Source organism: Peromyscus californicus, unplaced genomic scaffold (genome assembly GCF_007827085.1).
Source record: "Peromyscus californicus insignis strain IS unplaced genomic scaffold, ASM782708v3 Scaffold_9__1_contigs__length_137607984, whole genome shotgun sequence".
Classification (NCBI taxonomy): domain Eukaryota; kingdom Metazoa; phylum Chordata; class Mammalia; order Rodentia; family Cricetidae; genus Peromyscus; species Peromyscus californicus.
The window spans coordinates 81,580,677-81,724,167 of NW_026294617.1; the positions used below are offsets into that span (position 1 = coordinate 81,580,677).

At 48.4% G+C, this 143,491-nt stretch overlaps 1 protein-coding gene, 2 long non-coding RNA genes and 1 other non-coding gene across 13 annotated transcripts; 2 read left to right on the forward strand and 2 right to left on the reverse strand.

Annotated features, from left to right (window-relative positions):
• Positions 1-11,461: 11,461 nt before the first annotated feature.
• On the reverse strand, positions 11,462-28,930 carry LOC128106406 (uncharacterized). The gene is made up of 2 exons (XR_008216697.1): positions 14,275-28,930; positions 11,462-13,299 (listed from the first exon to the last, which is right to left on the reverse strand). It is a non-coding gene; the product is annotated as an uncharacterized LOC128106406 (long non-coding RNA).
• Positions 28,931-30,165: 1,235 nt separating this feature from the next.
• Positions 30,166-89,990, forward strand: Syt6 (synaptotagmin 6). 10 transcript variants are annotated; one of them, XR_008216694.1, is made up of 9 exons: positions 30,166-30,459; positions 31,087-31,173; positions 40,994-41,342; positions 42,909-43,467; positions 75,058-75,178; positions 80,591-80,762; positions 81,840-81,990; positions 85,650-85,717; positions 87,279-89,990. XR_008216694.1 is itself a non-coding variant. In XM_052731898.1 (8 exons), the coding sequence occupies exons 1-8, from the start codon at positions 30,297-30,299 to the stop codon at positions 87,348-87,350; spliced, it is 1,674 nt and encodes a 557-aa protein (XP_052587858.1). In that variant the 5' UTR covers positions 30,166-30,296; the 3' UTR covers positions 87,351-89,990. The 10 variants fall into 10 exon arrangements, 7 of the variants coding, with proteins under 7 accessions (XP_052587858.1, XP_052587860.1, XP_052587861.1 ...); XR_008216695.1 differs by having other exon boundaries at positions 81,840-81,969; XR_008216696.1 differs by lacking the exon at positions 31,087-31,173.
• A 15,299-nt stretch (positions 89,991-105,289) lies between these two features.
• Positions 105,290-115,956, reverse strand: LOC128106431 (uncharacterized). The gene is made up of 5 exons (XR_008216705.1): positions 112,937-115,956; positions 112,448-112,706; positions 109,230-111,462; positions 108,001-108,199; positions 105,290-106,143 (listed from the first exon to the last, which is right to left on the reverse strand). It is a non-coding gene; the product is annotated as an uncharacterized LOC128106431 (long non-coding RNA).
• LOC128106827 (small nucleolar RNA U13) lies at positions 112,609-112,712 on the forward strand. Its single transcript, XR_008216872.1, has one exon. It is a non-coding gene; the product is annotated as a small nucleolar RNA U13 (small nucleolar RNA).
• Positions 115,957-143,491: the final 27,535 nt, after the last annotated feature.

A 143,491-nucleotide genomic window follows, 5' to 3' on the forward strand; every position in this document is an offset into this window, starting at 1 on the left:
AGCCTGTTCCCCAGGGCATGGGCCCCAAGTCAAGCCAAGCAGACTCTCCTTGGACTTGGAATCTGAAGTTCAGTGACATGGATAGAAGGCATGCAGGGGAGCCTGCTTCCTTCCACCTTGTCTAAGCTCCATCTGGAGGCATAGACTCTGGGTCTGCTTCCGACAGCTGCCCATTTGCCCAGTCTGGCCCTTGACCTCAGCTTGTTTGCCGAGGTCTGATCAGCTTGACACCCAGGACTCCAGCACATTTTCAACCTTTCTGGTCTGTACAGCCACCCACAGGGAGCAACCGTTCTGTAGTAAGCCACCCGCCCACCTGTTCATGCTCACGACTTCCTGCATCCTGCTTCCCAGGCACTTGCCATCTTTTTCTCTGCAACGTGTTTGCTGCATGTTCTCTGAGTTTGGAGATACCATCCACGGGCTGGGGAACTACAAAAAAAAAGGGGGGGGAGTGGTTGGGGCTTCTCTTAACCGTCTTATGTATTCAAATAAAATATGGGCCTTTCTGAAGCCATCCATTTATTCTTGCATCTCTCCGGCACCCAGCTTTCCAGGAGGCTAAGGGAGCGTCCATTAGTTCCCTTCGTATTTCTAGCACTCGCTCTCTGCCAGGTGCTGCTGGTGCTAGGGTACCAGATGAGGAAAACCAACTCTGCCCTCTGGATGTTTAGGAACTCTGAACTCTAGTAGAGCACTCCTTGAACTTAGCGCCTCTCCAAACCACCCAGGGATCTTGGTAAAATTCAGAGTTTGACTATGTCGATGGGGCTAGTGCCTAAACTCTACATTTCTAAAAAAGAATTGCATGGCTCTACAGAGTTAGTTCTCAAATTGAATCGGGCCCTCTGATCATGCTTTTTAAAATCCCAAAAGTTGGCCTTCCAGACGCCTCAGTGGGTAAAGGCGCTTGCCACCAAGCCAGGGATCTGATTCTATTCCCAGGACCCACATAGTGGAAGGAGAAAAGTGACTATCACAAGCTGTTCTTTGGCCTCCACACATGTGCTATGGAATGTGTAGCCCCCCATAAACAAATAAGTGTGGAGTATGCAGCCCCCATAAATAAATAAGTGTGGAGTGTGCAGCCCCATAAATAAATAAGTGTAATAAAATATACATTTCAAAAGTTTTAAAGTAAATAAAACCTCCATGCCAAGGTCATGATGAAATCAGAATCTCTCCTTCAGGGACCTTGGCATCTGTAACTTGTATCTATTAAGGATTCTAGTGTGAGGCCAGGATTAAGCATTGCTGATCTGCCAAAATAAGTTATGCCTGCTTTCTAGGGACGAAGTAACAAATTATCACTTAGTTACTAAAACACCTTAGATTTATTCTGTTAAAGTTCCGGGGGTCAGAAGTTCAAAGCCGCCTCCCTAATTCAATTTCACTAGCATCAAGGTGTGAGCAGGGCAGCAGCTTCTGTTCTTTTTCTGCTTCTCTGGCCTCGCTGGTTATTGATTCCCGGGCCTCCATCCACCCTGATGGAGTCTTTCTCGCTCTGCATCCCTGGAACGGTCCTGTCTTTCTTTCTGATTTGCCAGGGTTCTGGCAATCACAACTCACTCTCTCAGATAATCCCGGATAATCTTTCCAACTGAAGATCAGCTGATGGGCAATCGTGTCCAGCCTTTGCAGGCATTCCAGGATTAGACCTGGAAGGGTTTGGGGCAGGGTCATCATTTTGGCTTCTACGTAGACACTGAATCAGGCCAAGTAGTTAATTTGGTTCTGCCTTGCTGGAGAACTGCCCAGGTGAGGTGCTTAGGAATTCTAGGATAACCAAGGCTACAGAGTGAGACACTGTCAAAATAACAAAAGCAAAACCAAAAAAGACTTGCCTTTGAAAAGATAAGGGGAGCATCAGAAGGAAAGGTGTCCTGAGTACCAGGCACTGTGCTGGAAGGGACTCTTCATTGACTCTGGTACATTTTCTGGCAAATTCCCAGGAATGCTCCCCAGGACAGCATTGGTGAATTTAAATCAGCCACTGGAGGAATGTGTGTGTGTGTGTGTGTGTGTGTGTGTGTGTGTGTGTGTGTGTGTGTGTAACATATTATGTATATATAATGCATAATTGGAAAATGTGCTAAATCAGCTTGGTGGATTTTGCTGCTTTGCTTTTAGCTTTTTCAGAGAGTCAAAGTTATCCACTTCCCAGCACACCACTGCCAAGATGCCCCTGGAGCTGAGTCTTGAAGACGCAGGTACCAGTGAGGTGGTGCATTCACCTCTGAAGGCTCTCTGTTCTCAATGTAAGCTCCCTCTGGGCAAGTCTGGAATTCCAATGCCTGGAGAGCAGGCTTCTCAAATACTCCTGTTCACATAGTGTGGTAGTTTGAATGTAATTAGCCCCTATAATCTCATAGGGAGTAGCACTTTTAGGAGGTGTGGCTTATTGGAGTGGGTATGGCCTTGTTGGAGGAAGTGTGTCACTATGGGGGCAGGTTTTGAGGTTTCCTATGCTCAGGATACTGCCTAGTGTGACAGTCGACTTCCTGTTGCCTGTAAGATGTAGGACTCCGAACTCCAGCACCACATCTGCCTGCTTGCTGCCATGCTTCCCACTGTGATGATAATGGAGTGCCGTGTCTCTTCACAGCAATAGAAACTGAGTAAGACACATAGCTTCTGGTTTCCAGGTGGGGAGCTGGGGGTGGGTTTCCAATTAAAACACCGAGTTGATCAGGGGATAGGGACTGAGAGTATGCTCAGAAACTCCCTTGGTGCTCTTCCAAAACTGCACTCTGAGAGGCAAGACTCGAGAGCACCGGTGTCTAAAAGTGACCATGAAATAACACACTGTGGTCAACACAGGAAGCAATTAGTTAGGGTCTATGTTTACCAAATCTTATTTAACCAAAGATTCCATTGATTGCTACCATTTTGTATACATTGGGAAAGATTTTTCTTCAAAGTAACTAGGTGAGATGCATCTTAATTTCAGAGCTATTAGACTATGAAAATGCAATTTTTTATGAAAATGCAGTAAAGTATAGAATTTTCATTTTGTAATTAAAAATTACAGAAAGTTACATTTACCAACATTTATGAAATGGACTGACAAGAGCCATTCAGAACCCTTACTTGGTATGGTGATTTGAAAGAAAATGTCCCCCAAAGGGAGTGGCACTATTAGGAGGTGTGGCCTTGTTGGAGTAGGTGTGGCCGTGTTAGAGAAAGTGTATTGTTGGGGGGGCAGGCTTTGAGGTCTCATATATGCTCAAGCCATGCCCAGTGAGAGAGACCACTTCCTGCTCTCAGCATATCAAGATGTAGGACTCTCAGCTCCAGCACCATGTCTGCCCGCACGCCACCATGTTGCACCAAGATGATACTGGACTAAATCTCTGAAAATGTAAGTCACCCCAGTTATGTGTTTCTCCTTTAGAAGAGTTGCCATGGTCATGGTGTCTCTTCACAGCAACGGAAACCCTAACTAAGACACTTGGTCACTTATTGGCTGGTTCTGAGGCCTGCATGACCCAGAGAGAAGCAACAGGAAGAGGCCACACATACAAGGGTTGGTTTGCTAACCTTTCTTATCAGTGGACTATTTTTTATAGTCCTATAATTTTTACATTTTATTGCTAGAGATTAGGTAATCTAGCTCTAAATCAATGTACTCCTCATAAAATAGAGAAATGGCTTAAAGGGACCGTTGTCATTTGAAGTTAATGCCAGTACTCACAAGCCCAAATGAGCAGTCATAGAGAAAGGGAACTGATATTCCTACTTCTACTATAAGTACCGCATCTGCCGGGCTAGGCAGCAGCACACTGGCGTTCTAATCAGAGCTGACAAGACACTCTGGCAAAAAGGAAAAAAAAAATGATCAGAAACACATCTTGAAATGCGAGTTTATATTTATTTTTATTAGGAATAAATGTTCCCTTAAAGACCTTGTGGTATACGAGTTAAGTATGTAGTACATATTTGCAATAAATACATGTCCATACCCTAGGGGAAGTAGGTCCGCCCATCACAGTCACCCAGGAGTCCATGCTGGTAGAACTACAACTGCAATGATAAGGACCAGAGTTTGGATCTCAGCACCCACGTAATAAATGGGTGTCCAGCACAAATCTGTAACCCCAGCTTCAAGGGGTGGGGGAGTCTTGGAGACAAGAGAATCAGTGGGTCTTGCTGATGCCCAAGCTAGCCAAGAGAACTGCAAATATCCCCAGGTTTAGGGGGACTCTGTCTCAAAGAAACAGGTGGAGAATAGTAGAGGAGGGGATACCCAGGGCTTTCTTTTGACTTCCAAGAACAGCTGCGGGTGCATGCTCCCCCACTCCAACACACACACACACACACACACACACACACACACACACACACACACACACACACACACGAGCACACACACAACCACACACATAAATCAATCAATCTTGAAAAAAAATTTCCAGAGATCATCATCAGCCTGAAGAGAATCCAGAGCTACAGAGAATATTTTCCATTTAAGTTTTTTTTTAAAAAAGATTCATTTTATTTTTAATTATGTGTGTATGTGTGGGTATGTACACATGAGTACAGGTGCCCACAGTGGCCAGAATGGTAGCTACAGGCAGCTGGAACTGAACTCTGGTCCTCAGGAAGAGCAACAAGTGCTCTTAACTGCTGAGCCATCTCTCTAGGCCTAGGTAGTCTCGGTTTTTAAAAAGAACGTCAGTGCTATAATAAGCACTGCGGGAGAAATGCCTTCCTGGTGACTCCATAGGAATGTGTCTGAGCTGAGTCTTGCAAGAAGCCAACTTCCTTCACATTTAATAGTGAATACGTAAGTGCAAAACAAAAGGCGGTGTTTCATTAGGATGTAATTATTCACCCATGGTGGGCTCCCAGCACCGTGTCCTGTTTTCATTAGAGGAACATCATCTCATTAGCGACCCAAGCAGTGTCCCAATTTTGCCTGCCTGGGGGCTGGTGATTTTTGTAAGGAGCAGCAGCTGCAAGAAACCACTGCCATGTGCCCAGGGAAGAGAGGCTGGTGGGTGAAGAGAAGAGGGTTCTGGAGTGTTTGCTGGGAGGTTATGGGGTGGTAGCCCAGAGCACAGAAAACGAGGGATCTGAAGTATTACATTGCACTGGGAATGTGGCCAGTTTGCCTATTAAATTAGTGTCAAAGCTGGGATTAAAAAACAACTTTTTTCTTTTTCTAATCTAATATAAAACTTTCCCACTACTCAGCAGCTTCCTCTGAAGAGTCTTGTCAGTAGCCTCAAGGCTGAGTGAGTTCCTTGGCCCTGTGCATATGGGGTCCTCATTCCTGCTCTCGTGCTGTTATACGACAGCGTAATTGTGTGAGTGTAATTGCTGACCTGCTCTCTTCCCACTCAACCATGACGTCCCTGAGAATGAGACGGGGCTTGTTCAGAGTGGTGACCCTGGCCAGTGAGACGCACGGCACATGCGCAACTTGATTAAAAGGACAGACGGAAGGGCTGACTTGCTTCACGTCTTCTACTGAAAACTCGGTGACACGTCCAGGTGGCTCAGTGCCGGGCAGAGTTGGTTTTTGTTTGTTTGTTTGAGACAGGGTTTCTCTGTGTAGTTTTGGTGTCTGTCTTGGATCTCGTCCTGTAGACCAGGCTGGCCTTGAACTCACAGAGATCCACCTGGCTCTACCTCCCGAGTGCTGGGATTAAAGGCGTGCGCCACCACCGCCTGGTTGGGCAGAGTTTTTTAAATGAAGCTGGCTCACCCTTGTTGGGGGGGGGGTGCAGGCTTAATGTAGGATTCTTAATTAAACACATAAATCTGATGAAATCCATAACTTTGGTCACCTTTATAGACCGACTCACAGGGCTGGCAAAATGGCTCACTGGGTTAAAGGTTCTTGCTGCCATGCCTGATGAACTGAACTTGATCCCTAGGACATGGTGGTGGAAAGAGAAAACCAACTCTCTCAGGTTGTCCTCTGACACATGCGTGCACAAACACACAAATAAATAAACAAGTAAATGTAATTGAAATGTATATATTTTAAATGATTCACAAAAGAAAACACACGCACACACACACACACAAATCTGCGTTTGTGCGATGTCCGGCTTTGGTTCTTGAGGAGAAGAAGCGATGGGAGCTTCTGCGGGGTATCAACAGTGTCTACCAGAGCTGCGTGGTAGACGGAGAGCCGCTTTCCACGCCTCAGCCTCTGCTGTGCCCACCTGGCTCAGTTTCTCAAGGACGATGTGATGAAAAGTGTATCTGAATGTGAGTCCCAATGTGGAAGCCTAACTAACCATTTTGGATTTGGAAGGAAGTGGTCTGCAAAAGAGAGCCCCTTGGGCGGCAATCCCATCGGAAAGCAATTTGAGACATTGAACCCAAGGCAGAAGACAGGAATCTGGCTTTGTGGTGCCGAAGGAATTGTTTTGAGTGGGAGGCTGTAGCGGGGTGACCCAGGATCAATAGGTGAACATTACCAGGAGTCAGTCTCTGCTCTTGCCAAGGGAGAACCTTTTCCATTGTGCCACAGAAGACGAACGATTTCCCTGGGGCCGAGTTCCCTGTCACAGACAGATCTAGTGAAGGCTGAATGAGCAAACTCCGGGAAGCAGCCAGGGTGATGATTCCAAGAACCCGAGTTTTCTTTTCAGCATCTGATTCTCAAGTAGTCGGGTTCATTTTGAATGGCATTTCATTTCCCTTGATTTGGCTCCTGCAAGGCCTGGCTTTCACCAGCCTCACCCATACTTGCTGAGCTTCTGCCCTCAAGTTGAAGTCAAGAGCTTGTGCAAGCGAGCTCTAAACAAAATGATGAGATTCTGAGCAAAATCTCCCTGGATAATGCAGCGGAATATATTCTTCTAAAATATGAAACAGATAAGCAAAATAGCTTTTATTCCCTTTCTTGAACATCCCAGAAGCACCACTCTTGAAGATTGAGCTGTCAGAGTCAAAGGCTCCGAAATTAATGCAGCGCAATTTTCTGCCATTTGTGATAGATTTCTGGCCTTTTTATGCATGTGAACATCTCAGGCACGCGCAGAGGCGAAACTCAAGGGGGAGGGAGGTTATTTCCACAGACTTCCTCCAGCCATTCCCCACTGTCCCCATCTGATCGCAGCTCTTTGTTTTGCACCGAATAACAATAAAATAAAAAAAATGAGGACAAGTGGGAAAGAAAAGCAATGATGCGATTTTAATGTCCCGCCAACAACGCAGACAGAATTAAAATGTTCTTCGATTTTAGACAAAGGAAGAGGGATTTGGTTAAGGGCAAAAGAAAAAAGATGTATCTTTTTTTTATAGGAAGCACGTGTTAAAGAGTGCTGCAACTTTTCTGGCCACACAAAAAGATCCACTAGAACATTCTTCCCAGTGCCGATCTCTCCTTCGGAGCGACGCACATTATGGTTCAGATTCTTATTTCTTGGAGGTTGACACAGTTTGTCTTTCTGACTTGGATACGAGTCCAGTCAGTCTTTCTTGATACTGTTTTGTTTTAACTGTATTTCCTTCCTTCCTTCCTTCCTTCCTTCCTCCCTCCCTCCCTCCCTCCTTCCCTCCCTCCCTCCCTTCTTTTCTTTCTTTGGGTGTGTGTGTGTGTGTGTGTGTGTGTGTGTGTGTGTGTGTGTGTGTGTGTGTGTTCAAGCATGTAAACACATGCTATGGCATGCAGCATGTGTCAGAGGACAACTTGCATGAGTCAGTTCTCTCCTTCCACAGTGTGGGGCCCGGGGATTGAACTTGGGTTGTTGGGTTTAGCAGCAAGCCCCTTTGCTTGCTGCTGAGTCATTTCACCAGCCCTGACCCCTGGTTTTGAACTTGCTGTTGTGATTCCTTTCCCCTCTGCCTGACACCAGGGCCATCTGACCCAGACTGCCTGACCTAGAACAGCCCCATGGCCAGACACCGAGGATGACTTTCATTTTGTGTTCTTCCTTAAAGAGTCTCATTGTCCAACAGTGTCTTGTCATTCTGTTGCTTCCTCAGTTGGAATAACATCCATAAAATCAGATCCTAGTCTGCCTGATTCCTAGATCATTCCCAGCACCAGGAATCACAACTCACACACTTGTCCAGTTGGTGCCTTTGTTGCCCTTGGTCACTTCCGGTTTCCTCCCACTCTGCTGTAATTCCTGGACTCCTTTGAGGCACAGGGATCAAATTATACTAACTGGTTCTTTTACTTGGTGACATTACCTCCTGTCCTCCTTAACGTCCACCCCCATTCACGTTACCCCATCACCTACTTGTTATGACACTTAATGATTTTTGTTGTCATAGAAACACTGTGCCCTTTCAGCTTGTTGACCTCACTGCTCCAGTCTCCTGTTCTGCCTCTTCCTCCTCCTTCTCCTTTGCCTTTTCCTCTTCCTCTAACCCCACCCCTCATTACCTGTGATGTCATTGAATACTTAATCAGGACTGCCACATTATCCAGCTGCCACCCCTGCGCCCTCCATACTCTGCCCTCCTTCCCTCCACACCGGTTTAGACTCCCACATCCATCCCTATAATCGTTCTTTGCGTCATTATAATCGACTACCTTGCCCCTGCCTCTTTCTTAATGTTTACCTGGCAAAATTCTAGTCCTGATTAAATCCAACTCACTGGCTGCTCCTCACCTGCAGTCACGACTGGGAAAAATACACACCCATATTGATTTGTTTCATTTAAATTCATGGTCATGAGCCTCAGGGGAGCCCTCCATGCTGTGGGAAGTGCGCCTTTGCTCGCCTAGTTAATTGGCTCTTCCTCTCCAGAACTGTTACAGACCTTTTCCTCTCTCCTCAGCCTCCTCTTCTGTCATCCTCTCCCCACTCCCAGCTGAGGACCTTGTGTATTATTTCACTGAGTCAAGGGAACTTTCCACCATGTCCGTCAATCAGACAGCACACCGAGTCGGCACAGTGCGCTGCCCTCCTATTACAGGAAGAGAGGAGTCCCCGCCTCCAGCAAAGGCCAAACTTCCAGCTTGAAGTACACCTCTCCTCCCTACTCAAAGTCCTTGCTCCTGCACCGACTCCTCTTTCTTCTGCTTTGTCCCTTTCTGCTCTTTACTGGCTCATGCTTATCAGCATGGAAAACATGCTAGAATCTCTCCCATCTTAAAATAAGGTCATCCCTTGACCCCCACAATCCACTCCATCAACTGATTTCTCTGGGCCTCGACAACAAAGCTCCTTGGAAAGTGTAATTACAGTTGCTATCTCTGCAGCCTCACCTACTACTCTTGCATACTGTCTAGTCATGTGCTCCGTCCTCCATGGGTGGAACCATTTCCAAGGTCCCCTCTGCCACATCCAGTGCCCAGGTCTTTCATCTCCCTTTGGAGTGGCTCATCCTTCTTTAAGGATTGTTCCACTCTGCTTCTAACACGTTTCTCTCTTCTATTCTTCCATTCATGGGCTGCTACTTTCCAATCCTTGTGGCTCCTCCTCTCCAGTGTAACTGCAGACCCAGGTCTCAGTCTTGGACCATCTCTCCATGCTCCCTCACTCTTTTCCTGTGAAAAACACCATTAACAGGTAGCCTATAAACAACGGACCTCCCACCTCATGGTTCCAAACCATGGGAAGTCCAAGATGGTGGCACCACAGGCTTAGTTTCTGGCAAGAACCAGGTTCTCATAGGATGTGCTTCCCAGCTGGATTATCATGTGGTAAAGGGACTGGCTACTCTCTGGGGCCTCTTTAACAAAAACTTTGATTTCATTTTCAAGAGTGCAATCATCATGAATTCATCATTCTCCCCAAATCCCACCCCCTCAAGCCATCACCCTGGAGTTTAAGATTCCAGGATATAAATTTTGGAAGAACTATATAGACTATGATACCTTGGATGGACTTATTTAGTCTCACAGCTTTAAAGATCATTTCCCAGGTCAGATGTGGTGGCAAATACCTGTGTTCCCAACACTCAGGAATTGGAGGCAGGAAGATGATGAGTTCAAGTCCAGCCTGGGCTACAAAGCAAGACCCCATCTCATAAAATAAAAACAAAACAACCTTTGCCCTGAACAGATGACCTCTCAGATTGTTGTCACCAGCCTTGACCTCTGTCCTGTCCTCCAAATGTAAATACCCAACCCCTTCCTGATATCTCTGCACTGTAATAGGAATTACGTAATAGGAATCAAACATCACAGATGCAAACTGAGCACATGGATTCCACACCACCCTCACCTCCACCAAAACCACTCTCTCGCAGGAAGTCCTGGCTCTGTCATGGTGTTACTGCCTCCTTTTCTCAGATCAAAAAGCTGTGAGTCATTATTGACCTCTCACATCTACATCCCATACTCAATCCATCGGCTGCCTTTCCAATTCCACCTTTAAAATACCGACAATCCTTGTTCAGCCCATGTTTAAGTCGTCATGTTGGTGAGACTTTATTGGTTAGAGGTGCCAAGTAAATGGGCCAAAGGCCACAAGGCCTCAGCCCTACAAAAATAACTACAGACAACCAAGGAATGGTGAGAACAGGAGAAATGGTCTTCCCCAGGGAGGGAGCATATCAACTGGTTATTCAATGCCAAATAGTCATCCTTGAAAACATACATATAAGTAACATTCTACACATTGAGTGGGTTATGTTTAGGAATATATGTATATATACATATACATATGGGTATGTGTATTGTGAGGTGTTCACATGAATCTGTTTAAGGGGGTACCAATGATTTATTAAAGTAATAAAGGGAAAGATACACTCTCGGACACAGAACCAGGTGAATAGCTGCTGTCTGATCCACCTGGGAGTGAATGGATCAGTCATCTGAATCCACCCCAAGAAGAAGAAGAGGAGGAGGAGGAGGAGGAGGAGAAAGAGGAGGAGAAAAGGCTGAGACCCCCCCCCTTCTCCTTTTAAGCAATCACGTAATCGGATCAGAAATCATGCCCTAAGACTTATACCTCAAAGCTAAGTGGTGGAACGAATTCCCACAACACATGTGTCCACTTAATGAAAAAGAGGCTATGAGTTTGAAAGAAAGCAAGGAGGGATGTAGGGAAAGCTTTGGAGGGAGGAAAGGAAAGGGGGAAATGGTGTAATTATATTAGAGTCTCAAAACTGAAAGAAGCAATAAAAAATTACAGACAGTCATGACTTAAGGTGGCTTCACTGATGATTCATTCCTCAGTGGTGCAAAAGCAATACAAATCTTTAGTAAAAACTGTCCTTCAACTTGTGAATTTTGATCGATTCTCAGAAAACAATACTGACCGCAGCACCAAGGCTCATCTCTCAGTTAACCAGGACATCATGTTGGGGGAGCTGTCCATGTTCTATTGCACGCAGTGTCGCTCAGCTCTGTGGGGTTGATTAAGTGTATTCAAATTATTTTGAAGCTTGGAGGTGGTAGTGCATGCCTTTAATCCCAGCACTCAGCAGGCAGATCTCTGTGAGTTCGAGGCCAGCCTGGTCTACAGAGTGAGATCCAGGACAGCCAGGGCTACACAACACAGTGAAACCCTGTCTCACAAAAACAAAAACAAACCCAAAATTGTTTTGAACTCATATTTTCAATTTATTATGATTTTTTAGATTACAGCCACATCGCAAAGTCATTCCTAGAGTATGTTCTATTTTGTTGCTGCTATGACAAAATTCCTGAGAAAACTTAGAGGAGTGTTGTGTTTTGACTCATGGTTTAGGAGAGTTAGTTCCATGCTCAGCTGACTCCATTGGCTTCTCTTATAGCCAGAGCCCCTGTGGCTGTCATCACAGAGGCCAATGAGTCTTTGTAGAATTAACTCCTTAAGTTGTGCTTTTTCCAGAAGGCTGGTGCCCCGAGAAGCATTAAGACCTTAGTAAACAGCCGTCCCTCTCATCTCCAGCCAGGATTATTTATAGAGAGAGAAGGCTTTGGAGATAAAGGCGGTCTGTCATTTCAGGGCTCCCCTTTGAGCCTCTGCCTAGGAGGCTGGCCACAGCTCTGAGATTTGAGATGTCTATGCTTCTCTTGTTATCCTCCTTTGCACTCTGGCCTCATTCTGCGGGTGTTTGGGCTCAGACACTTCTCGAAATGCTCCACCTGTTTAGTTTCGGCTGGTATCGACCTTGCACTCCTTCAGGGCATCCTAGGGAGTGGGATTAACTCAGAAACAAAACATTGATAGTATGTAAGTAATAAGCTAGAGATAATATGTACACACAAATTCCCTTTTACAATGTGGAGTACAAATGTGTCTTTATAATTGTCTTAGTTACTTTTATGTTGCTGTGATAAAACACCTTGACCAAAGAAACTTCTAGAAGAAAGAGTTTAGTGGGGGCTTACAGTTTCAGATGGTCCATAACCATCATGGCAGGAAGCATGGCAGTAGGCAAGCAGGCAGCCATGGCACTGGATCAGTAGCTGAGAGATGACATCTTGATCCACAAGCATGAGGCAGAGAGGATGGGAATGGCATGGGATTTTGAAATCTCAAAGCCCATCCCCAAGTGACACACTTCCTCCAACAAGTGTCCAAACATATGAGCCTATGGGGGGCCATTCTCATCGAACTACTACGATAATACAGAGTACAAAATTGCTCCTCTTTGTCTCACCTGTCCCCTGTTTCCCGCACTCCAGTAGTGACTCTTATCCATTACATCTGCAGTTTATGAAAGACATGCTCACTGACGTTTATGACCAGTGTGGAACTCTCCAGCACAAAGTTGTACATATCAGAGTACTCCACATGCCACAAAAAGCAGTTTTGACTTGGTGTGAAATTATTTAAGAAACTATTTAAGAAACGTGTGTGCCAGAAACAAAAGTAAGAGCCAAGGTTAGAAGACACTCACTGCATCAGGTAGCCTCAGATAAAATCATTTCTCTATAACCCCTCAGCCTTGGTTACTTTTGAAATGGTTGGAATAAATCGACTCCATTTTTTTGCTATTGGCTTTGAGACACGGTCTCCTTAGGAAGCCCAGGCTGGCCTTGAACTTCTAACCTCCCTGCTTCAGCCCTGCAAATAGCCAGCATGACTTTGTGTTGATTCTGACCTCGTTGTTTGAAGCATTAGTCTTGTATCCATGCGTTGAATTTTGGAATTTTAATAACCTTTATTCAGCATACACAGACCATCTTTAAGTTGCCGCCTTCTCAAGCCTTGAATGATTTGCTCAGATGTTTTCCAACATGCTTAAGCCCACTGGGCTTGTCCACATCTTTCCTTTCCCATTTTGGAAAATTATAGTCATTTTATCTAAGGAGAAAATTTTATTTAGCGATATAAAATCCTTCCTTTTCTGTTCCGTTTTCCTTACCCAAAACTGCATCCTCAGACTAGTCTTCTCTGCATACCTCTTCCTTCTCGCTTGCTGTTTCCTCTGTGCTGTACTTCTTCCCTAATATCGAAAGAGAAACAGAAGAAACAAATTCGCCTGCTTTTATTAAATGAGAATTGAGGGCGGGCGGTGGTGGCGCACGCCTTTAATCCCAGCACTCGGGAGGCAGAGGCAGGTGGATCTCTGTGAGTTCGAGGCCAGCCTGGTCTACAGAGTGAGTTCCAGGACAGGCACCAAAGCTACGCAGAGAATCACTGTCTCGAAAAACCAAAAACAAACAAAAAAAGAGAATTGAGTCCAAATTACAATTTTGAGATAGTATATCAAATTAACATAATCTGTTCACACATCATTAAACCATGCTTTTCTTGTTTGTTGTAAACCCTAGGCAGACTTTACTTGAAATTTTTTAGACTCTTTCACACTTTCTTTACACAAAAGTCTAAGTGAAAGAATATTATATTCCAGGGAGAGCTGGCCAAGACGGCAGACTGGACAGAAAGCTACCCTGTGTCAGAAAACAGGCCAAACAGAGAGAAAACACACAGAAAATCTTCCTATATTAACTCTGTAATTACCGTTTGGGACACAAAAGACATTTGCAGCCAGGCGGTGGTGGCGCACGCCTTTAATCCCAGCACTCGGGAGGCAGAGCCAGGCGGATCTCTGTGAGTTCGAGGCCAGTCTGGACTACCAAGTGAGTTCCAGGAAAGGCACAAAGCTACACAGAGAAACCCTGTCTCGAAAAACCAAAAAAAAAAAAAAAAAGACATTTGCTCCCCTGATGACTTGGGGATATACAAACAGCTGCTTTTTAAAAATAGAGGTATGAGCTAGTCAGATCAATTTATCAGAACATGCCCCAAGAGGCTGTTTCTGGCACTAAGGCTGTGTCAGCCATTCTAAAAGTCAGAGCCCCGAAACAAGCCGGACAACAGAACAGAGTGGAACAGAACGGAACACGTGCCCACACGGCCCATAACCTGGGAATGAAAACAGTACAGAATACACTTTGAAATCAAAGACCAAACCAACTTTAACCCAGGCACTGAACCAGAAAGCTCCACGATTCCCTTTGTGAAGTGAAAGCAACATAGTCTATGTGCCAGGGTCCCGGGAACCAGGAAGCTCCCCAGTGGAGCCACTTAAGAGTGTTCCAGCCCGGAACTCTGGCTTCCCAAGTCCAGGCATCGATGGTGATGCCTCATTGACTCGGGGACTTTTTGGGTGGTCTTGAAGCCGTCCTTGTGGAGCTGCCAGAGTTTACCAGACCTTGTGCTGTCTGTGACCAGATTAGCCAGTGAGCAGTGCCGAGGACTGAGTCTCTAAGCGCACTTTACTCAGCAAGCTGGGCACCTAAGGCGGCGGGTTAATGTCTTAAACATGCCGCCTACATCTCAGCTGCAGCCGGCAGCTTATTTGAAAGTGCGGGGTGGGGATCAGAAGAAGCTGATCCTTGCGGAGCTCAGTTTTGCTCTTCCGTCACGTTTCTGCAGCTTGTGATGCCAGTGCGTTTCTTGTTATCCTTGCCTTCTGCCTCATCTTGTGGATGTCTGGGCTCAGGTACTTCTTCTAACACCGGATCGTGGCTGACAGTGTTCACCTTGTATTCCTCCAGGGGCAACTTGTTTGGCTGGCTGGTGGTGAGAGGGTTAAATCTGAACAACAGTTAGCGTGTAGGTGCTACAGTTGTAACAAGATGCAGGTGCACATCCCTTTATACCAAACGGAGTAGGTGTATTGTTGTAATGCAGAATATAAAAGAATATAAAAGCCATCTTTTCTGTCCCATACCAGTAAGGCAGAACATGTTGGCATCAGAAGTTTGTTGTAGAGGAGAGTATTGACATCATGGCAGACAGGAGGGAGAGAGGGAGGGAGGAAGAGAGTGAGAGTGAGAGACTGCTCTGTAACAAGATATACCCCCCAAAGACATGGTCCCTAGTGACCTACTTCCTCAGACACCACCTCCAAAAGTTTCTGTTGCTTTCTAATAATGCCATGAAATTATGAGTTCATCAGTAGATTAATCCACTGACTAGTGGGGTAAAGGTTTTAACCCATGAGCACAGCCATTTGTATAAATAGAATTCAACTCCAAGCTACCACCTCTACCATCCTCATCCAGGTTCAGACACCACCACCTGTCTCTCTGGCATTATAATATTCTTCTCAGTGACGTCCCTACTGCCACCCTTGTCCTGTACTGTATGCGCCACACAAGCAGAAGGACACTTTGGGATGGGACCGAGACGAGACAGGGTGGCACAGAGCTGAGGTTGGGCTGAATTTACTATGCAGCTGCGATTGGCCTTGAACTCCTGACCTTTTCAACTCTGCTTTTCAAGGGCTGGGTTTGAAGACTTCTACCACCTAATTGAAAATGTGAAACAGCTCATGAGCATTCTTGTCCAAATCCAGATCCTTCCGTCACTCAGCATACATCCCGCGTTCTCACTGAGGTCTGCGAAGCGCCGTGTGGGCTCTGTCCGCTAGAGCGTTCTCAGCGATGGAAGCATCGCCCTCTTTGCTGGCCACTGTGGCACCACAGGCAGCTGTTAACACTTCTGAGCAGCCTACAGCAACTGAGAAGCTGATTTTGAATTAAAGGAGATTTTTACATTTACTTATTGTGTGTGTGAACACACGCACAAGCCTCGGTACATGAAGGCCAGAGGAGGACTTGCAGGAGTGAGTTCTCTCTCTCCTCCCACCGCCTAGGTGCTGGGGGTTAAACTCGGGTCCCTGCGTTCCCCGGAGTCACCTTTACCCACTGAGTCATTCCCCACATCTTTTTTTTAAGGACTTTTAAATTTTATGTGTGTATTTGTGCTTGACTTATATGTATGTTCACCACGTATGTTCAGGCACCCAAGGAGACCAACGAGGGTATCACATCTCCTGGAACCGGAGTTACAGGCGCGTGTAAGCCAAACAATATGAATGGTGAGACTTGAACCCAGGTCCTCTGCAAGAACAGCAAGTGCTCTTAACTATTGATCTCCAGCCTCCTGATTTAAAAAAAAATGTTAAATTTCATTCCATTCTAACTAACTTAAATTTAAATAGCAGCATGTGTTTACTTATATTGGACAGTCCAGCCTTCCTCCCGGACTTGGCCTCCTACTCATTCATTCACACACTTTTCTGGAATAGATGCTGAGTATACACCCTTCCACTTGACAAATACTCCATATGAGATGTAGTCCCATTCCTTCCAATTCATTCATTCATTCATTCATTCATTCATTTTGTGCGTGTGTAAGAGCAGGTGTACCACAAAGGCACATACATGGAGGTCAGAGGACAACTTTTGGGAGTTGGTCCTCTCCTTCCAATATGTGGGCTCCAAGGATCTAACTCAGGTCTTCAGGCTTGGCAGCAAGTGCCCTCAGCCACTGAGCCAGCTTCCTGGCCTCATTTTTCTCTTTCATTTTGCTCCAGGCACACTGACTTTCCTGATGCTCCTTGAACATTTAAGCACATCGTGCCCATTGTACTTGTTTTTCTCGATGTCTGGAGTTCCTTGTCCTGGTTATCAAATGTCTCACCCCCTCATTTTGTTCTGGTCAAATGCCATCTCTTCATAAATGTTTCCTGAACAATCTACCCACAAAGGCATCACCTGTGGCTCTCCACCTCAGCCTAATTTTTCATCCTGACATTTGTGAGTGCCTGACACGGGCTCATCCTCCCTCTCCTCTATTAGCTTATAAGCCTCTGAGGGATGGGAGTCTGGGTCTGTTCGCTACAGTACATCCTATGCTCAGATGTGGATTCAGTCAGCAGCTGAATGTGTTCATTAGAGAAACAGGCCTTGGCCGAGAGTAAGCACCTAAGTGGCGTTGTATTGAAAAGAGGCGGACAGCTATCAGAAGTTCCCAAGCATTGAGTTGATAGTGATGTTGGGGACGTCTGTGATATGAAGGAACCTACACAACAGCCTAAGGACCAGTGGCAGGTGTTTGAGCAGGCTGTGGGTGACAGGGTCAGGGTGTGAGTGTGGTCTACAGAGGTCAACACGGAGAGCAGGAAGTGAAGGAGGAGAAGACTTCCAGAGAACAGCCCATGTAGGGAATGATTTGGCTGAGAAGACTTGGGCACAGTGCCCAGGTCAGGGCCTGGAGGGAGGACGTGGAGACCACAGGCAGACAGGAAGCATCCTCTCCCATCAGACGTAAGGTCTCCTGAAGCTGAACCACAGCTGCTCACCACAGACCATCTGGCCTAAGACAAACTTCTCAGGATGCCTCCCTCTTCTGGTAAGAGCTGGCCTGTTGACAGTGATGCTCTAACTGTGTGCTGTTTGCCTAATGTTTCTTTCTCTTGTCCACATCCGCTCTGCGCCCTGCCTCAATTAATTAAATTCTTTTGTGATGAGGAGCAAGGAGTCCCTTTGGGCTTCAGATCTAAGCTGTGTTCTCCTTTCCAGCTTCACCTGTGAGAAAGGAGATATTTGATCTCTCTTTGGTCTCTGTGTCTGTTTCTGCCTTAGAATCTGGAGATGGGACTCTCTTGGGGACCTTGACACCTGTAGCACCTGTGGTTCAAAATGCCACTCTTTAAAGAAAGAGTGGCCTCTCTGTGTGTCTCTGTGTCTGTCTCTGTGTCTCTGTCTGTCTGTCTGTCTGTCTGTCTGTCTGTCTCTCTCTCTCTCTCTCTCTCTCTCTCTCTCTCTCTCTCTCTCTCTCTCTCTGTGTGATTTGTGCAAGTGCCCATGGGTATGCTTGTAGAGGCCAGAACAAGACATTCCACGTCATCTTCTGTTATGCTTTACTTTATTATTTTTAGACAAGGCCTCTCAGTGAATGAGAAACTCACCATTTTAGTCTGGCTGGGTAATGAACTCTAGGTCTCCACCTGGCTCCAATCCCCTCCCTCACCCCTACCCAATGCTGGGGTTATGGGCACGCAGCCATGACTGGCTTCTTATGTGGGTGCTATGAATTTGAACTCAGGTCCTTATGCTTGCAGATAACCACTGTTACTCATGAAGCCATTTCCCCAACCTCAAAATGCCGCTGTTTCTAAAGCCTTCCCTGGCTCCCAGAGACTGGAGCTCCCTCTCCAGCCTACTATTCTTTCTTTCCTTTTTTTTTTTTTTTAAAGATTTATTTATTTATTATGTACACAGAAGAGGGCACCAGATCTCATTATAGATGGTTGTGAGCCACCATGGGGTTGCTGGGAATTGCACTCAGGACCTCTGGAAGAGCAGTCGGTGCTCTTAACCCCTGAGCCATCGCTCCAGCCCGCCTACTATTCTTTGTGCACGCTTGACAACAGGGTCAAGACACCAGGCTGTCACCGTATTGGACAGCAAGTTCCTTTAGCTTCCAGACTCTTCCTTATCTGTCCCCTCAACTTTCAGCTCAGAATAAGGGCCCAAGAAGCCCATGAGTGGAACAGCTGGCTACGCCTGGGGAGACAGGGTAACATGTACACTTGGGCAGAGTCCTAAGTCAAGTTTCGTAACGATCATAAGAGACAGAGCCTGAAGGCTGCTTAGTCTTCATGTCCTCCTCTTTACCTCTCCACTAATGAGTTGACTGGCCACACTCAGCTGTCTAGGTGGTTCTACTGGGGACCATCAGCTTTGGATGAAGAAATTCAGGCACTACTACTTAAAACCCATGTACTGGAATGGAGATGAATGCTCAGTGGGTAAAAACACTTGTTCTGAAAGTATGAGGGTCAGAGTTCAAATCCTCAGTACCCATGTAAATAGCTGAGCATGGCCATGGATGTCTGTTACCCCAGCATTGTAGGGCAGAGACAGGCGGGTTCTCGGGAGCTTGCTGGCTAGCCAACCTAGCCAAAATAGCCTAACCATTTCAGTGAGAGACCCCTCTGTCAAGACAATAGGGCAGAAAATGAGAGAGAAAGACTAATGTCCCACTCTGGCCTTCATATGCACATGTGTGGGCATGTGTACCCACATACACACATGCATACATCTCACACACACACACACACACACACACACACACACACACACACACACACACACACACCATGTATTTTGGGTCAAAATATGCCAAATATTGTAAGACATTGTAGACAACTGAATAACAATTACATATTGTATATAAGAGAATTATTTTGTTAGGTTTTTTTGGGGGTGATGGTTGCACATATATGCAAAGTCATATATATACACATATATGTATATATTAGAAGTGTATGCAGATGAATTGACAGGTATGCTAATATAATGTCTGAAATTTACCTTAAGGCTTTTGAAAATAACCAGATGAGATATGAAATGAACAAGGTTAGAATATCAATATATTTTGAAGGCAGGTGATAGGTATGTGGGATTTCATTTTATTATTCTTTCCTTTTATTTTTGTACGTCTGAAAACATTTATCAAGCAAAACTCAGCCACTTGTTCTCTCCCCTCATGAAGCTGAGAGGGTCACCCTCCGTCCAGTGCCCTGTGCTCTCTCTATGTACCAGCGCAGTAAGAACCCACAGATCTATTAGTGAGACAGCTTCATTAGGAACCCTCAGATTCCACCTTAAAAAATGAGCTGATGTCAGTAAGCTTAAAAAGACGATGCTGTGAAAGGTCAAAAGGATTAGGAGAACCGAGAGGGGGTCTGCCCCTAGACTAGGGCGTGACCTTCATCACAGTGAGAGAATTTCCCGGCCACAGAAATAGCCACGTGAACCACGGTAGATAAAAGCAGGAGCTTGGGGCTCTGGGTTTTGCTGGCTGTGAGCAGAATTTGCTCCCCTCCAGGGCTTCACACCAGAGCCCAGGCCACACAGCAGTGGGAGTAATTAAGCCAGGAAAGGTCATCGATCCATAATTCATGTCTAAAGGGCTCAATTTAATCATCAGCCGCCTCTCCACTTCCTTACCGGTGCCCACCTCAGTGGAGAAGGAAAAGGGCCACCTGAAGGCTGTATCCTCCCCTTAGAGCAGATAAGGGCAGTTTCGGCTGTCAGTCTTTGCTATTCAAAGGTGGGTAAGGTGTTCCCCCTTCTAGAGGACTTTATCAAGGTCACGCTCTTGAATTTGAGGTCATTCAATAGACCATAATCAAATCCAAGTGATAATCACATTGCTGCCGTTTATTGAGCACTTAATATATGTTAGACCCTCTCCAGGAATTATTCCAATTCAGGAAAGTGGTCATATAATCTTCATTTTACTGTTCAGGAAATGGAGGTTCAGATGGGCTATAGACACTGAATAAATCAGACACGATTTAGATCTGTCTCTGACCAGCTCCAAGGCCCACGCACATAACCTCTCCGTGTTTTGCCAACTAGAATTGTCTTGGACTTAATAAGAGAGCCACCCAGTGCCAAGTGAGGTCCTTGTGGTCTTCTTTTAAGTTGTTATTGGAGAAGTCAGAGTGGCTTGCTCAACTCTTCTGAAAACGGGCAGAAGCTGGAAGGAAGTGAGGACTTCTGCCTTGCCTGGAGCCCTCTGCTGTCACCCATGTTGGGCCCTCACAGCACAGCATCACACCAGCAGCCCTGTAAGCCGTTCTGAACCTTCACAGGTGTTGGTGGCAATTGTTTCCTGGGACCTGACTTGCTTTGTGCTGGCCCAACTCTACCTGTTCCTCGTGTCTGGGTCCTGCCTTTGGTCTCCAGGAGCCTTTAACATTTGGCTTCCTTGTACAGCACAAGCCACCACTTGGGTGTTGCTGGAGAGCTTGTGGCAAACTCTAGGGACCCTCTTCCGGTTGTTCAGTTGGTACTTTGAGGACTCAGCCTACTGGCTCATCCTCACAGGGGCCTGGGCCCAGGAAAGGTCTGTGGGCATGGAACCTGGTCTCTCTGGTCAGAAACAGATCCAGAAATGATGGCTATGGTAGTGCTTTCCTTAGAGTTCTGGAAATTTTTTTTTTCAAATGCCAACTTGCTGTGGCATGCTGAGAAAAATCAAGGAAGAGGATTCTGGTCTTCACTTGGGTAGGGGAACTAAGAGATGGAGCAGATGCCCTGAGAAGGACATGGAGGTGGCAGCAGGACCCTAAAGTGACTCAGGTGGAAGCAACTGAGGCCATTAGTTCAGGGAAGATGCTTTGCAGGCATGGAGCCCACTGGGTAGTAACAGCCCAGAAGATTTCTGGAGGCCCGTAGTGCCAATGTCAGGGAGCCAAAGAAAGGAGATAGAGATGGGGTGTGTCTGCCAATCTAGGTAGCCGAGGTCTGTAGGAAGAGCTCCAAGATGTGCCTAGGGTCTTCAAAGCAGCTGTTCTTAACATATGGCCAGCTTTAGAAAGCCAGCTAGAGGATGGCGACAGCCCCTCCCCCACAGCAGCTCAGCTTGAGATCCTTGGTGGCCTTCACTTCCCTTCCTGGCAAGGAGGAATTAATTAGACACCGTCACCACCTCACAAACTTTGAAACTCCCATCTTGGCTGAGCTACCCAGATGGAACTGCTTGAGTACCTACCTACTAGGCAACGGACACTGTTTACCCAGTCACTTTTTGGGGTCCTTGTCCAGGACAGTTACACCAATAGAAATAGCATCCTCTAGGGGAGGCTAACTCAAATAGATGTCAAAGAAGGAAGGTTCCATGCACTGCCTCTGGGTCTGGCCCTGTGGGAAGAAGAGGGAGTACTGGAATGGAGGGTCTTGTAGAAATGTTTTCTTGGCTAAGGAACTGTCCTAACAAAGTTTGAGGAAACCCAAGAAAAGCATTGCCCAAGCACCATTCCCAACCCAGAAGCTGGATGCTAGTGTTCAGTAGCCCAGAGGCTCCCAGGATAACCTTTCCCTCCCCAACTCACTCACAACTAGAATAGCTTCTGGGGAAAACAGACACTTTTCTTTGTGGTGCTGTTTGGCTCTAGCGTTTCAGTGGGATGAATAATGAAAGTCCCCTGCCATTCTGGCTCCCCACCCCAGGTGAGCACAGCTGTGAGGAAAACAGTTGGTTTGGGGCAATTTTCATGCACAAGAATGATAAAGAATTGGATAGAGGCAAACAGGCCATCCAATCCACCTCCTGCTGGGGTGGCAGGCTCCCAGACTCTGCGGTCTCCCGTGGTCTCCCTGGGCTCTGGAGCTGTGGCTTGCAGCCACCTCCATGCCTGCTGCTCTCGCTGCTGCAAGAGTTCTTGGAATCCTGGCCCTGGTTCCCAACCTTCTCCCCTGAGCTTGCCTCACGGAGCCATTTCCTCTTTTCTTCTCCTCCTCCTGAAGTCTTCATCTGCCCTGTCCCTAGGGGCTAAGGTGAGCGCCAACCCACCAACTGGCTTCCTGCTTGCCCAAGCAGCCCACTCTGAGGAAGCACCCTTAGGGACAGAGGTCTCTGTGATTATCTCGGAGTTTGTAACCGTGCCCTGTTCCACTCTCCTGGGGAATGCTAAAGTTTCCCAAAAGCTGGATAGCCACCGCTAAAGGAGAACTTCAGAGTATCTGTCAGATAGATACATTCAGGAGTGTGACCGAAAATTCTTGTGTGTGTGTGTGTGTGTGTGTGTGTGTGTGTGTGTGTGTGTGTGTGTGTGTTAGGGGAAATAATTACTCAGAAAGAAACAAAGTCTATCCCATCAAGCTTAGCTGTTGTTCTTAGAAACAAACACAGCATCACCCTCCCACAGCATAGCTACCCAGCCTTGACTCTGGCTGCCTCCTCCATGCTGAGACAGAACTCCTGTTGCCCAGACACTAGACAGGATCTCCCGGGCAATGGATCATGCCTCCGTTCTCTACCACTCTCTCAGCCCCATGGGTGCTTTGTTAATTTGGGGGGGGACAGAGAGTCAAAATGTAGTTGACGATAGCTCCCTCCTACATCTGTCCCTCCCCATGCTTTCTCTACCACCTCACCCCCAGGTCGGGGAAGGAAGAGGTTGAGAAGAATAGATGTGGAGAGAGGGAAAAGCTCAGAGAGGTAGAAATGGGGGGTGGGGTGGGAAGGCAATTTTGCATTCCTCATTAGCAGCACTAATTGCACAGTAATGACTTTGTGTTATTATCAGAAATTTATCCTGGCAAACAGTCAGCTCCCCAGCAGACACACACTTGCCTCACAGCGACAGCTTGACACTCAAGAGAATGAGCAATTTCGTCTCTAAAAGAAACTTCTTGAGCCCCGAATTCTGCTGTATGTGCTGAGAGGTTCTGAGCCTGTGCCTCCAGCCTCCTATGGGGACGTTACTCTGAGGCAGAAGGCCAGGTTGAGATCTCCCCCACAGCTGAGGGAGCCTGAGCACAAATATCTGAGGGCCTGGGGTCCCCTCTCTCACTTGGTTCTGGAAAGGAAGTCTGCTGCCTTCTCTTTTCCAGAAAGTATTTGTTTTGGCTTGAAATATTTAATCCTGGAATGTTCCCAGTTCCTTCTAACTCAAGTCACCTGGCAAAACAAGAAAGATAAAACAACTCAGAGTGCTCAAAACAGTTCCCTTCCAAGAAGCCTGCCTGATTTGCCCTGGGAAACCACTTTGGAGTCACACACACACACACACACACACACACACACACACACACACACTCATATCCTCACCCTACACAAGATGTGGACCTGATGTGAGCCACTAAGCGTTTGCAGACTGTGAGACAGGTGAATAGGGGTTGGGGATTTAGCTCAGTGGTAGAGTGCTTGCCTGAAGCGCAATGCCCTGGGTTCGGTCCTCAGCTCTGGGGTGGGGTGGAGGGTGGGAAAGGACAGGTAAATCTTGGTTTAAGAAGTATACAGGCTAGGAAGTGTCTTGTTAAATGCCATGCCAAAGGAGAACACCTCGTGCAGTGGGATGACGAAAAAAGTGGACACCCGAGTCAGCTCCAGAAGTCCGCTGCCTGTATACCAACTCATGGCAACCTCTCAGTACCAAAAAAAGGGGAGCAGCTTCCAGCATCTCCACTCCATTAATAAGAAAACAATGGCACAGAGAGACTTAGCAACTGGCCCATGGTTGCACCAATATTATATCATTCATTGGTCACAAAGTTCCAGAGCTTAGAGCAGCCGAAGGAGCATAGAATCATGCAAAGTGGGGTGGCAGGCAGGGAGGGGGAGATGCAGGGATTGTTCCTTTGAGACCACAGCTCAGGGAGCCTATGGAGGACACCAGCGTATAGAGAAGCAGCTAGACAGAGGGACAGGGGGAAAAAAGGCCAGGTCTAGAGGGGCTTTGTCTGCCCTACTAGAGAGAGCCAAAGTTAACATGAAGGGCCAAGACAATCTGGGGAATTTTGAGAATGAGGGTGGCATAATCATGTGATGTCTTGCAGCATCCATGATCCGGAGGAAGCATGCTGAATGTCTAGACTAGGGTAGTGAGGATGCTTCGGAGAATCAGAACAGGACAGGGCTTCAAAACACTTAGTGATTAAGGAGGCCCAGTGACTGACTGTGTGGACACAGACGAGGGAGAAGGAGACGTCAGGAGGGTGCTCAGTTAAGACTCCAGTTCAGTTATTGTCTTTCTTTAAGGAGGAAGATCTGGTACACAAAATAAAATATAACTACCAGCTTGGATGTATTGGATGGGAGAGACCTAGGATCGAGTTGTTTAGAACTGGGAGTTAAAAACGCACATGCGGAAGCAAGAAGAGAGAGTCAGGGACCCAGAATGAGAGGTCCTTGGGATGTGGGCTCTGGAGTGAGGTGGCCTGAGTTCCAGCCTGGTCACTTGGCCCCTGGAAGCTTTGGCTAATAGGGCCGTTGTGAGGATTAAGGAAACAACCTAGAGCCCAGACTGTCTTAAGGGCTCAGGGAATGTTTGATGTGTGTGTGTGTGTGTGTGTGTGTGTGTGTGTGTGTGTGTGTGTGTGTGTGTGTGTGTGTGTTGCATTTTATTTACTTCATGTGCACATGCATGTGTATGTGTATGTCACAAAAGTGTGCCACAGTGGTCACCTAGAGGTCAGAGGACAATGTGCAGGACTTGCAGGAGTCAATTCACTCTTTCCACCACACAGGTTCTGGGGATCCAACCCAGGTTGCTAGGCTTCTCAATAAGTCTTTACCTGCAGGGCCATCTCACCAGCCCATAGTGCTACTATTGATAATAGTATTGTTGCTGGGCATCATGCATGCCTGTAAGTTCAGTCCTTGGGAAGTGGAGGCAGGAAAATCAGGAGATCAAGACCACCCTAGGCTACATATCCAGTTGAAGGCTAGCCTAGGCTAAACAAACAAAAACAGTATTGTTTAACATTTGAAGTTCAAGAGGAGAATGGGCCACTTGGAGAAAATGTACAGGGACACAGGAGGAGAGCTGAACCCCGGAATAAATGGAAAGATTGAGAGCGGAGAACTTAGAAGGATGGAAATTTAGAGAGGATTGAGCCACAGAAGTTTCCTGGTCAATGCAAACATGGGCATTTGTACAGCATAGAGGTCAGAGAACTCATTTTAAATCAATTTCACTTGCGGCCTCTCTCCACTGCAATCCAGTGCTCTCCCTCAGGATAGCAGCCTGCAGCAGAGCTCCGGGAACTGCATATAGTGTGGTGTATTTGAAGGTTGCCATGTACAGGAAACAGGACTGTGTCTCAGTTTCTGCAGACTGGGTCTCAGTGAAGACCTTAGTGAGTGCTGAGAGAGGGCACACAATGAATGAAGACACAGGCTCAATTCTGGTTCTGCCAGGACTTTGGCTGAGAATCCAAGGCCTGTTATTTTACTCTCTCTCTCTCTCTCTCTCTCTCTCTCTCTCTCTCTCTCTCTCTCTCCCTCTCTCCTCTCTAAGGTATGGGGGGCTCACCAGTGAGGTGAGATTAACTAATACACCTTACTCTTAGGGCATCTCCCTCACAGAAGTTAACACCCGAGACTGCCTTGTCAAACGCCTCTCCCTTTACAAATGAAGCTTTAGTAAAGGAAAGAGGTGATGCCTCAGCCAGTTATTATACTCCAGCAAACAGCAGGAACATAGATGCTACCTGGGGTCTTGGATAGGAAAAGAATTTGATCCCACAGTGTAGAGGGAAACTATAATTTGGCAAAACAGCTTTGTTCTTTCCAGGGGCTCTGGCCCCTTCATTCCGTGGGAGATTTCAAGCCCTTGATTTGCTGTCTGAATTCTATCAAAATCCAGGATTAAGACATCTTTTGGCAGGCCTTTTCTAACATGTCACTTTAATTACTTTGGACATTTTATTTGGTTTTCTTTCATTAGTAGAACAGCCAGAGTCTTGAGATTGCAAACTCTGGGCAGGCTCCTGGGGAGAATTCCAACACTGAGGCTGTGCTCTAGATCCTTTCCTGGAAGCTGAGCCCTGAGCACCGTACACATCCCAGGTGTAGCCGAGACTCTCCAGGCAGCTCCTGGAGAGTCCCAGCTCTGCTCAAAGTCAAGCAGTCAAGCATGTTTGGAGGAGGAGGAGTTGATCAGCCCAGGTTCCAACTCTGGGCTTTATCAATGACATTGACTTCCCTCCAAGCCAGCACCTAGGTCCCAGAGATCTTTGCAAAGACACACAGAACTGAATCTTCCATTCCTCTATAATTAATTTATGAATACCCTTTACATATAAGAAAGTCTATTGGAAAATATCATAACCTTTTAAAGGAAAATATAAAAATTTCACAACCCTACCAACCTTCTTTCAATATGAAGAAGGAAGAGGCATTGCCTGTGGTCAGAGGGTCTGGGAACCACCTTCCTCATAACAGTTGAGGACTGAATGAGATAATTTCCTTCTTGGCTGTTTTCAGGGACTAGCTTAGCCAATGAGTACAAGTTAGCCTCTGAACACTACGCTTCCTGGGTGACCCTCTCTGATCTCGGAAAATACCTCAGAAACCATGGGGAAAGGGAGGTAGAGAGAAGAGCGTGGGCCCTCAAAGCTGGGGTCTCTGTGGCTCTGACTTACTTGACAAAGCAGTGAGCTTCCTTGTGTCTAGTTGCCTGTTATCTCTCTCTGCACGTCAGACTATCCACCTTTACATCTCTGCCGGGGACTGGAGAGGCTGGGGGCGGGGCTGGGGAGAGGGCTCCCTATTTAGAAACGGCACTGAGATGGAAAGATGATATGACACATCAGTTCATGTCAAAGGAGCTCACTCTTCCCGCCTACAGCATTAGCAATTTCTTACCAAGGTTCAAATTTAAAAAAAAAAATTATATGGACCTCATTTATTTTATTTGTAGCATAATTCAACAAGACACCACTGCTCTGAGTAGGGTGGGTGCCTGCCCCAAGGGCAGAGAATGGGGGTGGGGGTGGGGAATGTGCACTTTGGCTATCTAGGGAGAGGATGACAAAGGCCTGGGAGTGGGAGACCTCTGGTTTCTGCTTCAGATCTCTCATTCTGCCTCAGGCCCCTTGTCTAGACCCATTCTGTACTTCTGAGCAGCCTGGTCCAGGGACCCCAGATTCAGACAGTTCTGGCCAAAGCTAGAAGATAGCTGGGGGAGGGGAGGGGAGCTGGGCACGTGGAAAATCATCCTCTGCTTCTAGCCTTGAAGGGCCCCTGCTTCACAAGGACACTGAAGTCTTGACGGTGGCTGGGACTGCCCTAGGCCTCCTACTACCCTGTCTGATGTCCCTGTTTGGCATTTGGCCATATTTCCCATGCTCCCCCCCCCCCCTTCCCCATGTGTAAGCCCACACTCAGCATAGTCTTTCTCTGCAGGGTTGAGTGGTCTACAATTCCATTTCTTTCAACCTTTTTCCCTCTGGCATTTGGGTGACGCCCTGGGAGTCTGAATCTGGTTTCTTCATATGAGAAGACTTTTAGATGTGTTTGGGAATTGGGGCCTGGGGAAGGGTTTGAGAGATCCAGGAGAAGGTTTTCTTCTGTTTTGATACTGACTAGTCACCACAGTGGCATCAGCAGCTGATGGTGAGGCAGGAAGAGACCAGCTAAGGTGAAGCATGTCATAGTGTACGAAGAAGTATTTTTAGTGTTGCTTTCTGAATGTGTGCCATTGTAGGTGTCTGACTAGGTTTCTCTGTATCTCCTACCCCCAGTCTCTGTGCCTGTCTCCTCTATCTCAGTGTCTCTGTCTCTTTCCTGCAGTTACTCTGGCACCAGAAGCCTGGAGCTCCGGCCTCTTCCTGCAGCCCTGTCAGGGCAGAGCCTCTTTCGCTCTGTTAGGTTGAGAAATGCCAGAGATGCAGAGCTGCCTGCGGAGTGTGGAGGCTGGATCCGGGAACAATGAGAAATTATCTGTTAATTCTCAGCTCCTGCCACCTGCTCTGCTCCAAACAGGCTCCTTTGCCTTTAGTTTAGAGGCAAATTCCCCCACTCAGTGTAAGCAAAATATTGATTTCACTGCATCACAGACCTGGGCCCTTGGAAAGTTGGTCCTGTGTTTTTTCATTCTCTGCAAAGACAAAACAAGGCGCTTTGTTCTGCGAAACGTCCCCAGGAACTCGAGAGGGGGAGGGAGAAATCGCCGCTGAGTGAGAGTTGCCGTAAACACTGGCAGAGAGCAGCTTTCCATTTGTGTTTTACATAAACACAAAACCCCCGCTTGGGAAGCTGCTAATGAGCATGTAGCCTGGAGCCTCGGAACTCCGATCTCTCCTGGGGGCTGGGGTTTGCTCTGGCCGTGGAGGGGAGGATGACGGGGAGTCTTGGGTTCCTCAGGTGAGTTGAAGGCAAGTGGAGAGGCAGAAGCTTACCTGTTGTTGAGACAGCAACCCAGCACCACCGGCTGAAGGTGGTCCAGACTGCACAGGGTCTATGGATCAAGCCTCCTCAGTCCCTCCCGCCCGAAATTCTACATCTCTCAAAGGCAGATTCCAGGGACCCGGGTGGAAGCTGAGAACTGGCTATCGCCCCCCCCCCCAACCCCCCCACTATTCCCTAACACGGTGCGCACAGGCTGGTTGTTCTAACCGAGCCTTCAGCACCACGGACAGGGCCTCAGTCTTTCCCTTGCTCTATCCCGCCCTCGCTGTCTGGGGTTTGCAACTGTAGGGGCCAGCTGATGAGGCTGGGGCAGATGGTGCACCATGGGGATCGCCTGGAGCTGGCGCTCCGAATCTCCTCCCTCCGAACCTGAGTCACAGCCCAAGCCACTTCCAATTAGCTTGCTAATTCGGAGGAAAGACCCTCCTCCCCGACCACTCTCCCTTGCACACACCAGCCCTGTAGTTGGCAAGCGCAGGGGGCTCCGGCTAAAGTTTCTCTCCCAGATCCCACCTTAGGAAGGCGACACACTGATGATAGGTGAGGGCAGGAATCTACCGTGATAGGACATTACAGGGCTCTGTCCGCTGGCAGTTAGCAATGGCTGCTAGATTTCCAGGGCTGAGTGAAGCATCCCAGCCATCCTGTTTCAGAGTTTATTTCCTATTTAGTTTTCGGTCTTTCTGGCTCTTGTTATATAAGCTTCATAGAAAAATTTATTATTTCTGGTGGGTTTGGTCTGATGCGTGAAGGTGGGTCTGGTGGGAACCGAACCCCTTCCTGAAATGCTCCCCATTCCTATTCGCCAGAAACTTTCTCCTCCCGTTGCCATGGAGAGAGACGGCCGCTGCCTCCGTCGCCATAGCAACGTGCGGGTGCCTTGGACCACAAGCTTGCGGGGCTCTGAAAGTCTTCTTTACAGTTCCCCTCACTCCGCAGTCTTGGGGTCTTCTATCTCCGAAGCTGAGACCCGGCAAGTCTGGCTAACTTCTCCTGTCAACAACCATGGCAGGGTCCTCCCGCCGTACAGTCAGGCCATCCCTTTTTATGTTGTGTTATTGCGATGCCCACTTGTGTAGCATTGTGGCAGTTTCCCCAACGTTTTCACAAGTACTACCTATATTCTCAGGGAGCTCACGAAGCACCAGTAATCATTACACCTCTTTTACAAGAAGGAAAAACTGAGTCCCACCGCAGTGGTCACATCCGCAGTGGCCTTGAATCCTGAATGATGCGGGACCACGGGGTTGGAACCTTCCCGGACTCAGGCAGGTCCCTGCGTGTGGAGGGGGCGGCCGAGAGGCGCCAGACTTGCCAGCTGCCGCGGGATGCCACGTGAGGGGCGGGGACCCTGCGGGGAAGTGATTAAAAGCACAGTCGAGCCGCAGGGGGCCGCTGCGGGGAGGGTCTTCTTGGGGCCGCCTTGCCCCGCCCCAGTCCGGTCGTGGCTGGGGTTCGAGCCACTGCTCCGCAGGCCTGAGTGTACGGGGCATGAGCGGGGTTTGGGGGGCCGGAGGGCCTCGGTGCCAGGCGGCGCTCGCGGTCCTGGCCTCTCTGTGCCGGGCCCGGCCGCCCCCTCTCGGGCTGGACGTGGAGACTTGTCGGAGCTTCGAGCTGCAGCCCCCGGAGCAGAGTCCGAGCGCGGCCGACTCAGGTACCGGGAGACCCAGAGCCCCCTCCATTCCTGGATTTTCACCCCGGTGGCCTCCCTTCCCCCAAGGCACCGGTCCAAGAGCCCCAGAAACCTCAAAAGTCTAGCTTAGGGTCCCAGCCTGGGCCAGTCCCCTGGCTCACCGCCTGCAGGAAGAAATTCGAAGGGGATCCGGGAGGAGAACCCCTTCTCCCCTCGGGTCACTAATGGGAGAGCTCCGAGATGCGGCACTCCTGGGACCTCAGTTTCCCTGGTGTCTCTAGGCTCACCCCAGGGGCGATCGGCCGGGGCCGTGGAGTGGGAGACATCCTGGCTGCTGAGGAAAGACTGAGTTCCCTGGGGATTCCAGGGTCCAGGGCCCCTCAGTGACTGGGTGAAGGCGGGTCGAGCCCCTGGGCTTGGGAAAAACTTGCGTCTGCAGCTGGCACGCGGTCTTTGTGTCCAGGTCTCTCAGCAGCCAGTGGCTGTCTGCGTCTCGCCGGGGGTGGGGTGGGGTGGGGGCGGGGAGGGTGTCGTGGCGTACCCCCCCCCCCCGGCACCCCTATAACTCGCTCCCTCGGTCTCTCTCTGACTCACTCGGACTCCGGGCGGGTGCGCAACTGAGCCGGTGCCTCTCGCCGACTTTGCCAGGCGGGAACCTCCTGCCCGGGCGGTGCGGACCCTGCGCCGGACGTAGCCCCGGCGGCCGCCCGAGCCAAGTCGAGCTTACCGGAGCCGGTGAGTCCAGAGCCCGAGCCCGAGCCCCGCGGGGAGGGTCCCGCGTGCAGCCGCGACGTCTCGCGGGAGTCGCGACAACAGGGGTGGCGTGTCGCGCCCTGGCGGCGGGAGCCGCGCGAGTGTCCGCGGCGTGGCAGCCGACCGGCCCGGGTATGTACCTGCTGCACCGGTCTTTGCCGCCAAGCTCGCCCGCTGCAGCGGGATCCTTTGTCCCACAATTAGGAGGGTCCAGGACAGAGCGAGTATGGGTCGTGTCCCCTCGGATGGAAGGGCCCGGGGCAGCGCGAGGCCCGGAGTGAATGCGGCGTGGGGGTGGGGAGATCCTGCAGAGACCGAGGCGCTGGAGTTCCTCGGGGCTCCGCAGACTCACTGAACCTTGTCCCCAACCGAGACCCGGACTCGGACCCTAGTGGCTCTGGGCCTAGGCTTAAGTGAGAGTCGCTCCATGGTTCCATATGGCTGGCGCGGGAAAGAGAGGGAGGGGAATGCTAGAGGCAAGAACACGGTCCCCACTGGTCTCCCCAGGGACAAGTGGCCAGGGACCAGAGGATAGGTTCTGGGAGCAGGTGCAGGTCGGGTAAGCTCCCCAGTGACCTCAGACTCCAGAACCCTGTTTCCATTTGAGGTTAAAGGTCAAAGATAGAGGTAGATTCTGGGTTAGGAATTGAGTCTTTGAGGGAGGGAATAGAGAGGCCGGGGAAGGCTGTGTGTATCCTCCAGGAGGCTGTATCCAGCCTTGTGTGAGTGGAGCCCACCTCACATCTGGATGAGTCATTAGGAACGCTGCTCTCTCTCTCTCTCTCTCTCTCTCTCTCTCTCTCTCTCTCTCTCTCTCTCTCTCTCTCTCTCTCTCTCTCCTTCTCTGGCACTATTTTATCAATGAATTGATGACCACGGCAGAAGAGACCAAGACTAGACTTAAGAACTTTGGCGAGTAGAACAGTGATTTAAGTTGCTCCTCCTCTTCGGTATTCTCAGGACAGATTAGTCATTAGAGACCGTTTCTCTGGTGTCATCTCCTTCTGCACACCCCCAACTCCATATACTCCCAAGACAGAAATTTTCTCAAGTCAGTCACTTCCTACCTCCCCCCTTTCCATTAGCTGCCTCCCATCTTTCCCTCAGATGCTCCATCTGCAGTGGGGTCTTCCCTCTGGGTTTGATACCTCAGAGTATGGAGGGACAGAACACATCCACAGAGTTCTGCGTTTCTACCTGTCCACCGCAAAAATGCTGGGGGCAGGGTAGCCTGTTGTGTGGACGTGTTGAGGGAGACACTGGTATCCCGACTCCCGAAAGATTCCTTTAATCTCAATGGCCAAGCTGAGGTGAGTGAAGCCTGGGCGAGAGGCAGGGTACCAGCTCAATCAGTACCCTGCCCTAAGGTGAATTTGAGTTGTGCAAACTGCCCTGGCCCTGGGGAGCCTTAACTTGGTTACTGTGTCTGTCACAAGCCCCCAAATCCTGGGGCCAAGATAGGACAAGAGATGCAGGTAGTCAGGGGGCTGGATCACATCACTAGCTCTGCTGGCTCCTGGACCTTGGGGATTTAGGTGAGCACTGGGTTGGTGGAGATGTGGTATTCAGGCCAGGGTGCAGACCTTCCACCTCCCAGCCTGCTCCTTGCACCCCAGAGACTCCATCTAGGATCCGATCCTCCAACCAAAGCAACGCTGGATCTTTTCATCTGCAGTTTTATGGGAAAAAAAAAGTGCAAGTGAGCAGAGTATGCTCGGCTCCCTTTTCCATCCTATCTTTTTTTTCTTGCCTTCTGCCAACTCCAAAGTCTCTAGCTCCCAGGATTCCCAGTAATACCCTGAGCTTCAACAGTTGAGACTCAGAGTCCACTACCATTTGCACAGACCTTCCTATAGGCCAGGGTCTGGGTAAGGAATTGCATCAGAAATCTCCATGAGTTAGACCCTGACTTGGAAAGATCTATACTGAAACTTTTCGCTTTCCCACTTTCTCTAAAAACCCTGAGAATAAAAGGTCTGCTTTCTTTCTTAATTTACTCCTTATATGCCCCATGCACTCAAATAGTCACCAACAGGCTTTCCTTCAGTCATTTTACCTGTTGAGGTGAATGAACTTTATATATCGTCCAAGTTGCAGAGGGCAAAGTGTGCAACAGAAATCTGACTGTTCTGGAATATTCAGGAACCTGAAATCTGACCCAAGCTGCCTGGTGCTGCAGGCTGGCAGCCAGGAGCGGTTGTTCCCAGCCTACCTATGGCCCTAGATGGATGTAATGTTTGTTAGCTTTACTAATGACTCTAGAGATGTTCTGTGATCCAACCACCTGGTTTTGAAGTTGGCTTTTGCAGCCTAGAGAATGTTTTTTCCCCCTGTGTGTGCTGGCAAATGAAATGCAATGCACATTTCTCTAAAACAGAGTCTCATTTCTTCATCTGAAGAATCAGACACTCCCTGGCTCCTTCTAGACGAAAGGAAGGAATATATTTTACATTTGTGGAAGCCACGCACCACCCTAAACAACTGGCGGGGTGGTTTTCCAATACTAGTATATTTCATTCCTTAACTTATTTTTCCTCTCTTGATGTTTTGAGACAGGATCCAGCTATGTAGCCCAGGTTGGCCTGGAACTTGTGACAATAATCCTGTGTCAGTCTCCTGATACAGCACCACCACACCTAGAATGCACTCTGAGTGTCTTAAAGTCTAACATCTAACAGTTGTGGCGCCCTTGCATTCTAGATGTCTCTGGGAGTTCTGTTCTCCCTCTGGCTGTGGCGGGGCCAAGTGGAGTTGGTTGTTCTAGCCTGCTTCATTCCTTCAAGCTCTGTGCAGAAGCTAGCTGTGTTTTCTCTTCTTACTGCACAAACATTTCTTTGTCTTCTTGGCCCACTGAGCTGGGGGGCGGGGCTGTAAATGATGAGGACTGACTTCGGGCCTGGGGGTTGGGCCATGCTTCTTTAGGGTTGTCTTGAGTTGGGTTGAACATGGTAAGATGACCGGATTGAGCTCACCCTCACCCCCACAGCTTGGACTTAGGAGGAGGAACCTCTAATACTGAGCCTCTTAGGAAGTCTGGTCAGAGCTGCGGCAGCTGGGCAGCCAGTCCAGACACTGCAGGTTTAAATGACACCTTATCCCTCAACTCTTTCTCTCTCTGGGGCACGGAACTCCTTCCCCACGACATCCCACGCAGCTCTTGCCTCTCACTAGTGCAGCTATAAACTGGGGCAGAGAAAAGAAGGGAGAGAATGGCTGACTGTTCCTCCCCTCCACCACACCAACTTTTAATTCCCCATTCAGGGGTACCATGGGTAGAAAGGTACAGTGACCATCTGCAATAATAAAGTAATAATAATAATAATAATAATAATAATAATAATAATAAGCCGAATTAGTACCGAAGATTTTTCACCATTAACGTTCTACATTAGTCTCCAATTTGTCTCTGAATCCTCAAACGATGGTGGAAGCAGGCGCCCAGTCATAAAGCTTGGTGCGGCCATAATTAGCCCGGCATTGTCTCTCCTCATCACAGTTTTTTCAGGAGCATTAATTCCTTCTCTGTTTGGACTCTGCTAATTATCCCCATCGGTGGCTTGCCCGGCTCTCTAAAGAAGAAAAGGAAGCAATGGCCCTCTGCTCCCCCTCCCCCTGACTCTGAATTTAATTACACCCACTTCTCCTAATAAATTTACAAGCCACAGCAGGGCTTATTATTAATGGACCGTGTCTGTTAGCCTCAGTAAGGACCAGCTACTGTTTTCTCAATACACACACACACACACACACACACACACACACACACACACACACACCACAGCACACACACAGCACTCACCACATACACACACCACACACACACAGAGCACACACACACACACACACACACACACACACACACACACACACACACACAGACACTCATGGGTATTCCTCAGGGATATCACTGGATGGGGCTTTTCAGAAGCCACTAGCTATTTGGTAGTTCATGGGTAACTTGAGGACATGCACTTCTCAGAGAAGAAGGAAAATCAGAGTGGAGGCTAGTTCCAACCCAAGACTGCAGGTATCTGTCCAGGTTTAAAAGATCAGGCCAAAGAGGAGAGAACACTCTCACCTTCTCCAGATTCCAGGTAAGAGATGCTTCCCTGACTTTGCTGTGCAGCTTTGAGTCTGCAGTGCTAACGCCCCCCCTCCAGTCTCCAGAGATGCCTGGTTCAAGAGCCGGGACCCGGGTGTCCGAAAGCCCTGCATTCAAATCCCTGCTCTTCTGCCCCACACACTGCATCCCTTGAGCCAGTGACTTGGTTATCATCTCTATACTTGGTTTATCTGTGAGAAGTGAATATGAATTCTTCAGGAGGCTGTAAAGATTAAATGAGATGATATGAAAGGCACAATGCTTGCTGCATAGAAATGAACAGCAAATACGATCATTAATATTAATATGAATGGTTCTGCCTGGAGTCTCTTCCCTCCCTGGACTAAATGCTGTTCCTTCCATGTTATTGGACCTCTGTATCTCTTCTTCTCTGAGCTGTGGTTTACCTGTGATCTCCACAAAGATGTGAAGAAAAGCACAGCTGGGCATCTGTATTTCTGAGGGGCCAGCAACAACTCCAGGCCCTGGGCCAGGCTTCTCTGGTACTGGAGTGAGCTGGGAACCTGTCCTTTCTTTGCTATTTCTCTCTCCAGTTTGTCTTTTCAACTACAATCTGTTAGCAAGAATGCCCGTGATGGTTACAAAATGGATTTCCCTGACATGGGAACACATTAGAAAAAATGGCAACAATAGCAAGCAATAAGAGCTGCTGATGAATCCTAACACTATGGATGGAGGGAAGAGGAGGGGGCACCTGGTCCGTCTTTAGAGAATGAAGTGTCACAGGGAAGACAAGCAGGCCCTGGGATGCTAATGAATAACTTAGCATCCCTGGATGAGGAATGAGGCCATGAGCCATCATCCTACCAGATAACCAGAGTGTCTCACTTAGGGTGACCAAGCAGGCCCTACCCTAGTGACCTTCAAGGGGATCTTAATTTCCCAGGAGGGAAGAGGGAACTGAGGCCACTTTGCCCTCTGACCTAGGGTCTCTGTTCTCTGCTCTAGAGGCCTAGCTGTACATAGCAAACAATTATACTTAACCAAAAAAGAAAACCAAGTCTTGGGGAATAATAGCAGCTTGTGTTTGGGGAACACTCTCTTCATACTAGGGCTGTGCTTATTTGATTTTCATAATGATCCAGTGAGGTAGGAAGAACCATTAGAAAGCCACGTGGATGACATGCACTTTTCAGTCATCTACACTGGTTGCCCCCCCCCCCCCGCCCCCCACCTCCCAAGGTACCTGCCACATTTCTGTGTACCTTGTGAAGTCCAGGTCCCCAGTTAGGATTAAAGCCACATGCCTTTGTTCCAGACAATGTCCTTGGGATTATGTCTCCAAAGCACAAATAGATCTACCCATCTTTTTCTCTCCCAGAGGTGGCTAGATGGTCTGAAAGCAGGTGCCATAGCTTGGATTGGTAGCGTCTACCCAAAGGCCCATGTGCAGCAAGCTTGTTTCCCGAAGTCGGCCTGTTGGGAGGGGTGGAACCTTCCAGCAATGAGGCCTACTGTTGTAGCAGACCCCCAGTCCCTTCGCCCTTCTCTTCCTCTCTCTTGCTTCTTGGTCTTGGTGGAAGAGGTTTTGTTTCACCACACCTGTCCACTATGATGGGCCACCGTGGGCCAAACAATGGGACTGACAGATCATAGACTACAGCCTCCAGAACGGTGAGCCAAAACGAACCTTTGCTCTTCAGAAGTTGTTATCTCAGGCATTTGTTAGAATGACAGAGAGCTGACTCACACACTGGGGATGAAGGTTGGCTGAGTTCAAGACCACCCAAGTTATTTTAAGTCCTCTACAATTACCACCTCCTCTTGTCTTCTTCTTCCTCCTCCTCCTCCTCCTCCTCCTCCTCCTCCTCCTCCTCCTCTTCTTCTTCTTCTTCTCTCTCTCTCTCTCTCTCTCTCTCTCTCTCGTCAGATTTTTTCCTTTGGGCTGCTAGTTCACAAATAACAACACAGAGACATTATTAATTATGAAAGTTTAGCCTTAGCTCAAGCTTGTTTTTAACTAGCTCTCACAACTTAAATCAACCCATTTCTATTAATCTACGTTCTGTCACGTACCACTCATCCTATTTCCTCTGTGTCTCCTCGAGTCTCTCTCATGGGGCTAGACTCTTCCTCCTATTTCCTTTCCCTGCCAGGAAATCCAGCCTGTACCTCCTGCCTAGCTATTGGCCATTCAGCTTTTTATTACCCCAATCGTAGCAGTGATTTTTTGTTTGTTTGTGTTTTTGTTTTTTTAAGACAGGGTTTCCCTGTGTAGTTCTGGCTGTTCTAGAACTCACTCTGCAGGCCAGGCTGGCCTCGAACTCACAGAGATCCGCCTGGCTCTGCCTCCCGAGTGCTGGGATTAAAGGCGTGCGCCACCACCGCCCGGCCTGCTCTTGCTTTCTTACTCACCACCTTATGCCTCCCGTATGGATGAACTCTTTCAGTGTCCAGAGCCTAGTTCTCCTGGCATTGTCTGCCTGTGAGATGTCAATGCCCAGGCTCTTCTAGTCCTGGGAGAAGATTCTCCAGGCATGGGGTGGCCCTCCTGTTCTTTCATAACCAGTTTTGAGTGCTAGGGACTGATTCCCAATCATCCGTACCCTCTGTCTTCTCTAAGCATGGAGCCAAGGGAGCAGCAGCTGGAGGTCACATGGAGAAGCAACTGCAATAGCAACTACACAAAGCAAGGAGGGGGAAGAATCCCCTGGTCCCTCCCCCACCTTCTTTCATTTATGAATTCAGGTTTTTTTGTTTTTTTTTTTGTAAAGCTGAACATTTAAATGCACTCTGTGCTCTCTGGATTCCCCCCTCACCTCCTCCCTTCTCATTAAAATTCTAATTATTACCAGAGCAAGTAAAATGTATGATCAAAGGAAAGCACGGCCCTAGAAATACCTTTTGTTTTCAAGTGGCTCACTGCAGAAAATGGGCCCAGAATAACTGTAACAAAGAGTGCACATGGGAAGGGTCCAGAGATGTCCAGACACTTACAATAAGGATATACATATCTACAGTAGCTTTCCAGATGCACCCAGAAGGGTAAGGGCTTGGAAAGACAGCCTCCAAGCTATTTAGATCATAAACGTACAACAGGAAAAAATCTGAGTAAGTGCTTCCAACATATGTGTATCTGTCTCCAAGTTATATACATACTCTACCAAAGTACTATTGCTGAGCCCTGTGGACAAGGCTGGAGACTAGACCCACCTCACTGACTGTGTGACCTGGGCAATCTGTTAATTCTCTGGATGTTACTGGATGCAAAGGGAGATCAATAATTTCACCTATTTTCATTAGAGAGGACCACATGATTGGATATATAAAAACCATTTTAATATTGGACATAATGATATTGAATAAATTGACTAAATTCAATAATAAAATACTTATTACTATCAACCCATATATGACTTTTTGACTACTTATATGACATAATAAATATTACAATATCTTGGAAATTTTCTCTCTTGGGATACATGCATGCCTCATTGGAGACCTGGTAGCCTCTAGAGCAATAGTTCTCAACCTTCCTAATGCCATGACCCTTTAATACAGTTCCTCACATTGTGGTGACCCCCAATCATACAATTATTTTTATTGCTACTTCATAACTGCAATTTTGCTACTGCTATGAATCGTAGTGTAAATATCTGTGTTTTCTGATAGTCTTAGGCGACCCTGAGAAAGGGTCATTTGACCCTAAAGGGGTCATGATTCACTGGTTGAGAACTGCTGTTCTAGAGGACAGGCTAGTGCTAGTTCCTAGCCAGAGAAGGGCTCTGGAGTCCCTGTGCTGGGCTGAGTGGGGCAGAGGTGGTGGGGAGAGCCTTGCAGACAATCTTCTCTTCACCTCTTTTCATGGAGGCACCTGGCTGCTGGGGCAGGGACTAGACAGGGAGCTGGAAGGCAGTTGGCTCCTCGAGAGCATGGCTAAAGTTCTTACTTCCTCAGGATGTAGGGTAGCTTTCTTTTAGGACTGGATACAGTAAAAGTACCTGGAGGGACCTAGGCATTTTGCCAAGCCTAGCTCAGAATCTGGCAATCTGGCATAGCTAAACTTAAATAGGAAAGACTTGTAACTCATTCATGTATGCCTGCTCATAAGCTGGTTCATGAATGAAAACACACTATACCTGGAACCAGTAGGAGTCTAGAGTTTAATCTGGGACAAACATATCATAGAAATGGAAAGAATAGGATAGTGGACACTGGGCCTGGCCCAAGTTCTATGTCTGACTAACCTGTGGCCTCTTGTAAGCCACTCCTCTGGGCCACTGCTGCCATCTTTAAATAGACAGCCTCGCCTTGGTACTTGTTGACTAATTGTGCACGGTAAGATTAGTAAGGAGTTTGCAGCCGGTCCAGAGGCTCCAACCTCCAGGTCTGCAGGGACCAGTCAAGTGAAAGACAGCAGAGGGTTGAGCTGATGGGACTCATCCGTGTAGAGGAAGTCACCAATCTGCCATGGCCAGTTAGCAAGTCATTGGCCATCTTCCAGAAAAATGTCAAACATCTGGGGTAGTGACAGTTATGGAATTTCATAGCTTCTCACACAATATTAGCCAAACCAAACTCCTAGACTGGCTCATCCACAAGTGATCATGTGACAGCCCTGCCAGGCATACCTCTGGCTCAGAGCCTTCTGACTTCTGCCTTGGGCCCAAAGATTCATCTTCACATCTAGGGAGAGGAAATGGGGTAGGAGCCTGCATACCAACTCTGCACATGAGGAGGCATTCTTTACAGCTGTCTTGAGATGATGGGCACCCCTGGGTCTGGACAGGAGCAGGTTAAGGCTTTCAGTGCCTGCTTCCAACCCAGCCACACGGATCACAAATACTCGGTTTACAATAAAACTTACAAAGAACCACAGAATGGAAGAAGACAGTGACAGGAGTCATTTATATTTTGTAATTAGCTTTGACCTATATAGACCCTAGTAATCAGGTTCCAACTTACTACAAGTACCTGGTTAGCCTACAACAGGAAGAAAACTCTAGGGAAACAGAGGCTAACACACCTGCTCTTAGGGAAATGGGACTGGACTCCTCTCCCTGAGAGAGAGCTGGGTGTTTATTGAATTCCTGCTTTGTTTCCGGATCAAACAAGACTAGAACCTGGACAAAGAAGGGAGCGTGAGTAAGCCAACATCTGCCCCTACCTCACAGACTGTGTGTGGGCTGTGTGCAAAAATCACCATAGGGGGCTGGAGAGAAAGTCCGATGAAAGATGACTTGCATAACAAGGGCAAGGCTCTGGGTTTCATCCCCAGGACCCAAATAAAAAGAGTAGAAAAGAAAAACAAGACACTTAGAAGTCTGGCCACAGTAACTGCTGTAATAGAAATTCAAACAGCGTACAAATATGAACGCTTCAGGAATTTGCACATTTGCTTAGATTCCCATTTAAATCACTGTCCCCTCCCTGGGCACAAGCCAGGAGCAGTAGGGCACGCAGCCAGTGCTCCCCAAGCTGGTAAAAGGTGGGGGCAGGGCGATGCTGAAGCAGTCAGACTCTGGTGAACACCAGACTGCAGATAGTTGACGAACGGGCCATCAGTGGTCAACCCCAAACCAACTCCTCTTCCCGTGACTTGGCAGCTTGGCTCATGACCATTCTTCTCTCTTCTTCCGTCTTTGTCCCTTCTGTGTGCGCCTTCTTCCAACGCCTCACCTGCTTATCCCCACCTCTGTCTGTCTCTGTCCTTCCCTGCCTGCCTCACGCCGAGGGCAGGCACCTCTGTCAGCCTCCTCGCCGTGGTAGTTATTGTGTGTGGCGTGGCCCTGGTGGCAGTTTTTCTCTTTCTCTTTTGGAAGCTGTGCTGGATGCCCAGGAGGAGCAAGGAGGCTTCCAGCCCCTCTTCTGCTAACCCTGCTTCAGAGACTCTCCCAAGTCCCAGCTCCAGACGCAACATGGCGGATAAGCTGAAGGACCCCAGTGCTCTGGGCTTCCTGGAGGCGGCTGTGAAGATCAGCCACACTTCCCCAGATATCCCAGCCGAGGTGCAGATGTCAGTCAAAGAGCACATCATGCGTCACACGAGGCTGCAGCGACAGACCACAGAACCAGCATCATCCACCAGGTGAAGGGTGCACCTCTCCCCTTCTAACCCCCACATGCCCATGCTTTCTGATAGAGTGCATCAGAGAGATTCCAGCCTCCGAGAACCAGGGTCCAAAAGTAATAGCATGTGTCTTTGGAGGACCAGATCAGATGGTGTGATCCACGGTGGCAATCAAGAGGGGAGGTGGCGTCAGGATAGGTGTGACGGAAGGGGAACCTTCATGGTGAGATGCTGTGCATGTGGTAAGCACATGGCTGCGAATGTGAGAACACAGAAGACCAGACTAGAAGCTAGGGTGAGAGTTTTGAGGCAAGGAAAAACTTCAGACAGGGGGAAGAGTCCATGCAAAGGCCCAGAGACATAAAAGTTCATGGTGCATTAAGGGTTAGGTCAATGAAGCCTCGCAGCTACAGTCTATCATATGTTGGAGGTAAAGCAAGAGAGTCCAGGCTTTTTAAGACCCAGGATTTCTTTAAAACCCGTTTGAGTTCCCCACATGGCAGCAGTTGCATAACCTGGCACCATCTAGTTCAAAAGCCTACCAGCAACAAACCTGAGGGCTGCCCGCTTACTCTAACTAACTCCAGAAACACCTCTAAAAAAAGATGTGCATAGGCGCTGTGTTTACTCAAAATCTGAGAATCTTGTAAATTCCTGGATCTCTGCAATGTTCCTCCAGGCTCAGAGACACCAATCTAAGGGAAAGAGATACGGTCTTCAGAAGACAGGCATGAAGATGCAGTCTGCCATACGGCCTTGGGCATAGAGCTCATTTTAAGCCTCACTTTTCGAAACTGTAAACTAGGGTAAATGACTCTGCTAAGGTTGTTGTGAGGAACCAATGAAAGAATCTATGTGATATCGCTGAGAGCTAACCCATGTTGCTAATCACACATTTGGCCCCCTTCCAAGCACTTTGTATGCATCTATTTTTACCCTCACACAATTCTATGCAGTTGTTACTTTTATTATCTTTATTTTTATAGTGCAGAGAATTTACTAACCTGTCTAAAGTAGCAGGACCCAAATTAACCTATGTGGCCTAACTCTAAAGCCTGTTCCTTTAACTACTTGACTGTCTGCTGGATGCTAATTTCTAATAAGTAATCATGATGGTGGCAGCAGTGGTGATGGTGGTGGTGATGATGATGGTGGTGATGATGATGATAATGATGAAGATGTAGGCAGTAGGAAGGATAGTCCTCCTCTTACAGAGGTTCATGCTCTGATGGAGAAAATAGTCATGCCTACCAGGAAAGAAACCTAGAAAGCAGATGTCAGAAGAGCAAGAACAATGATTAAAACAATGGCTAACATTTATTGAGCTTGCTGTACAGTGGGCACCATTCCAACTACTTTACATATATTAAGACACACGATGCTTCCAACCACTCAGTGCGCAAAGTGTATGAATAGGAAAAGTGGGGTCAATGAGAGGGAAGGAAGGGGGCCCCACCAGGGGGAGGATGAGGCACCAGGGGTGGGTCTGTCTTTATCCCACTCCTCCCCAAGCCCTGACACACATTTGTGTGTGTGTGTGTGGTGTGGTGTGTGTGTGTGTGTGTGCCTCCTGTCCTCTACCAGACACACGTCCTTCAAGCGTCACCTGCCACGGCAGATGCACGTCTCCAGTGTAGACTACGGTAACGAGCTCCCGCCAGCGGCCGAGCAGCCCACCAGCATTGGCCGCATCAAGCCTGAGCTCTACAAGCAGAAGTCAGTGGATGGGGATGATGCCAAGTCTGAGGCCGCCAAGAGCTGTGGGAAGATCAACTTCAGCCTCCGCTATGACTACGAGAGCGAGACCCTGATTGTGCGCATCCTGAAGGCCTTTGACCTCCCGGCCAAGGACTTTTGTGGAAGCTCTGACCCTTACGTCAAGATCTACCTCCTGCCCGACCGCAAGTGCAAGATGCAGACCCGGGTGCACCGCAAGACCCTGAACCCCACCTTTGACGAGAACTTCCACTTCCCCGTGCCCTATGAGGGCCTGGCTGACCGCAAGCTGCATCTCAGTGTCTTTGACTTTGACCGCTTCTCCCGCCATGACATGATCGGGGAGGTCATCCTGGACAATCTCTTTGAGGCCTCTGACCTGTCCCGGGAGACCTCCATTTGGAAGGACATCCAGTACGCCACGAGTGTGAGTACAGCCCTGTTCCCTTGGCTGCCTTGCAGTGGCAGTTCTGAGTTGGGTGGGAGACATGTCCCCAGATCTCTGTCCCGCTAAAGAGACATAGGAAACGATGGGGACTTCCTAGTGGCCCAGCTCATTCTGGGGAAGCCCTTGAACTCTGCCTAGATGGGGTAAGGAAGGAAGAGAATTTGTGTCTTTTGATTTTGGTTGTGTGGTGTGGGTGTTTCCCCCCATTTGCTAAGCCTTAAGTCTGTTATCTATAAAATCATGTTATGCAGTCTTTTAGATTGAAGGTAAGTCCATACTGAACTAGTCAGTAGGGTCTAGTAATTATTGATTTGTTTTAGAAGTTTGGAATCAGTGATCAAACCAGGCTGTGCCAATCAGTATGAACCAGGTCATGCATGCTGAAGTAACAAACAATCCTGGGCTTAAGACAACTCAATTTTATTTCTTATTTGTGTTATATGTGCTTCACAGCTTGCCTGTGGGTTCTACTGGGCCTTGTCACCAAGGGAGCCAAGTCAACAGAGCCCTATGTCAATATATGCTCCCACGGTTAGACATCAGGATGAAGAGGCTATGGCAAAGCGGGCAGTATGCCTTAATGCTTCCAGGCAAAAGTGACATGCATCACTTCCACTCATGTTTCATTAGCCAAAGCAAGACATGTAGCGATTCTCAATGTCAAGGAGGCAAGGGCAAAGCAACCCTACTTTGTCAAGAAGGAAGGCTGCCGCTGCTTAGGAACAGCACATAGCACAGTCCCTCATCTTAGGCACGGTCCTCTCGCTAGTCTGGGAAATGCAGGAAGCTAGCCTAAGACAATGGCTGAGTTCACACACAAGGCCTGACTCCTGGCCTGTCCACAATCACCTGAAAGTGGCCAGGGAAGGTTTCAAAGAGTCAAGGTTTAATTTCATTCATTCATTCATTCATTCATTCATTCATTCATTCATTTTTAGATTCAGAAATCCAATTGTAAATCTAATTGTGTATAAGCATGTGTCTGTTTGAAGGAAGGTTTGTGCATGTTCAGGCAATGCCTACAGAGCCTTGAAGAGGGGCATCAGATCCCATGGAGCTGGAGTTAAAAGTAGTTGTGAGCTGCCCAGTGTGGGTGCTAGGAACCAGTCTCAGGTCCTCCGCAAGAGCAGTGCACACTCAACCACTGAGCTACTGCCCCCTCAAGCTGGGTTTTTCAGAGAAGTGGAGGATGCGCTCGGTACTGGACCTAGTGAGACCTACCCAAAGCCTCTGTTAACACTGACAGCATGAGATGATGGCGTTGTTTAAGGCATCCTGCAGATGGAGCTAGGCTGTACCCCTCTGCACCCAGCTGTGTGGATGAAAGTCGGCAGAGGCATTTAGCCAAACTCTAATTGACTTTAGTGTAAGCTGCTGAAGTGTCTCCCTGGATGTTTCTTGAATTGTACCTTAGCAGAGGTGACTATATATACATACACACACACACACACACACACACACATACATATATACATACATACACAAAAATACACACACACACATACACACACACACACACACACACACACACACACACACGCACACACAAACCCTACCTTTGAACAGTCCATATTTAACATCATTATGTGGAATCTGGCGTGAGCAGGCAGCTTGGCTAGCAGACAAACTGTGTCTGGGGTGGGGGACAGCAAAACAGCAGCAGCACCCTGAGGGGGCCCAGGAGCTCTGCAGCAGAAATCACTCTGAAGTTTACATCTGGTGCATCTCTTCCCTGTGTTCTCCTACAGCAGGGCTTCATTATGGTGGCTACAGCGGCTCAATTCTCACAGTGAGGCTGTGGCCCAGGGAGGGGAGCGCTGCTGGGCAGGGGCTCTGGTCCACTCTGTCTCCCTAGGAGCCTCCTCTGTCCCTGAACAGAGTTCAACCTTCCTGTCTTGGATGAAGAGCCAGCCTTGTCATGGAACAGGCTGTCTATGTGCAAGCACATCCCTCACCTGTATGTAACTTTCCACTTCCTGGAATGTAGCTGTCCCCACCCTGGTCCCATTGCCACCTCCCCTGCTCGGGTTCAGAAGAAGGCAGGTCCTCCCTAGTCAGTGTGAGTAGAGGCTTCCTCCGTCTCCTTATCCTAAGAGGACTCTGAGGGGCCCGGCTGGGGTAAAAGGTAACCTTTGTGACTCACGGGAACTTCAAATCTAACCAAAGAGACAGGTGGTTTATACTCAGCAGCTGCAGGCCAGACAATACTGTTTCCTGATCACAATCTCCAAAGCCATGGGAGAGAAAGACCGTGGGGAAGATCTCCAAATGAGAGGGCTTGAACCCGATGGGGAAGGATGGACACAAATAACCCACCAGGCCCCAAACAGTGGGGTATTCTAGATGAGGAGTAGAGGGAGGCCAGCCCAGGCATTTCCAGGTCTGCAGAGCTGGGTACCAGACCTGGACTTGCCTGCAGTCTCTCTGAGCTGGGCTCCCTCTTCAGGTGAGGAACATGGGGACCCTGCAAGCCCAACGCCTCACCAGTTAGCATGGGCCTGGAGAACTGGCTCAAACCGCACAGACAAGAACTCGAGGAAGGGGAGGAGGGCTTCCACAGACAGGCTGGTGGTTCTTACCTCTGTCGTGATGTTGGCTGTGAAATTTAATTATTTGGGGACCAGGGAGACCCAAGTCACAGTCACAGGGAATGACCGAGCACTCAGAGTGTATGAAATCCAGTAGCCCGCGCAGGGGTGGTGGTGGGGAGAGGCAGATGAATGCAGCCAACAGCCAGGTCTCGTTTCCTCCCTGTGCTTGATTTGGTCCTCAGAGCTGAGCTTGGAATGACAGTTTTCCTGCTCCAGCCCAGTTGGTCCCTCAATACGCCCGACAGTCCCGCCTGGGTTTGCAGGGCTCTGTCTTACTTTTGTGATAAAATACTGACCGAAAGCACCTTGGGAGAGAGGGGTTTATTTCAGCGTACAGCTTACAGTCCATGGTCAAGGGAAGCCAAGGCAGGAACCTGGAGACAGGAACTGAAGCAGAGGCCATGGAGGAGTGCTGTTTCCTGGCTTGCTTTTCATGGTTTGTTCAGTTTGTACAACCCTGGGCCACTTGCCCAGTGGTGGTACCACCCACAGTGGGCTGGACCCTTCCGCCTCCACCAGTAGTCAAGAAAATGCCCCACAGATACACCTACAGGCCAGTCCGGTGGAGACACTTCCTTAATTGAGGTTTCCTCTTCCAGCATTTAGTTTGTGTCAGGTTGACAAGAGCTAACCCTCACAGACTGGTACATAGATCTGTCGTCCACCTCTCTGCCAGACCAGTCCACCTTCCAACACCTCCATGTGATCTTCTGGTGCCATAGCAGCTGCCCCTCCCATGTATTTCTGTGTCCCCAGGGTACATCTCCTATCGTATTCTGTGTTGGAAAGTCTCCCAATGGAGGATTCAGGAACAGCTGTGTCTACAGTTGACTTTCTACTGGTGTTGAACTGGGTTAACCTGGGAAGGTTTCCTAGAGAACTTCCAGTCATCTTTTTGCAGTAGGCACAACCAAACTTGGGAAGGGATGTTCTGTGTGCTCACTCAGAGTTCAAGGACACAGCTTGTTCTGGTGAGGGGAAGAGACTAACTAGCCAGACAGTCTAGACTGGAACAGAAAGCCAGTGACTCACAGCTTGAGTGGGAAGAGAGGTATCATGAGTGGAGGATTAGAAGGATGCTCTGTGACCATGCTCTGGCATGGATGCTATCCCAGCCGATCCTCAAGCTCATCGGGAATCACATTCAGCCCTAGCAGGTGGAACCAGGCTAGTCCACTGGCCCAGTGCTCAAGTTGGTTTGAAGTAGCAAAGCCTATTGAGTGTCTACAGAGCTTGAGGCTAGTGAGAGGGAGGTTAACATCTGGATAGTCTAGCTATGTTGATTGCAAACTCAAGTCCCAGGGGACCCTGGCCTCTAGCTGTACACAGCACTGGCCTGTGGGAGGGTGAGAAGCAGGCAGACGGGATATTCTGGGGCAGTTGGAGCCCTCAAGTCTTCCAGTGATTTCCAAGCTTAGCCTTGGGAAAGAAAGCAAGTGTGTTCATGACATCCGTTCCAGCCAGGGACACTGCTGCAGCCCTCACTCCTATCGACACAAGAAAGCCCCTGCCAGTCTCCCAGGCGATCTTAGGGGCTTGCCTCTGTCTCTCCAACCAGAGGTCCCATTGACTAAACTCATTCAACTCTTCCCCCATCCCTCTCCTAGCCGTCTCATTATTTCTATATAAAGCTGTGGATTTATCATTGTAATAGAGTCACTGTCACTGGGTTTGCTAGCATCTCTGTAGTCTCATAGTTATTGTTACAGTGGCCTCAGAGCCCAGTGCATGCCACTGTCTCTGTCAGTCACTGTCCCTGCTGTAACTGGAGCCATAAATATGTTGCGTTTGGTGGTGCCGACTGACTCGGACATCTCCCTGCTTTCCTGGGTCTCTACCAGATGTGTGTGTGTGTGTGTATGTGTGTGTGTGTGTGTGTGTGTGTGTGTGTGAGAGAGAGAGAGAGAGAGAGAGAGAGAGAGAGAGAGAGAGAGAGAGAGAGAGAGAGAGAGAATGTGTGTGTTTGGATTGTTTGGGGGGCTGATGTGTTTGGATTGTTTGGGGGGCTGATGATAATTCCGGGGAGCCTGCACTCGGTGTGTGGGGTGAAAAGGATGCCTTCGGCAGTGGAAGAGCCTCCAGCACAGTAAGGACTGGGGCCGTGCAGAAGAGCTTCCTCCCTCCTGGTGCCAGACAAACTTGTGCTCCGTTCTATCTAGCTTCTGCACTTACATGCTCTGAGCCCTTGAGCATATCTAGACCGTGACTCAGTTTCACCATCAACAGACTGGGGGCAATTTGTCTTTTCTGTTCTGTAATGGTAGTGTAATTCCTGAGCTACCTAGGGCAGCACTGGCCTAGAGCTAACTGCTTTCATGGAAATAGAGCTGTGTATAACTGTATGGTCTCCACAGAAGAAGCCTAGAACCTGGGGTAATCGTACACTGGCACGTGCCAGACATTCCTCCTCCTCCTATAATTTTCCCTATCAGTCCTCTTTCGGAGCCTCTGGAGAATAGCCTCAGGTCCTCACCACAGCACCAGACTTTTCTTCCTCCTTCTCCCAAGAGGCGCAGGCTTTCACAGCTGTCCCTCAGCTCCCTCCCACTTACCTCCTTGAAGATCCCCCACTCCTGGGGAAAAGCAGTTTATACTCCCTGAGCTCCTGAGATGCCAAGAGCATGTTCTTTCTCACGCTCATCCTCACCATAACCCAATGATTGTCCTCTCCATGTGAATACAGAAATGAAGGTTCAGTGTAAAGTGACCCAGCTAAGTTCATCCAGAGACAAAATTGTAAACCAAGATTTGAATCTAGCTCTTCAATGTGTCTAGATCATTCCTCAGGGCAAAAACTGGACCCTGAAATTGTGGGGCTCATCGAGATATTTGGCTGTTTGGTTTGGTTGTTTCCCTGTGGCCTGGTTAGATAGCTCCATTTGTCTTAACATCAGATTGTTTGAGGGGCAGTTTGTGGGCATTTGCGCTCTTTTTACCTTTTCTCCGGTATCCTTCCCACAGACACTGGCTTTGATAATCATTCCTCTCTCACTTAAACACTTACTGAGTGCTAACTGTATAACAGTCAGCAGCTTCCCTGAGTGCTTGTTGGCTGCTATGGGAGAAATGGCAAAGAAAGAACCTCACCTCAGAGTGCCCAGGTGCAAAGGAAGAGGAGCGCATGCCTGGTGTGATCACACACACGCGTACTCAGAACACGCACTTGGCCAGAGACTAATTTAGAGTCCTTGACCACACAGCTATGCAAGCTGTGTCCTCCTGCAGACCGTAGAAAGAAGGGGAACAGTCACCCGAGAATGGTCTAGAAAACTTCCTAGGAAAGGAAGTTCGGGGTCACTCTGATGGCTGTGAAGATGTTGGTAGGAAGATGGATATAGAGTCTAGAGTTCTGGAGTGAGGCCATACTTGAAGAAATAACTGGGAGACAGCAGGTACAAGGAACTAAAGTCTTGAGGCTGCTTGAGATCCCAGTATGGATAGGTCTAGATAGAGAAGAGGACCCAAGGATGGGCCCTGGGGCGATGATGTGGGAACCATGAAGAGACACCAGGCAAGGGCCTAGGAAGCTAGCAACGGTGCCGTGGGAGCAAGGCTGGAAAGGCACAGTGACTTGGGAAACAAGAAAGTCCTTCCACAAGAGGAGGGAGGCTCCCCTGCGTCAGCTGCTGAAACTAATGGAGAGGAAGGTGGACTGAGACTTGACCATGACGCCCAGCATCAAAGAGGTCACACAAGCCAGGACATAGGCTATCTTGGTGGACCCTGATTGGGGAAGGCCATTCGTGAGAGACAGGACAGGGCATTGCTATTGTAGGAGAGCTTCCTAAAGGGGATGGCCTTGGATGTGGGATTTAAAGGCCCAGGAGGGTTGGTTTTGCAGTGTGCCCACAAGGCCATCTCACGTATGAGAAAAGTATGGGTGTAGTCATGTCTAGGAGTGAGCCTCACCGAGTCTTTCAGCACCCCTCAGACCAAGGAAATCCATTCTTCAGGACTCTGACGCAGGGCCTTGGCATCCCTAGAATTCTGCCTTAAACCCCCAAGTGTCTGCTGAATTCTTGCATGGAGGACTGAAGCAGAGAGGGAGAGCTTGCTAGAGGAATCCTTTGGGGCAAATCATGGGCACACTGAAGTTCCAAAAGGTACAAAGGGAACAGAGTGGTCCTGCATGAGCCATGGAGACAGCTCCCTAGGGCAAATCCCACACCCAGAACATCCTGAATAATTCACAAGGCTGGTCAGCCCTACCCTGCCCTGCATTTTGAGCAGCCCCAATGAGCCCCATCTGCAACCTCCCTGACAGTTACCCCGAGTCAGAAGCCACAGGGCCACCAGGGGCTGCAGGACTCCCTTGTTTACTGGCGGCCCAGTGGGAGCTGCTGGCTGGCTGATTGCCTTGGCTGGATGCTCATTTACCCCACTCCTCCCTCTGCCTTAGTCCCATTATCCTCATTAGACGCTGCATGCACTGCTCTCCCTCAGCCCCCTCTCAGGGCACCCTCTCCCTCGGGCCAGTGGGAGGAAATGTCTTTCCATCCGGGCCAGGCAGACCTTCCATATTGGGAGTATTATATACCTCAGAGTGTCCAGGCCTTGCCTTTTCTGAGATTGCCTGAGGGACCAGGATTCCTCAAGCAAAGGACTAGTGACAGTCTACCAAAGGTTGAGAGAGAGAGAGAGAGAGAGAGAGAGAGAGAGAGAGAGAGAGAGAGAGAGGTGTTGACAAGGACTGCATCCCATATTCAGCCTTCACTAGGATCCTGGTGGTGAGTACAGGAGGTGAGCCACATGCCCCACATCTATGAGCTTTTCCTTCTGTAGAGGTAATGGGTGTGCACCAACTATTCTACACCCTTCACCTGGGCCACTTGGGACCAGCAGCCTTTCTCGGGTACCCAGGGTTGGAGGTTTCCTATGTGGTGCTGTAAAACAAAGCTAACTGATCCAGACAGGGCTGTGACCTGGCCTTAAGTGTAGTTGCTCAATAACCGCTCTACTGGCCGTGGGTGTCCTTATTTCTAGACTTGTCCTTCTGCAGTAGGCCCACTCTTGTAGCTTTAGAGGAAATAGCCTCACGACTGCCCGAGGCTCAGCACAGCAGGCACAGTTCCACTCTTCCTGTGACGCGTCCCTTAGCATTCAGAAGCCCTGCTGCCCCCTGGAGCTTGCCCACTGCAGAGCCCAGCTCCCACTGACGACCACAGCACAGCTCAGATTTACCTCCCCCTGCTCTTGCATCTTGCTACAGCACAGGGCTGACAGGGTAAGCCCATGCTGCCCTGTAGCCAGCCCTATGTGCCCCTCATCACTATGCTGTGCCTCTCAATGGTATAAATAGCTAATCTTTGCCTTACACAAGAATGAATGGGAAATCGTTAGGCAACTGGCTCCGGCAGCAATCCCAGACTCTGCTCCTCCAACGTGGGTGCTCTGTCTCCACCACCCTTTGCCTGCTTCTTCTGGCACCTGATAACACACAGTATAACCGGCAGTGACATTTTCCCCTGGAGGGATATTGTGAGGCCCTCTGGACACTGTCACAACTTTGAACTCCAGGATGTATGTGTGGGGAAGGGACTGTCTTGTATCCCCTAGATCAGCAGCAATTCAGAGACACCAGGGCCTTGAGGCAAAAGAGTGCTGACCAGAATAGCAACAGACTTGAAGCACTGGGACCATTTGGAGGCAGACTTCTTGTTTTCTCGTGGACCACAGTGTTCTGACTCCGTGTTCTCATTCTTGGTCTTGGAAAATGTCAAGGCTGGAACAGTTCTCAAAGATGATCCAGCCCAACTTGTGCCTGACACAGACAAGTCAGTTAGGACCGTGAGGGTCACACCACCTGCCCAGGTGACTCCATAAGCTAGTGGACAGGAGACACGTCCTTCCTACCACCGGCCCTGACTCTAGCTTCTCAGAGGGAATTCCCAGGCCCTGCTTGTTTTCCATAGCACCCCACTTTTGTCCCGAGGCCCCCATCCTCTCACTGTCTCTACAGTGAGCTGTCAAAGGGCACAGAACAAGGCAATATCAGCAGGTGAAACAAGATAGAAAGAGAAGCCATTCATCAATGTACCTCGATACTGAGCCAGCTAACCCCGACTCAAAACATCCCCTTGTGCATAATAAATATTCATACCTTGAAGGAGAAGGTGACACATGAGCTGCAGAGTCTAGGTCAGGCTGGTCCAGTTGCTAGCATATTTTTAAAGTGTTTGAGTGTCAACAGCAATATAGAAAAACATGCTATCTATAGCAGCCAGCCCCCACTCAAACGCCATGCCCCCAAACCCCATGCCCATCTGACTCTCATATGTTTTCCTCTCATGTCTGAGTTGACATCTACTTATTCTTCATGAATATTTCATCTTTTCCTTTTGAGACAAAGGAAGGTCTTAAGGGTCTCTCCAGGGCCACACCAACACTCAGGAATGAGAGATTTCCATGGAGTCCACTTAACCTTGGGATGAGGGCCAGTTGCTGGGGCTGGAGGACCAGGCATATTGTTAAGGCCTTCAGCCTTTTCTGGTCAACACAGACTAGCTTTTCCCTCAGTTTTCATGGCCTGAGAGATACTAGCTTACCTCGGAGGACTTCCATTTCTGTCATTTTAAAATTCTGTTCCACTGATGTTCTGAACTTGACATAGCCTGGACACCACCAGTAGGTGACTTTGGGAGTGGTTTCTAAGAGCTATTGTGTATTATCAACCAAAACATTTGGGTGGTGGGTGTGGAGTAAGCTTGGGGAAATCGAGGAGACAAAGTCAGAAGACCAGCATGTGTGGAATCGTGATTGCCGGTTTAGGGATAACCAGTGGTGCGCCTCAGCCTTCTGAGTGTGAGATGCTAAATGCCAGAGATGAAGCGTACTCCTCGACTCCTCAGAACAGGCTCCAGTGTTATCCCCCAGTTTCCATGTACGGTGACTTGGGCAGCCCACTCGGTTGCAGGGTGAGTGGTAGGAGTCATCCTGGGTGAGTTGACCTTCCTTTGATCGGCCTCTCTGGAGCTGGCTGGGAGAGGGCTCTGCCAAGATGCTTGCCTCTCCTGGGATGGCAGCCTATATGTTGTTCATAGTCCCCTCTGGCTCCTGTTGTCTGACTCTTCTGAGATGTCATTTTCTCTGTCTCTGAAGACTCTTCCTTCATTGACCCACTCAGTGTACACCAGCCCAGCTCCACACACCCATGCCACACGAGGTGAGTGGCAGCATCACCTGGAGGGTGCAGTGATGGGGACAGTGACCCAGTCAGTGTACACCAGCCCAGCTCCACACACCCATGCCACACGAGGTTGAGTGGCAGCATCACCTGGAGGGTGCAGGCATAGGGACAGTGTTTCCTCTACCAAAGCGTAGCAGTGCAGTGCCTGCCTGCCCTGCCTCTTGTCCAGGATCTTCATAGCGCGACCACTGCCACCACCCTGTCCTCCCCCCGACTTCCCCAGATTCAAGCCTCCAGATCAAATACATGGACACACAAGACCCCTCTTTAAAGTACCTAGGGTAACTGAGCTTTCTCTAGCTCTGCCCAGGCTCATTTCCAGCCTTGCCTTCCCATATCCAACCAAACCCCAGGGGCATGCAATGAGGTGGCTACCTACTGCCTTCCCGCTCTCCCCATCCTCCCCAGGAGACCTCTGTGCTTTCACATGACGTTTCTTTTCTCTTGTTGCCCAAGCATTGCTGCAGCTTGCAGGGCCCTTTGCCTGCATGTGGGGGTGGGGCTCCTGTTGGGCAGATGTGTTCAGTGTGCCTGTGGCTGGAGCTGGAGTAGCCACTCCCTAGCTCAGCTTATCCAGTGCTACTATTGGCTAGAAGAGAGTCCCTAGTCCTTCTTACCCCCTACTGAGGCCTGATGGGTTAAGGAGGGACCTAATGAGGTCTTTCCTGGGAAGCAGACGGGCTATAAGGAGATTGCAGATGAATACGGAGAAAAGAGAGGGTACCAATCCCCAGAAATAGGCCGAGAGTTGCCAGGAGAAACCAGGGAGGGGCCTCTGAAGGGTCTCACCTCTGCTTGGCACCCATGGCCTGGGGTCTTTCAGGTCTTGTCAGTTGATGGCCTGTGCTTACTTTCTTTCGGTCACCCTAACACTCAGAGCTCCTTTTTAGGCCACCAGGTAACTCCAGGGCAATGGAAAAAAACCCCAAGAAGTGCTGGGGTCTACACCTGGGCAGTTGCAAAACAGAATACGTGTTGGTAGCCAGAACCAAAGAGAAGCCTAAAAGGAGATTCTGGGGTTGGGCAAGGATCGCTGCTCCAGCCACTCCCACCCTGGCAGGCCTCTCTGAGCCCTCTCTGTACCTTGGAAGGCTCTGTTTCTTACTGGAATAATGGAGGCTACCTGTGTGGAGAGAAGTTGTCTTTGCCCCATGCAGCGGACTGGCCAGGGGCCCCACCCTCCTGGCGCCTTTGGCTGACTCATTTTAGCGACACATTGAGCTCTGCCAACTTCAGAGGAAGAAAACAGCTCTGTCGTGTGTCATGCAATGCAAGGCACATTTCTCTTCTGGAGAAGCTGGGGACAGGGCTGGCTTTGTGACTCGAGGCACCCAGTTGGAAATGCTGCCCCCACACCACCAGCAGCGGTCTCCAGCTGAGTCACTCCCAAAGGCCCTCTGAGGAGAGAGACACTGGAAAGAGCCCCTGCCCTCCCTGGATCAACACATTCAGTCAGCTGCTGAGAGGTGGCCGGCAATCAGGAAGGTGTAGGGAAGGACACACCAGCCAGCATGGTGTCCAGAGGCCACAGCGGATGTGGAGCGCTCTGCAGCTAGCAAGTTGAGGTGGGACAGGCTGCGTGGGCATCCTGCAGGTGTTGGGTTAGGACTCTGGTGGCATTTAGGGGGAGAAATTATGACAATTAAACTTTCTTTGGGTTTCTGGTGCTTTGGGGTAGGTTTGAGCGAGACCAGGGAAAGGAAAGGCAGGCTGTGGATACTTTCCTAATTCAGTCCTGCTGACAAGCCTTCTCTCTCTCTCTCTCTCTCTCTCTCTCTCTCTCTCTCTCTCTCTCTCTCTCTCTCTCTCTCCCCCTCCCTCCCCTATCCATGGCTGGGCAGACACCCAGCTCTCTTCAGGGAATGAGCGTACCCTAAGGAAAAACACTCCAACCTGATTTGGAAGATTTTTTTTTAAAATCAAAGAAACTCTGGCTGAACTCTGCTTCCGTTTGCATGAAATAGAAAAGGAGAATTGAGTGTGGGTGTACGTGCACACACACACACACACACACACACACACACACACACACACACACACACACACCTCTCACATCTGTACCACACTGGGGAAGCAATGGAAGAGCCTCACTCTAGGCCATCTCACCCTCTCCTCCCAGGGGACCCCAGCCACCCCAGAGAGGGGTACTTTGGTCCTTGTAATGAAGTACATTTGGAAGAAGAGAATTTCTTGTGTGCTGGGAAGTGGGCATCTTATTAATAGCCAGGAGTGTGGTTATAAGCCTCACACTGCATCCACAAGTGCTGTCGAAGGAGGGTAAAGATTACCCTCCCGGTCTTGGCTCTGAGATGCTGATAAGGGAGGCCAAAGTCAGCCAGGCCATAGTCTGGATTCGAGAGGTCTGGGAAGGATTCTGGTGTGAGGGTAGACCAAGCGCCAGCCCCCAAGAACCTTTGGTGAGCGTGATGTGGAGCCTGCCGTGGTGGGCTCTAGCTGCCCTTGCTTATGTGGCCTCCAAAAAAATAACATCACCTATTCCCTCAGTAGTCAAATGAGCAAAAACAACTGCTGCCCCAGGCCGGACATCCGGGCAGAAGGAAACCTGGGTGAAGGAGTGAGGCTTCCTAGGTTACGGTCACGGTTCTTGCTCCTGAGTCTAACGACAATACCTTATATGTTTATAAAGAACTTCCCAAATGCATTACCTCACTTCACCGTCTCAATACAGTAAGAAATCCATTTTATTGATGAGAAGAACTGGGGGAATTCCCTGGAGCCACACAGCTTTAAATTGATGGAGCAGAGAAGCAAAATTGAGATCAGTTTCTCATTTATTTATTTATTCATTCAAAAGTCTTACTCAATGGCCTGGATCTCACTATATAACTCAGATTGGCATGAAGCTTTGCAGTGATCCTCCTGCCTCAGCCCCACAGTGCTATGATTGTGGATACAGGCCACCACACCTGGTTGCATTGCTTTATATGCTCTAGTAGATTTATATCGTCCTTTGGCTCAAGGTGAATGGTTATAGACTTACTTTAGATACTTTGGAAAGAATGACAGAAAGAAGGAAAGAGACAGGGAAAGAAGTGGGGAGGAAGAAGGAGGTAGACAATATTTTCACAAAATCCCCTGTTGCTAAACAGTCATGTGAATGCAAGAGTCAGGAAGATGCTCCAGAATTCTCTGGAAAGAGGTCCAGACCTGTGAGGTTGATGCACCGGCTAGGTGAGGCCTAGAGGATTCTAGAATTAAGTAATTCTCAAAAAATGCTAGGAAGTGGGGTCGGCTAGAATGTTGTCTCTACGGTTAAGGGCATTTACTGCTCCGCCAGAGAACTGGAGTTTGGTTCCCAGCACCCATGTCAAGCAGCCCACAGCTATCTGTAACTCCAGCTCCAGGGAGTCTGACACCCTCTCCTGGGTTCCATGGGCACCTGCTACACATGGTCTATACACACATGCATCCATGTACAGTCAAAACTGCTGGAGGGAAGGGAAGGGTGGGCAGCAGAAAGGAGGTGGGCAGGCGTGCAGGCTCAGAAGTGGGGCAGTGAGGTCAGGCTGTGGGTGCCATAAGCCATGGCTACTACTCCCTTGTAATGGGAATCTTGAGGTGTTAGGTCATGGGTCTCCTTTTACCAGGTGTTAGGGCTGAAGCCTTCCCAAATTCTATCTGGAGGGCCTCCTACAACCCCCTCCAGGAACTGTCTCCAGCCAGTTAGCTTCTTGGTGGGCGGAGCTTTCAACCCGGGGGATGGGTAGTTTGAGTCTGCCTTTGAGCTTCTTTGCAAGTGTGGGTATCTTCTCAGCAACACAGTCCTGGGATCCAAGCAGCCAGTCAGCACTGTCCCCCTTCCCAAGCTGCGATGCAGACACTCCAGGAACAGGGACCACATCTTGCTATCAGAAGTAACAAGCTAATAGGACATCCTTATGTTTCTAGCACACTGTTGAATTTACAACACCCTTTTACCTGACTGTTTCGTTCAGTCCTTAGCAAATTTTGTGCAAGGCATTATCCCAGCTCTGCAGATAGAGACAGGTGAGCGGAGAGAGAGGCTGGGTTGTCTGGGCTTACAGAATAATAAGAACTTCCGTATATTTTGCTGTCACGGTGTAGTTGGCGCCCAAGACAATTGCAAGATTAAAAATGTGCTTAACACCTCGTACAGCAGTAGCAAAGGGGTGAGCGAAAGAATGTCAGATGGCATCCTGCAGGGCCCCAGACAACAGGCACGTCCTGCCTCCAAACACTGCTGAGCTGGAGGCCTCACTTTTGACTCGGAGCATCTGGCAGCAAATTCAGAGAGGAAAACATAGGCACAGAATTCAGCGTCCATTAAGTAAAATAAACCAGATGCTGGAAAGAGAGTCCTAGAGCAGGAAAAACAACACATCAGCATGGGGTGAGTTCAGAGCTCAGTTTTTGAATTCTAAACTTTATTCATCTCGTTAAGACTCAGTTTCTTCATCTGTAAAGTGGGAGTAATAATAATAGCCCCAAACTCAAATGAACAGAGTTTCAGTCAGCTAGAGGGTCACACAGTGAAACTCTCAATAAACCAACCAAACCAAAACAAAAGAGTTTCATGTGCTAGACATGCCGTAGCACACATCTGTAATCCGAGCGACGTGGCGGGTAAGGCAAAAGAATCATGGCAAGGCCAAGGCTAGATCAAAGCTAACCTAATCTACACAGTAGTTCTACACTAGCCAGGACTGCACAGAGACCCAGATCAAAAAACAAAACAAAAAGACAAAAAAAAAATCATTTATTTGTCACAACAAAGTTATGAGCTGGGTTTGCAAAGGGGTTTTAAATTTACTATCATTATTAATTACTATTATTATGTATGTATTACAGTGTGTGTGTGTGTGTGTGTGTGTGTGTGTGTGTGTGTGTGTGTGTACCTACGTGTTGTGTACATGTGTGGAGGCCGGAGGGACAACTTTGTAGGGGTTGGGTCTACACTTCTGAAAGCTTTACATGTGTCTGGAGATTAGGTCATCAGGCTTGTGGCAAAGGCTGTACCCTCTTAGCCATCTCGTCAGCCCAAATGAACCGGGTTTTGGAAGCTGGTGTAGACCAAGCTGGCCTTGATCTTGATCCCCCATCCTCAGCCTTCTCAGCGCAGGGATTAAAGGGTCCCTTGACACCATGCACCCCACAAATGAGTTTATCGTAAAGAGAAATTTAAAAAAAAAAAATGAGTCCGTGGAGTTGGTCGAGAGTCCAGAAGCAACGGACCTTGGATGATGCATGTAATGAATGTAGTCCTTGGTGAAAACCTCACAGAGAACTGGACTGTTTGGCATAAGGGTTAAAGAAAAGGAGCTCGGGTCAGGCTACCTGGACTGGATTGCACCCCCTTAAGACAAGTTGAGCAGGCGAGTTGATTTAGCATCTGTTCGCTTCTGTGGAAGATGTGGTAAGAGGAGTCTCTGTAAAGCCGTGTTGGGTGTTGCAGGAGAAAACCCACACCAGGTTCTTTACAGCCTGCACAGAGCAAGCTTCAAGGAAACACTGGCCATGAGCAATGTTTTCCCTAACTTATCAGTTATCTCCCTCCTGTGTCTGAGACAGATAGACCCTGGAATCCAGGCCACTCAACTTCCCCCTGCCACCCATCAGGCTTATTTCTATGAATGTCCCCTGAAGCCCTGAACCCTGGCCTTGTATTGGCATACGTGAGATGGGACTAGAAAATAAGCAAAGAGGTTTCAGCATGGGAACTCCATCTAGCATCAGATCAGCTGGACTGTCTGGCCCTTCAAAGCCTTCTTCTGATGTATAAGCTGGGAAGGAATCTCTAATCTCCAGGAACCCGGCACCCCAACACCGGCTACCACAGACGAGTCTTTACTCCAAATCTACAAACTGTGGAAGAGCCAGGCTCGCCACACAAGTCTTTAGAGAGGGTCAGTGAGACAGATCAAGTCATCACCCTCTTCTCAGGGTCAAAATTAGGCTGCAATAGAGGCAAATCCGGGGCATGCCGACGGCAAGTGGCCACAGATTTATAGGAACCACCCCAGTCCTGGGAACACAGGACCCTGTCGCTGGGCTTTCGGGTCTGCTTGGAACCAATTGATTCCACCGCTGTTTGGGCCCTTGCCTCCCAGAGGAAGTCACCTCAGCTGACACCGACAGGAGATGACTGGGTGGGGTGTGAGAGGAGAGGCAGGTGTGGGTGGGGGAGGCAGGAAGAGGTGAGAGAGGAAATGCTGGTGCCTGTGTGGGAGGCCAGGAAATGCAGGGCCTGACTTAGGAGAGGAGCGGTAGAGAAAACCAGGATGAGAACCCCAGGGATAGCCAGCCTGAGGGCCGGGGCTGTGGCCTGCGGAATGGTCGGCCTTGATGCCTCGGGATGGGGCTCTTCTTGAGCCAGTAGCCAGGTTTGCCATGCTCCTTCAGGGCAGAGGAACTTCCTCTGAGAGTCAGAAGGGAGGATCTGAAGTCTGCTGAGGAACTCAGGCACCCCCAGCTGTAGCTCTGAGGCCTCCCCCTGCCTTAGCTCTCAGGTATCTCCACCTGTAACCCTGGCTGAGCCTTGAACAGCGTGGCTGCTCCCCCACCCTTTTCCTCCTAGCCTGAGCCTCAGTCCCTCACCACTCTGCCACTGCACTCTGCCTGGAAAGGAGGAAATAACCATTAGTGTCGCCTGCTCACCAGTGGGTGCCATTAGCCGGCTCTGGCAGAACACGCGGCCTATAATTTTTGGAGGCGTTACAATAATGGAGCTAATTTGGTATTTCATCATGTCCTCCCGGGCAGGCTCACAGAAAGGGGGAAGGGCGGCCTGGGGCCTGCCTGCTTCGGAACAAGCTCTCTCAGTCAAGAAGAGCCTTGTCCTTCCTCTGGTGTGCTCAGGATCCTGAGGACTTTTTCTCTGGGGTCTTTGTCTTCCTCTGCTGCGCCGACAGCCTTACCTTCTGATGATGGGGCTGCCAGAGAACCCCTCAGAGGCCTCGGGGGCCACCCCTAGCCAGCGCCACCACAGCAAGTCAAAGCGGGGGTGGGGTCTAAACCTTGACAGGATGTCTGAAGAGTCACATACAACCTACCATGTAGAGGGCCTCAAAAGCGCCCACTCACTGGCCACAGAGTTCACCCCGCTCCATGGGAGGGAGGTCCAGTGTTGTTTCACAGCTGAGGACAACAGTTCACGGAGGATAGTGACTTGTCACACACATCATTTTGCTCGGTAGCACTGAGCTGCAATTTAAACCCAGGCATCCCCACCGCCACCCCGCCACTCCTCCGTGTCTCCGTTTAACATTTCTCCTAAGTTCATCCATTGCTGGGGCACCTGACCTGCAAGTCTCCTTTGGTCTGATGGGTGAAGCCCGAAAAATAGCATCCCCGGGGCTCTAAAGCTGCCTAGAGCCTTAGGAGCCTAGGTCAAGAGATGGCCCCCTTCCCATCTTCCACCTGGGAACTACCCAAAGCCGCAGCTCCTTCCTCTTCCAAATGCAGACTCAGACTTTCATAGCGCACCCCTGAGCCCTTAGCCCACAGGACAGGCAGATGGGACAGCCACCAGGAGTGACAGTCACCACCTGAGCCAACATGGCAGGAAGTCTACAAACTGCACACTTGCTCCAGAGGAGAGGGGCTTTGCCTGTGAGCAGCTGGTCAGGCCCTCCCTGTGCCTCTCTCATATGCTTCCGAAGCAGGGCCTGCGACCGACACCTGCCCAACGGAGAGCTACCTCAAGGATGACAATGCCACCCGCGGCCCATGGTCAGAGCGCTCCAGAGGAGTGACGTTTAAGTTGTACCACTAGGAGGCAGAACCCCAGACCCCTATGGGGTTGTTTGCAATGGCTCCCGTGCAGTGGACCCTCCTCCCCTTCGATTAAATAAAAGGCCAAGACCCCAGCTCCTCACCAAACTCCAAGTCACGAGCTCACTATTTATACTTAATTATGAGTGCCGGTAAAAGACGATCAAATGCTGGAAAATTTTAAAGCCAGGCAAACAACAGTTTATTTTGGAGAAAAGTAGATGGAGTAAAGATGGATACAGGACCCAAGAGTGGTGGTGCATGCCTATAATTCCAGCACTTGGGAAGGGGAGGCAGGAGGATCAGGAATTTAAGGACATCCTCTGCTGCATAGTGAATTCAAGGCAGCTTGAGCTACATGAGACCCTGTCTCGGAAACCGAAAGGGAAAGGAACGGATATGGGCTTTAAAAAGCGCAATGGCATAATTAGAATGATAGATGGTAACTAGGGGAAGGGCGTAAGCAGCCACAGAAACACTGTTGAGGACATCAAGGTGATGACTTCTTGAACTCCACGGTGTCAAACTACTGGGAAAGGTGGGAAAGGGTACTCCCAGCTGAGACTGGAGGAGTTGGTGGATTACCTGCCCCTTGCTGCCTAGTGACATGTGACCAGTATCATCTTGTTGCAGACTACAGAGATCACACTTTAAGGGAATGAACTCTAAGGTTTGACATCTTCAGCTCTCCCAAGAAGCCTGTAGGGATGGCAGACCATGTCCTTACTCCTCATCAAGACCTAAGAAAGACAACCAGAAAACCAAGTCCAGCTTTGTGAGCGATAGAGAGGCTACACTTGACTTGTTCAGAACTTCTTCACTGATGGTATCCTCGCCACAATGCTGGCAGCTGCACCCCAACAACCCAAGTGGAAAGATCTGTGCAGAGTGCTTCTGGCCTTTCCACACAGCTACTACAAGTAGGAACGAGCTCTGACTTGGGGGTTCTGCCTGCTGCTGGAAGCTTCTTTCTGTCTTCCTTGAAAATGATGCATTGACCACAGGAACAGCTTAGCATCTGAGAAAATGGTAACAAACCAGATAGTTTTCATGGGAAATGGCAGGCTGAAGCTAGAGTGTCACACTGGCTGTTCAAGTGGCCAGGAGGTGAGTCCTCCTTCAGTCTGTGACACAGGGTGACACTCTCTTTAGTCCCTTGTAAAGAAGAGGCAGCAGGAAGACAGATGTTCTAAAAGGTCTAGTGCTTCTTGCTTCCAGAACACCAAAAGCTGTCTCCTCCCTGGGTCCTTAGCATCCTTTGATCTTCAATGAGCAGGGGCAGAAGGTGAGCTGGAACCTGGGCAATAGAGGCTGGCAGGGATGACAAAGAGCCAGGTCTTCCGAGTTAACATCTGAGACCAAATCAAAATGGATCACTCAGGCAGTAGCGAGGCATTTAACTCCTCTGAGTTCCAAGACAAGGTGCCCGTGAGAGTGGGCGCCTCTGAGTGAAATGAACTGAATACATATTAATTTCTCAGCATGGTCCCTAGCTGATGCTCCACAACTGTGAATTCTCTTTCTTGACTTTGACTTTAATCATTAAAAAAAAAAAAAAAAAAAAAAAAAAAAAAGGTTAAAAAGAAATGGAAGAAACTTCAAAATGCTGGCCAGAATGGCCTTACTCAAGTTGGTTCCTCTAACTCAGTGGTTCTTAACCTGTGGGTTGTAACCCCTTTCAGGGTCAAATGACCCTTTCAACAGGGTTTGCCTAAGACCATCAAGAAACAGATATTTACATTATGATTCATAACAATAGCAAGATTACAGTTATGAAGTGTCAATAATTTGTGGTTGGGGGTCACCACAACATGAAGAATTGTATTAAAGGGTCGCAGCCTTAGGAAGGTTTGAGAACCACTGCCCTACCCAGCAGCAATGTTAACAAACAGACTTCTGGGACCGGCCCACTGGTGAGAGGTGATTCTGAGAAGCTCCAAGTGCTGCTGATGTTGTCCGTCAAAGAAGTGCACCTGGGGATTACCTTAATAATTAAACCATAATGACTAAACACCATTACTTTTAAACCCTTTAAATTTGGGTGAGCCATTTTCTTGCTAAAAATGAACTCCCCGGCGTACCTCATGGCACACAGGCGGAGGCCCATGGTGATGCAGAGCAAACTCCTCCACATGGGCCAGGACTGGTCGAGGCTTCAATCATCAGGCTTTTGTTAAGCCCAACAAAGGAGAGGCTCAGTTAGGATGGTCACTTCTGCTCTGCCTTGGTATCTAACGACTTTGGTTACATTGGACCATGGTCTGTGCTACAGTGATCCCAACAGGGTCTGTCCCAGGGCGGCTTCAGAAGCTTGTCCTTTGCTTTCTCTATACACTGAGGCTGTGTTCATCAATAATGTGAGCACCTAGACCCTACTTTCAGAGATTCTGATTCAGAGATCTTAGATCCCACTCGGGAAATAATCCCCCATCTCTTAAAAATCTATTTTAATTTAGTGTGTGTGTGTGTGTTTGTGTGTGTGTGCGTGACAGAGAGAGAGAGACAGAGACAGAGAAAGACAGAGGTGTGTATGATGTCTGTGGGCACGGGCATGTCATAGGGTGTGTGTGAAGGCCAGAGGACAACTTTGTGGAATTGTTTCTCTTGCCTTCTACCTTCAGTTCCAAGGATCAGGCTCAGGTTACCAGGCTTGTTCAGCAAGCTCCTTTACCCGCTGAACCATTTTGCCAGCCCTAAGACCCCCACCTCCTGAAGCGACCTTCATGCAGAAGTCATGCCACTGCTGAGAAACACCTCCGAGGCCCTAGCCCGGGCTTTCTGTTATAGCACCCTGGGGAGACGGAGGGCCAAGGCAAAACAAGCGCCTGTTCCTGTCACCACTCTAGTTTTACTTTACACTGCTTGGAGATGGAATCCGGCGTCTACACAGGCCAGGCGAGTGCTCGACCACTGAGCCGCACCCCCCTTCTCAACTGTTCTTCCTGTCACTGTCTTAGCCAGGCAAGAGGCCCTGCCGTGTGGAGCTGCTCATTAGTGCAGCAGATACTCGGCCGCATGTGTAACATACCAGGCAGCATGTTCAGTCCTGGGAACACAGTGGTGAATAAAATAAAGGGTCTAGGGCAAGGCAAATGAAATAGCTGGGCGCGGGGCATCGAAAGGGCAGCCGTTCTCCAGGGCTAGCACGAAGCTAAGCGTGACTATCTCGTTCACTTTTGCCTCTTTTGCCTCTCTCCTACCCTGGTAAGTCCCTGTCCTTTAGGAGCATACAGCGGCAGGAACGGTGTGCAAGGTCCTGAGGCAGGAGGCCCCTGGGCATGGGAAGAGCCAGGAGATAGTCTGGGCTGAAGTTGGCACCGTTCATGCAGCCCCTCTGTGGGGCTTGGCAAGAGTTTACAGCATTTCTCCCAGGGCAAAGTGTGTTAGTGATTTTCTCACGGTTGTGACAACATGTCAGGCAGGAACAAGAGGGGATACCATCCGTCATGGCAGGGAAGCATGGTGGCAGGCTGTGGAGGGACAGCAGCCGGCAGCTGCTTGTTATACGGCACCTAAGCAGGAGGCAGAGAGCTGGGCTGGATGTGACCATCAGGGCTTGTCCCCTCACAATGCACTTCCTTCAGCCCCTCCTCCTCCTCCTCCTGAATGTCCCACAGATTCCCTAGAGAGCGCCAGTCTCAGGGGATCAAGTGTGCAAAGGCACAAGTCTGTGGGGGTCACTGCACACTCAACCACATCACGAGGGAAGCTTTGGACGGCTAGCTGGTGGGGCAGGGCCGGTCAGTCCTCTCCACGGTTTGGAAAGAATACTCTGGCACCTAGGTGGGAATAAAGGGAAGCAAGGAGCTCAGGCAGGCATGGGAGGTGGAGAGAGGTGAGGAACTCGAGATCTGGAGGCACAATTTGCTCGGTGTGGTAAAGAACTCAATGTAAAGAACTTCATGATGGTTTCTCATTTCTGGCTTGAGCACTGAGGCAGATGGAAGAGCCAACGAAGAGAAAACAGGGAAATGTAAACGAAGGATGGAAAGCTCCACTTTGAGCACCTGTGAATTCTGAGGTTTCTGTGAGACAGCCAGGCAGCAGTTCTCAACCTTCCTAATGCTGTGACCCCTTAACAGTTCTTCATGTTAGGGTGACGCCCAACCATAAAATTATTTTCATTGCTACTTCATAACTGTAATTTTGCTACTGTTATGGATCATAATGTAAATGATTGTTTTCCAATGGTCTTAGGTGACCCCTGTGAAAGGGTCGTTTGGTCCCCAAAGGGGTTGAGAGCCACAGGTTCAGAACCGCTGGTCTAGAGCCTAGGAGTGATGTCTGGAGGATCCATAAGCCCAGGAGTCGTGACTATGGTGGTGGGTATTAGCATCATGGATGCCTGAGGGTAAAGACATCCCAGGCCTGGGCAATGATGAGAACCCAGTAGGCAGAGACAGGGTCTCTAGGAAGAGCCACAGAGGAGCTGGGGAGGAGTAACCCATCAAATAGGAAGGGAACCAGAGGAGGTTCAGCAAGACCAAGAGATCCTGGAATGAGAGAAGCAGGAGGCTGGTAAAGACGTAAACCTTCAGGGAGCCCAGCCCCAAATCTCCAGAGATGCTGGAGTCAGAGAAGCTGTCAAGCATGCCCCAGAGCTCTGTCTACTTGCCACCTCCAGGGGAATTGCTTGCAGAAACCTTCCCCAGCCACCCTTGGGGACTATCTACTTGGACCAGAGCATCCTTCAGAGAGATCCTGTCACCACAGCCCGGTGAGGGACAGCGAGCTGAGATCACTTACTGCTGAGATGCCACCTTCTTCCCTGGGAAAACTGACAACTGACAGCCACCTACCTGGCAGGACAAGTTGCAGGCAAGGAATGAAGACAGATTCTCATCATTAGCATCACTAATTTGCCACTTACTCCTTCCTGCCACCCCGGTATGCCATTAATGAAAAACCAATAGCAGCAGCAACAGATTTGAGGGGAGCCGCACACCACCCCGCCCCACCCTGGCCCCTCTTGGACAAAGCACCTTCTGCCACAGACTGGCTTTAGAAGGCGTTGCCTCCATCCCTTCCAGAACCTCCCCAAACTGTGTTCTCCTCAAGCTCCCTTCCTCCCATGCTCGATATACCCTCTCCCAGCTCCACCCACCTTCTTGAAGTCATTAGGAAGAGAGCTACCTTCCCAGTGTGATCCTGACCCACATGGCTGTCTAAAAGAAAGAGTGTGTGTGGAACTCTGAACCTCTTGCCAATGGCAGGTTCAAAAGGAGAGGCTGAGGAGGTTTCCTAGGTGTCCCTCAAGATGTCCAGATACTCAAACATGTACCCCCCCCCCCACTGATGTGCTTTAGTCGCTCAGGGGGGGTCCCCTGAGATCAAGCACAGCTCGGGTGACCTCAGTCTTGCTCCTGGCACCTCTGCTCCCAGGAATCACCAGCTCTTCCACAGCCATCCCAAGCTCTTGGCATCCACACCGAAGTAGAAGCTAGAGAGTGTTGAGTTCCTTTAAGGCACCTCCGTGCTAATTGATCATTTATTCATAACCCGGCGAGGGCTTTGGGGCAGAAAAGCACTTGTGAGAGAGACAAGCAGGCAGGGAATTCTGAACACATAGAACCTGCCCCAACAAATTCAGCGGGAAGCACCAAGCAGCTAGAACCAGCAACCCAGCAACCCAACAGATACAGCCCATCTCTCCACCTCTGCCACCCTCGGCTTTCTCAATGAAGCCGTGAAAGCCCAGGCTTGAGGGACACAGGGCATCACCTCATCCCCTGGGCCTGGTGCTCGCAGCAGGTGTCCCCAGTTGGCACCCTGAAACATTATCCCTACCTCCATGGCTCACTCTCTCAGCAGGAAGCCAAGCCAGCCATGTGGAGGTGGGGCGTTCTAGGTGTCATTCACTTGCCTCCACACCAGCCCCATCATCCAGTAGGCCACCAGATCCTATTGCTTCTATCTTAGAGATAGCCTGCTTCTTCATTATGGCATGTGTCACACATGGGAACACACCCTCAAAACAGGCCAGGAGGTCAGGGAAGGTGGCCCAAGAGGTGGTGACAGGACAACTGGCCCGGAAGGACAAGCGTTCTCCAGGACAACCATCAGAAGCAGGGAGGCTTCATTTCAGGCAGTGGGAAGAACAAGGTGATGGCATTGAGGTGCAGAAGATTTGGGGAAGTCTGAGGAGGGGGACAGTTGAGGCAGCATAGGCCAGTGCTGGAAGTGAGGGCTCTTGAGCCTGAGTTCACATCCCAGCTCTGTCACTGAGAACTGTGTGTCCTAGGGCTGCGTGTATCACCTCCGCACCTCCATGTACCTATGGGGGAAGGGGGCTGGGATGGCTAGTGCTAATCACAAACTTGACGGAATCTGGAATCACCAGGAGACTAGGCACGAGGCACACCTGTGAAGGATTAGGTAGCCTCTGGAAATGCCTAGGAGGGACTGTCTTGATTGAGTCCACTGATGTGGGAAGACACAGATCTTAACTGTGAATGGGACCGCTTCCTGGACATGAATCCCGGGTTGCATAGAACGAAGAAAGGGAACTGAGCATGGGCATGCCTACTTTGTTCTCTCCTCTTTGTAAACTGTGGTTGCAATGTAACTAGCTGCCTCAAGATGCTCATGCTCTGACTTCCCAGCCATGAGGGCCCATAACCTTGAACTGTGAGCCAAACTAGCCATTTCTTCCTTACGTTGCTTTTGCCAGGGTCCCTCATTATGGCAACAGGACATAGTAACCAAGTAACTAAGGTAGGTGCAGGGTACCAACAGGACCCATCTCACGAGGCTTTTGTGATGACTAGGAGCTTGATGGACAGAAGTCCTTAGGACAGGATGGCACATAGTAAATACTCTACGATGTTCTGATTTTGTGGTTGGATGTAAGGCAACTGGGGAGGAGTGGTGGAAGGTGAGGGGGGCTAGCAAGGAGGTACGGGCCAGCTCAGTAAGGAGCTTGATGCCATTTAGTTCTGGGGACAAAGGGTCTTCAGGGAGGGAGCTGGAGGCAGAAGGTGGAAGAGGCCCGTGTCAGAGCCACTGTGCATCTGTTGTATAGACTGGCGCTTTTGAATGACATTTCACTCGGAGAAGAGGTTGTCCAGCTCTACAAAACATATGGGAAGGGGGGAGTCATTGAGGAGTTTTGACCAGAAGAGCAACGTTCTGGTTCCAGAAAGGACAGATCTGACGTATGGGCAGAGGGCGTGGGAAGGTGGCAGGAGCCGGCGAGACAGTGTGGGTCAGAACTAAAACAGTTCCACGTGGAGGGGAAGCACTTCAGGGTCTGGGGAAAGTCAACACAGCTTCCGTGAGAGAGTGGGGATGAGAGTCATGCTCTCCCTTCTTCTCACGCCACCCATTCTTTCCACACCTGCTGAGGCCCTCCACCTGCTTCTATTCCTCCAGAGACTCTGCATTTCATGGGGGATGGTACCTAAAGACTATCAAGGCTTCCTCCACCTCTCCACAGTCTCCTCTCAGCCTCTTCCTCCTTCCTGGCTATGCCCAGAACTAAGCCACATCCCTTCTTGGGGCACCAGGCCCGTAAACTCCTCCCCTTCTCTGGGCACCAGGCCCATAGGCTCCTCCCCTTCTCTGGTCACCAGGCCCATAGGCTCCTCCCCTTCTCTGGGCACCAGGCCCATAGGCTCCTGGCCTGCTGCCTTTTTACTGAGTGCTCTCCTTCCACTCTTGGCTCCTGTTGTCCCTCAGCTTTCAAAGCTACTCTGTCTGTTGTAGCCTTTCACCCCCACTCTCTGTCCTGGCTCCTTGGATGCATCTGGCTTCATCTATCTTTGTCTCCATCCCCTACAATATAATCTCCCAGTGGGATTTAGTTTTGCCTTACACTGTCTCTGTCTCTGTCTCTCTGTCTCTGTCTCTCTTTGTCTGTCTGTCTGTCTGTCTCTCTCTCTCTCTCTCTCTCACACACACAGAGTAATTGTGAGATGAATAAGAGGAATGGTCTTCAGTGGGTGTCTGGGGAGTAGGGGACAGTGAGTTGAAAACAGAAGGAACAGATGTAGAGTCTCTCGTCACCTGAAGAATCAAGGACAAAGACTCATGTGTGGACCACGAGGCACTCAGGGATGGCCCTGCCCCTGTTCCCACCTCATCTAGGCTACTGTCTATCCCCATCCCTTCCCTGCCACACCCTTTGGCTGTATGGAACCTCTCAAGTCCAACTGTGTCTTCACGTACTGCAGATCCATATACCTGGAGGATCTTGCTTGATGCCATCTGCTGACAAACACCTTTTATTCACTTCTCTAGATCTTGTCAAATATCACCCTCTCTGGAAAGCCTGCCCTGATACTTCTGCCTGAGTTTTTCGCTCTCTATACTCTCCCAGGTCTACCCAACTCTGTTACTGTGCTCATATTATTACACAAACCAGCCCTGACTGCCTTCCTCTCTTCTGTCTCCACCTGGAGACCATGAAGTTTCTATAACAGTAGTAATTAGAACAGCGAATCCATACTGAGCACTTACTCTGTGCTAAACACTAAGCCAAGCATTTTGCATGAATCACCTTATTTAATCTTTTCAATAACCCTAGGAGGTAGGTTGGATATTAGCCCCAAGTCTATGAAGGATTGCATAAGTTGTATTACTCATGAATCCGAGCTAGAACTTGGTCCCAGAGCTGCCTGATCCCAAATCCATATTCTCATCTACTACCTGTCAGGCCCTAGGCTAGGCATGAAAAAGTGAAATGATAAGTGAAGCCAGATCCCAAACCTACTCTCAAAGGGCCTACAAGCATCCATCATAACATCCCCAAATTAATGTTCAGGTTATGTGCTGTGACCCATGCTGTGAAGAGAAAGGCACAGATACCAGGAGAGTTAGCCTGGCTCAGAGGCTCCAGTCTCTACCTCTGACTCATCCTTGTGCCTCAGCCCTAAACCTCAGGCCTGCACAGAGGGGTTAATCACTGCATGCTTCTTTACCCATCAGAGTAGTCCTTTTGGCTTCTACCCCACCTCCCTTCCAGGTCCACTTGGCCCAAAGTAACTTAACAGCACTTACTGGCCAGTGTCTCTAAGAGCCTTTTTAGGTCTCCTGTGGCTCTCCTGAAAGTGTAGTGGATGCTTCTCTGCTGATGGTGAGAGATTCAGACAAGCTACTTAATGATTAAGAGACTAGACGTGTTCTCTAAAAGATGGGAAGCATCGCTCTTGCTTTGCCCAGCCTGGATTCCCCAGGCAGACTCAGGGCACGGACGCCACTCCTTGCCTGTTTAGGAAGCAGCATGATTAGCCCTGGAGAACAGCAAAACCTTTAGGGGACTATGAGAGCTGAAGGTTTGAAAGTGTTTGGACTGTCAAACGAGATTGCTAGGTTCTTTGAGACGGGCAATGGACACCAGTTCAGCATCCTTGGACCATCTCAGCAGGTGATGGTTGACAGATTAGAACTTCTAGTGTAAACTCTTAGGTCTTGTGGCTTGCAGGATAGATATTGAGCACCACCCTTTCGTTTTACAGGTGAGAGTTCAGAGATGTAAAGTGACTTTCTCAAGGTCTCACAAGCTAACCAGCAGCAGAGGAACTAAAAGCCTGGGTCTCTTGGATTGTGGTTCACTGTTCTTTCCTGGTCGGCATACTATAGGATTTATTATTATTATATCATCATCATCATCATTTACTATGTTTAGGCTTATGTTAAGTGCATCAAGGAGAAAGAGATGCTTTAATGATCTGTGGCAGACAGCTGCTGTGGAGCCTATGAAAGCAACGTCACAATGGATCCCCCCTTAGAATCTTGCTGCCCAGGCATCCTGGACCCTGAAGCCAGGGAGCATGCTGCTATCGTGGGCAGAAACATTGGTGGGTGGAAGATGTGTTGCACTTAGGACAGGTTTCTCCAGAAGCCAGTTTTCTGCTTCCCCTCCCCTGCCACCAGGCCCGCCTCCTCCCAGCTTCAGCCGAGCTCATTGCTGGTGGGATCAGCCCTATCCACCCCTCGGTTAGCAGAGGGGGCAGAGCCGGTTTCTGCCACTTTGTGGACATCAGTGACCTCTCCCACTCTGGGAGCACATTACTGCCCTCAGGCAGCCTCTGACATCCGGTGGAGATGAAAGCACCAAGGCACCAGCTGGTCTCCAGCCCCTGGTTTTTATTAAAGGCCAAAGTCTCAAACATTCCTAATGAGGACAAAAGGCTGGCAAGGTGTGTAAAATTGGGTTGAAACCTGAGACAGGGGTCAGAGCAGAGAGAGGACTGGGGCCCAGCTGGGGCCTCCCTTCCCACTAGGTACGGGGACTACTGGCAAGGACTGACTGGCTGCTGTGTATTTACCTCCCACCTCTCCATTTACTCAGAATTAACCTACTTGGCTTGAGCAGATACCCCAGCCCTGTGTTGTCTGCCCGTGGAGTGGAACAACATCCCTTAGTCCACCGAATCCCAGCAGCTAGCTGGCCAGCCAGCCTGGGAGACCCAGACTGCCATAGCAGAAGCCCCTGAAACTGGACTTCGGCCCCCAGACTCATTTCCTTTCTGAATCATAATGGGATTCTGGGCCAGTTTCTGTCTGGGCCATCAATGGAGAGTGAAGTCACCATTAGGTGTGGGGTTCTGGGGGTTCCATACACATCTAGCACCCACATGTCTTCACATCTCATGGGGAAGGACAGCCCTGCAAACCGAGGGGGTCCCTTGGCCCAGTACTTCCCAAAGGGAGCCATCCTTGAGAGCTGTTCCCAGAGACTCCATTTACCCTGATGGATCCCAGGTAGGCAAAGCCAATCTCCCAAGTTCATACACAAACCAGCTCATATGCCCTGAAACAGATAGCATATGGAAATGCCACCCTGCTCCTATGGCATGGCAATGATGGGGACATGGTGATGGCAGCCTTTGCTTATTCCCTGTTAGAGGAGCCAGAGAGGCTTCCAGAAGTCTTCCCAAGGCCCTACCTTGATCATAGCATGGACACAGACATCCCTCCTGCCAGGAACCTTTTGGCTGTAACGCAGTCATCCTTGCTTGCCGGCACCTGCAGCTCCTTGTGTATGCTGTTGGCTGTCACCAAAGCACACGTGGTTTGCTAGGCAGGGATCCTCCACCCAAAGGGCCTTTTGTTAGCTACTCCATGGTAGGGGAAGGCACAAGTGAAGGAGTGAGTGACGTGGTGATTCCCAGGAGCTATTCATCAGCTATGGAGTTATCTAAGCAAGGGGGAGAGGATTTCGGCCTACGTAACGTTATGTGGAACAGAAGTTGGCATGCAGAAGAGAGTAAATGAGGACGTGAGGTGGAACTCCATTACTGAAAGCCCCCAAACAAAAAAGCGGAGTCTTGATTCGGAAGCCGAGCAAGGGAGGAGCTGAGGTGTTTAAGCAGGGACATTGACATATGAGTGTCTGGCACTAAAGGACTTGCTAGTCATGCAGCCTCGGGCAAGTCCTTACCTTCAGGAACATTCGTTTCCTCCGGTGTGAGACAGGCATGATAGGAGCTTTCACCTGGTAGTGCCAGCTAGGGCTCACCGAGAGAAAGCAGCTAAGGACTCCCCGGGCAAGCGGACAGCACATAGTGCTGGCTCCTGTTCCTGCACCTAGTGAGTCTGAAACGGTGTCTGGGACTATCAGCAGGGTCAGACTTAGAGCGCTGTTAAGGGAAAGAGGGAGAGAGGAACTTCTTCTTGTATCTCACTGACTGCTTCTGTCAGAGATGGTGTGTTATCCAGACGTGTCACTGATCATACAGATGGACCCCAGGCACAGAAGGGGACAGTGATGTTCCCACAGTTCCAGGGCACAGGGCAGCTTCTGGGTGCCCCTCCCTTGATGAGGGGTCTGGGAAGACGCCTGAGAAAGGTGGGAATTTGAGCACCATCATTGACTGGTTGACTGTGTAAGTGTGGGGACAGTATCCACTCGGCCCCGCAGCATGTCTCCAGGAAGCATTCAGAAAATAAGAACAGGCCAGCCCGGGCTGGAGAGACGGTTCAGAGGTCAAGAGCACTTGTTCTTGCAGCCCACATGGTGCCTGACGACCGTCTCTAACTCCAGTTCCGGGGCATCTGACACTCTCTTTCGACTTTCATAGGCACTAGGCACACACACGCTGTACATGGACAAAATGCACACATAAAGTGGAATAAATGAATCTGGAGCCTGGGGCCTGTGCTGAGACACTTTGCTCAGCCTTGGTGTAGGGAGGAGAGGACTGGACCCGCCTCATCTGAATCTACCAGGCCGAGCTGAATCCCCAGGGGAGACCTGGCCTTGGAGGAGGTGGGAATGGGGGGAGGATTGGGAGGGAAGGCTGAGGGGGTGGGAGGAGGGAGGACAGGGGAATCCGTGGCTGATATATAAAATTAAATTAATTATAAAATAAAAAAATAAATCTGAGAAAAGAAGAATGAGGAGGAGGAGGAACCAATCAATGAACAGATGGATGTAGTCAAGGTACACCTGACTGAACTGTCTAAAAATTCTGCTAGGATCACCTCCCCACAGTAATTTATTAACTCCCTTCTCTGTCTGACTTTTTCCCCCTTAATACTTCTGACTAATTTGTTTGCCTTTTAAAATATATATATAGTGTCAGGTAGTGGTGGCTCACGCCTTTAATCCCAGCACTCAGGAGGCAGAGCCAGGCAGATCTCTGTGAGTTCAAGGCCAGCCTGGTTTACAAAGTGAGATCCAGGACAGGCACCAAAACTACGCAGAGAAACCCTGTCTCCAAACAAACAAACAAACAAAAACCCAAAATATATATAGTACCTATGACCCTAATTGTAAGCTCTGTGAAGGTAGGGGTTTTTGTCTCTTTGTTCTCTCCTGTAAATCAACACCCAGCATTTGGCAGGTGTTCAATAAATATTTTTGACTGAATAAATGTGTGGATGAATGAACCAGTACAAGGCCCCATCTGGAATCAGAACCACCTCAAACTCTGGCATCATCTTGTTCCTCTGCCTCCTCCTCCCCTAACCTACCTCTGGGAGATAGATCCATGTCTTTGAATTCTAAGCCGTCTGTACCCCTTTCAATAAATAGGAAGCAGGCAGAGAAAGCAATCTGTTGAGGCGCTCTCTCCTACAACAGATGGGCCTGCTTGCCATCTCTCTAGAAAGATGCTGTGACTTTCTAGGAAGGGACACTCTGCTCTCTCAGAAGCTTCCTAGGAAGGGACACTCTGCTCTCTCAGAAGCTTCCAGGGATCCCGAGTCAGGATGATTCTGGGGTAGGAGAGGCAACAGAGCGTGTGTGTATTTCTGAAGGATCATCACATTTAAGGGAAGAGGACAAACTGGATGTGAGGCGGGTCATAAAGCACGGGATGGCAAGTGTACATCTGGCTGGTTGGCAGAATGGCCTCAGCAGGGTATCGATTCCTTGCACGTCTACTTCTAGACAGGAAGATAGAGCCTGGGGCCATGGCAGCCGGGTCATGAAAGACAATAAGCTGAGAAACAGAGCAGAAAAGAGTTGCAGATGTCCTGGAAGAAGAACGTTTCAGGGGCTGGAGTGTGTGTTCTGACCACATGACTGGATAGATGGGACGTCGACGGCTCAGTAACAGGGCAAGGGCATATAAACACTTAAGGTCTGCAGCCATGGCATGCATGCATAGGGCTAGTGTCCAAAGCAGGATACACAGATGGGGCCAGAATCTGATCAGAAGCAAGAGGGATGGGCTGCAGGGCCGCTCCGGTGGCAGAGTGCTTGCCTAGCAGCTCAGAAACCAGTTATGACGATGCAAGCTTGTGAGCCCAGCCAGTGCTCAGAGGCTAGAAGCAGGAGAATTAGAAGTTCAAGGTCATCCGTAGCTGCAGAGCAAGTTTGAGGTGAGCCTCAAACTGGTCTCAAAATTTAAAACAGTGAGAGAGAGAGAGAGAGAGACAGAAAGAGAGAGAACACTGAAGAGGTGAGTATTTGAAGGGGCATCATTGTAATCATTGCCCTTGGTTCCCAGTAACCCCAGATGATACCAGTCCCTTGGGTCTTAAACTCATCGACTCCTGCAGTTCCGAACACTTTGGGCTCCAGAGCTCCCCACAGCCATTGCCAGGAAAGCAAGGACGCCTCACCTGCTCTCTCATCTGCTTCTTTTGCAGGAAAGTGTGGACCTGGGAGAGATCATGTTCTCGCTCTGCTACCTGCCCACAGCAGGCAGGCTCACCCTCACAGTGATCAAGTGTCGCAATCTCAAGGCAATGGACATCACAGGCTACTCAGGTACCTCTCCTAGCCGGGGCTTGTCATTTGGCCTCCCTGAAGTCCAGTGGGATTTAGAAGAGTATTCAGGAAGAAGGGGCAAGAGTTGCCACTCTCCTTAGGAGGCAAACTGCCTGCATCTGAATCCCCTTCTGCCCCCTCCTTCCTATGTAAAGATGTGGATTCTGTACTGGTCTTCTGCCTCTGTGTAGGCATAGATCTGCCATGACTGACTTGAAGGAGGAAAAGATTGTTTGGCTCACAGGCTCTAGGGTGTCAGCCCGTAGTCATCTGACCCTCCTACTTTGAGCCTGTGGTAGCCCAGTACCTCATGGCAAGGAGACCTGTTAGGGGAGCCTGTTCCCCTCGTACCAGCTGGGAAATAAGGAGAGAGGAGTGAGATCAAGGTCCTAATATCCCTTTCAAGGGCATGTCCCCAGGAGTCTAGAGTTTCTACCATGACTAGTCCCACAGGCTGGGGACCAGGGCTTCAATATCCTGGAGGGACATTCAAGATCTAAACTGCGGCAGTTTTTTTACATCTGAAAAGGAGGAGTGTCAATCCTGTGCACTGGTCAAATTTAGAATATGCTCAGTAATCCACACACTTGTAGGCACTCAGTAGATACTATTCTTATTAGTCTCGTTGTTGGTGAAGGGCAGTCTTCCCAGTTAATATGGGGTTCCAGAACTTACAGAAGTTATATGGAGTTGGAATGTAAGTGTTAACAGGTTCACCCAGGCCTGGGGCGGCAGTCTGCAAACTGCGTTCACCAAAGGAGTGGATACACTGGAAAGCAAAGTGCATTTGGGTTCAAGTATTTGTGGTTTTCCTGCAAAGCTCCTGCATCGGTCTTAGCACCACAGCAGCTGCATTGAATAGAAATCTAGTGCAGTTCCAGCCGCGGGGAGACGCTTGTGTGAAGGCGGCTGCAGAAACTTGCAGACTTGACGGGGTACAAGAGGTTCGGTCCTTCCTGCTGCTCTGCAGGTTGTCATAGGGCAGCAGTTCTAAACCAGTTCTAAACCCCTTCGGGGTTGCGTGTCAGATATCCTGCATGTCAGAGATTTACATTAAGATTTATGACAGTAGCAAAGTTACAGTTATGAAATAGCGATGAAAATAACGTTATGGTTGGGGTTCACCACAGCATGAGGCACTGTATTAAAGGGTCGCAGCACAGGGAGGTTGAGAACCCCTGTCATAAGGGAACTTATCTGTGTTTTGAGTTAACAAAGCAGTAGCTTGAGGCCTGGAAACCTCCTTCCCCACTGTGAGTTCAAACGGCCCTGAGATGTGTATTAGTGAAGCCTTCCAGAGAATTTCCCAGAGAGCATGGGGCTGCATCAGGATACTGAATATGGGAAGAGGCTTGGTTTGTTTCCTAAGACCTCCATCCAGTCTTGAAATGATTCTGATTGTCAGTGTAAAACCATACGGAAGGCATCTCTGACCTTGAATGAAAATACAGAAAACAATTTTCCAAGTGTTTCTTTTGTGTTCACTATTTATTTTCCTGGAAATATGATTACAAGTGCCAGGAAAAGGAGATGATAGTGGGGAAAAACATAGTGGCACACATCTGAATCCCAGAGTCCGGGAGGCTGAAGCAAGAAGACTTCAATTGGAGGGCTATCTAGGCAAATAGCAAGTTCAAGGCCAGTGTGAGCTACGTAGTGAGACCCTGTCCCAAAAACACAAGAGCGGGCTGGAGAGATGGCTCAGCGGTTGAGAGCACTGGCTGCTCTTCCAGAGGTCCTGAGTTCAATTCCCAGCAACCACATGGTGGCTCACAACCATCTGTAATGAGAACTGGTGCCCTCTTCTGGCATGCTGTGTACATAATAAATAAATCTTTGGAAAAAAAAAAAAAACACAAGAGCCAGGTACGTAGCACAGTGCTAGAGAGAGTACTTGCTTAGCATGAATAAAACCCTGGATTCAGTACCCTCCATGGCAGAGAGTAAAATGAGAGAGAGGCTGATGGTCTAGCTGAAAACATCTGGGCCCAGGTACACCCTATGAAGATGGAGGAAGAGGTCGGGGGACTTGGAAACTGAGTTTTCTTTGAATCCTTTCAAGTCCCTGCTCCAGCCTCCCACAGTCACTGCAGTGCCCACTTGAGTCCTCAAAGCCCTCACCCAGGGCCCCCAAGCAGCTCTTCCTCCCCCAAAGCATCTGACTCACATCAGGATGCAGCAGAGAGCGTCATGAACCTCTGCTGACATGGGAAAAAGCTCTCGGCAACAGCAAGCCAGCTTCCCCCAAATACAGCCAATGTAGATTTCATTTTAATACCAAAATAAGTGCACACGAGGACAGAAATTCACTAAGGACTCTCAAGGCGGCTGAGGGAAATAGGATTTTGCTGCCCTAGTCCCCAACACTGTCTTCTCTGTTGTAATCAAATTGATGCGCTAGAGAGTGATCTCAGAGTGAAGCCATAGATGATAACAAGGACTGCTGTAAGTCGGAGGGTTTGGGGTGAAGAGATTGTTTTTAATGTTAAGTTCTAACCTCTCCCTCACAGCTTCCCCTCATCCCTACCTGGGTCTGGAATCCTATGTTAAATCTCAGCTGGATTCTGTAAATGCAAGGGCCTCCTTTGCACCAGAGATACATATTTTGTTCATTGAGATGTGCAAGTCTCTGGAGCAATGCATGAAACATTACAAGCATTCATGAAATGTGGACTAATGAATGAGCAAGTGAACGGTGAATAAATGAATTTACAGATAGCATATGAATCTGGCCCAAGGTGATAAAGTGGATACTCGCATGCCCGGGGCGCCTCATGATACATCGTCTGTTTGTGAGGTTGAGGTTGTGGTTGCCTTCAGCCCAGACAGGTCTGACATTGGACTAAAGTGGAAAGAAAACAGAGCTCCTTAATTTGTGTTCTAGCCTTAGGGGTCTGGCACTGACCTCTAAAACCAAACATCTTCCTCCTCTCTTTGATCCAAACTAGCCCAGAATCAACTATCTAAGCCTATCTCCTAGAACCATGAGAATAAAAGTGGTACAAAATAATTAGAAAAACCAGTATGCTACAGAAGTGTGGATTAACCCTTTTGTCTCTGATGCCTTTGGTTTACACTGCTTTGTAGCTAGTGGTCAAAAGTGACTTTGGAGTCAGGCCTGGGACCAACTCCCAGGCAAGTCATTTAATCTCTCTAAGCTTCCATTTTCTGCCTATGAAATGGAGATATCAGTGATAAATGTTTTGCAGGGGAGATGGAAAGTAAACCTGGTGATAGACATCTCTTATCACAAGAACATGTTCCAAATGCTGAATTCTGATGACTCCCACACAATGAGGCAGGAATACAGTGCTGGGCTTTAGGCCCCTGGTGCTCAGGGCATCATAGAGAAGAACAGACCTCAAGGATCATCTGGGGCCACCATTTCACTCCATGCCACAGCCATTTCCCAGAAGCACCCTGGGGAGCAGTCATCTCGGTTCTCTGATTAGCCTCTTAGATGCTGGTGAGAGCTCAGTTCCTGCAGAATGGAATCTGCTCACTGAATGCTGTAAACCAGACATTCCTTGCATGGATGGACAGAGCTCAGAAAGAAGGCACCGGCCCAGCGGCTCATGGGACAAGTGGCTATGCCTATATTTTCCTTAAATGGAAATGTGTTCTGAATGGAGTGTCTGACCCCAGGAATAGAGGAGGAACTAGGTGGCGCAAACCTAGAGACACTTTCTAAAGCAGTGTGTAGCTGGAGAGACTTGAATATTAAAGATGGGTCTTGGGCTTGGTTCTTTCCACTTGTGGTGACCTGAGCAATGTCCTGGGGAATAACTATAGGGAAGGGAGCCTGTGGGAACCAGACAGCTGTAGCATACAAGCTCTCAACACTTCTTCCTCTTTACCAAATGCTCCCTAGAATGGGGGGCCCTGAAAGTGTATAGTCAGGACAGGAGGTTGATTAAATTCCTCATGGTCTCCCCAGCTCCTCCATAAACCCAAGTGTCCCTGTGGTTAAGGCACAGCTGCCACTGCCATACTGGTTCGTCAGCAGCTCCCTTGGACGTCGATGAGAATGCTTTCAAGGCTTGGAGCTCGGTTGGGCTCATCTCGTGGGCGGCTAGTTTTTACTCTAAGTGGAGCCTTCATCTGCCCTTTCCCTACATGATGCCAAACAGTATGAGGCCTAGTGGGTGCTCAGGGGTCCAGGAGGCACAGCTGCTTACCTCAGAACTACAAGGCCAGGAGAGGGGCTACTTTGGCTCGCGCCTCCTTACAGGTCCACATGCGCCCTGGCTTCTGGACAAGAAGGTGTCTGAGCACATCGAGGTCTCAAAGCTATTATTACCTGTGAGTTGTCTTCTTTCTTGAGCTGTGCAGCATAAATACTAATTATGATGGTGGCTGAGACACCTGTTCTATGAGATATAATAGGTGTCCCTTCATCTGGATGAGTAGAAAATTTCAGGGTAGAAAGATGACCATGAAATACCCATTCAGAGAGCTAAAGGGGAGAGAAGATTAGGAGGAACATGGGAGTTTAATAAAAAGACATCTCTTTGCAGCATGGAGAGAATCCAAGATCCCACTGAGAAATAAAATGTCAGCCAGCTGCCCCGAGTCTCTGGGGACTGCTCACTCGCTCTCCTGGCCACTGCTCCACCTTGCTTCACTGCTCAGAAGTGGCCAGGAAATGGCTTCCAGGGAAGCAGCGGGCAGGGCCACTTCCCTGCTTCTTGATTCCAAATGGAAATGAGATTACTGGGACAATGGGACCCAAAATCATGCCTTCAAGTGGGAAGGAGAGGAGCGGCATTGTGACTGATGCTGTGGCTTCATTCTGACACGTGGCTGTTCCTTGGGCAACACTGAGTCCTATTTTTACCCCCTTTTATCTTTTGGCTAAAAAGCTGGCACACCTCCAGAGAAAATGATTCTGTATGGGTGAAAAACAAAACAAAACAAAACAAAAAACGGGGCCTTTGTTAGCGTCAATGCTCTTGAGCTCTCCAGCCACGGTGCAGCTGAGATTCAGGGTTGGGAACTACATAACCATCGACAAGTGTCTTGTCTAAATTGGGGCTAGTTTTCCTATTAGTGACACACCATTAGGCGGTCTCCCAAGAATACAAAGGTAGCTAAAGACTGCGTTTATTAAGTGTGGAGCGTCCTCAGAGACAGGTGTTCTACATAAGTACAAAGTGACTTAATTATCTTAACCCACCGAGCCCATCTGATGAGCAGCCGTGGGTCCAGAGATTCAGTCCCTCTGTGGCAAAGGCTGTCTATCGAGGGCTCACACCTGTCATCTCAGCACTTGGGAAGGCCGAGGCAGGCAGATGGCTGTGAGTTTGAGGCCAGCCTGGGCTACAGAGTAGAACCTGTGTTGAAAAGCCAGCAAACGAAACAACGACACTCAGTTTAACGCACTCCATTCTTGCACTGCCCTCACGGGCACAGATCCCTACGTCAAAGTGTCCCTGCTGTGTGACGGCCGGAGACTGAAAAAGAAGAAAACAACCATAAAAAAGAACACCCTCAACCCTGTCTACAACGAGGCCATCATCTTTGACATCCCCCCAGAAAACATGGACCAAGTGAGCCTGCTCATCTCCGTTATGGACTACGATAGGTAGGTGCCTTCCCGGGGGAGAATGGTTACCTTCCTCCAATGCAGCATAGGGGCCCTTGACTTTAGACCTGTAGTTCAGGGCCCATCAGTTTCAAATATGGCTCCACTTAAGAAACACATGGGAGTTTGAGGAAGAACTTGGGCTTCCCCTTACCCAAAGCTCCAACTTCCCTTCCCAGTCTGCTCCCATCAGGGATAACTCCACCTGCCAGCTTGCTTGAATTCATCCGTGACTACTTGTCTTCTACTTGCCAAGCCCCATCTTCTGCCCTTTCAAACACCTCTCCAGCATCTCCTCTCCTGCAGGATGGCTCTGCAGCCCTCATCACCCTCGGCCCTAAGTCAGCCACCATCTGCCTGGACACTTTGCTCCTGGTCCTGCCCTTTTGAAAAACCATCACTGGCTCCCATTGTCCAGACCTCCAATAATCTGGACCCCAAATCACCATCCCACTAACTCCCCCGCCCTTTCTTCTCTCTTTTTTGGATTCTTCCCTCTTAAGGCTGGCTCAGATCCATTTTCAACCACTTCATCTCCCATGACTCTTCTCCAAGAATCGTTTTAGCTGAAGGATGCAGAAATCACACAATAAAGCCTCAACCTTAGATTTTTAGCTCAGGTTCTCAGGCATAGTAGGTGCTTGACAAACATACTTGAGGGATGATTTATGTTCTTGCTGAGTGAATAAATCGAAGCCTAGCCACTAGCGGTATGGAGAAATGATGCTCAGGGCAGGTTGGTTTATTTCCAAGTGCTGGGATCTCCAGAGAGGTTGTAACATGCTTCCCAAGTCAAATAAGTGAAGAGTCGGGCTCCTAACACCCAGAGGGGCCTTCTGTCACTGCTTCCTGAGATTCCAAGTAAGTCTGTAGCCTTTGCTCCCTTCTTTAAGTCCCTTACCATAAGAGGTTGGGCAAAGCCTCAGGGCCACTGGCAGCTGAAGACCCTGATATGCATTGATCTTCAGAGCTCATGGTTCTGAGTTAGATGTACTAGACAGAGTCCCTCTCCCAAAGGACCTCTCTTTCTGGTAGCATTTTGAATGACCAATACTAAGACCTTTGTTTCTCCCTCAGAGTTGGCCACAATGAGATCATAGGAGTCTGTAGAGTGGGGATCAATGCCGAAGGCCTTGGCAGGGACCACTGGAATGAGATGCTGGCATACCCACGGAAGCCCATTGCACACTGGCACTCCTTGGTGGAGGTAAAGAAATCCTTCAAAGAGGTGGGTGAGGTTGCCTGGCCATTGCCATGTTTACTGCATGACGGCCTGGGCTGGAGAATGGCAGACGGCTGCTGGGAGTCCTCCGCCTTTTATGGAAAGGGACATGGGGAACACCCAGTGTATAACACACAGATGAGAAAGAAGATGGAGGTTGCCTGGCAAAAAGTCCCTGAGCACTGTGAGCATTTCAGAAGTAACAGTGATGGGCTAGGGATGCAGTTCAGTTGATGCCTGGCCTAGCATGCATGAAGCCCTGAGTTCGAGCTCCAGCACTGCCTAAAGCCAGGTGTGGTGTGGTGACACACACCTGGAACCCCAGTGTTTGGCAGGAGGATTCATAGCTTAAGGTCACCTCAGCTTCATAGCAGGTTTGAGGCCAATGTGGGCTACACAGGACCTTGCCTCGAAAAATAACAAAGTTCAAAAGCAACACCAAGTTCTTAATGGAAAGTAAGAACTCTGAAGAAGTTCCCGGAAGTCCATTGTGCCAGGCCTGAAAAGCTTTCAAAAGCTCCTGGGCCAATTTAGTCCTGTAGGAGTAAGCCCCCAGGGGGTGAGGTCAGAATTGGCAAGGAATTCCACCTCCATCAGAACAGTAAGTTCCCTGAGGCTCCAGACAGCTCCTGCTTGGCAGGCCATCTCATCCACTGAGATAGCCAGAGAGCACACTTCCATCTGCTGCACGCAGCTTCTTCCTGTAGCTAGGAGAGAGTATGGTGTCACGCGTCACACCCCCTGGCTGAAACTGGAGGCCTGCATTCTAACAAAGCCGGGCCTGCAGTCTTGGCCTCCTCTGAGCCCATCACTCCTCTCTCCATGGCAGCTTTGAGGGATATTTATTGTCTGTCCAACCTGCACCAAACCCAACAGATGAAAGTTCCTGTGCTCTTTCCAGACTCAGGACACATCTGCCTGGACACTTTGCTCCTGGTCCTGCCCTTCTGAAGAACCACCACTGGCTCCCATTGTCCAGACCTCCCATAACCTGGACCCTAAAATACCATCCCCCTAAATCCCCTCCCCTTTCTTCTCTTGGTGGTCCCCGGGCCTGCTTTTCCTCAAATGTGCTAGGATTTGGGTGCTGGGGTGATCAGTCAAGCTTTCAGCATCATTTTCAGTATCTCATACCCAGCTCATCCTGGAAAGCCTGGTGATAATTCCGCCATCCGTGTAGGCACTCACTATGCCTAGAGAACTGTACAAAACAGGAAACCTTTAATTCCAAACTAAAGAGTTCTCCCTTCTTCCACGTGGTCTTTGAGAGTGACCCACTTTTCCCACTCCGATCAGAAAAGGCACGGCGCACCTGCAGACCCCCTTCCTTCCTCAGGGTGGGTCCAGCAATCCCAACTATTGTTCAAGGTGTCGTCTCCAGAAGGAACAAAAGCTAAGGGGGTCGGACATGTTGAAATCTATTGGAGAAGGTGGCTTCCTGGGAGCCAGACTAGTCAGCGTACCTGCCCAAGCCCTGAGGCAGAATCGAGGCATAGGCCAAAGATCCTGCCAACTCAGGGCTTCCCATCCAGGCTTGTGGCTGCCCAGCTTTTACCACACCTGTGGTACTTCAGTGAGAGACCAGTCTCCCAGGGCTCCTCCTCCCTTTGTGGAGCCCCGCCCTCTCAGACAGAAGACTCTTCTGGCTGAGAGGGGGTCCTACTCCCAGTCATATGTAGGCTCACTGGGCAGAGCACTAGCCAACCTGAAGCCGTTCTAACACCCCACCAAAGTCCATGTGGATTCAACCCAGGGACAGGAAGTGATGCCTTTATCCGCCCCCCCCCCACCCCCGTGGTGTAATATTGTGGAGGCATTTAAGAATAGAATTCCAAGGAGTTTGGGGGCCTGGCATGGAATGTGCCGTAAGAGGCCTTCGGTGTGCTGTGACGCTTTAAGTAATTCACTGCCCTCCTCTGGTCCTTGGTTTCCGGGTTGATAAATGAGAAGAAAAGACACCCCCATCTCAGCTGTTCTGATGAGTGCTAACTCTCAGGGGCACATGGGCCCAGGAACCTCCATGTTGAACCACAGCTGTTTCTGCAACCTGCAATAGAGAGTCACATTGCCAGGCCCTCCCGCCCGCCTCTGACAAAAGAAACCACCAGAGCAGCGGCGGCCGGAGCGAAGTGCAAAGTACCCGAGCCGTGCCAGGCCCTGATCCTGGAATCGTGATGAATACTGTCTAATTAAGCCAAATAATTGATTCCAAGGGCCTTTTCTTTGAGAAACTCCAACTGTCTGGTCCAGATGACAAAGGCAAGATAAAGCGGAGCGAAGCCCTTGAAAATGAATATTTGATGAGACAGTAAAGGGAAAGTAACTGTATATGGAAAACGAAAAAGAGATTAAATTGATTCATATCCTTTGGGTTTACTTTTTTCCCTTGACCTGGCAGCGGGGAGAGCGCCCCTCCCCCACCCGCTCTCCTCTCGTTTTCTTCTGCTCAGAGGATTGCTTCTCTCTGCGAGGAGATGGAGACGCTGAAGATGACATTTGTCTCGGCAACTTAGGACTCCGGCCGTCCACACTGGGGTGGTTTTACTGCCCCTCTTAACACCCACAGTTAACGCACCTTTCTAAAACTGCGTCTACAGCCTTGCCTGGCTAATAAGACCTTGTCACTCTGTTCCTGGGCTTCTTTTCACCGGTGTCCTCCAGACATCCTGTGAGCTCACATCTTGCCTTCTGTGGGACTGGTTTGCTACAAACTCAGATCTTGTATTTGTGCTACCCACAAAGAAACCTTCCCAGCTTTCGAGATGATGAATGGCCTAATCTCTGCAAAGCCCTCCGTGTTTGCTTCACACCTCTCTCAGTGGAGTTTCCAACGCTGTGATCACTTCTTTTTTATTAATGAGAACAGAGAGCACCCTGCATGCTCCACTATTTGGGGTTTAAAATTAAGGTTGAGGGAAACAAATTAACTGGAAAGGCATTTCTTCCCTGATTGGATCTCTCATGAATAAAAATCCATTAAGTCATAACCAGTACCCTTCCCTCCCAGTGCTACGTGTCACTGTTGCCGCCTCCCCTCCCCAGATGGTTTGACCAGTGACCTTATTCAAGGTGCTTCATGAACAAAGGAGCATGTTCAGATCATCTGACATAGATTCTGAGATCGCAGTTGGAACATTACCCATTTCAGTACAGCAAAGGACCTGAGTAGGACACAGCTGCCCCACAACAGCCAGCTCCCGGTGTGCAGGGGACAGGTTTTCTGTCATTTCAGAGCCACCTTGATTAGTCTGCTGGAATCACTCGCCTTTGCATTGTCCATGAAGCCCATCTCTTCCCTTTATCTTCATAGGAAAACTCAGGGGCCAGGAGCGGAGCCAGTGTTCCTCACAAACAGTTATGCTCTGCATGACTGCTCTCTGGGCTGCTGTAGAAGGGAACAAGGCCCTTCGCCTAGTCATCTCGTGTTTTCGACCCTGGCCTGGCCTGTGGGTCAGGCTGTTTAAGTGGCATGCTTACCCAGGGGAGAGTCCCATTATTGCTGTGTACCTTGCACTGACTAGAGGTGGGAAGGGAGTGATTTGGAGTTCTGCTGAATGGAAACACAAGGAGCCATCTCATGTCACCTTCTGGTTAAGAAACACTGGAGTCAGAAGTCACAGGGGGCTCAAGAACCAGGCATTTATGTATCTAAAATATTTCACCAGGGAACCCCTCGGTTGTGATTTCACTCACGTGGATGCTGCAAGCGGAGAGACAGCCACTGGAGTTAGGAGTAAGTACCTGGTGTGGACCTGAAGAGGTTAGGCTTCGGCTTACACTGTGTGTCTCTTTCCTCCCCTAGTGGGTGGTCACACGCCAGCACAGTGGCAGGATGGCCTAGAAAGGACAGTGTGTTGGGAGTGAGGAGACCTGACTGGGTCCTGGCTCTGCCCCTAACAGTCTGGATCTTGACTTCTCTGTGTTTCTGTGTGCTTACTTGTGTCCCAAGTTCACCCCTGGTTCTAACATAGTGAGCTAGTTCAGGCCAGGGGCATGCCGTGGCTGTCATCTACACCTACAGCCCTTAAGGTGGTTGTAGAAACCTTCAGTGTGACTGTACAGGGGGAACTAAGGAGAAAGTAACCCAGAGAAGAAGCATGGACTCTCCTTGGCCCTGTAGGCGTCCCGTTTACTGTGGAGGCGGTACTGAAGTTAAATGGTCTACTTCTCAAGGTATCTCAGCTCCGTCTGGAAATGGTTGAGAAAGGGGAACTTTGTCCTGGATTCCTCCCACAGCATTCGAATGCATGCTCCCTCAGCTCCATCTCTTCAGGAAAGAGATCCCTATAGCTCATGAGAAGCAGAAAGGGGCTGGATTTGTGGTTCAGAAAGCCATCCAGACCACTTAGCACGCACTCTCTCTCTTCCCCCCCCTTCCCTCCTGCCCTCCCCCCCTCTTTCCCTCTCCATCCTTCTCTCCCTCTCCCCCCTCCTTCTGGAGCCTGCTCTGCAGGCAATGAGAAAGCACTGGTTCTCCCAGCCACAAAAGATTGAGTGAGCAGCGGACACTGACTCACTTTGAAGTTAAAGCCCTGCCAGATAGGTCAGGAATATTCACAGGGTCAGATCTCTGCCCAGCAAACATCACAAAGCTATGACTGACTTTTACATCGAATGGCTCCAGGCACAGGTCCATCCATCCTCTGCGCTCCTTCACTCCATTACGCCTCATTACATCACCCACTTCAATGGGGCTCCGAGGGGCACGGGGAGGAGGGGTGTAGAGGGAATGGGCGGGGCTGTGTCTCCTCACCTCCTGCCCCTTCACAAGCCAGTGCAGACGCTCAGAGGATGCCTTAAGACTGAAGAAGAGAGCCCCAACCGAAGCAGCACCAGGGTTACTTTTTCCTGTGTTAACGCCTCCCAGACAAATCACTAATAATTCATGATCGCAGGTTCTTGGCAGTAAGGGCACATGCTGCCTCTCTTTGCTGCTAACATAATCTGATTTTCAGTGTGTGAAAAATGGCCAAAGCACTCAGAAATGGTTCAGTCATAGCACCGCATTAAAACACACACACACACACACACACACACACACACACACACACACACACACACACTCCATATTGTAAAGGAAGCTGAAATTAAGTCTGCAGTAGATCTTTTCTACAAAAACAAGCATTGCAAACAGCTCTGAGCTTGTATCTTTGTTTTGCATGGCTGACAGCAAAGGTCTAGAAAGCTTACTGAGGCCGGGAGAGGTGGACACAGTGCATGGGCCAGTGAATCAGATATCAATCCCCCCCCCCCGCCCCCCAGCAATCAATAACGGGGTTTTCTTCTCCCCACAGTGGCAGGGCCGAGCTGCCAGCTTCGACAGTGAGAGCTCATGCCCATCTCCGAAACCACCTCCGACACCATGAGCCGCACAGCCGAGCCACACAAACGGGACTCAGCAACGTTCTTTTCACACTTGTTCCGGTCGTCCAAACGCAGTGTTTGTGCAGTCACGGTGATGGCCGAGCCGCCGCCACAGCAGCCACTGCCTGCAGCCCATGGTCTTCACTGCTCCTGTGCGGGGCAAGGCCGAGACACTTGTCCTTTGTGATCAGACCTGTCTTAGTCTTTTCTGTCTCCCAAGGTGATGTTTTCATGGTTTTTCGCTTTGTTTGGGTCTGCTGTCAAGAAGGAAAGGAAAACACAGTGGTTAGAGACATAAAACAAAGAGTGGAGAGCCCAGAAGTTGGTTCTGGGACATACAATGTAAAATAAGCTGTCTACTGGGGAAAGGCAGACTGAATCTGAGATTTTGTGCCTCCACCAAGCGCTCACCCCTGGAGCTGTGGCCGTGTTTTCAGTGTCCTGCAAGAACGGGACCTATCAATCTCGGAGCCTGTCTGGGGTGGATTGTTCTTCTTGGGAGCTCTTCACTGCAGTGACACAAGCCAAGACATGGTCCTCTTGTCCCACGTTGAAATCATGAGACCTCTGTCGTGTTTGTGACTCTGTGGGGGATCCCTGCTCCCCTCTTTCCCCAACTGGAACCGTTTGGATTCCTCGCGGGAACTTAGCACTTTCCTTAGGAATGGTCCCGCTGAAACTAACCACGCCATATGTTTTCCAACACGCCACAGTTAATGATCACATTTGTTTGAAAACACGAGCTTAGTTCTCAAAAATAACCTTCACTGTAAAGAAAGGAGGCGCATATGTTCCAGAACGATTTCTGTGTTATACATAGCTTTATAATTCCACAAAGTACCAAGCAGCTGCTTAAAATGCCTAAACAGAGCAAAGAAAAAAATCTAGATAACATGTTCTTATCTGAATGGGGCATTTTGAAATCCAAACCACATTTTTAAGTCTGCCTGTCTGTGAAGAGCCTCCTGTTAGTTGAAACCCAGTCAGCCAGAGACTAGTTCAGACTCTGGGTCACTAACTCACCTTAAACTTTAGTTCTATTAACTAGTAAGTATTCTGTGTTGTTTGTTTCTGTCTCAGTGAGAGGATCTTTGCTTGTTTGTTTTTCTATTAGATCTCTACCTTAGGCCAAATTCAGTTTAGAAAACAAAAACGAACGACTGTATTTATAATAGCACATTCCTACTGAGTGACTAGTGGCCTTCCCACTATGCCCTGGAAGCAGGGTGATCTTCTCAGTCTAAAGCAAACACATAAAGGTGAGTTACCACTCCGCTTGTGGCTACACGGTACCGATTTTCAGCGCTGTAAGACTTGCAGGAAGCCAGTCAGCTGGGGAGAAACCCTTCTTTCAACAACCGAAGGTCAAGAACACAAAAGCCACCCTCATACCTCGTGTCTTACTCTCTACCTATGCCCCCATGCTATAGGAGTAGCGATTTAATAACGTAGCTCCCATTTTAAGTCAAGCCACTAAGTTTCTCTTCTGATCTAACTTTATGTCTTCGTCTGCTAGCCAGAAGAGTGGTCAGATTGGAATGAGCCAACAGGATATTGTGGCAAGAGAAGCAGTCCACTTTTCTAGTAAATGTAGATGAGTCTAGACCCCACTGAGTATGAGCCTTGGGCTAGGGGCTGGTGTGTAAAGATTTTCTCCCCAAATATCTTGATATGCCTTTCTGGTCAGGCAGTCCCCTATTTGGAAGGACTCTTGAGACGGAGAAAACCCACAAGGTCATGACAAGAGTCCCAGCAAGCAAGCAACTTCATTGTGTTTCTTGACTCTAGCTGGACCACACTGAGGCTACCATTGCAGTCACACAGCAGGGTAACTAGGAAGGAGACAGCTGGGTCCCCTGGGTCATAAGGAACGTAGACGTTAGTGTGAGCACTCCATCCTCCCAGAAGTGGGTTCCAAATGCATGCCCAGCTGCCACCCCTAAACCCTCAGGCAGGTGGGATGCTCCATTCTAAGCTTTTAGAGAGGAGGGTGTGGTCTGCATGAATTATGGAATAACACTGCCTGTCTGAGAGACCCTTCTATGTCACAGATACTCTGTCCCATAAGTAAACATCCCAAAAGTTTCCGGAAACCGTGCCCTGGTCAACCTCTTTAGTTCCAACAGCTTTGGTATACATTAGGCATGGAGCCCACTCCAAGAAGGCTTTTAGCTCCCGGGTTCCCTTCCCCGAAGTCCCCACCAAGGGTGGCCAGATCAGTCCTCCTCATCCTGAAGCATGAATGATATGAACAGGCTTCTGCTTTCATTAGCCTCAGATTCCTCCCTCACAGATGAGAACTCACGGAAAGCTGATGCAGAATAAACTGGAATTCAAAGTTGACTAGCTTGTTGGCTTTCCCTAGTGCAAGGAACCCTTGGGGTTGGTGGTGAGCTTTGCTGAAGTTGTGATAACCCAGTCATTTGCACATAGAGGTTTGCAAAAGACACCAGATTCTCCTCTCCTTCATTTCGCAGTGTTTCTTGGCTGAGAGATGCTCCCCTCCCCCTTTGCACTTACCCAGGATGTTAATTAATTGTATCATCATTTAAAAAAATTATGTTGTTAATTACTGCTTTGTGTCTTCCCACCCCTGTCACAGCCTGGAGTTTTTATTCAATTAAATCTCTGTCTCTTGCCCATTTCTCTTGTCATTTTATGTTGCCGGATTCAGCAGGCGGCACACACACAGGGCACAGCATAGCTTTTGTTTTTCTCTTCACTTCACGTACGTGGATAGCCACTTCCCGAGTCAGAGACAGGCCGAAGGGCCGTTGGGTTTTCACTCTGCTCGGAGGACACCTGGGCACCACAACAGGCTGGGGCCTGCCTGCCTGCTGTCAGGTTGCAGCTCAGAACACTGGGGACATGGGACCCGGCTGCCCCTCAGCCACTCAGCATCACAGGCGGCCTCTACAGATGCTGAAGCCTCTGTGAGGAAATGGGTCACACTCCTAGCTGGAAAGTCAATGCTTTTGTATTTTGCATTTCCAGGAGAGAAATACTGCTAACTCCCATAAAAGTACAACTTGGCAAAGCCTTAGGAAAAAAAAAACAAAAACAAAAACAAAACAACTATTTAAAAAATAGTATCGTAGACTCAAAATTTTTAAAAGAACATTCCAGCTTAACAGAATGTCCTCTCTTCTTACCCCAGGCTTCTAATTAAATTTAGAAGGTGGCCTGTAGAGAGGCAAGTGGAAGGTACATCCATTTCTGTACAACTGCATCTAAATTACTGTTGCTCTATAGGGAACCCAACTGCTGAGAGAAGTCCTCTGATGCCTTCTTCCACCTTCCTGTCTGGTCAAGCAAGCAGAATGCATTGAGGCACCAGTTCTAACTAGGGCCTTAAAAACTAACAGGGTCCGCCGGGCGGTGGTGGCGCACGCCTTTAATCCCAGCACTCGGGAGGCAGAGCCAGGCGGATCTCTGTGAGTTCGAGGCCAGCCTGGACTACCAAGTGAGTTCCAGGAAAGGCGCAAAGCTACACAGAGAAACCCTGTCTCGAAAAACCAAAAAAAAAAAAAAAAACAAAAACAAACAAAAAAAAACTAACAGGGTCAGTATTTATTCATCAGCGCAGGTCAGGTTGCGCTGCACTAACAGCCTTCAGCTCTGAGAGGCTGGAAAGCAGCAGAGGCATAGCTCTCATTGTTCCTCTGGGCCCATCCCATCAACAAGGGGAGCCCTGCTCGATATATTTATCCAGAGGCACGAGATGACAGAGCAGCCAACATCTCAAACATTGCTCGTTACCATGCCTGAGGGAAAAGAACACTGGCATCATATTGGCCTACGTGCTCCGGCAAAGTGACTCATGTCACCATTCCTTCACAGCTCATCGCTAGAATTACCCATATGACCTCGCAGAACACACGAGGGGAAGAAGACAGGAAATATTTACTGAGTAGCCCTAGGGAAGACCACAGCGAACATAACCAGCCTGTGGAGGGTGGTAGCTACTGAATGGTTGATTCAGAAAAAGAAGGGAGCCAAGTACAAATAGTAGATGGGGAAACCGGGATGCCTGTGTAGTATGTGGTCACAGTTGGGACAAGCAGGCGTGCTGACAGTTGAGCTGAGCCGGAAGCAAGGCCGGGGAAAGGGATTCTGAGTGTGTGTCTTATACACCATGTCTTTCACTACAGCCAGGAACAGCAGAACAAGGGAAAACCAGAGTCCTGTTTGGGCCAAACAATTGGAGATGCTGGAGCGGAGTCTTGCGGACAGCTGCAGTTCCAGATGCAGCCTGGCAGAGAGGTCAGGCATGAGATGTTAATTACCGAAAGCTTGCATACCCAGAATGAGATGCGAAGACACTGCTAAAAGCTGACAGTGCTCAGTGGGTACCAGTAGGCAGGGAGGGCCTCAAAGACAGGTTCTCCAGGAACCACCATCCTTAGAGCTCAAGGGAGAAGAAAGCAACGTGAACAGTGATGGAGAGGTGGCCACGAAGTGCTGATCAATGACAACGCTGATGGACAAAAATAGATCGGTCAAGGGCTCAAAAAATGGATCTTCCTAACAAGCTCTCCCGAGGTGCTTACACACAACCCTGTTCACAAAAGTCCATTTCACTCATGTTTGCAACTCTGTTTCTTCCCCTTCTCCCCTCTGTTCTGCCCTTGCCTTTTAAAAACTGTGGTAAAATATACATAACAAAACCCATGCCATTTTGATGGTTTTTAAGTACAAGAGTTCAGTTCCACTGTGCATACTGGCCTGCAGCTGTCATCACCACCATCTACCCACAGAACGTCTTACAAAACCAAAACTTAGGGCCTTTCACTCACCACCCCCAGTGCCTAGCAACTACAGCTCTGCTTTGTCTCTTTATACATTTGAAAAGTCTAGGTCCCTCACATGAGTGGAATCATAGGGTTTGCCATTTTTATGTCTGGCTTATTTCACTTAGCATATCTTCAAGATTAATTATGTTGCAGTATGTGTTAGAACTTGCTTCCTTTTAAGGCTAATATTTCATTATGTGTAGACATGACATTTTGCTTATGCATTCATCTGTCGGTGGGAACGTGGTTACTTCCGCCTCTAGGCTATTGTGAATAATGCTTCTCTCAAAACTGGTATACAAAAGTATTTCAATTCCTACTTTCAACTCTTATATATACCTAAAAGTAGAATTAATTGCAGGATTATAAAATCTATTTTTTTTTTTTGTACCACCATCCTTATTTCCATAGCAACAGGACCATTTAATATATCCTCATCCAGGGTACATAAGATGTCTGATTTCTCCACATCTTGGCCAGGGTGGTTTTGTTGTTGCTATTGTTTACAGTGACCATGCTGTTAAATGTAAAGTGGTATCTTATTATGGTAATTAATCAATTAATTGAGACAGGGTCTCATGTAACCCAACTAGGTATCATTCCTCTGTCTCCACTGTGGGTACTAAATTTCTAGGCATTCACCACAGTGCCTTGTTTTCTATGGTGCTGGCAATCAAACTGAGGACTTTGTGTCTGCTAGGCTAGCACTCTACCAACTGAGCCCCAGCCCCAGCCTTATTATGGTTTTGATTTGCATTTCCTAGTAATTAGTGTGCTGAACATCAATGTGCTAATTGGCCATTTAGCATCTCTGGAAAAATACTCAAATTCTTTGCTCATTTTGAATTGACTCATTTGCTGTTGAGCTGTGGGGGTTCTCTACATATTCTGGATACTCATCTTCTGTCAGGTATGTGTTTTACAAAATGATCTTCCATTGTTGGCTTTTGCTTTTGGGTGGGGGTTGAGGGGTGCTTGCACCTGCAGGCCCCCAGGGGCCAGAAGAGGGCACCAGCTCCCTCAGAGCTGAGTCACAGGCATTTCAGGTGGGACACCTGACTTGTTATGTTGGTCCTGGGATCCAAACTCCCATCATCACGATGATTTTGCAGCAAGGGCTGTTAACCACTTAACCATCTCTGAAGTCCCTGCTCTTTAATGCTGCTGACCACGTCCTTTAATACCCCAAAGTTATTAACGTCGATGAAGTTTTGATGAACGGCTCTTCTGTGGCTTGGGCCCTTGATATATATAAAAAAAACAGTGCCAAACCCAATGTTTTTCCTCTAAGCCTTTTTTTACATGTAGACCTCGACCCATTTTAAGTTAGGTTTTGTGCATGCTATAAGGAATCCACTCCATGAATACCCACTTTCCCTAACGTCATTTGTTGAAAAGACTGACCCTCTCACACTGAATTGTCTGGACTGAAAATCACTTGACCACATACGCAGCAGCAGTTTATTTATTTCAGAGCCCTCTAAACTATTTCACTGTCCCACATATCTGTCCTTATGTCAGTACTACGCTATTTTTATTATCGTAGCTTTGTATTAAGTTTTGAAATCAGAAAGTATTATTCCTCCAACTTCATACAGAAAGTATTCATCCTCCAACTTATAGCTATATGGTAGACACTTGTCTAGCATACATCAGGCTCTGAATTTGATCCTCAGTCCCGCAAATACATACGTACTCTTTGGGTAAGTTTTTCCATTTCTTTAAGAAAGCATCACTTACATTCTGATAGGGATTATCATGTATCTGTGGATTGCTCTGAGTAGTGCTGACAGGGATCCCACTCTTGAGGAAACTATAATGACTCCCACAGGATACCATATGCCCATGTTCTGTCCACAAAGTCACCTCACCTCACTGGGAATCCTACAGGTTGTGACCCTTAGTTCAGGACCAAGCACAGTTCTAGAGGTCAAGTTCAGCCCTCCAGACCTCGAACACTAACTTACCTTCTACTTATTTCCTGTGGAAATCATCTCCCACAACTTCCAACAAAATTCAACTCTACAGTCCAACTTCTCTTTCCTGCCCTACCTCAAGCCCAAAATGCTCAGCCACTTCAGCGGCCTTAATCCCTATTACTGCAGGTCAACCTCTTCTGCATGCTCACAGGTATTTACTATTCACTTACTCAGTAAACATGCTGAGTGCCTTCTGAGCATCAGACATGTGAAGGCCAAGGATAGGCCAGTCAATACCAATAACAGCTAACATACACTAAGAACCGATTATATGCCAGACTACATTGAAAGTACTTCACAAGGCATTATCTCATTCAATTCTCCTTTCAATCCTATAAAATTAAAGGGCTTGGCCAAGGTCACATAACTGAATCCAAATAATTAAAATGCATGCTCAACTATGATGTTAAGCTGCCTTCTAATGGAGCAGAGTCTCAAGGAGCTCACAGTCCAGATGAGGAGACAGCCACATAAGTAGAAGTCAACGTCTCTGTAACATGGTAAGGGCAATGCTAGGGACACACCAGAGATGTGAGGCCTCCCAGGGAAGGACTGCCTAATCCAGACATCTATACAATTGTACTTCGTTGGGCATCTCTAAAACTAACTTTGAAACCTCAGTCTCATCTTTTCCACGACAGTGCCCTGCAATGGCCTCTTGGTCCCCAACATCAGTAATTCCCTCCAGGAGCTGCTAAAATGTCATGGGATCTGCTCATCACGTGACACCCTAGTTGATCACCCCATACACGTGCTCTCTGATGGATGATGCTGGGAAGGCAAAGCCTTGGTGTACCCTGGCAGCTCTACTGGAAACTAGCATGGAACTCTGCAAAGGCAAGCAATACTCACTCCTGTACAGATGTAGCTCCACACAAGACCTGTGCCGTTAGACTCAGAGTAGACAGCTGGATGGTGAACCACCAGAGGTCAGGAAAGACAGTGTTTGGGGGACCTGGAGGAGTCCTTCAAGCTCAGGCACTGCCACAGGTCCACTCAGTCCCCAGCCATCACGCATCTCCTTCCCCACAGTACCAGAATGTGACTCTCCTGCTGTAGGGCTCTCAGCTGAGGCCCACCAGCTCAGAAAATGTGTGCTGTGGAGGGGCACTGAGAGGGCACAGGATGCTGTTTCCCGAAGTGGCTCTCTTTCACTCCTGTAGACGGGGGGGGGGGGGGGGGGGGGGGGGGGGGGGGGGGGGGGGAGTCTGGCGACACATTGGGGACTATGCAGACACACCGAGAGCATCCATGTCGGCAGGCGCCTCAGGCTTTCCTGAGACATGTAACATTTCTCCTCTCCGTGGCTTCTTCCTGAAAACTCTGCCAGGGTCAGGCGTACGAGGACTCCTTCAGGACGGGGCACCGGGGGATGGGAACTCATGGCTAGAAATGATAAGAGTTTCATGATAAGAGTTTCTGGATATGTGAGTCCCTGAGATGACAAGGGACTTGCTAATTACCAAAAAAATAAGGGACAGAGCCTTTTTGCATCCTGGCCTTTCGTCTCCCTGGAGAAATTACTGACAGCGACACACAGCAGTTAAAATAGATTGTGAAATCAAAGAGCCACGCAAGCTTCAGACATTGTCTTCCTTAAATTACCAGTAATGTTCTCTTTCACATAATCCAAATATGCCCGGCTCCCTTTGCAGAGGCGCCTGGCTACCTGCGGCTGCTCTGGTGCCCTTTGTTCTCTAACCCTCCTACCAACGAAGCGAGGGTACAGTTGGATTCTCCAGCTTATTGAATCCCTGTGGCCACCTGCCGTGAGATGTTGTTTCCTGCCAGATCTTTCTGGTAGGGGTGGATTCATCTCTTTGATACCAACGTGTTTGGTAAACTCGGGGGCCAAGGGTCAGAAGATCAGGGTTAATTCCTGACTTCTTGGATTTCTTTGATCTTGCTATGGTTTGAATGTCCCCTCCAAAATGTGTGTTGAGTGTGTGCGTGTGCGTGTGCGTGTGTGTGTGCGTGTGTGTGTGTGTGTGTGTGTGTGTGTGTGTGTGTGTGTGGTGGGTACTGGAGTCCCAGCCTTATGCATGCTATGCAAGCCTTATCCCACTGAGCTACATTCCCAGACTCCCCTGTTGGAACTTAACTGCCCTCTTAATGCTGTTAAAAGCTGAGACCAGCAAACAGTTATTAGGTCCATGAGAGTTGTGCCCTCATGAACAGATTAGTGTGGTTACCATGGGTGTGGGCTGGTTATCTTGGAAATGGATTCCTAAGAAAAATGGATCTGCTAGATTTTCTGCTCCACCGTAAGTGGTCACATGCCCTTCCAGCACAATATGACCCAGCACAAGGCCCTTAAGCAAATGCTCTCTCCAAATTCTTAGGCTCCCTGGCTTCCAGAACCACGAACCGAATACATTTCTTTATAAATTCTCCAGTCCGGGACACTGTTACAGCATCTGAAAGGGGACTAAGATGACGAGAGTCTTTTCTGATGCATCCCTTAGCCTCTCCGAGCCCCATTTCTGCCCCTGTGAGGTGAGTTTCTGACAGCAGCTATGCACTGCCCATTGCTGGGGGGGGGGGGGGGGCAGGGCACACGAGGACACACTGTCCCTTAGCGCCTGCATAGCCTCCCAAGACTTTGAAGGCTTCCCTCTGCTCACCTCTCACAACTGGGGAACTTGGGAACAAAGGGAAGAAGGCACTGGGCTGCTCTGAAGCAGAGAAAGGGGGGGAGAGACAGGAACAGGGATGCATGGGGGAAATAAATCAAGTGGCTGCGTAATTAATTTAGAATAACTTAAGCGCTGCGCATTGAAGGGAGACAAAAGTGGTGACATTTAATGAATTGTCGGTCGATATCTCACTCATTCCAGCTGTCTTGTAAAATGTCAGCTATCTCACAAGTCCTTTTCCTTGCAGCTGAAAGGGGTGTGTGTGTGTGTGTGTGTGTGTGTGTGTGTGTGTGTGTGTGTGTGTGTGTGTGAACAACAACCACTAGGCCTGGCTTCTGCACGGTGGGTTAGCTTAGACACAATTTCAGAAGCAGGGGGTCCTGCCAGCTGCAGGGGAGAGAGACAATACCCAGAGAGCTCTGTGAGCAGCTGTTCATTCTCTCCCCGCCCCCGCCCCCGCCCAGCTGACTCATTCTCCTAGCCCTTGCTCACTTTCCTGCCATCAACTATAAAAATGCACAAGGTGTTTGTATCTGTTCATCAAGAAAGACAAGGTGGGGCTGGAGAGTTAGCTTTGTGACTGAGAACACTTGCAACCGTGAGGACCTGAGTTCTGAACCAATGTAATAGGCCAAGGGTGGTCTCACCTGAGCCTGAAATCCCAGTGTTGATAGGAAGTGGAGACAGGATGATTGGTAGGGCTTAACTGAAAAACTCAAGTTCCAGGTTTAGGGAGAGATTCTGTCTCAAAGTAATAGAGATCAGTGGTAGAGGAAGACTCCCAACACCCTTCTCTGGCCTCTGTGTGCATAAGCACAGTGCATTTGGTGCCAGCAAATACATACGTATCTCCATCTCTCTGTCTCTGTCTTTTGTCTTCATCTCTCTCTCTCTCTCTCTCTCTCTCTCTCTCTCTCTCTCTCTCTCTCTCTCTCCTTCAAACTTCCTTCAAACTTCTAACTTCTCCTTTAAACAGAGTTTTGTATTTTCCAGAGAAAACCTTAGCTGAACTCCAGTGGGAGAAAGCCAGGCCATGGTTGCTGCAGAGAACTCTGGGCTCAGAATTCCCACTGGAAGCTGACCGGCCCTTGGTTTGGTCTTGATTCTGCTTCAGAGACTAAGCGGGTAACATCCCAGCTGGATTTTCACTTTAGGGGAAAATGTGAAGACATGTGGTACCAAACTGCTCCCATCTCAGACGGACGATCGCTCTCCCTGAAAGGGCACTCCTCACTTTGGGCCCCAGCTGAGAGCCAGTCTCTCTGACCTCACGGGCTGCTTGAGGTAAGCGGGGAAGGAGCAGCTGAGGTCAAACAGAAACCTGGCTGCTGTTTGGCCCGCCCGCAAGCTGGAGCGGCCTGGGCAGATGTAGAAGTTCCAGCACCCATGGCTCATGTACCAGAGTGCAGCTTCTCTGGCTGGGAGAAGCAAAGGGCTGTGATATTCCAGACCCCTTAACAGCTCGGCCTCGGCTAAGCAGAGCTGCAGGGAGAACCAGCCACAGCCTTCCATGCTCCGCTCATATCCAGGTGTGCAGGGAGCCCATGCCAGCCCTGCAAATAAAGCCAATCACACTTCAGCTCTACTTCCCAAGGACACACATTATTAGGGAGTTCTGGTGAACCACGTGAGCACTCATGCCACTGCCTCTCTCCAGCCTGAGGAACCAGTGGGCTGTCACTAAAGCAAGCAGCCCCAACCTGTTCCCCTTGAGTTCTGTCCTTACAGGACCCTGATCTCCGTCATGGGACCCATCTTCGCTGTCACCCCAGTTCACACACACACCCCCTTACAAGTCAGAACCAACGGTCCAGTCCTCAGCCTCTCTCCAGTCCTCAGACCTCTTACATCACCGACCACGCGGTGGAGAACTGACCCACATCCTGGCTGAGCTCCCAAGTCCCCTTAAGCAAGGCCCTAAGGTGTCCTGTGCATCCTGATCCCAGCATCCCCGACAGGCCTCCCTTCTGTGGACCCCTGCAGCAGCATCCACTTGGTTAAACTCTTGACTCCCCTCCCTCAGTCTCCACATGCCGTATTTATTCAGTCTTTCTTGTTTCCCCTTTCATCCTTTCTCACTTTCCCAATCTGTCTCCAGGTCTCATGAAATCCCTTCTGGATTACTCCGGCAATCCCTCCTACTTGGAATTCCAACTGCTCATCCTCCTTTATGCCAATCCAGGAGTTGCGAACTCCAGTACCTACAGGGGATGAGCAGGTGGCATAGATGTGTAACCTGTAACATGAAGCGACAGGAACTAGGCAGTGAAGGCTCTACTTAAAGACAGCCAAATTATTTTTAATTAATTTATTTGTAGTTTATGTACATTGGTGTTTTGCCTGCATCTATGTCTGTGTGAGGGTTTTTGATCTCCTAGACAGGAGTTATAGACAGTTGTGAGCTGCCATGTGGGTGCTGGGAATTGAACCCAGGTCCCTGGAAGGACAGCCAGGGGCTCTTAACCACTGAGCCATCTCTCCAGCCTCCAAATTATTTTTTTAAGCATCACTGAACAAACTACTCATTGTGTGTCCCGTGGATTAATAACTGTGTACCCAAAACTCCCTGCACTTATCTGGTAGGTCAGCCATCATAAGACTTTGGCATACACCCTCTCCATTAACAAGGGAAACTTTGCCGACTACCCTTTTGCCCACAGGAAGAGAATGGAATAATTAATGTTTGCAGAGAGCTTTAAAAATTAGCAAGGACTTTACCGTCAGTGAAACTGACATGCTTTCATCTTCCATTCAAAGAGTGTCACAGGTCTCCATACTTGTTTCTCCAAGCCTGTGACCCCTCTGTAATTGAGCTTGTCCTCCTCTACCCAAAGAAACCCAATCCCACTCAGAGTTTGGGGCCTAACTCCACACCAGCCTCTCTGGGGAACCCAGAGGGGGACTGCCCTTCCCTCCACAGCTGAAGCTGGCACTGAATCCACACACCTATATCCATCTCTTTCTCACCACTATCCTCTACCAGGAATCCAGTCAGAGCCTTCTTATCATCTGGCTCCTTCCTGCCGCTGTCCTGCACACTTGGGTCATGGAAGATTCTGCTAGAGAGAAGAATCTATGGATGGAAGCGGACCGATGGTCAAGTTCCAGGCTTCACAGAGACTGAGGGCCAGCTCTGGAAGCGGCACTTAGACTTCCTGTGCGCCTAACTTGGTGGACATGGGACCCACGGCCCACAGAGCTTCCAATGCAGCAGTTCTGTGTTGGAGCCTAGCAATCTGTATCCCAGCTTCTGACGGTTGGTTCTGATGAGCAGGGTGAAGGTCCATGCCTTCAGGTACATTTTGGTCTCAGAATTAGAAACTGGACTTGAGTGTGAATGGTCATTCCTGAAAAGGCCTTTACCCAGCCCTGGTTCCCATGGTGATATGCTCTGAATTCCTCCCAGCAGGTAGTCACAGTAGAGGGGGGACTCAGGTCTACCCCAGGCTTAGAGTGTGGTTACTTCCCCCCACCCCTGGCATCTGTCTGGTAGCCCTTGTGCACAGCACAAACAGAAGAAGGTCTTCATGGCAGAGATGGCCACTCTAGAAGCTCTGTCCAGGGCCCTGAAGGTCACCCCCTGCTCTCACCAGGGCTATCCACCTCAGCCTCCACGACAGCAGGGTGAACCATTTACTTCCCACAACCACATCCCTACTTCTGTCTTCCAGATTGGAAAACAAAAGGGCAGACAGTTGGTCATGACTGAGAACATCTGTTTATAACCCACGCTGGGGACAGACAGGCACATGAGGAAGTCGGAGAGAGTGCTGCCCTGGCTTGGCAGCTTTTTTGGCTACCCTTCAGCTGCCCATCTTCTTCCATCAATCCTCACCTTCCCACAGGCCACAAGTGTTACCCAGGCTCCAAAAAACAAACCCCGGGGGATTTTATGAAGCAGATGCCGGACAATGAGGAACCGATGGGTTAAGAAGCTAGAAGCAAAAGCGGGGGCCTGGGTGGACATTGGTTTTAGCCACTGAGTCCAAGAATGGGAGTTTAGCTGAGCCTCCACCTCCAGGCCCATGAGAAAATATTCCAAGTTGCCCAAAGCAGGAACCTCTCTGGAGCTCCCAGCTTCCTGCTGGAGAGCGCCACACGGATTCTGCAGGAAGTTTACACCGAGTACCCCCCTAAGGGACTACCAGTCTCCTTGGGTCTCCTCTCAAGGCTGTAGCCCCATTAATATTCTCAAGGCCGGGCCCAGAGCCTCTGACTCTACTTCACCCTCTCCTCAGCCCAGTTACTCATCAGATCCTAACCATCCCATCCAAAGAATGTTCTAGACTTGTCCCCATCATCATCTGGACACCACAACATGCCTTAGTTCTGCCTCTTCCTTTTGGCCCTGGGCAGTGCGGGGGGGGGGGGGGTGTCTATTAAGGGGTCTGCAGATCCCTGCTATTCTACTGCCTACTCCTTTGGCTCCCAGCCTAGCACTCTCCATACCTAGGAGTCATCAATGTTTGAAAGAACTGTCAGAAACGGTACATTTATCTGTGATTAGTAACAAATGTAATGGGTTAGATCAGTGGTTCTCAACCTTCCTAATGCTGCAACCCTTTAATACAGTTCTTCATGTTGTGGTGACCCCAACCATACAATTATTTTCATTGCTACTTCATAACTGTAATTTTGCTACTGTTATGAATCTTAACATAAACATCTGTGTTTTCCAGTGGTCTTAGGCAACCCCTGTGAAAGGGTCGTTCAACACCCCCCCACCCCCCTGACACATACCTCCCACCCCCCACTCCCACCCCCCCCCACCCCCCAAGGGGTCAAGATCCACAGGTTGAGAACCTCTGTGCTAAGTGTTTGAAACTAAGCTGTCAGATCTACAGGGAAAAATTCATGACAGGGTTTTCCTGGCAGTAGAATGTTGAGACTCATTGTCTATCTATGTTCATACAGTCCCGGTTGGTGATTTCTCTGGAAGAAACGTCTAGCATTGTCTTTCTTAGGCCTTCCCGGCAGACTCTTGCAACGGCATTTGCACACAGAGCCCTGTGTGCTAACTTCCTCTCTTCTCTCAGGCTGCCTTCACCAAATACCTATGCATTTCCACTTCTCCAGGAGTTCACCAAAGCTCTTCCCTCATTCTAGAATGTTCTTCCATCCCTCCTTTGCCCATCGAAGCTCTTCTCATCTTCCACACTTGCTGTGGTTTGAACATGGCCCGTTCTCTCTGATATTCATGTCTAGTGACTTTTGGTGGCCATTGTGGTAGTGTGGTTAAGTGGGTCCTTTGAGAGATGCAGTCATAAGGAGGGCTTGGCTTTCTCACAGGAGTGAGCTCATTCTCATGACAGCAGGCTCATGTAGCAAGGGTGGGTTTCTATAAAGTGGAGTCACCCATTTTGTCTCTTTTTTGAATACCCACTTGCCCCGCTTTTCCACCACGTTATGACACAATAGAAGCTCCCCACCCCCCCCAGTCACAGCTGCCGGATCTTAAGACATTCAGTCCCCAGAACCATGAGCTGAATAAATATACTTTCATAATAAATTATTAAGTTTTGAATATTTGGTATAGCACCAGGAAAATGAACTAAGAGAATGTTCTTGCTCAAACACCCCTCCTATGTCTGCCCAGAGTTCTGTACCTTTCGGATCAAAATGAATAGCTCCTTTTTGTCCCTAAGTCCGATGCTTGTGCCTTTCTTCTAGAGTATAATCTAGTTAGGGTCTCTCCCATCAGAGAGCTGCTTAAGAACTGAGGTCTCTAGACTGCCATGCATACGTGTGTGACATGGAATGGGTGTTTAACTAATGTTGGTTCTCTAAAGAGAACTAGGGAGAAATGAGTAGATAATGTCTCCTACAGGCCAGCAGCACAGCAAACACAACCTGTCCCGCCCTGTGCACAGAGCACAGGGTCACTTTCAATTCTCTGAGTATGCTCTTATGGTCTCCAGAAGCCACTTAGAGCCAGGAGGGTTACCATCTACCAATGATACTAATCACATCAGCTGCCATCTGTTGAGTGATTATGATGTGCCAGGCACTATGCCCAGCCCTTCCCATACATTAAAACGATCACTTCTGCTAGCACCCTTGAGATATCTCCTGCAGTAGCGTCCTATCACATATATGAGGATGCAAGAGAAGTATGGGAAATTTCCAGGCCATGGAAGAAGCTAAGATTCCAACACAGAAGAGTCTGGTCCTACTCACTCTATCCTGCTTCCACAAGCCTGGATCCTGCTGTCCACACCCATCAGTCCTGAGCCAGTAGCACAGATGGCAGGCTCATTTCTTGCCAGAGACAGCAGAAGTCTCACAAGAGAGATTGGGCCCCTGCAGAAGGGACAGCTCACTGACCAGGCTTTCCCTGCTCTGGTCAAATCACAGGTTCCCTCAAAGACTCCCTAACCCTTCCCAGAAAATCTGGCTCAGGCCACTGAGCATCACCATAATGAAAGCTCCTCTTCTGGCCCTTGCAATCCTTCCTCTCTCTGCAGGATGGTACCTGGGATATGATGCTTCTCGTGAAGGAAGCTTTCAATATCTGGCCAGTCCTACTAAGAAGGCTTGAATACAAACTGGGCCAGCGGAAAAGGGTAATTAGGCAGAGTTTTCCTGATGAAGTGGGAGGATCAGCAGGTGTAAGCTTGGGGACCTTGGTCCTGGTGTTCATTTAATTAAGTATCGCCATTCGGTTCACACATTGGCTGCCAAGGCTTGGAGGGAAAATCCCAGCCAAACTCTTTCCTCATAACCCCTGGTGGGAACAGAGGAAAGAGGACAAGTGTGTGCTGCCTGTCCACCCTCACCCCCCCCCCCCGCCCCCGCCCCTGCCCAAATCAACAAGACAAAAACAGAGCAGCCAGAAGCCAGCCTCTTCTTCATGCTCAGCCTTTGATTACTAAAAAGAACAACCAAAAAAGAACAGAAAGAACCCTGGGGAGACAGGCTCTAGACTCCCAGGCAAACAAAAGGATTGGAGGAATGGAAAGGCATGCCTGAAAATCAGTTAGGCAATAGCTTCCAGTCATCCCATTTAAATCCTAACAAGGCCACTGCTCTGAGATAACAAAGGCCACCGTGTTTAATGAAGGGTATAAATGGTAGAAATATGAGACAGGAGCTTTTGCAAGCTGTTAATGAGGTGGATAGGAAACCTCTAAAAATAAACCAGGGCAAGTTGAAAGGGTAATTAGGGGTGCAAAAATAAACAGAGGGTGTCGAGCTGAAAGAAGTTCAAGGCAAAGGCTCCTCCAACATGTCCTCAGTAGGTAGGGCAGGAGAGGGGCAGCGCAAGAACATGGAGTCAGAACATAGACCCTCTCTGAGAACACAGGAGCTCCGGCCCCCTACAGCAACCAACTACAGTCACCACGAAGCAGGTTCTGCCTTATTTATCAAAGTGTCCCCAAAGAGACCTGAGCAAATATTAGGTGATGGGAAACTTCAAATGCCAAATAATAAAACCCAACCTGGTTCATACCTTTGAACCGACTGCCAGCAATTTGTGCCTCTGTGTGTGGGTGCATGGCTGTACAAACACACAGGTGCTTGTACCACATATTCAACCCACACACACAAATCCCTACCTACCTACTGAGATTTCCAGCCAAGGTCAGTTGCCTATGAATAGAGTGGGCGGCTGTAAACCCTTGAGGAGGATTTGAGATGTTCCGGTGTGCCTCCCACTTCCCACCTCCCACCTCCACAATGTCTTTCTCCCCTTCTCCATTACTGCCACATTAGAAAGCTGTTCTGTGGTCAAGTACATTTGGGACATTCTTGGCGTGCCCTAGTGTAAGAGATGTGTATTAATGCATCAAGAACAGACACCTCCTTTTGTTTAATTCAGCATTTCCCAAATGATTTGGGCCATGTAAAAATTTCCCACAAAATACCATTTACTAATGTCTTTATCCACTGCCCACTTCTGATTAGTAAAACTGGGGGCATTACCCTAAGAATGGTGTGGGGATAGGACTGAGGAAGGTCAACTGTGGGGCTTCCCTCTGATTCATGAGTGGGCAGACAGGTTAGTAGGTCCCATCCGGACAGGCCAGAGAGGAGCGAGGCTAGTGATGATGGGTAGAGTGGGGGAAGAGAAACCCACCCCCCAAAGAAAATGAGAAACTCTGGGGATAAACGTCCCGTCATTCATTTGCTCTCTTCCAACATGTCTGCAAACGTCAAGCAACACCAGTCCTGGTGACTACAAAGTGGTACTCCCTTAGGAGAAGAATTGCTCCTGCAGATTCTGGTCCAGGGCACAAAGCTCTGCCCTGTGAGCTCTGAATTCTTTCTGTTGCTAAGGAACTGAAAGATGGACTCATCCCAGGCTTTCACAGTTACTCCTGTAGGCTGGGTGACCCAGGCAAAGTAACTTCACCTTACTCCATCACTTAGCTCATTTGTAAAATGAGAGCAGCAGCAGCGGTAGCTTCCTCACGGAGCTGCTTAGAAGGCTTGACAGAATAAAGGCAAGTATTTACTTTTTTGTATGTCCTCCATAGTACAAGGCATTTATAATGACCAGAATAAGAAAGTGTTTCTTTCATCTGCACTTTTATTGTGTGAATTCATACACTCTCGGGTCTTAGGTACATGGAGATGTGAATGGATCTGAAAAAATGTTTGCCTAGATCTTGCTCTTGAATTTCCACTTTATGCTTATTGCTATGCTTATGCTTAAGTATAAGAAAGCAGAAGACAATGAACTTCAAGGACCCCAGAAGACCTGGAGAGCAGAGAAACCGGCTCAGCATGAAGCTCTCTTCCTCTCAGGAGCCATCAGCTCCAAAGACTTGCTTTGTTCTTATCCCATACCCCACCACCTTCCTCAGCTTACTCCCTGGCTTACCAGGGTTTAGAACCCAACTCCAGAGCCCCCTCTAGACTCTATGTGTCTTTGCTCAGATCTTAAGAGTGTTTGGATGAGCCTATCCATTCATAAGTCTAGCTCCCCAACATGAGAGATCCATCCCAAATCTCATAGCTGTGGCATTACAGAGGGAGATGTCTAAATGATACACAGAACTGTCTCTTCCGACATCACTGGACAGGACAAATAATCCAAATTTGTCAGTTTTGTTACTCTGCTCACCTGCCTGACACACAGAATCTTTTCTCTGTTCCAGTACTTTCAGGGATGCTTTTGTCTAACTTGATCACATTTATAGCTTCAAGTCACGCCTCTTCTCCCCACAGATGACAACCTAAAGGTATAGTCTACTCTCCGTTCAGAGACAGTAAGTGTCAAGAAGTCATCACAATATTCAAATTAGGTCCATGCCTCTTTTATTCCATGAGATTCTGCAACTTCTTGTCTTCAATTTGGGAAGTAAGTGGTGAATTTAACCTTGGCCATACCCCTGGCACCCAGCACAGTTGCAAAAGCAGGGAGGCAGAATTCACAATAATTATCTGCATAGGGAAAAAAAACAAAGGAGAAAGGAATAACTCTTCAGGAACCAACAACAGCATAGCATTTTTATTCAAGCATACCTTAAGTACTACTGCTACAAAGAGCCTTGGCTGCTCTGAAAGGACGGTGTCCTTGGGATAGTGCCTGTTCTTAATAGTTGAAATAAATTTGAGAACCGTGTCCATAAATTTCCTGCTGTTTAGAATGCAGGATTAGCCTCCTCAATCTGACTTTCCTTCTCTCCAACAGTGATGCCGTATTGTATGAAGAGGTGCAGCTGACAGGCAGGAGGTACGTCCTTTCCAATCTCCTCTCATCCATAGTCTAACCTTAGCTACTTAGTGGAAAGGGGTCTTTTTGTTTTGTGGGGAAGGCAGAATAGGAAATGTCTTGGAGGAGCTTTTGAGGGTGTCATGTCCCAGCAACTTCTCCCAAACAACCCTTTCCCAACAGCCCCAATATCTATCTTTGTCAATCAGGGATTTAGCATCGGCACTAGAAACTCAATGAGACAGAAAATTAGGACTAGACCACAGTTTAGCAAGGACCATTAGTTTCTGAACTTGATTCTGAGTAATCAGAGAGCTCCAGCTACAGGCAAAATGGGCTCTTTGCACCAAAATTATATAATCACCCTGCCCTTATTTTCTGATAGACAGGCCTTCCAGACAGAACCCTGTCTCTCTGCTGCTAGCCTTTAGCTAATGTCATAAGCAACCAATAGTCTTCTACATTCTCTGTTAATTCAGTCATCAAGCCTCCAATGGATTTACCTATGCATGCAGCAGGGCTTATATGTGTCTTTTATTTATTTCTCACCAAATATCACAGGCTGCAAACTTGCTGTCCTGTGGAATGTTTTTTATTATATATCATTCCAGTGATATCATAGCTTATTTTTAAGATTTTAAGGCTTTATCACTTGAAGCCCCACTTCTGATACCAATTTCTATTCTAATGAGAACTCTGGTTATAATCTCAAAAGAACTAAAATGAAAAATTTTAAGTATTTGTATTAGTCAGGGTCCTTTAAGTAATGTAACTGACAGAATATGTATTTATTTTGGGACTTATTAGAGTGGTTTACAGGCTGCGGTCCAGCTAGTCCAACAATGGCTGTCTACTAACAGAAATGCCAGGACTCCAGCAGTTGTTCAGTCCATGAGACTGGATGTCTCAGCTGATCTTTAGCATGCACTGGAGTCCTGAAGACGTAGACTCTAATACCAGTGAAGGAATGGACTTGCTATTGAGGAGACAGCAAGCTGACAAAAAGCAAGGGCTTCCTTCTTCCATGTCCTTTATATGGGCTGCCAACAGAAGGTGTGGTCCAGATTTAAGGTGGATCTTCCCACCTCAAAAGATCTGGATTAAAGGTGGGTCTTCCCACTTCAAATGATTTAGTTAAGAAAAATCCCTCACAGGTATATCCAGCATCTCGGGTTTTAGTTAATTTCAGATGTAGTTGAGTTGACAACCAAGAACACCCATCACATCACAGTATTCAATATGTAAGATATGTAAGAAAGTGTGTGTGTGTGTGTGTGTGTGTGTGTGTGTGTGTGTGTGTGTGTGTGTGTATACTTTGTCGTGTTCAAGGAATCAGGAACTGAAAATCAGAACAAAACCAGGTGTCTCCTCACTCCCTGTCTCTCTGTCTATCTGCCTTTTTCTTTCAGAGACTCAAGGACAGCGATTTGGTTTCTAAGTTCTTCATCAGTTTTCGTTTGCTCCTTCTTCCTCTCTTCTCAAGTCTTTTAGGAAGACAATAGGGGATGGCAGCTTTCTGTCTTCTCAGCAATTTACACAACCACCCGACAGCTGCCACAGCCCTAGCCTGAGAGACAGTCTCATACCGTTGTCTATTTGTGGCTGGAAGTCCCGGGTAGCTCGCTTGGATGAAACTCTTCAGAGGCAGAACATGGCTGACATTTGTTTGACCCCGACCACACAACTGACTGGTTAGCCGTTGCTGTTGTTTCTGAGAGTTGTCCCATGCCTAGTCAGCACTGACAGTCATGTGAGAACCAGGCAGTCTGTAATTCTGCCCTTTTTCTGGAATTACAGCATCCAAGAATTCATCATTAAAATATAAATAGCAGAATGTCTCGGTATCTGTGTGCACACATGTGTACATTTATTTCATCTCATGGAATCCAAAGTGCCCCCAAACATGTTATATCCCAAAGTGAAATTATCATCTCTGCACACCCCAGCCCTCCTTCTCTGCCTATGACTGTGATCTCAGTGGGTGGCACCATCGACCCTGCTGTGATTATCTAAATATAGTGTTTTGCCCTTCATGCTTTCTTCTACTCCAACCCTTATATCTAATTAAACATCAAGTCTTATTGATTTTACCTCCCAAATATCTCTTGAGTCCATCCCATTCTGTGAACCCTCCAACACTATCGTGGATCAGGCAATTATATTCTTGACTGGTTTACCCTAGCAGCCTTCTACCTGATCTCCCCTCATTCATCTTTCTCCTTCCAGATATTTCCCATACAGCATCGAGACAAATCTGCTTATGTGACCCCCTGCTTAAAACCTTTCAGCAGCACTCCAGTGTTCCAGCCCCTCGAGGATGTGGCTTCTGTCTACTGCTCCAGCCTTCCTGTTTGATCTCACTCTCAGATAGATCCTTTCTGAACAGTTTTTCAGCTCTCAGAATCCCCATTTTCACTTCTTTAGCTGCACCATGCCCAGCACCCCTCCTTGACCCGTCTTTAACTGAATTAGTATGCTTTCTGTGCATTCTCATAAGAAGCTTATCATTACTATGGTTCCTATCATTCTGTATTGTAAGTGCCTATTCCCTTGCCTGTCCGTATCTTGGGAACTTTTTAGGTGGATGTGATGGCGAATACCTATAATCCCAGTACACAGGAATCCCACAAAGGCAAGAAGGATCAGAAATTCAAAGTCACCATCTGTTACATAGCAACTCCAAGACCACTCCTTGGAGGGGGGAGAGAGAGAGAGAGAGAGAGAGAGAGAGAGAGAGAGAGACCACATAGAAAAGTTGTCTTTTTATCATTATACTTGACACATATGCTATTCAATATTGTAAAATAAAACATACATATTCATGCACACATATATGTATAACCTGCCCCATGCAGGTACTTCATCATCACAGTGACTGTTAGCATCTGTGTAGGGCCTTCTTCCTCTTCCTCCTCCTCCTCTTCCTCCTCCTCCTCCTCTTCCTCCTCCTCCTCTTCTTCTTCTCCTTCTGAAAGATACAAATTGTATGTCCTTGGATTGTCACTAAAGTCTTCCCAATCCTGGCACAATGTTAAGAAAAAAATAAAGAAGAAACCACACTCTTATTTACTTATAAGGAAGTGTGCCTTAAATATGGCAAGGTCTTATCTGTCGGCAAGTGGCTGTGGTTGGTTCCTGTTAGGAAAACCCCATGATTGGAAAGCAGGTCTCCATCTCCAGCAGCAGAGAAAAGGGCAAGAAGCAGCGAGCATGCTCTGGAGAAAGATGGGCTGCGAGTAGTGAAGTCTGAAAACTTAGAAGCTCCTGCCATTGTTAGGAGGACGGTGGAGAGCCTGGACCAGCATCCTCTAACTGCCACTTGGACACAAGGGAGGGGGTGACTTTTTGTTCCAACCATTAACGTAGGTATTATGGTCCTTAAGTGGTGATTTATAATGTTCCTAATGGCAGGGCACATAGCTGGGGCTGAGTGAGGATTAGATACAACACAGCGGCTCAGTAAGCAGCTAAAAAATCATTGACCAGGGAAAAGTTAGGTACAGGGTGACCTGATTTTCTAGAGAACAGCATGACAAGGTAGGCCTAGCAGAGGGAGGAAATCAAGGGCCAGGCTGGATGACAGAGTAAATACAGAATGGATTAAGCGGCAGCTGCCTGTGAGGGGTGAGGTCCGTCCATCTTACAGCACTGTCCCAGCTATCTGCATTTCCAGCACCACTCAGAGCCTCCTACTTAATCAATAAGACCACCACTGGTATTCTTGTTGTGTTGTTATTATTTTAGTGCTGGGAAATCAGAGCATAATAGTGACAAAAATATTTCACATACAGGGGGTAGATAGCCTCAGGAATAAAAGACATTAATTAGATTAGGTTATATCCAGGAAACCCAAGCCACTGGCCAGTGCATGATGACAGAGGCACACTTCCATTTGCATTATCAGTTGTCCAGAAAGGAAAAGAAAAGCTGCCCCAATAACAAACGGCTTACCAATAGACAGCCTTGCCTATAGACAGATCTCAAGCTGAAGCTCCTTTGCTGGGTCCGAGACTTCAGGCTGAATTAAAAGCTCCCTAAATGCTGACAGAATAGTTCTACAGATAAACATGTGTTTGCATAATTGATCCGACCACGAGTAAATGTAAGACCTGTGTTTCTCAGAGTTGTGCCCGAAGCCGTCCCTTCTATCCGGTCTGACAGCTCTGTCTGTCACTGTTGCTGTCTCCAGCCCACTCCGACCACTCTTAACCATCCCCTTTCCTCTTCGGATAACCACACGGAGCTGTAAGCCAGCCTCTGCCTACTCTCCAGTCTCCTTGTGATAGTATGACATATACGTTGTGTTTTCCTACCACAGATCCTGGATTGCAACTCCCATAATAACCCTTGTTATTTTCCTGAATGACTAGAACAATGAGCATGTGTTTTGTTGAAGCATAATAATTGGCATCTCATCCTTAGGGGCTGAAGCGGTTTCAGAGCAATAAAAATGAAAAACAATCCTTTTTTTTTTTTTTTTACAGTATAGAGGGTAGTTTGGGACCCCAGAAGTGATCCACAGAGCAATCTCTTTCTCTCTAACTTACTCCTTTTTCTCTGCAAGGTGAGCCACAGAAGTTAGAATTTCTCTTCCCCAAAGAGAATCCCAGGCCTTCTGCCTTGAAACCAACCATACAGAAATCCTCCAACAACAGGCCAATGGATACTCACTTCAGAAGGGGTCATTCCCTAAGCCCTAGAGGAAGGAATGCTGCTCAGTGAAGTCAAGGAGATTCTGGACACACATCCCTGCCAGGCTCTCATCTGCGTCTGTTAGCGTTAGCTCCCACTTTCTGTGTCCGATCACCTTCCCACACTGGCATCTATATTTCAGTCCCACTTATCCAAAGAAATCTTTACCAAACTCCAAAGGATAAGACTGGGAGAACTTCTCATCAGCTAAACACACTGAGACTTACAGGAAGATGAACAAAAATTCATTTAGGTGACGAGATGGCAGCCCATCCCAACTCCAGGATGAGATCTTGTGTTCAGGATGCTTCTTGACTTTTATCTCGAGTCTCTTAATCTGGCTGCTTATTTGTATCCTTGAAAGTAATTTTACAATAAAGCAGTAAATGTCTTTCCTTGAGTCCTTTGAGCCTCTCTAGCAAATTAACCAACCCAAAGAAGCAGTCACGAGAACCTCAATCTGTAGCCAGTTGGTCAGAAGTACGAAAGGCCCAGGCTTGCAGTTGGTACCTCAGCTGGGGACAGTCTTGGAGCATGAGCCCATAGTCTGGGAGGTCTGCTGCTATCCCCAGACCCATAGCATTGGAACTGAACTGACTTAGAGGACCTCCTGCTAACATCTGTTCCAGGAGTGATTGCTGCTGGCCAGCGGAGGAAAACCTTGCACATTTTGAGTCACAGAAGGATCTGTGTTGCGAGAATGTCATGTGTGAAACTGAGTTTAAGGTTTGTTTTCCTTTATAACACCAGACCCTACAATTCATTCTCCCCACACAACACAGTCTTGTATTTGTAACTTATTCTAGAACCATGTTTTGGGGGAAGGGCTCTGGAGAGATGATTCATCAATTAAGATCATATATTGTTCTTACAGAGGACTTGAGTTCAGTCCCAGCACCAATATCTGGCAGCTCACAACTGCTTGTAACTCCAGCTCTAGTGGATCTGATACTTTATTCTGGACTCCTGAGTACTGCATTCATCAACACACATCATCCCCATACATACAACACAACTCTCTCTCTCTCTCTCTCTCTCTCTCTCTCTCTCTCTCTCTCTCTCTCTCTGTCTCTCTCTCTCTCACACACACACACAAAAAAAAAAAAAGAAAAAAAAATGTAAAAAGGAAAAGGGCCCTCAGATATGAATTAGGGAGAATCTGAAACCCCAATTGCTTGTGTTTTCTTTTTGTAGAATATGTCAAAGAGAATCTCAGGCATCATAGCACATCACTCATATATATCCATGCATTTTTCATCTCCAGCTTCTACAGGCTTTAACCTAAAAATCATGGTATCATTGCACCTAACAAAATAAATAATAACATTATTGAATACTGACCTCTATTTAGAGTTCCTGGGTTCGTTGCAAAGACGCTTTGGAAAGGATGTCAATGAGATGGGACTCAGTGCTTGGTTTCCTCCTCAGGCTCTTTTACTCTGTAACAGCCCTCCTTCCCCTGTGTGTTCATGTCCATTGTTCTCTTGGAAATATAAACTGAGATCCTTCTTGTGATTCATAAATGTGGTGATTGAGTTTTCATGTCACTGTGAGGATAGGCTTCTTTCAAACTGTGTTACAACAGCAGGGCATTGCTTGTCTGACATGTTAAAAAGGAAAGAAATAAAATATAAGTCAGATCCAGTCAGTCTGGGCTTAATTCCTCCCCCCCCCCCCGCCCCCCGCAGCAGACTCTTATTCTTACAGGTAGCATAAAGCCCAAACCTTCACCACACCCTAGGCCCCTCCTGATGGCTGCCTGGCTACCTCTCAGAGGCTCTTCAGCACAGTCCATTCCAAACCTGTTTTTACCCACGATTGTGTACTTACCTTTCCAACTGCCCAGAATGCTTTATCCTCTCCATATCCTGTGGAAGTGGCTTCATGCCCAGTGCCTGATAGGAGATAGATGACTTCCCTGTGACATGTTATGAATGAGCTCTTCTTCCCCCAGGCTGCCCTACATCACATCACCTTGTTCCCATTTCTTCGTGGAGTTTATTACTGTCTGAAATCACGCTCTCCTTAATGCATTTGCTTCCCCATGTAATGGGATGTTAGAATGGAAGTCCCTTAGCTAAACACTGAAGAAATAAATGTGAACTATTGAGGCTAGGTAACCACCTATAAAAATCTACAAAGGGAATGGTCACGAATCCTTCCCTGATTCATGGTGCCTTCAGCTAGATCAAAAAATGCAGGGAAACAAAAGGGGGATTTATGGAGGATTTCCCTGGAAGGAGTTGTTGCTGTCCTGAGAGGCATGTGGGTATTGCAGAGACAGGGCCATTTAGAGACATTGCAACTGCTTTCCATGGTTAGTGGGATGGGAGATGTGCATCAGATATGAGACTGTATTGAGTCTTGCCTGAGAAGACTAAAGTGGGTATCCTGGGGAAACAGCAGAGCAGGTACTGTCCTGGGCTCTGTCTGCAGCTACAAAGCCTGCTGTGATAAGAGATGTCTGAGTATTTGCTATGGACCCATGTAGACTGTCTCAGTCCATTTTGAAGCCATTAGATCTGAATACTTGAGACTGAGAAATCAATAGAGAACAGAACTCTTGGTCTCAGTGTGGTGGAAGCTGGGAAGTCAAAGATCGAAGTGCCGGGAGGTTTGGGTATCTCATGAGCATCCAGTTCCTACTACCCAAATGACACCTCGAATGTCGGAGGGAGAAGAGGGGAAAAGGCCATTTTTCCACATGGCAAAAGAACAAACTAGAGAGAGGGCCTGTTCCCATGAGTCCATCTCATGGCATCACTAATCTTGTTATGGGGCAGAGCTAACACCTAAAACCTTCCTGGAGCTCCACCTCTCACATCTGAAGAATTGGGGATCAAATTTCCAACATATAAATGTTGCCATACATACAAACTGTACCCTGAGCCATACAAGAAAAATCAGAAAGGATTTTTGGGTTCTGGTTTCCTAGAGATACAATGACCCAGCTAAGATCTGTTCTTCCTAGAAGCTGAGGAAGCGCAAGCATCACTCACCAGGAGCGTGCAGAGAGGCTCAGCCTGGACCATCTGCGGGCCCCAGACACAAAATCTCTCAGCCTGCTAAGAACAGTACATTCCCTTGCCACTTTCCACACACATATAATCTCCACCCTCTATAGGAAGTGAAATACCAGCCAGGAAGAGGGGCAGATAAGGAGGTAAATAAGAGAAAGCAGAGTTGGCTATATCCATGTTCCAAGAGTCAGAAAGTGATCTACCGTAATTCAAAAGTGCTGACTCAACCTCTGCATAGAATTGAAGGATCTTTTTAAAATAAATAATCCTTTCCAGAGTTCCTGCAGCGCAATCAGCATGAGTTATACAAAAAATTCCTTTCTCTTTATTTTATTTCATGCTTCAGATTTTTTTGTTTTGTTTTGTTTTTGTTTTTTGAGACAGGGTTTCTCTGTGTCGTTTTGGTGCCTGTCTTAGATCTCACTCTGTAGACCAGGCTGGCCTCGAACTCACAGAGATCCACCTGCCTCTGCCTCCCGAGTACTGGGATTAAAGGCATGTGCCACCACTACCCAGCTGCTTCAGATTTTTGAGACAGGGTCCCGGGTCATGCTAGGCTGGCCTTTAACTCACTATATAGCCAGAGATGTCCTTGAATTGCTGATTCTCCTGCCTCTACTTCCCAAATCCTGGGGTTACAGGTTTGCATCAGGGTACTTGGTTGGTATGCAGGGCTGGGGATTGAATCCAGGGCTTTATGAGTGCTAGGCATACACTCTACCAACTAGGCTACACCCCCAGCTGAAGCATCTGATTATTGCCTTTCAGTGGTCATTTGGATTTTTAATCTTTATTTTTTACTCAGTGTGCGTGTGTATGTGTGTGTGTGTGTGTGTGTATAAGTGCCCATGAAGGCCAGGAGAGGGTATCAGATCCCCAGGAGCTGGTGTTGTAGGTTGTTGTAATTGGAGAATGCTAGAACCCAAGCTCTAGTCTTCTGGAAGAGCAATACACATTCTTAACCACTGAGCCATCTCTCCAGTCCCTCATTTCATTTTTTAAAAAGATTTATTTATTATGTACATAGTGTTCTGCTTGCATGTGTCTCCGCAGGCCAGAAGAGGGCACCAGATCTCATTACAGATGGTTGTGAGCCACCATGTGGGTGCTGGGAATTGAACTCAGGACCTCTGGAAGAGCAGCCAGTGCTCTTAACCGCTGAGCCATCTCTCCAGCCCTGATTTCAGTTTTTAAACTGAGGCTCTTTCACCAGTTTAAAGTGACCAAAGAATTGTCCATCATCTACAAATGGGAAGGACAACCATGGGGTCTGGCATATTTCCCCTACAGGAACAGATTGCTGTCCTGAGCAGACATCAAGCAGGCACTAGAAACTGAAAGCACATTCTGTTTTGATGTTGCACAATAAGTACTTAGCCTGACAGCTTGTCTCTGTCGACTGGCACATAAGCCCCACAAGACTGAACTCTGTCACCTAGACATTGTATCACCAAAGTTAAAACGAAGGTCTAGAACCCCATAAAGATGGTAAGATATCAGGGAGCTGGTGAGATGGCTCAGTGGTTAAGAGCACTGGCTGCTCTTCCAGAGGATGCGGGTTTAATTCCTAGCACCCACATGGCAGCTCACAACTGCCTGTAACTCCAGTTCCAGGGGGTCTGACACCCTCACACAGACATACATGCAGGCCAAACCAGTTCACATAAAACAAGAATATACAAATCATTTAAAAATGGTTAAAGAAAGAAAACATTTTTAAAAAGGTTTTAAAGTATCATCCTGATTGATTAGCAGATTCATCATTACATTCCCAGTCATTTTCCTATAGCAGAGCTTCTGCTTTGAGCCATTGAAAGTTACAAGTATAGGGGGCTGGAGAGATGACTCAGAGGTTAAGGGCACTGACTGCTCTTCCAGAGGTCCTGAGTTCAATTCCCAACTCCCACATGGTAGCTCACAACCATCTGTAATGAGATCTGGTACCCTCTTTGGGCCTGCAAGGACACTTGCAAGCAGAACACTGTATACATAATAAATAAATCTTTAAAAAAAAAAAGTTACTCGGATAGTTATCCTAGATAAGTTGTCATGACGATACCCCATAATTTGATTGGGTTAAAATAAAGCTATATTTCTCGTTTGTGAAAGATCCAAAAGTAACATTCCCAAGCTGTCCAAGCTGTTCCCTCCAGCAGTGGCTCAGGGGTCCAGGTTCCTTCTATCTTGCCAGTGTCCTGACCAGTTATCATCACATGGTTTCCAAGGCGCCTGGAGAGGGCGGCTGAAATTCACCTCCAGCTCAGAAATGACACAGCCCCCATCTCTGCTTACACTGTTTTAGCCAGACCTAGTCTTTTGAACCCAGCTAGAGAGAACTTGGAGCGTTTGGGTGTTTGGCTAGACAGCTTCAATCTCCAGTACTTCTAACGTGGAAGTAGAGCTTGCATCCTTGAGGGTCAGTTAGCTTCCTGCATGGAGAGGCTGGAGAGGCGACTCAGTGGCTAAGGGATCTTACAGAGGACCTGGGTTGGATTCCTAGCACCCACTTTAGGTAGATCACAACTGCCTGAAACTCCAGTCCCAGGTGATCCAGCGTCCTTTGCATCACACATATTCAAAATTTCCACAAACTGGTTGTTAACCCTGCCACTCGACCCCCAGCCCCTGCTGTTCCATGTTCGCCCCCACCGGCTCTTGCCTGTGATTTATAGTTCCCACTCATCAACCAGATCCTCCACCAAAACTGTTTTCTGAGCTTTTTCTGACCAGAGCACCCGGATCCGGGGAACAGTAGGCTGGTCCTGGGGATGCCTGGCTGCCCAGGTGTGCACCATGGGAGGGCGTTTGTCCACCATCCGTCCCAGCTTTATCAATTTAACATTTGACAGTTCAGAACCGAATAAGAGATCTCCCTTGGGAACAGCTTGTGTTAGCCAGAGGATGCTGCTCTGTTTAGCTACCACAGAAAATATCACTGTTAGATAGGGTCACCTACCCAGGGTAAGAAACTTGAGTGATTCTATGTGGCCAGAAAAGTTCCTCACTGAGCAGAGACCACCCCCCAGTAGTTCTAGAGGCCTCTCAACATCTTAATATTTCTCTCTGCTGCATAGTTTGAGAACCTCTTATAAGCAGCAGCTTAGCTGAGGACAATGGCAAGAGACTTGGTTCCTTCTTGAAAACTGGAAACCGGGGTGTGGCTCGGTGGAAGAGTGCTTATCTAGCATACACAAGACCCTACATTCAAACACTATAAAACAGAAAGAAAAAAATCAGTATTTAGCTGGGCATCGTATGTGCTTTCCCTTGTCATACTCCAATTCTTATGTAATTATTTCGTTTTTACTGTTATTATTATAATGAGAGCAATATTTGGAAAAGTGATTAATGTGCTTTTCTCATGCCTTTCAGTGGATCTGACCTTTTCCCATGCTTGGTCCCAAGTATCCATCTGTCTGGGGAAAGATTAAATTGTTATGGAATGATACAAAAAGAAATAAGAAGTTAATATTCTGCTATTGACGTTTAAAGTGAGATTTCTCTGAAAGGCACTGACCCTTGAATCCAGGCAATTACCCTGTGAGGGGGAGAACAGAGGGTGGCAAAAATGACAGACAGAGGTGCAGTGTCCAGGCCTAATCCAGGGTCTGCCACTTGCCAGGGCGTGACTTTAGTTTCTCTAAGACTCAGTTTCCTCATCTGTGAAATGGGAGAAGTAGAAGTACTTAGCCCAGAGGGTAGTTAGGAAACAGCTAACCCACAAGAAGTGTGCATTGTTTACTTTCTTCTAGAGGCCAGTGCTGTGGCATTTAGAAAGAGTGTAAAGAACAAGGTAAATATTCCATAAACACAGACTACCCTTTCCAGGATTCCTTTCCCTTTCCCTTTGTGTATCCAGCAGCAGCTCTTCCAGCACCAGCACAGTGAGGAAGCTAAGTCTGCAGTAGATGCTATGACAGCTGAGCTGTCAAGTTGATGAGCTCTAGGGTCCTGATTAGGGCAACTGAAGCCAGAAGACCCGTCAGTGCGTGTGGCGCCATTCCCCGAAGTGGGAAAAGGTGAGCTGAGCACAGGCATTCCTCACCGTCCTGCACTGCGAGCAGCCGCCAGGGTTTCCTCACCACGCGGGACTGGCTGGACCTTGGGATGTGAAGCAGAAGACGCCCTCTCTCCCTTCGGCTGCTTTTGTCGGGGAATTTTATCACAGCAGCCGGAAGGTAACTAACACAGAGGAGGATGTGAGGAGAGCCTCCCCGTTCAGTCCTGAGGGACTGTGAGAAAACGAAGTGAGAAGAGAGGGGCAGAAAAACACTGCTTTCCCATCATACACATCTCACACATAAAAAACATACCATGTAATGTACCATAAACACACACAACACACATATATACCACACACACCATATGTTTATATCATATACCACAACATACCACATATACATACCACCATATACACATACCACATATACCACACATCATGCACACAACAGATACCATACACCACATATACACCGTACACCACACATGCAATACTATACCAAATAAACTTATCATAAACTGAACATGTACATTCCATGCTCACATACCAGCATAACACATACACATACAACATATACATACCATATGCTACACATACCACATATGTACAGGTGCATACCAGACGCCAAAGCACATATCACACACATACACTAACACGCACATGTACACGCACACACATACACATAATCCCATCCCACATACTATTGGGACTGAGCTTCTGAAATAACCAGAAAATGGAAAACACTAAGGACATTGAGACCTCCTTTGACAAAGCCTGGACATGAGGGCGACAGCCTGCCAAGCAGGAGGGTCTGGCCAGCTTTCTTGCACTTCTCTCAGATCCAGATCCTTCCTGGAGCTGCAGCAAAGAAGATCAGAAGCAGAGCCAGGACATGGGAATCAGAAAATGAAATCATGAAATTCAGAAGCCCGCCACCCAGCTGGAAACACTCTGAAGCCTGCCAAGAGATAATGTAAGGACCTGACCAGTCTGAGAGAGACCAGATCCCAAGTCCCTCTAGCTACCAGCATGCAAGGGCCAGGACAAGTGACCCAAGATGGAGCCCCGTGGTCTGGGGAAGCAAGCATTTCTACAGGAAGGTTGGCTGTACCCTACAGGTGTTGCTTAGATTGTTGTCTTGTTGTGAACTGAATCTGCATTTTACTGCCAGCGACCCCGAGGCCAGAGAAAAACTAGAGATTCCAATTCTCTGTGGATTTCCAAGGTATGAGTTTTATGGCTTTGATACAGCTTATACTATTACTTTACTGTTATTATATACAATCAATCCTCTGTGGAGTTCAGGAATTGCCCTTCCCATCCACAGAGCCATCTGGCAAATAGAGACCCCCACCCCCACCCCCAGCCCATGGATGATTGCCCCAGAACGGACAATGTGGCGAAAGCTGAAGCCATCGGAACATCTGAGAATCTGAGTCAAGAAAGGTGAACTGTCTGTTTCTAATACACATTTGTGAGCTTTTGCATGGGCAGAGATTCCCACCCTGGGGCAGCAGCTCCCTACAGAGCCTCCCACCTCCCTGCATGCACGTATGTCTGTGAACATTCTATATGCAAATGGCCATCCACTTTGTACACCAGAACTATTTCACCTAACTGGCTAAATCATCACTAGGGTTACTAAACGTTAGAATACTCAAAGGAAAATGATTATTGTAAGAGTCTCCTAAGAACGCTAATTTGGTATTCTGCTAAGGTCACAGTTGGTGATGAGATGGCATTCTCCCTGTGTGCAGACTCACAGATAGCTGGGACTCCTACAGTTCGGGGTAATGGCATATTATTGTCAGTGTCTTAAACAGTGTTCCTTTGAATCGACTGTAGGCTTTGATAGGTTAATGACACTGGCCTTTAACTAAAATTTACATTTACTATAAGTCACTATAAATTTAGTTTCAGGATTATTTACCTTTATAATTTTATGATTTGTTATGGTTGTTGTGTATTGTGATCTTTTGGGCCTATAATTTGTTAACAACTAGACTTTGAAACTGTTATGTTTCAAATAAGGATCAGCCTGCCTATTTAACGCATATGTGTATATATCCCTCCATGCAATTGGATTAATGTGGCGATAATCCATGTAACATGGAAATTTTTTTTCACCTCTGAAATTTGGGGTGATTGAAAGGTTTCAAGGTTTGTGCTGTTCTTCAGTGGGTCACAGTGAAAAACCTAGAGGTAGGACCCACATACCTGAGCAGGAAGATCTGCCCGACTTTCCCTCCTGCAGATACCTCATTAGTCAGTTAATAACGACACTGTAGTCAACGAGGAACATATGCACAATGATGGGCCCATTAGGTTATAGCGGAGCTGACAAATTCTTATTGCACAGAATGATGGTTGATCTCCATTGCCAACTTGATTGGATCTGGAAGCAACTAAAAGACGGGCTGCAGGACACAGAGATTTTCCTGATCAGGTCATTTGAAGTGGGAAGACCCATTCTCAACGTGGCAGATAGACGAGCAGGAGGCCCAAGGAAAAACAAGGCTTTTGCCTGCTCGCCTTTGCGTCTTGCTGCCAGTTTATATACTGCATTCCTTTGCTCACAGCGGTATCCATTTTGGGACTCCAACATGGATTGAAGACCAGTGACGTTCCAGGAATCCTCCAGGCCTTCAGCACCAGGTCGGGACGGCTGAAGCATCAGGTTCTCAGCCCACCTAGTATGAAGACAGCCAGTATTGAACTACTCAGACCACATCGTGTAAGCCGATCGATAAATCCTCTTTTAATGTGCATTCATTCAATATCAATGAATCCTCTCTGAAAATGCATTCATCCCACCAGTTCTTTTCCTCCAGAAAACCTTGGCTAATACACATTAAATGTTAGAATCCAGGCCAGAGAGTGTCCAGGCCACAGCCCCTGCAGCGGTCCTTCCCTCTCACAGACCGAGGGCATTGTCTGTGAATCTCCAGGTTTCTGGATTTCTCACCTGGAAAGGCGAGTTTGCATCAAAAGGAATATTGGTAGCCACATATTCTGCTCCCCGCCCCCTTCCCTGCCTCCTGTTCGGGGGAATTAGAGAGCCTGGCTGCAGCCTTCTTCTGTGAAACATGCCCGCGCACCCCCACCAAGAAAGCTGTGAGAAGAGACCCTACTCCTGCTGCATGGGCTCCACCCACACCCCAATTCCTCTCTTGAATCCCCAGCACATTATCTTTCTCTGGTGCTAGGACCTGACTTCTCCTCAGAGCCCCTGTCATGCTGTTTTCTGTCTGTCCATAGTGTTAGTAACTCTTGTAGCAAATTTCTTACCCCCAACTGTCTATCTAAACGTCCTTCTTGAACCTGAATCTGAGACCTTTCATACACAGTGACTTTGTGATGTCATAGTTCAACTCACTACTCATGCATTGTGGTGTGAACTCGCCTGCGGTGCTGTGGGTCATATACAAGTATACGGTGCAGACAGTTATGTACGGTACAGGGCACTTGATAATGACAATAAATGACCATCCCTGGTTCAGGTTCTGACTATGTCAACTGTGTAGGATACAGGGGTAAAGAAGGAGCAAGGGTGGGAGGACTCTGCAGAGAGAGCAGGGAGCAAGTGGGACAAATGGATAGACGGAGTTTGGGGCATTTTGCTGTGTGCAGGAAATACAGGAAAGTGGCCAGCTCTAGTCAGTGTTAGCCAGGGTCCCACCATTTTGTGAGGCTCCTCCACTTTGGTTGAACTGTAACAATTTCCGAAACTGCAGCAATTTTGTTTTCAGAACTAAAGGAACTTACTTTTCTAGTTTCTCTGTCTCTCTGTGTGTGTGTGTCTCTCTCTCTCTCTCTCTCTCTCTCTCACACACACACACACACCATAGATTCTAGGGCCCAATTCAAACTAACCAAACATAAATTTCCTGAGTGGCTCAGTCATTCAGGATGGGGAATCCTTCTTGGTGTGCTGGTTAATTTTCATCAACTTGACACAAACTAGAGTCGCTTGAGAAGAAGGAGCCATAATTAAGGAATTGCCTCCATCAGACTGGGATGTAGGCAAGTCTGTGGGGGAGGTTTCCTGATTAATGATTGATATGGGAGGGGCCAGCCCACCATGGGAGGTGCCATGCCCTAGGCAAGTGGTCCTGCACTCTATAAGAAAGCAAACCAAGTAAGCTACAGAGAACAAGCCAGTATGCAGCATTCCTCTGTGGTCTCTGCTTCAGTTCCTGCCTCAAGTTCCTCCATGATGGACTCACAGAAACAGAAAGGCTAACAGAAGGACGGGTTCTCTTGCTCTTGAAACACCGCTGACGTGTGGGTTATTCTTCCTGATTGCTTCAGTATCTCACTGAGACAAAAGACAAGTAGACCATCCTAGACTCACTGGATCACCAAGAGCAGCCACGGCTGTTTATGCAAAGTGTTCCAATCTAACAGACACTTGAGACAATGGAAGACAAATTTCCCAAGAGTCAAAGGAGGAAGAGACCTGTGGGAGGACACAGTCCTAGCCAGACAAGAGCTGACAGTGACTTCACCTGCGAGGTGGGGATAGGGGAGAGGAAGCAGATCTGAGGCACAAGCTCTCTCTCAGACTTGGTAATGGAAACGGATGGTGAGCGAGGAAGGAGCCAGGACAGCTTCTGGGTTTTTGTAGCTTGAGCAGCTCTGTGTGGTGGTGTCCTCTCACCAAGAGAGAAAACACTGGGAAAGAAGTAGTTGCGGGTTGGGGGATGGAAATCAAGAGCTTCACTCTGGCCGTGTGAAGTCTGCATGTCTGTGAGGCATTCAGGAGAGCAGAGATGTCAATTAAAGGCTGAATATGCCAGCTGGGAGTTCAGAAGAGAAGCTGGGGCTGGGGATGGAAATGTGTGAGTCACCAAGCATAGCCATGTTATTTAAAGCCCCCAGCGGCTAGAACCACCTACAGAGAGAAGGTAGATTCCTGCCCTGCCGGGCTCCCTCCACACTGCCCTCCACCCCTCTGGTCATCTAAAATGCATGTGTAATCATGACATTCTCCTTCAAATTATGCAATAGCACTCAAAGGATTTTTTTTCCTTCCTCCTTGTGAGATGAAATTTTACTAAAATTTTGTTTAAACTGAGAAAGGAAAGCTGTGTTAACACGTTGTACATTGACCTAGTTTCTAGGAAGAAATTATATAGCGCTGATTAAAAGCCAGTACAATATTTGGAAAGTTAAGGAGAAACAGAGAACGCAAAGAAAAAATAATGAAGGCAAGTGGATAATTAAATTATTGCAAATGTGTTGCTTTTAACATTACTTTCTCGGAGTAACTAAGATAATTCATATACTCGGCTGAAGATTTTAATTGCTTAAAGGCCACTGGCCACTGTGTGACCTTGTAAGCCGTGTTGACCGCCTCTGTCTCCTCCTGCTTTCCCTGTAAGATGAGGATAATGATGTTTGCACTGGTTCTCTGCAAAGGTTGCTGAGAGGGCCAAAGGAGATAACGGAAATACAAACACCAGAACCGCTTACCAGAGCGGGGGAGGCTCTAAGCTCCTTACGTTGGAGGACTGTGACCTACTATGCTTATGTCCTCTCTGCCCAGAAGAGTGCACAGAGTGCTTTGGGGGATGTTATCAGAGACAGGGAAAGGGCTGCAAGCACTCCTTATTGCTTCCAGAATAAAACTCAGCTGGGTTCCCCGAAGAACAGTCTCACATTAGGACTCCAGTGCAACACTGTCCGTGAGGGTATCCAGAATGGAGGAGTGAGGGGACAGGAAGAGACAGAGAGGTGACAGTGCAATGGGGACACCACCAATTGCAGACAGTGGAGGGATGGAGACAGTGGAGGGATGGAGACAGTGGAGGGATGGAGGAGACAGTGGAGGGATGGAGGAGACAGTGGAGGGATGGAGACAGTGGAGGGATGGAGGAGACAGAGGAGGGATGGAGGAGACAGTGGAGGGATGGAGGAGACAGTGGAGGGATGGCGGAGACAGTGGAGGGATGGAGGAGACAGTGGAGGGATGGAGGAGACAGAGGAGGGATGGAGACAGTGGAGGGATGGAGACAGAGGAGGGATGGAGGAGACAGAGGAGGGATGGAGGAGACAGAGGAGGGATGGAGACAGTGGAGGGATGGAGACAGTGGAGGGATGGAGGAGACAGTGGAGAGATGGAGGAGACAGTGGAGGGATGGAGACAGTGGAGGGATGGAGGAGACAGAGGAGGGATGGAGACAGTGGAGGGATGGAGGAGACAGTGGAGGGATGGAGACAGTGGAGGGATGGAGACAGTGGAGGGATGGAGGAGACAGTGGAGGGATGGAGGAGACAGTGGAGGGATGGAGACAGTGGAGGGATGGAGGAGACAGAGGAGGGATGGAGACAGTGGAGGGATGGAGACAGAGGAGGGATGGAGACAGAGGAGGGATGGAGACAGAGGAGGGATGGAGGAGACAGAGGAGGGATGGAGACAGTGGAGGGATGGAGACAGTGGAGGGATGGAGACAGTGGAGGGATGGAGGAGACAGAGGAGGGATGGAGACAGAGGAGGGATGGAGACAGTGGAGGGATGGAGGAGACAGAGGAGGGATGGAGACAGTGGAGGGATGGAGACAGTGGAGGGATGGAGACAGTGGAGGGATGGAGGAGACAGTGGAGGGATGGAGACAGAGGAGGGATGGAGACAGTGGAGGGATGGAGACAGTGGAGGGATGGAGGAGACAGAGGAGGGATGGAGACAGTGGAGGGATGGAGGAGACAGAGGAGGGATGGAGGAGACAGTGGAGGGATGGAGGAGACAGAGGAGGGATGGAGGAGACAGTGGAGGGATGGAGGAGACAGTGGAGGGATGGAGACAGAGGAGGGATGGAGGAGACAGTGGAGGGATGGAGACAGTGGAGGGATGGAGGAGACAGAGGAGGGATGGAGACAGAGGAGGGATGGAGACAGTGGAGGGATGGAGGAGACAGTGGAGGGATGGAGACAGTGGAGGGATGGAGGAGACAGAGGAGGGATGGAGGAGACAGTGGAGGGATGGAGGAGACAGAGGAGGGATGGAGGAGACAGTGGAGGGATGGAGGAGACAGTGGAGGGATGGAGACAGAGGAGGGATGGAGGAGACAGTGGAGGGATGGAGACAGTGGAGGGATGGAGGAGACAGAGGAGGGATGGAGGAGACAGTGGAGGGATGGAGGAGACAGAGGAGGGATGGAGGAGACAGTGGAGGGATGGAGACAGAGGAGGGATGGAGACAGTGGAGGGATGGAGGAGACAGAGGAGGGATGGAGACAGTGGAGGGATGGAGGAGACAGAGGAGGGATGGAGGAGACAGTGGAGGGATGGAGGAGACAGAGGAGGGATGGAGGAGACAGTGGAGGGATGGAGGAGACAGTGGAGGGATGGAGGAGACAGTGGAGGGATGGAGGAGACAGAGGAGGGATGGAGGAGACAGTGGAGGGATGGAGGAGACAGAGGAGGGATGGAGGAGACAGTGGAGGGATGGAGGAGACAGTGGAGGGATGGAGACAGTGGAGGGATGGAGGAGACAGTGGAGGGATGGAGGAGACAGTGGAGGGATGGAGACAGTGGAGGGATGGAGGAGACAGTGGAGGGATGGAGGAGACAGAGGAGGGATGGAGACAGTGGAGGGATGGAGACAGAGGAGGGATGGAGACAGTGGAGGGATGGAGACAGTGGAGGGATGGAGGAGACAGTGGAGGGATGGAGACAGTGGAGGGATGGAGACAGTGGAGGGATGGAGGAGACAGTGGAGGGATGGAGGAGACAGAGGAGGGATGGAGACAGTGGAGGGATGGAGACAGTGGAGGGATGGAGGAGACAGAGGAGGGATGGAGGAGACAGTGGAGGGATGGAGGAGACAGAGGAGGGATGGAGACAGAGGAGGGATGGAGGAGACAGAGGAGGGATGGAGGAGACAGTGGAGGGATGGAGGAGACAGTGGAGGGATGGAGACAGTGGAGAGATGGAAGAGACAGAGGAGGGATGGAGACAGTGGAGGGATGGAGACAGTGGAGGGATGGAGACAGTGGAGGGATGGAGACAGTGGAGGGATGGAGGAGACAGTGGAGGGATGGAGACAGTGGAGGGATGGAGACAGTGGAGGGATGGAGGAGACAGAGGATGGAGGAGACAGTGGAGGGATGGAGACAGTGGAGGGATGGAGGAGACAGAGGAGGGATGGAGGAGACAGTGGAGGGATGGAGGAGACAGAGGAGGGATGGAGGAGACAGTGGAGGGATGGAGGAGACAGTGGAGGGATGGAGGAGACAGAGGAGGGATGGAGGAGACAGTGGAGGGATGGAGACAGTGGAGGGATGGAGGAGACAGTGGAGGGAGGGATGGAGGAGACAGTGGAGGGATGGAGGAGACAGTGGAGGGATGGAGACAGTGGAGGGATGGAGACAGTGGAGGGATGGAGACAGAGGAGGGATGGAGGAGACAGTGGAGGGATGGAGACAGAGGAGGGATGGAGGAGACAGAGGAGGGATGGAGGAGACAGAGGAGGGATGGAGACAGTGGAGGGATGGAGGAGACAGAGGAGGGATGGAGGAGACAGAGGAGGGATGGAGGAGACAGAGGAGGGATGGAGGAGACAGTGGAGGGATGGAGGAGACAGAGGAGGGATGGAGGAGACAGTGGAGGGATGGAGGAGACAGTGGAGGGATGGAGGAGACAGTGGATGGATCAGTTCTGCCAGAAGCTTGTGCGTCATTTCTCTAAGTGCCCACCTGAAAGGCAGGGTGCTGAAAGTTTACCCACCAGCTTCAGTCTCTCCCCTGCATGAGGCTCTTCTGGAGTACACTGACCAACCTCCCCTCCCCCAAATGAACATTTCCTGTGGCTTTGTTGATACTCAAAGGCAGAGGCAGGTGTGGAAGGTCCTGGGTACTGAGCTGGAGCATGGTCATAACCTTCTGACGCAGCAGCAACTGACATCAGAGGTGGATGAGGAGATGTGATGTGGTCACCAAAAGCTGTCTGCTACAAACTCCAAACCTTCCAACTGCCATTTGCTGTCTGCTACAGTTTGAACATTTCCCCCAAAGTTGGTGTGTCAGAAAGTTAATCTTTATATACAACAGTGTCATATTGTTATAAGAGGTGATCCGCTCTTGATGGCACACGAATGGACTAATGCCATTGTCACAGGAGTAAGTTAGTTACCCCAGGGGTGGATCCAATAACTCAATGAGTTCAGTTCTCTCTCTGTCTCTGTCTCTGTCTCTGTCTCTGTCTCTCTCTCTGTCTCTCTCTGTCTCTCTCTCTCTCTCTCTCTCTCACACACACACACACACAAACACACACACACACACACCACATCACTTATTTCTTTCTGCTATGTTATTATTACAATATAAGGTCTTCATCAAATGCAGCCCTTCAATCTTGGACTTTGAAGTCTCCAAAAGCATGGTCCAAAGAGATGTCTGTTGTTTCTAAATCACCTTGGCTATGTTACTGTGGCAGAGCAGCACAAAGTAACTAAGACATCTTCCCATAGATCCTCAGGGAACTGTCCCTGCCACTGAGCTGTGCTGAAGAGGCAGCTCCATGGAGCTTTAGATCAAGGCTGTCCCAAGGGCAACCAAAATTTCGGGTTGCTTGTTAGGGTCTCTGCAACCAGCACAGCCAACAGAGTAACCATCTGAGGAAGGCAAGAAGATTGTTCAGTTCAACACGACTCAGTAGCCAGTGTTGGTTCAAACTTGGAGAGTCTGACTCCATGTAACTTATTTTAGGAATATTTAATTTCACATTTTGGTGAAAACTTTACTGGTGATAATTAATTCAATCCCACATGCACAATTAAGACATGACTACATAGAAATGCTTTGTAAAATACATGTGACATCCTCCATAAAGATAGGTTCTATAGATTGGCAAGCTCACCATAAGCATCCAGAGAAAGATCCGGTGTGGTCTTGGCCATACACATAGTGCAAATGTCACCAGACTATTAACCACATCCACTACCAGTCTCCTGGGTGGATAACAAATTATGTATCCTTTCCTGTGAAGGAACAAGTCTGTGCAGATAACATTCCTGGTTCCCTTGGTGCTCATCTGTGAGCACAGGGACTTCCATGCCCCCCAACAGTTGCTGACTGATAACTCATAATTAGTTAAAGATCAGTTCTCTGAGAGAATGGAGAGATCAGGTTCTCTCTCTGGGAAATATGAACTGAGAGCACCCAAGAGTATGAGTCAGTCCATCAGTAGCAGGCAGCAAAGGATGACAAGGAAGGATGGGACCAGGGTAAAGTCGGCCAGCAGGCAGGTTGATCGGGGCCATTCTTGACTGAGTATTAAGGGGTGATTGTGTATTAACCAGACAAAGAAAATGAACTGAAAGGTAAGTGAAGGAAGACAATGAGAAGAAAAGGCAAGCTGGAGAGAAGTGCCCGAGAGCGCCACTGCAGGCAGGTGGAGTGAGACACCACAGGCAGAATGCATTCCCTTAAAGGAGACCCAGAACCACCATGATAAGGCTGCGCTGCTGCTCCTGAGGCAGGTCATGAGGCTGTCCAACATGTGTCCCTCTCAGCAGCCCTACCCCCTCCAAATAAAAGGGTCTAAGCTAGGGTTTCAGCTACCCAGAACTCTGCCAGACTCCATATTTGCCCCATGTTCTCATGATAGCCTGCCTCAATTTCCTATGCAACTGTCTATCCTGTAAAACTTCGCTCAAAGCTGGGTGTGGTGGCATGTGCCTATAATCCTAGCACTTGGGAGGCTGAGATAAAAGGGTTTCCATGAGTTCAAAGTCAGCCTGGACTACATAGTGAGATCCCGATTCAAATTTAAAAACACCCTCAGCTCAGACAACATACCTTTTCTGACTCCACCGTCCTAAATAACCTTGTCCTCTGTGGTACCTATCTGTATTAGAGCATCCTTTGAATTGCTGATATTCTCATCTAATGCCCTGACTTTGAGAACTCCCTGAAAGGCACAATTAATTATTTGTCTATTTAACAGTTATAGTTCGAGTTCTGATTGTGTGCAAGGTGTTGGAGACATAAAAACAAATAAGGAAAATCGGGTATGGAGAGATGCGCCTGTGGTCCCAGCATTAAACAGACAGAAGCAGGAGCCAGTTTCACCTGCAAGGCAAAAATCCCGTCTCAAAAACACTGAGAAAAAAGAGAGGACAAGGAGAAGGGGTGGGCAGCAGAGTTCTTGCTCTCACAGAACTTACATAGAACTTGTTGGGTGGATGGATGGGTGGGTAGAATGATGGATGGATGGATGGACAAATGGACGGATGGATGTATGGATGTAGGGGTGGGTGGAATGATGGATGGATGGATGGATGATGGATGGATGGATGGATGGATGGATGGATGGATGGATGGATGGGTTGATAGGTAGATGATAGATGAACAGATGGGTAGATGGACGGATAGAAGGATGGATGGATGAATAGATGGGTGAGTGTGTTGATGGGCAGATGAATAGGTGGGTGAATGGGTGGATGGGTGGATAGGTGGATGGATGGATGGATGGATACATGGATGGATGGTTGGAAGGATGGATAGGTGGACGGATATGTGTGTTGATGGGTAAATGGATAGGTGGGTGGATGAGTGGATGAATGAAAAAGTGATTGAAGCTCTTAAGTAAGAAGGTTTATTCCCTCTATATATTCTCTTATAGAGGCATAAGGAAATAAAAGATCCCCACTTCAGGTTTTAGTTAACTCAGTCTAAAGCCAGCTACAACTCCATCTCTGGATGAGTTCTCCTTCATTATGGGACAAACCATCCTGTGACTGACAAGCTTTAGACGATTTCCCAATGTCATAACTTGAGACAAAGTCCAACAGGAATGACTTGCTTCTGCTCTCCTGTCTCTGGGGACACAGCTAGCAAAGCTGAAAGCCAGGACCTGACTGCCCCTGAAGGGCTTGACTGGGGCCAGACACTGCTCCCCCCGCCCACCCATGTGGCAAGTGGATTACTGCCTGTGTGTGTCTCCACAGAGCTAGCTGAGCAGCTTCTCAAATGGAAGTTGGCTTCCCCTGAGCAAATCATCTGAGGGAAGTGGGTAAGAAATGTCACTCGTAACCTCTCCTCAGAGCTCACATGCTGCCAGTTTCACCATATTCTAGAAGGTCACAAGACACGTGTTGTTCAACCTAGCCTATATTTGAGGGGACAAAAACTATACATCACTTCTTGAAAGGAGTAGTTGAAAAGAAGCTGCGAAGCAGGAGTAGCAGTGCACGCCTTTAACCCTAGCACTTAGAAGACAGGGTTGTTCTCTGTGAGTTCAAAGCCAACCAGGGCTACATATTAAGTTCCAGGCCACCTGGGACTACACAGTATGACCCTGCCTAAAAAAAGATAGAAGTAGTGAGCATATTGGTTCATTTTATTTTCTCCTGAGGAACCACCTCTGTCCAACCCCTCCTCTGTAAACTTTCTCCTACCAAGTAAGACATAGACACCCCCCCCCAACATCTACTATACTAACAAGCAACCACCCTTGCATTTTTAAAAGGTCATATTGCCAATTCCCACGGAAAATAGAGGCAAAGGGGTTGAAATGACAGATCTAAAGAAATTATAAAAATCACACGAACTGACAAAGCAGCAGAGACGGGGGCCCATGAGATCACTGTGTTCTGGTTCTGCGTCCCTGACCTCACTTCAAATGCCTGCCCATGTTCTCACCCTGGACTCACCTGCACTTCCTGCCTGGTGGATATGCTGCTGAGCTTCTGGGGCCTTAGCCCAAGGATATCTGCTTGACTCTCCTACATCTGATAGGATTTCTGATCTCTTCTAGAACCACCTGGAGTTATGAACTGTCTAGTTTCTGTTGTTACTGTTCTGATTGTCGAGGCAGGCTCTCTGTATGTAGCCCAGACTGGCCTTGAACTCCCAATCTTCCTGCCACAGCCACCCAAGTGCTGGGATTACAGGTATGAGGTACCACATCCTGTTGAGCTATTCTGCTCTAGGCCCCTGCCCACACTGGCACTTCTAAGTTGTTGATCCAGGGATAGTGGCAAAGGAAGTCTTGGCTCCAAACAGCATCCAAAGGTTTTTCCCCCTGGATTTTGGATGTCCTACCTGAGGGCCAAGCAATATTATTTCTTTCTTAGAAAACTTCAATAGCCCTGTAACTGATCTACCTCCTAACAGCCTTCCACATCTCAGTCAGAATGGCTTAAGTCCATAGTCTGATCTTGCTGTTCCTGTTCTTGAGGCCCATCAATGGTTTACCTTACCCCCAAATCCATACAAAGTCTAGACAAAGTTCACAAGGCTTTCTTTGACACAGCCTGACACGGGCTTTCAGTCAATGGGGAGAGCTAGGCCTGCCCTGCTCTCACTCCCGTGTGGGACTTCATCCATGCTGTTTCCTCTACCCGGAAAGCTCACCTCTCTGGCTGCCCACCCCTCACCAGGCCTCATGCCTGTTGGCTTTCCAGAAGTTCTGTCTGACTTTCCCCTACTCCAAGCTAGCCCACAGGACTTGCTCTGACTTTTCACACATGGCTGTATGTCTCTGCTCTATCTATACTGTTAAAGCATTGAAGGTCAGCTGGGTGGTGGTGGTGCATGCTTTTTTTTTTTAGGATTTTTTTTTCATTTTTCTTTATTAAGAAATTTTCTACTCACTCTATGGTGCATGCTTTTAATCCCAGCACTTGGGAGGCAGAGGCAGATGAATCTCTGTGAGTTCAAGGCCAGCCTGGTCTACAGATCAAGTTCCAAAACAGCTAGGATTGTTACACGGAGAAACCCTGTCTCGAAAAATAAAATAAAATAAAATTAAAAAAATGAAGGTCTAACCTAGACCCTCTATTCTTAATGTATTTGGCATACAGTACTTGCAGTGTGAACATTATCTGATTGGTTGGTGAGTGACTGACTGACTGACTACTGAATGAATGAATGAATGAATGAATGAACAAATGAACAGAGGTCCTTCACATCTGTCTCCCAGGTGTCCATGGTAGTTCCCTGGAAGGCCTACCTTGGTCCTATTCTCCTGTAACACACAATTGCCTGAAGAACTCTGACTTACGGGACAGATGAGTGCTAAGGAGGGTTCAGCTCTTCTGTGACCTTTGCTGTTCTGGATGACCTTCAAAGATGAGTCTTGTTAATTCTGGAATGTGGCACCTCAGCACCCCAATCATCAGTAACCACTGTGACCCATGTGGCAGGCCCCCCCAAAAAACAGGGGATCAACTGCCATTTTTTTTTCATCCTCTCTGTGTAACTATTCGAAACTGTCATCCAGGTCTGCAGGATGACCACTGACTTTGGCCACTGTCCTTCCCTAACAGTTTACTGTCCTTTACGAGACTATATGGCCCCACCTCTAATATCAAGTAAGACAGTCCTTCACCAGAGAAATCCAAAGCTAGAAAGATGCAGAGCTCTGAAGGTTGTGACTACTGTTGACCTAAAATAAGAGCTCGGGGGGCTAGGGGCATAGCTCAGTGGTACAGTGTTCACCTAGCATACACAAAGCCCTGTGTTCAATCCCCAGGACTCCAATAAAGATCCTACTTTAGAACAAATAAGAAAAAAAGTTTGTTCTAAGCCATGAGGGATGATGGTCCAGGAACACACATGGAAGTCACTCTGAGTCACTGTAGAAGAGGTTATGTGAACTTTAACAGATACAGAACAAAGGAAAGGCATACATCAGCGGGTACACTGGTCAGTTGCAGGGGTAGAAGCATCAGGTGGGCTGGTGGCAGCAGACTGGAGGGGTCTCTGTGTGTCACCTCTCTGTCACTGGGACAAAGCACCTGGCAGAGCCATTTAGCTGGAGGTAACACTGAGATACAGACATTTCAGACCACGGCTGACCGGCTGGCTGGCTTTGGGCCTGAGGGAAGGGAGAAGACCATGGTGGCCGCAGGCCTTAGTCAAGCAGAGCTGTTCCCCTCACAGCATGCAGAAAGCAAAGGAACACATCTTTCCAGGGCACGCCCCCAGTCATCTACTTCCTGTGATCAGCCCTGCCTCCTTCTTTCTCCTACCTCCTAATAATACCGACAGATTATTAATCTACAAGGAATTTAGTCATTGACTAGGTCAGAGACCTTAGAATCCAACTACTTACCCCAAACCTATCAGCTGGCCACTAAGCCTTTGGGGCGGAGAGATGGGGAGGACACTTGGTATCTAAACCCATAGCACCTAGGAACTGCTTTCCCTATACAGCATTGACTCCACACTCAGGCTGACAAGTTTGAAAGGTTCTGGGTTTGGGGTTAGAGGGGGACACGCTGTCCCTTTGGGTAAGAGATTTATTAGAAGAGTTATTTACTCCACAGCCAGGCAGGCAGACAGGCATGGCAGGACCCCTTAGGAGAGTTCAGGCTCCTGAGACAAGAGCAGAGGTCCTTTCTTAGAGGATTTAGAGAAAGGAGAGTAGAAAGGAGATTGAAAAGTTTCCTTTTTTGGCTTGCTGGTGGTCGTTGCTAGGGGTAACCAGGGGATGGCAAGTTTAAGAATGTCAAGTGATGGATAAATATCTTTCCTGGCAAGCTGTTACTAGGGGTTGATAGGGCGGGGAGGGCAGGAGCAAGTTGCTTAGTTCTAGGAATCAAATTACATCAGTTTCTAGAATTGTCACAGTTCAACAAAAATGGAAGAGCTTTACAAAATGGTGTGGCTCTGGTTGACAATGGACAAACATCTGACACCAATGTCTTGGTTTTTGTGTCTGTCTGCTTCCCTTATTTTGGCTGAAAATGCAGAGATCAGTCATTATCCTTAACTTTTTCAGTCCCACCTTGGATTCCCAGAAGCTACGCCCAAGATGGGCGGGGGATGGGGGGCAATTCTCGATGCTGAGGAGACAGTGCCCTGGAGCCGAAGACATTGGTGTCTGCTTAAGTGACCATTGTCAACCAGAGCCACACCGTTGTGTAACGCTCATGAGAACCAGCTTCCTCCCATCAAGCAAGGATGGATGGTAGTAACAACTCCAAGACCACCTTGCACATCAGAACAGAGGCAGTGGTCAGCCAGGCCATACCTTGACCAGGACCAGTATTCAGAACTTTTGATCCTTACCCTAATTTTTTCTCTACTTAAGCCTAAAGTTTGTGTCCCTAGACGCGTCTATTTGTCCCACCTCCCGATGTACCCACCTCGACTAAATCTCCTCTCCCTGCTTGGCACCATTAGTCACCTCTCTAATAAGCTCAGATGATGATGGGTGGCCCAGTCAGCATTTTGAGGATGCTGACAGGGCTTAGGCTTTTTCCATAAAAACTCCAGTTACAAAACCATAACCCTCCTCTGTGGGCTTCAGATGTTATCTTACGGCACTGTTAGCTTTAGGCTTCGTGGAGGTTAAGCTTCATAATACATTCTGAGGAATTTATCTATCAGTCATGAAAATGTTAGGTCAGACATAAAAGTTAAAGGAATTGGCTAGAAGAGGTCCTAAAATCCTAAAATAATCCAAGATAATTGCGACTTGGACCTATAGCATTCCATATTTCCACAGCCACAATGGTCTCCAAGGTCAAGTCCAAGGTCAAGCAGTCCACCAGATCTTTAGATACAGCTTCTTCAGAGAACCTCAATTCATACTACCTCTCTCTGTTTCCTACAACCATATGTGTATGGTGGGAAGCCTGAGTTCTAGAGTCCCACTACCTGAGGTAGAGCTGGGATCCACCATTGACTTGGGCAAGTCATAGGAACTTCTTTTTTTTTCTTTTTTTTGAGATAGGTAACTCACTACATAGCCCAGGTTGGCCTTAATCATGCTTTCTTCTCATGGGAGAGCTGGCCCTGCCCCTTGCCTGGGCAGTGTGGGAGAGCTGGCCCTGAGAGCCTGTGAGCTGACCCTGTCCCTCCCTGGCTGCAGCATTTGAGGGGGGTAGGGGGGAGACTGCACCTTGCCTAGGCAACACAGGAGAGCTAACCCTGGCAGCATGGGTGTGGGAGAGCTGGGCCCTAAAGGGGTAAGCACGGGAGAGATGGCCCCACCCAGAGCTGGCCTTGGTGTTGTGGGTGTAGAAGAACCAGCCCCACCCCTTGCCTGGGCAAAGTGGGAGACCTGTCCCCAGTGGCACGGGTGCAAGAGAGTGGGCAGGCTGACCAACTCAGCTACCATCCAGGCCCAAATCTAGAGCTTTGAGTTGGCCCACCCCAACATCTACCCTATCCATGAATTGCTGGAGTGTGTGAAGAGGCTGGTCCTTCAGAACCAAAGCTTCAGGATCTGAATGACACAGAACAAAAACAGGATATCCAAGAGGAATCCTGGTAAGGACTCAGTATTGATAGTGAAGCAGAAGCCAGAGGCCTTGAACAATACCAATGACTCATCCATAGCAATGAACATTTGCAAGTAAAGCTGTTTGAGCAGAAGAGTACACTATGTGCCACACAGTGACATGCTGCAGCTTCCATGGCGAGATTTCTTTTCTTTTGTTGGGGGGAAGGTTGCAAGGGCAGAGGGCAGATATGGAGGGATGGGGAGAAGGGTGGGATTGGGGTGCACGATGTGAAATTGACAAAGAATCAATAAAAAGTTAAACAAAACAAAACGTGCTCTTCCTGCCTCAGCCTCCCAAGTGCTGGGATTTTAAGTATTTGCTGCCACCTCTCAGTGTCAGGGAACTTTTTAATCCTTTGGTGCCTTCTTAATATTATGAGAGCTAATTAAGACCGTCAGTGTAAAGGAATTTAGAAGAGAGTAGGTCCTCAAATAGATGACAGCTACTTCATTTGCACATATAGTATGTGGAGGACCAAGAGACCATCCCTCACTCTCCAACTCTTCTTTGTCTCACTCCATCCCCTCTGCATCTTCCTTCAAAGCCTGTCCTCTGTTGATGTATTAGGTACTTTTCTATGGCCATGATAAAACACCATGACCAAAGCAACTTAAGTTGGGAAGGGTTTATTTTGGCTTGTAGTTCAAAGAGATACAGTTTATCATGGGGGGATAGCATCGCAGTAGGTGTGTGAGGCAATTGGTCACATTACATCCACAGTCAGGAAGTAGAGAGAGGTGAATGGTGGGACTCAGTTCACTTTCTCTTTTTTACTCACCTGGGCCCTCCCACCAATGGGATGCTCCTCATATTCAAGGTACATCTTCTCTCTCAGTTTAACCTTTCTGCAAACACTCTCATGGACACACCCAGAGGCATGTTTCCATGGTGATCCTAAAGCCAATCAACTTGACAATGAAGATTAGCCATCACAGGATGGAGCAAGACTCAAGCATTTTCTTCTTGGTCCTGCCATTCACTGAGTGAATGTGTGTGAGGTCTTCCTACCACTGGGTTCTCAGCTGAGGACAGCTCCTGTATGTTGAGGCAGGGGCATGATGAATTCTTTCCACTCTGTTTCTGCTTTCCCCAGAACAAATTCGACAGTCTGCTTTTCCCTGGATGACCTGAAAACAAACACCTTTGGCTACAACAACAAGGAATCTCTTTCTTTCCAAAGACTGCAGTAAGTATGGGATAGAGAAGGGATACATAGTATCCCCATCAACGCAGCCTTAACCCTGCTCTGTGGGAAATTATCCTAGAATTATGCTACATGAACATTCATATCCTTATTAGCTTAGTTTTTGTTGCAAAATATCACCCCTTGGGCCCCCAAAGGCTCCCACCTGGAGCAGAGGTTGGTAGCGCTGCTCCCTTGGCATTATTTCACTGTTCCTCAATTTCTCCTTTACTCATGGTTGTTTTTCTTGCTGCACATCCCACCATCCACTTCCATCTTCCTACTTCCAAGCTCAGCCCCTTGTGGGAACTCCCACTCAGCCCGTTGCTTTCCAGCCTGAAAGGCATTGTTTGGTCTCAGCTCACTGCAGGGAAGAGGAACACATCCTAAACCCAAAGATAAATCACCCAGGTTACCAGCTCCTGCCAACTGTCTCTCAGACCTGGTGACCCCCTCCAAGGCCCAGCCCAGCCCACCCCTGGTCTCCTGGAACTGGAGTTCCGTCTTGTCCCCCTGTCTACCCACCCAGAATGTACCCAAGCCCACGTTTCTAGACCAGGGCACCCAGCTTTGGGTTTTCCCCTTCTGGTTTTGTTTTCACTTTTATGCTGTGTGGTATTAATGAAGCCATCTTCAGGCAATGCTCAATCCCCAGGTCTGACTATAACAAGATCTTCCCACAACTGAGCAATACAACGCCCCCCTACACACACACACACACACACACACATCCCATTGAGAACCTTCTCAATCTATTATATTGTGACACCACAATTTCTCTAATTTTTTTTTGAGCACGCAATAACAACAAATAAAATTCCTTCCAGCGAAAGAAAATGCTCACCCCCCACTTCACAACCCGCCCCCCAATTCTGGTGAGAGTTAATTCTACCTAAATCTCAAACCCCACAGTTCTGGAAGCAACCAATAACCAGGTGCCTGTAATGGGCTCTCCAGCTCACCCCACCCCTCCATCCGCCCCAATTTCCTCAATCTGCTCAGCAACCAGAGCCATTAAATCCAGAAAACTAATTTGTAAGGAAAACAATGAGAAGAGCAATAGTTTCTCCGTTGGATTCTAATGCAAAGTCCCACCAGGACTGGGGCCCCGTTGTAAAAAACGGAGAGAGGTGCCTGGAGAGAACCAGCTATTAACATTCAAAGCTCCGGCACTTTGGAAACTGACCTGCTGCAAAATGGAAATTTGCCCTAGCCCACGGGGGCCAGTACTCAGGTTCGCATTATTTATCCTGCAAACCGACTTGCTAACAACAAGCAATCACGGGCTTGCTCCCCCGCAGATCAGGGGGAGCTGCAGAGTTTGCGAAGCCATCCTAGGACACGTGCCTGGGTTACTTGGGAGCAGTGCTATTTGGGAAAGGAAAAAGCTAGGAATAAAGCTAGGGAGTGGGAAGAGAGGAAGAGCCAGAAAGGCCAGAGGGGAGTGAGCTACGGGGAAGACAGGCTGGTGGTCTTTGCCCAGTCCCTCCAGACAGCTGACGCTGCCTGCTGGGAAACTCTGATGAGCTCTGTTCCCCATGGATGGGGGCGGGACTCGGAGATTGGTAGATTCACCTTGAGTCATCCGGTGAGTCACTAGCAGAAGGCAGAAATAGATCTTATGATCCACTGTTCTTGTCACAGCATCTTGTTTCTGCAACCAGGACTCCTAGGAGGGGAGGGATCCAAGTGCTCCGTGCAGCCAGGTTGGTTCATTTGATGAGATGACTGTCTGCTTCTATTCCCAAGGCAAATGACTGATTGCACGCCGAGACCCAAACACATTTTCCTGGCCAAGTCAACCACTCTCCTCACATCAAGTGCACCTGTTTGCCACCCCATCAAGGTCCAGCTCATTTGAGCCACACAGCAAGTCCACCTGGGACTCTCGGTGCTCACTGGGAGTGCAAGCATCCCAGAAAGCCGTCCTGATTATATCCTTCAGTTTTTCTCTTTTCTCTAACTGTAGTCTTTTAGGGCTTACGACAGAAATGCAATTGTCTGCCTGACATCCCAGGTACCCTCAGCTCAGTGCCCTCAGAAACCAGACTTGGTCTTATGTACCCATTCAAGGTTTGGGTCTGTTTTAAAATATAGGCTTTATTATCATTCAAGTATAGTTGTCATTGAAAAAAAATATAGTTTGTTCTCACAGTTTTCTAGAGAAAGCAATGTGCCACACTATCCAGCTCCACATGGGGACACCCATGGGCATTCAGGAAGAGATGGGAGCAGAGGGTAAGTCCGCCTTCCACAGCATGGAACAGTTGAGTAACCAGGTGTGCGATTAGCTAAATTTCAGTCAACTCTGGAGCCTAGAGACTGTCTCCAGTTGCCTTCTGGCTGACTGTGGGGTGACTAGAGCAGGTGGAGAATGGCCCGAAGTACGAGAGCCTATAAAAGTATTTTGGAGCATGGACTCTGTATTGATTGATCTGTATAAGAAAGGTGCACACACAGACCTGGGCAAGCAGTTTACCGTGTCCAGTTCCTGAGTGACCCTGAAAGGAAGGTTTTCCAAGAGACAGCAAGGTCCCCAGGGGACAAGGCATTTGTTAAAAGAACATCACGACTTCAGCAATTACCTTTGGAGTTGCTGCAACCATTTTGTGATCCCAGGAGAAGCCAGTTCCTGAGAAGCTGCCCGGTTGCACTACCAAGCTGAGCAGTCCTGAACAACCTACCTCTGATGTTCTCACCCAGGAGCTAGCAAACGCCTTCCTGCCTTAGCCACTTCTGTTCCATCGTCATACTGTCCGCTGCTGAAAATATCCTGAGACGATCTTTAACCTTTTAGCTTACTTGAAAATTCCTAACTCGGACCTGTGTTGCTGATCTAGAATTACTCTTCAGAGAATGAGTTTGTTGCTTGAAGTGACACCAACCCCGGGGTTACCAACGCCGGAAACTACAGAAGGCATTGGAGTGGCTCGGCACATGTGTTCCCAGTTTTGTGGAATTTGGCCTCGTTCATTGTTACTGAACCTTTCCAGAATCAAATGGAAAGTGAAGACAGGGGTTTTGAACCCAGCTGAGAAGGGAGAAGTATCCCATGTACATCTTTTTTCTCTCCTGACTCCTGGATCGTCACAGCTGATATTTGCTCTCGAAGATGCAGTTGGCCTCAGGTGGGTAATATGCTTGGGAATAGGGACATGATTCAGTGTGGGTGAAGAGAATGAAATGTCATTTCTATTCAGCTGCAGGACCAAGTCAGTATAATTGGGAACCACTATCTTGGAAGAGGGAAGACAAGATTTCTTAGGGCTGCAGGACAATAGGCCTGTGGTAGAGAGCTTAGATAGAGCACCAGAGGCCTAGAGTTTACATCTTCAGCGCTGAGGGGAAATACACACACACACACACACACACACACACACACACACACACACACATTCACATGCACTCTCACACACATTCACATACACTCTCACACACACATTCATACAAACATACATACACATGAACATGCACACACACACACACATTCACATGCACTCTCACACACACATTCACATACACTCTCACACACACATTCATACAAACACACATACACATGAACATGCACACACACACACACACACACACACACACACACACAAGACAACATTTCTAGACTTGAACTGGCTACTATCCAGATATGTGTCCTCTGCCAAATCACATCACAATTCTGGGCTTCAGTCTCCTCAACCATGAAATAAGAGAATTGAACTAAATTATTTCTGGTCACTTCAGTTTCACTTTCAAAATCCCATGATTCTAAATCTAAACAGATCATCTCAACCTTTTAACTAAATGTCAAGTGCACGTGATCATGTCCATTATTACAGAAAAAGACTGCCACTCAAATCTAAAGAACCAGTAGTAGATAATTTTGTTCTACCAAGATACAGAAGTTAGTGCTGGCCATCATATTAATATTATCATGAGGGACTGGAGATATAGCTCAGTGGTTAAGAGCACTGACAGCTCTTCCGGAGGACCCAGGTTCAATTCCTAGCACCCACAAGGTAGCTCACAACTGTCTGTAACTCCAGTTCCAGGGTACCTGACACCCTCACACTGCTACTGCAGACATAATTGGTTAAGACAAGGTTATCTGGCCGTATTGAAGTAGGGTCAGTCTTTAAAATCACTGGGTCCTGACTGGGCCTGGTAGTATACACTTGTAATCCTAGCACTTGAGGGCTGAGGCAGGCAGGTTTCTGTAGGTTTGAGGCCAGATTTTGCTACATAATGAGTTTAAGGCAAACCTGGGACACATGGTGAAATCTTATTTGATGCTTATTTATTGTCACTTTGAGTGGACTTAGAATCAAAGGCATCTGTCAGTGAGGACACTTCTAGAGAGGCTTACCTGAGGAGAAAGGAGTCACCATCAATGGTAAATGGATGTCACCTCCTCGTTAGCTAAGGTCCCAGAGCTAGTAAAAAGGAAAACAGGAGGCTGGGCGGTGGTGGCACACACCTTTAATCCCAGCACTTGGGAGGCAGAGGTAGGCGGATCTCTGTGAGTTCAAGGTCAGCCTGGTCTACAGAGTGAGTTCCAGGACAGGCCCCAAAGCTACACAGAGAAACCCTGTCTCGAAAAGAACAAAACAAAAAAAGAAAGCAGAGGAACATGACCATCAGCATTCTTCCCTTTTTGCTTTATGACTGTGGATTCAGTGTGGCCAGCCATGTCGGGTTCCCTCTCTACAATTTTCCCACCATGAGAGACTGCACTGTCTAACTGCAAGACAAAATAAAGCCTTCCTTCCGCCCCTTGCTCAGGTATTTTATTACACCAATGAGAAAATTAATTAATACACTCTGTCTCCAAGAAGTAAATAATGACAAATAATTAAATAAAGTACCGGTGTCTTGATAGGAAGGGGGGTGATAGACAGAGATTGAATGCCGCGTGAGGACAAAGGCACAGGCGGAGACAGCTGCGTGTCTACAGGGGCATCAGCTGAAGCCTGCAAGCCCAGGAAGTCCAGACTTGCTAGCAAGCTCCAAAAGCTGGAAGAAGCTGGAAGGAGTCCTGCTGTAGGAAGAGCACAGCCCCATCCTTACCATGATGGCAAGTTCCCAAGTCTAGAACTATGAGGCACCAAAGCTCTATTTGAACCACCCAGTTAATAGCATTTTGTTAAAGCAGACCTAGGAAATAAAGGTAGTCACCAACAGCTAGTACTTATTCAAATGCTTACTATGTTAAGCGCTCGGAGCGTGGCTCACTCAATCTTTGCTGAAATCTTGGGACGTCATCAATATTTTGGCCACATTTTACAAGTGACGATATACAATTATGCCCACGACCACCCATGCCAGGGGTGGGGTTCAACTTTAACGGGGGTTGGCTATTTGAAGCCACTATAGACACCACACTTTCTAGACTTGCTGTTTCATTTTGCTTGATGGTGATGTGTTTGTTGAAACCGTATAGTAAAATGCCTCTGATTTAGCATGTCCAAAACCATAATCTTCATTTTCCCTTCTAGTTATCTTCTTCAGTTTCCCTTAGAACATTTTTCTTCCCCCTTCTCTCCTGCCACAGTTGGCGGTCCTGTGCATTGACTCAGGTCATCCTTTCTTTGACTTCCTTCTCCCTCAAATCCTGAGTCCTCTGGCTGTATATCAAATCCAATGATGCCTCACAATCCCACTGCCACTGCCTTGGCCCTACCTCCCAGGGTCCCTACTTCGAGCTCAGTGCTCTTTGAAATCTCCCTGCCCGAACCTTCCAAAGGGTTGTCATCACTCTTTGTGTAAAGTCAACTCTTGGGTGGGGGGGGGGGCACTGTTCAGTTGGTAGAGGGCTAGCCTAGCATGTACAGGCTATGGATTCAGTCCCTAGCACTGCACAAAACTGAACATGAGCCGGGTGGTGGTGGCGCACGCCTTTAATCCCAGCACTCGGGAGGCAGAGCCAGGCGAATCTCTGTGAGTTCGAGGCCAGTCTGGGCTACCAAGTGAGTTCCAGGAAAGGCGCAAAGCTACACAGAGAAACCCTGTCTCAAAAAACAAAAACAAAAACTGAACATGGTGGTACACACCTATAATCCCAGGACTGGAAAGGCAGAGATAGAAGGATTACAAATTCAAGGCCAGTCTCGGTTACATAGGAAGTTTGTGGATGGCCTGGACCACATGAGATCCCGTCTCAAAAGCTGGAAGAAAGAAAGAAAAAAAGGAAGGAAAGATGTATAGAAGGACAAAAGAAATAACTTTTTCCATGGTCCATGAGACTCCTTTGGCCTAGCCTCTGCCCTACCCCATTGGTAGTCCTTGAACATTTCTTGGGCCTTTGGTATGAAAATCTTGTCCTATCCAGAGCCTCATCTAGCTGCCTCCTCATTGTTCAGGCCTCAGCGTCCCTTCCTGACCCCTGTGTTTAAACTAGCCCCACTCCCTAGCTCCAATCCATTCTATTACCTGGTTTTAGCTCCTTCATCTCTGAAAATTAGCATTTTTTTTATAAACTTACTTTTTGGCTTGTCTTCCATGTCCCTCCCTGAGAACAAGGATCTTTTCAATGCTGGTCCATCACTTTCTTCTAATGCCCAGAAGACATTCTGGCTCACAGGTGCTTCCTCAAGGCTGCCCGCAAGAAGAAACCTTGAGGTTCCAGCCGGAGCCTGCGCCTTTGTGTCCATCTCTCTCCTGTCTCTGCTCCTTGTTCACTACTGAGGTCCAAGCAGGTGTTCATCAAATCCTTATAGGCTGCACAGATGCCTTTCTTCTACAGTTCCTGTCCTTGGTATAGAATTTTCTGGTAATTCGAGGAGTTTCCATTCAGAAGCTCATACATAGGAAAGACCCAAAAATATACACATCCCCTGATTTCTTTTCTATAGCGGACATCTCCACTCAGGAAATGGGGTCACCCTCCACATGCATGAAGCCTTGACCTGCCTCAGATGTGGCACCTGACTCACCAGCTAAGCCCAGATGTGTA

Bases quoted from the DNA above. Each gene is read 5' to 3' on its own strand.
- Syt6 (XM_052731898.1), top strand. From the start codon at position 30,297: ATGAGCGGGGTTTGGGGGGCCGGAGGGCCTCGGTGCCAGGCGGCGCTC. The intron at 80,763-81,839 runs GTAGGTGCCTTC...TTTCTCCCTCAG, and splicing joins TCCGTTATGGACTACGATAG to AGTTGGCCACAATGAGATCA. The intron at 81,991-87,278 runs GTGGGTGAGGTT...TTCTCCCCACAG, and splicing joins TAAAGAAATCCTTCAAAGAG to TGGCAGGGCCGAGCTGCCAG.